The sequence below is a fragment of the Ixodes scapularis genome, unplaced genomic scaffold (assembly GCF_016920785.2).
Source record: "Ixodes scapularis isolate PalLabHiFi unplaced genomic scaffold, ASM1692078v2 PGA_scaffold2__306_contigs__length_199485367, whole genome shotgun sequence".
In the NCBI taxonomy this organism is placed as follows: Eukaryota; Metazoa; Arthropoda; class Arachnida; order Ixodida; family Ixodidae; genus Ixodes; species Ixodes scapularis.
In genome coordinates, this window is record NW_024609857.1 from 127,745,010 (window position 1) to 127,888,422 (window position 143,413).

At 47.0% G+C, this 143,413-nt stretch overlaps 5 protein-coding genes across 8 annotated transcripts in view; 2 read left to right on the top strand and 3 right to left on the bottom strand.

Annotated features, from left to right (window-relative positions):
- LOC115308540 (alpha-amylase-like) overlaps positions 1-1,288 on the top strand; it is a 2,731-nt gene extending 1,443 nt beyond the window's left edge. The window contains exon 2 of the mRNA XM_029966485.3: positions 1,072-1,288. Coding sequence (XP_029822345.2) covers positions 1,072-1,288 — 217 coding nt within the window. The remainder of the gene's footprint in view (positions 1-1,071) is intronic.
- A 14,101-nt stretch (positions 1,289-15,389) lies between these two features.
- On the bottom strand, positions 15,390-17,769 carry LOC120837605. Its single transcript, XM_040207095.1, has 2 exons — positions 15,713-17,769; positions 15,390-15,522 (listed from the first exon to the last, which is right to left on the bottom strand). Exons 1-2 carry the CDS (start codon positions 17,767-17,769, stop codon positions 15,390-15,392), a joined length of 2,190 nt encoding a protein of 729 aa, XP_040063029.1.
- A 6,063-nt stretch (positions 17,770-23,832) lies between these two features.
- Positions 23,833-30,980, bottom strand: LOC115308538. 3 transcript variants are annotated; one of them, XM_042292018.1, is made up of 5 exons: positions 30,689-30,968; positions 30,378-30,574; positions 29,103-29,217; positions 27,665-27,865; positions 23,833-26,883 (listed from the first exon to the last, which is right to left on the bottom strand). In XM_042292018.1, the coding sequence occupies exons 1-5, from the start codon at positions 30,870-30,872 to the stop codon at positions 26,846-26,848; spliced, it is 735 nt and encodes a 244-aa protein (XP_042147952.1). In that variant the 5' UTR covers positions 30,873-30,968; the 3' UTR covers positions 23,833-26,845. The 3 variants fall into 3 exon arrangements, 2 of the variants coding, with proteins under 2 accessions (XP_042147952.1, XP_042147951.1); XM_042292017.1 differs by having other exon boundaries at positions 23,833-27,865; positions 30,689-30,980; XR_005714942.1 differs by lacking the exons at positions 23,833-26,883; positions 30,378-30,574 and having other exon boundaries at positions 27,664-27,865; positions 30,689-30,960.
- A 1,487-nt stretch (positions 30,981-32,467) lies between these two features.
- On the top strand, positions 32,468-69,992 carry LOC8032597 (probable enoyl-CoA hydratase echA8). Of its 2 annotated transcripts, none has more exons than XM_029966495.3 (7): positions 32,468-32,697; positions 41,844-42,008; positions 46,046-46,131; positions 47,400-47,544; positions 55,076-55,225; positions 61,456-61,626; positions 68,367-69,992. In XM_029966495.3, the coding sequence occupies exons 1-7, from the start codon at positions 32,619-32,621 to the stop codon at positions 68,444-68,446; spliced, it is 876 nt and encodes a 291-aa protein (XP_029822355.2). In that variant the 5' UTR covers positions 32,468-32,618; the 3' UTR covers positions 68,447-69,992. The 2 variants fall into 2 exon arrangements, with proteins under 2 accessions (XP_029822355.2, XP_040355650.2); XM_040499716.2 differs by lacking the exon at positions 32,468-32,697 and adding an exon at positions 38,918-39,129.
- On the bottom strand, positions 69,627-116,171 carry LOC8029042 (protein 5NUC-like). Its single transcript, XM_029966494.3, has 9 exons — positions 115,956-116,171; positions 114,739-114,876; positions 103,744-103,969; positions 102,137-102,322; positions 98,388-98,588; positions 81,931-82,188; positions 79,612-79,770; positions 75,532-75,729; positions 69,627-69,778 (listed from the first exon to the last, which is right to left on the bottom strand). The coding sequence occupies exons 1-9, from the start codon at positions 116,157-116,159 to the stop codon at positions 69,627-69,629; spliced, it is 1,722 nt and encodes a 573-aa protein (XP_029822354.2). The 5' UTR covers positions 116,160-116,171.
- Between the last annotated feature and the right edge of the window lie 27,242 nt (positions 116,172-143,413).

Sequence of the window (143,413 nt, forward strand, 5' to 3'; positions counted from 1 at the left end):
TATCGCCCCCTGGCGCGCTAGAAAGGCAACGGGCGACGAAGAACTCTTTCGCATCAGAAAATGAGTTGAAAAGAACCCCTTATGCGGAGCGCAAGTTGCTTCTTGCCCGGGAGTTGTGGCGACGTCAGAACACCGAGCTGTGATTGGCTCTCATTGAAGGATAGTGGGTAGACCTCAAGGGCAGCTTGCTGGGTCTACCCACTACTTCAATCAAAGGCGTCGTTCTGACGTCCCAGCGACTCCCGCTCAAGAAGCAGATGACTTGCTCTCGGCATAGGTTTTTCACCAAGAAGCTGTAGGGGATTTCCACCCTAAAGATAACTTTTGAGAGTGCAAAATACGGACAAGCCAAAGAGCCCCTAAGAGATATTTTACGACGAAAAGTTTTTTTAGAGTGTGTAGCCACCCAAAACCGCCTATAGAAAACAAATCCTGCACCTTTGCACCCCCGGAATTAAACGTCATAACGAGGGAATCCACGCGCATGCGGCGCCCTGCTCGCGTCAGCGTCTCTCGCAGCGTCTCACAACACGAGCAGAAATCGACGACAAGGCGCATGAGTCTGCCGCTTTGCGGCGTTCTTTGTTCAAGCTTCAGCGTGGTTGCCGCTTGGGGCGGGTGGTGAATCCACCAACGATGTCGTTAGCATAGCCTTTTTATCTGAGTTCCTAGAAGAAAAACGCATAGTACTTCTCTCATGTTTTCTTAAAGAAGAAATGCAATAAGTATTCACGAGTGTCTCACGCTTTGCGTTCGCGCCTGTCTTTACTGGGAAAAACGTGTCAGCTCACAGTATACATATTTACTGCGCATAATATTTACTATATGCGAAGAATACGGGTCACTGGTCTGGGACGCTCTCGAGGCGTCTAATATTCAACGGGGGACAATTATGCGCATGCTTACGGCGCGTTCCAAAGCCTAGAAGAGAAAAAAAAATGCAGACAAAAGAAAGCGATTATTTGGATAATCTATACCGAGTTGAGGCCATACCCTGCCATAAACTCGAGAGCTTATGGTAGACACACTCGGTCGGGTTTAGTTACCCGCAAAACACGACCACTCTCCCAGATGGCCCGAGATCTCCAACCTCGTGGAACTGCGCAAGGTGGCCGGCGACGCCTCTGTGACTCGCTGGTGGGACAACGGCGGGCACGCGATTGCATTCGGCCGCAGAGGCCGCGCCTTCGTCGTCATCAACAACGAAGACCACCCAGCGGTGAATTCGTCCGAGACGGACTTACCACCGGGACTGCGACGACCTGACTGGAGGCAAGGGTGCCCATAGGAACCGTGCGGATCTAATTCGGATGGATGGATGGATGGATGAATACGGCTGAGCCCTTTGGATCGGGCGGTAGCTTACGCCACCTAGCCATTTTGTTTTACCATTTAAGCTTAGAATATTTAAATGTGAAATCTATATTCACTCCGCAGTGCAAAGAAAGTGAGGCTATGAAACCCCCTTGCCATCAGTGATTAAGAAAATACCTAGTTTTCTCTCGATTTCTGCCACCATTCACTTAATCTTTGCTTGGTAATCTCTACAGTCTTGAAATCCACTCTCCCTTCGCTGTCTCTAAAACCCAATGACTTTATTAAACCTATGTTGTCTTCGGTAGGCGTAGGGTGAAGCCCTTTACAGTAGAGTATCAAGTGCTCAGCCGTCTCGTCCTCCTCTCCACAAGCAGTGCACACTGTATCAATTTCCTGGTACTTCACTCTGTATGTTCTGGTTCGCAGAACACCCGTTCTTGCCTCAAACAGCAATGAGCTTCCCCTAGAATTGTCATAAATGCTTTCTTTGGCAATAACTCTTTTGTTTAATCTATAGCTTTCCAGAGCAGTCTTTGTCTGCATTCCCTCTAGCCACCGATCTCTTTCTGTGGCCTTAACTTTCTTCTTAACTGAGACTTGCTCTTCCGTATCTTCGCTATAGCCCAAAAACCTTCCTCTTAATTTCCTAGTGCGCTGTCTCCACTTTGTGTCTACACTCCTCATGTATAAATAGCTGAAAACCTTTCGTGCCCATTGCTCCCCATCCATTAGCCTCAACCTATCCTCAAATTCTACCTTGCTCACCGCTTCCCTGCTCTCAAATGATGCCCATCCCATGTCTCCTTGTACTCCCTGGTTTGGCGTTTTGCAATGCGCCCCCAAAGCCAGTCTACCTACTCCGCGCTGTTTTATTTCTAGTTTCGCATGCACTCGCATGCGAAACTAGTTTCGCATACATTCAAGCCCCGACCAGGGCGCCCCTAGCGGCAAACGGGTCCGTTGCATCGGGCATCTTCTGCCAGTCGCTGCGTTGGTTGTGCGTTGTAGTGGGTTAGCGCTGTAATTTCTGAGATGGCTATTCCGCACCAAGAAAGCCGCAACAATTGCTGCGTGGTCGGCAAGATCGCGCACGGCACGAAGTACTACATCGTCTCTTCAAAGCCGTACGAGGCGGAGTACTGCGCGACCTGGGTACGGCTTGTGCGTCCATACAGGTTAGTGGTGTTTCTTACCTTCCAGTTCGCGCTTTGTTTAAGCTGCTGCCGAATAATACAATTAACTTTTTTTCTCTTCTAGTGACGATGGAACAGCATCGACACCGACGGCAAACACTAAAGAATGCAGCAAATACTTCACCGGAATCGAGAAGCGGAATGCGGTCGCCCTCCTAAGCCTACCGTTGGATGTTTCCATCAGCCTACAGGAAGATAGTAAAGAGAATCGCGGAACGGCGCGAAAAAAAATCGCCCAGTTAATGTCAAGCTGATTCAGAAATAAACGTACATAATTACCGCAGTCCACTCAGCGCCAACAAAACTGTTTTGCGGGCGCGCTTAATTTTGTTTGCAGAGTACGGCGCTCCGTGACATCCACTTGTCCGTCGAAACCGACCTCCTTCACGTCGCACACGCGGCCAGATTCATGAAAAAGTTTTCTCTTCGTCATATTGGCACCACGAAAGAAGCTTTCTGGATTCGTAACCGCCTCAAACCCCGTCGTAGTCACCCCGGGAACACTGTCCGCTGTGCTGCTAATCGCCACTGCTTCCCCCCCGATGATTCTGCACCGGCTACCGAAGAAGCTTTCCGGATTCTTAGTCGCCCACTGTCCTCTGTGCTGTTCGTTGCTATCACTTCGCGATGATTCTGAGCCGGCGGCACCGGCTTCCGAAGAATCTTTCCGAACTCGTAACTGCCTTAAATTCCGTCGTAATCACGACGGGGACACTGTCCGCCGTGCTGTTCGTCGCCATTGCTGCCCGATGCTCCTGCGGCGGCTACCGCCAGGTCGCGGCGAACAATAGGCGACCGCCGCGACACGGCCGGCTTGCTCGCTTGAAGGGAAGAATGTAAATTGAATGTTTCGAGTCTCGGCCAAAAAAACAAGCACGATTGTCGTCGACAACATTAGTGTCATAGCAGAGAGGGTAATAGAGAGAAAAAAATGCCCTCCTCCTCTCACCCGTATCTCGTCTGCTCCGCCGAGTGGGCAGTACCTAGCATCCGGCTGGCGTATAAACTCTGTTTAAAATCGCGTCATTTTGGAAATTTCAAACGCAGATGCGCAGATTTTGGTATGCCAGTTATCGTGTATTACTATGCTAGATAAAAAGACTAACACAGTCCAATTGCGCTGTTATCTGCGTGCAAAAAAAAAAAAAAGCAGGGAAAACTGTGTTAGACTGGCCTGTCTTTCCGGCGAAAAGTGAGTCCGGTGGTTGTACCTTTTTTACTATACAGAGTTCGTAGTGGTGTAGGCCTTTAGCAACCATGAGTGGATGTCTGAAATAATAAATAAAAACGTACTCTTCTGCCGCAATACACGCAGTAGTTGAGGGTAGTACTGCCGGCTGACTCAACTGCTATTTAAAGAAAGATATGTCAGTTGATCATTTACCGAAGTAGAACAACAGAGAGCTCTAGGCTGATTTTGGAGTAGCCATAACTACTCTAAGAACGCGAACCACTTCACAACGGCAGCCACGAGCGAGAGTTCGATGTTCCGTACAGCCCGCCGATACAGCCCAAAGATGGAGAATGGCAACCTCTCGTTTTGTCGTCTGCTAGCGGAGTCGGGCGCGTGCCCTCTCTCTCGTTTTACCCCGCCGAACCAACACCACCTAGAGCTCCGAACCCGCTGAATTACCCGGATGTATGGAGAGGGCGCTGCTGTCGAACAAAATGGTGCCGCCCAGAGAGCGCTAAATGGAATGGTCTACAGATAGACCTTTTGCGAAAATCGCCATCTGCGCGCTGCCATCTTTGTCTGCTCGGCTGTGGAACGCTTTCTGAGCATGCACTGTTGACCTGCTGTGCGGCATATCGGACGCTGTGCCTGAGTCCACAGCTTAGTGACTTAGCATTTTTTCGCCCAGGTGATAAGCGATGCGAAGGTCTATAGGAATCCCGTAAATTCGATAAGCTGCGGTGCCAATAAACAATTTCTAGAAACCGTTTTGTGGACCAAGCCCAATCCTACGTCTCCCAAAAACTCATTACATAGTTTGTTTGTTGTTTTTTTTTCAGAAAAAGCATACGAAATAAATTTAGCTACGCTGCGAGACTCCAACTCAATCAAAATGCAAGAATCCATTATTTTTTATCCATCTTGAAAGACACGTTCTAGAAATTGATTCGCCTCATGGTTTTTCGGCGTAACGATTAAATGACCGAAGAGTGTTTAAGGATGATATGAATAGTGGGAAGAACACAAAACACAAGGACAGACAAGACGGTTTTTATTGTTGTCCGTCCCTGCGTTTTGTGTTCTTCCCATTATTTATATTATCCTTACCAGCACGCTCTTCATTCCAAGTACTATTGTTTAAGGACTACCATTTTTCTTTCCTTCCATATACAGTCTAAAATCAGAAAGTCTGAACGATTGTGCGGCCTTCTCCTTGCTCTCAGCAAACCTTGTACTTACGTGCGTGGTGCGAGTGTTTCTTCGTAACTTCTGCATGAGCGCAATTAATAGTGCAGCTCCCCAAGGCAACATATCCATTACAACGTCTTGGGGTCATGCGAGGAAACGGGAAAAATGTTTCCAAAGCTCTGAAAACAACCGAAGGACAGTGGCAGTCCAAACCCTTACGTCTAGGGAGAGGTGGTCTTTCATACAAATAATGCTACCGATGTTTATTGTTTTTTGTGAATAATATTGCTGGCACTTGAACCAAGACATGCCGTAGATAGCAGAGATCCAAAATATATATATATTGGGTCCAACGTCGCGTTTAGTTGAAACGCTTCTCCACCGCCGAAGAATCATATTAATTTTTCACTCATAGTAATTAGGTCAAACAATGTTGAATGAAGCCAACCTCCTTTTTTGTTCGATTCAAAGCGCACCCTCGGACGTTCCGCGTTCCTAGGTCAGCTGCGTTCAAAGGTAACAGAAGCAAAAGACCAACCTGTCTTCCTAATTTTTCTATGAAATAAGGTAACTCTTTCATTCTTCAATAACCGAGGAAGTTGAGTCAAAAGGCAACATCCAATGTCACCGACCCACCAACCTTGACCAGCTGATACAATCATTTGCGGTCTTAAATTATTTGACGGTAAGTGATTTTGCTGTGTTGATTTAGAAGGACATTTTGGGCATTTAGCTGTAGTTACCGAAATGACTAGCGAACTGAAGCCTCATTAATCTCTGTGTTCGTTTGTTTGTTTACTTGTTTGTTTGTAAAACTTTCATATCGTGTCCTGTGTGGCGGGCTGGGAGGCGCACTTGCGTATGGGTTCGAACCTTTCTGATCACCCTCGGACGTAACAGGGCAACACTTTCGTGCAAATCAATATTATCGTTATCATTACCTGATAGGCATCCAAACAACAGAGACATACTACGCTTCCGTCAACAGCTTTGTATATGGCAAAAGAAGTCTAGTAAAATTGTATTAGTTTGATTACAACATTGTGCTTCAGGGGCGTCAAGTGCAGATGGCATAAAAAAGTACTTCTTGATTCCATCTGCACATTTATTTATTTATTTATTGATACTGTCAGGTCCTAGACAGGGCTTTTACAGGAGTGGGTAATACAATGCAGTAATTCACGTACATGCACATAACAATACACAAAGAAATAAAAAGAAGAACGGCGGCAGAGAATACTAATACGTGCTGCGACAAAAAGCACGAGAAAAAAAAAAAAGACGCTGCTATTATATGACTCGCTGGCAAGACGCAGCATTCGCCCCTGAAGCGCAAGAAGCCCCTGAAGCATAATGTTGTAATTAAACGAATACCATTTTACTAGACGTCCTACTAGACGGACAGCAGAAGGAAACTTCGTCCAAATTCGAATATTTTTATTAGAATTCCCGTTGGAAATGTGAGGGGGAAAACCAACCGCGACAATTTTCGTCTTCAAGATGTTGCGTTGCCTTAGCGACGACATTTACAGGCTTCTGCATACCAAGGCCATCGAAATCATGACGATACGGGTCTTTGTGATGTCGACTGCACTATCGTTGGGGGGATTGTCTTAGTAACAAAACCCGAGACTCATGAACACAGAAGGGGACGAACACAACACAACTTCTCAACACAACGTCTCACTTGAGACGTTGTGTTGTGTTCGTCTCCTTCTGTGTTCATGAGTCTCGGGTTTTGTTACCATGAATCATCACCAGCTCGCTTGTTTTTTAAGTATTATTGTGCTTAAGGTTGTAAGGGTGAGGACTCCGACGACTAAGGAACAATTAACAAAATGTAAGCGCGCAAACGAGCTGGTGTACATTGCACATGGTTGAAAAAACCTCGAGACTGCGGGTAGACGACACAACAAAAGGTCTCTAGTAGAGACTTTTTAGTGTTGTGTCGTTTACCCGCAGTCTCGGGGTTTTTTCAACCATAAGGAAGAATTAAGCCTTTAATAACAACAGGCGTCGGCTGAAGATGCGCCAAGCGTGTTTAAAGGGGCAGTGCAGCGGTTTTAATGTTGAAAGAATTGCCAGTTTGCATTTTTTATATTGTTCATACAACCCCAAGTGACCAAAAACGCGTCACCTTTCCCCAAAATACGGCTATTCTGCTGCGTAATCGCTAGGCCAAAAACGAATTATTTGCCGGGAAGTAAAATGACGGCGTCTCTGGGGAATAAACGGAAGTCAACAAACCCTGTCCCCCTCCGCTGCTACACTCGCCGTCAGCCCCGTGGCGAACCGTCCTTTGTGTCCATCACTCGCCCTGACCTTCGACGAGGCCAATCCTTTGAAAGTCAACAATCCCGGAGGAAGCGGCTGGGGTCTCTGAAGAGAGGGCCCAAGGGGAAACCACGTGAACCCCCAGAGACGTCACTCGAAAGTCGGCGTGGAGAGTTGAGAGGCACTTCGACCTTCGATTTGTTTCATTTTTTTCAAATGAGAACTAGCGCTCGCAAGAAAATGCGGCTTTCGGTTTTTCGTTCTATAGGTGACGCAGATTAATTTCTGCAGTTAATTGGCCAAAGTCTGAAAATCGTTGCACTGCCCCTTTAAAGGGACAATGAAGGCAATTTCGGAGATCTTTTTGGCGATTGAACTGGGTTCCAGGCACGTCTCAGGCTACGTTGCCCAAATTTCAGCCGAGACCGGCGCTTGTGTGCCGCGCAAATCAATTAAACAGTCGCGGTAATAATCGTACCGGGATCGACTGGGGCGACGCCCCAAGAGTTGCGGGAGAAGCCAGGAGAAGCGGAGCTCACGTGACCGATGCGGGGCCAAGGAACGCGACGTCACAAGAGACGCGTCAGCGATTGGTCGAAACGAGAAACGTGCCCTCGGTCACGTTTTAGTTCGCGATTTTTAGAAATACTGTTCTAATTTCCGCTTGAATAACCATCAAAAGTATAAACCGGATCGGAAATGATTACTAAACCGTAAATAAAGCAGCATCATTGTTTTTTTCTTTGCTACGCTGGACGCTAAACCGGCAACGAGCAACTATGGGCCAACAAAATAAAATTAAAAAAGAACACGGTACTCGAAAGATTTTGCAAAATGGTAGCTGTAGATGGCTGTTCTAACGGTCGACTGAAGACCAGTATTCGTTCGGGCGACGCTAGTTTTCACGTGTGGGTAGCTGTTCGTGTTCTTTGACGACAAAAAGAGATCGTCCGCGGAGGAACCGGATCCCGGAACGGCGGAATCGCTGCTGCTTTCCCTTTGGCATCTCCCCCGCGTCCGTCCTTCGGCATGCAGGCCGCTCGTCGCCGGCTGGGCGGTCTCCGTCGGGTGATGGCAGTGGCCGCCACACACGTACTCCCGTTCCGTTGGAGTTCGGTCACTGAACGGAAGCTCGAACTCGCTCGCGAGAGCGGCATTCGTCCATGTTGACAGAGTCGGCGCAACGACCGCGCCACCGCGCTGCTATAACCCACCGCGGTAACCAGAGTCTCGATCTCCTAAATACTGCCGATACCGACTATTCACACTTGACGTCCCTCCCTACGTCACCTCCGTTTTCGGAGGCCCAGAAACGAGACTGGAGATGGTTCAGTTTCGGTTTCTTTACTTCTTTCGTCGGCACATAAATACGCGTCATAAATGTCTACAAAAAATTGGGCGGCATGCTATGTTCCCAAGAAGCATTAAAACACCATTTAAAAAAATTAAATAAAATCGTCTTCATTGTCTCTTTAAAAAGGGGCCCTGCAATCATATTTAAGCGTTTACCTTTTTTGCGGTTTCCACGTCTCTTGGGGTTCGGGAAAGCCAACGGGCACGGTGAGAGTAACTAAATATCAGTGCGTCATATTTTAACCGGACGACGCGGAAACCTCCTCCACCGACGAGGGCGACCCGCGGTACCGAAAGCGCGCAAAATGTGACGTCTTTGGTCCTGGGCTTGCCACTGGTCAACGTTACTAAAACACTCAGTTGGGAAACTCGCCGTCGAAACCTGGGCCGCTGTCGTCCACCGAGACCGAGCTAAATGCAACAACAGCGCCACTCTTTATCATTTGCCTGTACTGTGGTCACCTTGAGCTTTTTGAAAGCCTGTTTTTGCGTAAAAACAAACGGAAAAGACTCTTTTTGTGTGAAATTTATTGGAGTTTTGTACCAAATGAAGGGAGCGTGATGTTTTTATACACCAACTCAACTCTCCTACGTCACGCTGCGGTGGTGGCGCGCCGGTGCACTTCCGGTCTGCGGCGGTGGGCAGAAGTCGCCGTGCCAGACATGCGTTCTTGTGTTCCCTTGGAAGAAACGAGACAAAAAACCTGCTTTCTCGTCAAAATGCTGCGACGGGGGTTGTACCAAGAGAGTCTGGAAAGGTTTGAAGATCAGTTTTCATGTGTTTTTGCCCCCTCCGTTCGTCCGGAAACGTGGATAGTAGCCGTGAAAAGGGCAAACCAGACGCTGTCGAACTACAATTGCGTGCGCGGGCAACACTTTGTGGTCGCCAGATGCATTTGCTTTGTTCCAACATAAACGAGAAAAAACCGCCAAGTTGTCCGAACCACCCACGGGTTCAGTGCGTCTTCAAATTCACACGGCCGCCTGATCGTTCAAACTTTCGTCTGCTCTTTCAAACGTCTGCTTTTTGTCGTCTGCTCGTTCAAACAAAAGCGGCCCGTAGACCAAACTTTGACCCGGTGATTGCAATAAGAAGTAATTGCAGACCTCAAAAGACTTAAGTAGGCTCGGTGTAAAAAGTAGATACAAGATGTTGGTCATTGGTACCGGTGGTCATCACCGACTTCTTACGCTTGGTCTGTTCCCGCTTCCGATTTTCAGTATCGACGTCGATCATCGCCGCTACCTTCTACACTTTTGCAACACGAGCGACGTCGCTACCGAAAATAGCTGGAAGAATCTCATCATGATTTTGGCGTCCATTCTGCGGCGTTCATGCGAATGAATCGCCGCACTTCAAATTATTTACGGAAAGCTTAGCGGCGTAACGAGCATTGATAATTTCGCTTAAGCGATTAAGGTGGTAAAACATTGCGATGAGGACGTAGAATCGACAATTCCAACGCGAAAAAGAGTAGGCAGACTCACACAGACGCCGACAACGTGACATTCGAGTGGTTTGTTGACGCGGGAAGCGGTGCTTCTTGCCCGTACCCCATTACGCATGCGTTCGAACTGTCGTCTGCTCTTTCAAACTTGGCTGCTTTCTGTCGTCAGCTCGTCCAAACGACAGCGGCCTGGAAACCAAACGTTGACCCGGTAATTGCGATAAGAACTAAGTGCAGGCCTCAAAACACTTTTGAAGGTTGGTTGGAATAAGTAGGCTAAGTGTAAACAGATAAAAGAAGATGTTTATCATTATTGTTACCAGTGGCCATCACCGACTTGTAATGCCCGATTCTACTTGCGGTTTTCAGCGTCGACGTCCACCATCTCAGCTACGGTCCGCGCTTTTGCAGTCCGAGCAACGTCGCGTCTGAAAACAGCGAGCAGAATCTCATCGTGGGAGTCGGGCTTTAGCGCCCATTCTGCGGCGTCCACGTGAAATGAATCGGCGCACGTCACATTATTCACGCAAAGTTTTGCCTCGTTAGTTTTGCTGAAGCCGCTCAAATAGTCAGACATTGTTAGGAGGACGTAGCATCAACAGTTCCAACGCGAAAAAGAGCACGGGGACTCCCACCGACGCCGACAACAACGGGCGACGACGGGCTTCTTGCCCACCATCCACCGCGCATGCGTGGCGCCGGTGGCGTCCGCTAGGGGCGCTCCGGTTTGTTTGTAAACATGAGTTGGTGTATAATCTTTAGTGTGCAAGGCTTTGCGGAACAATTAATATTGTTTTTTATACAACCATGCCTCAGCGGTCCTTTCAGGTAGCACGTCCTGACCTAGGTGCATTTTAACTTCGGTAGTTGGTCGCGGCGTGTCCGCCGGGGAGACGGGGGTGGCACCCCTGTCACCTCTTCCGCTGTATCTGTTCTTAAAGCCAAAATAAAAGTCACGTGCAGTTCCTCGAGTGGCCGCTGCGGGAGAGATGGTGGCGTTGTGTTCGTCATTAGCTCGCTGCTCGGAGACAGATTGGGGCCACTTTTTCAAAGCTGTCTCTATGGGAGTTTCCAAACTGAGTGTTTTAGTAACGTTGCCACTGGTCAAAGCCGCTAAGAGCTTTTTTCTAGTCGCGATACAAAATATAAGTGTCGCGAACCGTTTCAATTATATATGAAAGTAGCTTTTGTTCACTATTTTAGATCAGAAAAGAAACAAATTCAGTTTAGAAAGTACGGAAACGAGAAATGACCCGTCGACATACCCGCCACCAAGCGGCGGAAAAAAACGGCGCATACTAGAAAAGGCCAGTGGGATGAGGCTACGACGAACGAGGAGCGTAGAAAGGTCCCGGATGTACGCGGTGGCGCTGTGGTCGTATACCGGCTCAAGAATCCGACCGGTTCCGAGCGTTCCGAAGGCCTTCGGCGCGGGCCCTGCTGGCGATTTGGCCATTTGGCGGTGCGTCAGCGCGAAGTGGTTCCCGTTCTGAACTGATCTTTACCCCGTGTTTGCTGTCGTTTGTTGCCAATGAAGTGTTATGCCGAATTAGTGTTTAGTCGCGCAGCAAATGCAATACGAGCTGCCCTGGCCGCCCGCTTCATACAGCCTATCCAACACGTGCTTTAGTGGCGCCCTCTCGAGCCGTCGACACGGAGTGCGGTAGCCGTGAGCGCTCGATGAGCTCACGACTCCTCCTCTAGTTCAAGGCCACTCAAGCCAGGACCTACGACGTCATGAAGGAGGTTATTTTTTGCTTGTTTTTGTAATTCTAATTTGCCTATAACTTTTAAAATAAAGCGAAATTTGAGAAAAGAAAAGTTTGATTAAGTTACTACGTTCAGTACGCTCAGGCTCAGTGCAAATTAAAAACCAGTCAAAAAGTCATTGCAGGGCCCCTTTAAGGTTGTAAACCTCGGGGGAAGGGTCACGTGACCCGCCAGAAAGCTTTTTCCGCTAGATTTAGCGGGGAAAATTTTCGGCCAAATCTAGCGGGGAAATTTTTCCGCTAGATTTAGCAGGGAAACTTTTCCGCTAGATTTAGCGGGGAAATTTTTCCGCTAGATTTAGCGGGGAAATTTTTCCGCTAGATCTAGCAGGGAATTTTCCGCGCTAGATTTAGCGGGGAAACTTTTCCGCTAGATTTAGCGGGAAATTTACCCATAATGCACCGCGCGGCTACGCTGACGGCGACGTCGACGCCGACGCTGACGCCGACGGCGACGTCGACGGCGACGGCGACGCCGCTCGAGCTGGAAACTGGCGCCTAAAGGGGTGTCCAAATAGGACACTACGAAACGCACGACTCCGACAAATCGTGAAAATTGAAGCGGACGCGCCCGCTTCAATTTTCACGATTTGTCGAAGTCGTGCATTCTTTTTAAATTGTGTTTTTAGGCTTCTTGGGAACCTGGCATACTGCCCAATTGTTTTATAGACACTTGTGACGCGTATTTCTGTACCTACGAAAGAACTGAAGAAACCGAAACTGAACTATCTGCGTTTCTCGTTTTTGGGCCTCCGAAAACGGAGGTGACGTAGGGAGTGACGTCACATGTGAATTGTCGGTACCGGCAGCATTTAGGGCGTCGAGACTCTGGTTACCGCGGTGGGTTATAGCAGCGCGGTAGCGCGGTCGTTTCATCGGACCCACAGTGGTCGGACCAACATGGACGGCAATGCCGCTCTCGCGAGCTAATTCGGGCTCCCGTTCAGTGACCTGACACCAACAGAACGGGAGATGCTCCTAAGGACACGGAACTCTGGAATGCCTCTTTATGAGGACGCCGCAGAATTGCCGCCGACCCAGAGTGATTCGCCTCACACCTACGCCGAGACTCCGGCTAACCTGAAGGTTCTGTTCAAAATCTCCTGACCGAAAACGTAGCAAACAAATTCTGACGCCATCGCCAAGACCTCTGCGCAAGACAACTCTGTTCAACCAGAGACTTCATCGCTTGGGAGTAGGTGAAAACTAGCGTCGCCCGAACGATCACGGGTCTTCAGTCGACCGTTCGAACATCCTTCAACTGCGCACAATTTTGGCACGACTACCGCTTTGCAGAATCCCTCGAGTGCCGTGTTCCTAAAGTAAACACGGCACAGACATCTGAAACCAGAACCAAAAAACTCCCGCGTGCTCCGCGCGGTGTTCTTTATTTTATATATTTTGTTTGCCCATAGTTGCTCGTTGCCCGTTTCGCGTGCAGTGTAGCAAAGAGAAAAATAATTAGGGAGTTTTGTTTACGGTTTAGTTATCATTTTTGGTTCGATTTATAGTTTTCATGGTTGTTCAAGTGGAATCAGAACAGTATTCATAAAAACCACGAACCAAAGCGTGACCGAGGGCGTTTCTCGTTTCGACCAATCGCTGACACGTCTCTTGTGACGTCACGCTTCCAGGCCCCGCAGGGTCACGTGACCTCCGCTTCTGCTGGTTTCTCCCGCAACGCTCGGGGCGTCGCCTCGATCGATCCCCGGTACGATTATTAGAGTTTTTTAGGGAACCGTTTTTGCACATCCGATACGGTACGATGGGCCCTCCGGTACGAACTGCGCATGCGCCTGTCTTCTGCGATCTTACCGTAATGCGCTGGTGGAACCGTAAGGCACGACCGGCACGACCGGCACGACCAATGGCCGACATGGACAGTCTCGCTTGGTTAGCAAAACGGCGATTTCGCTGGCGGAGAGAGCGTGCCGGGGCTACAAACATGAACATGAATAAAATAAATCGTGTCAGTGCCTGGCAGGAGCGCCATGTGTGACAGCAAGTCCATAAAGTTGGAGTCAGCAAAAAAGAAAAAGAATAAAAAACAAAACGTAATAGGACTTTTTAAATAGAAATAAATCGGTGTTTAGCGGTGCTAGAAATCGTCTGCTCGGTAGCTCAGTGGGTTGGAGCGCCGATTTCTTGAGCTCGTAGAGGACCGGTTGTGTCGAGTTCGAATCCCGCTGGCCCAGTCACCTTTTTTTTTTTACATATTATAAGCTTTTTTTTTTTCTTCTTTTTATACAAACATTGGATGTGCATTTTTGAGCACTTATCACCCGTTTTTTACAGCTGCTGTTATGACTGAGGATTATCTGTAATGGCAACAGAGTGAGCAACAGCCTTCTGCATCAAGGCTCTGGATACTTTTTAGTTTAAAAATGTTAGATAGATAGATAGATAGATATTTATTTGTACATTTAAGTACAGGTCGCATAGAAGGCGTTTCCGCCCGTACACATATGTGCCTATGTGGCCAGCTAGACGATGATGGCGATGCGAGGCTTCTTGGCTTGAGAAGTGTGGGACGATGATGATGGGATGGTGAAGAGGGTGAAAAGTGAGGTGGGTGACGTATGATGAGGTATGCAAGACATCGTGGGTGTTTAGAGGTGTTTGGCTGCTGCCTTGCAGAACTGTGTCACCTCGTCTCTGTCTGTGATGGGCAAGCTGGTGATGGCATCAGGCAGGGACCTCCAAAGTCTCACAGCCCGGAGGAGACATGAGTTGTCGTGCCGTTGGGTCCGAGCGAAGAGAGGGTCTATGCGCCCGGTTCGTTCGTTGCGACGGGGCACAGAGCGAAGGTAGTCATCCTGCGAAATCCCAGGACCAATCACCTGAGCCAGCAACCGTAGGGTGGCTACATCTCGCCGGCGGGACAGAGTACTCCACTTGGCTGCTCTCAAGAGCTGGGTTGTCGAGATGTCCCGTGGCAAAAAGCGAGGACTTGGAGAGGTTCGGCAGTAGACGCCGTAAGCTGCTCGCCGCTGGATGGTCTCTAGTGTCGCCTGAGCTGAGGCTCCCTGTGGCGACCAGATAGGCGAGCAATACTCTAATAGGGGCAGGACCAGTGCAGTGTACAGCTGCGCCAGCACAGCAGGCCCCAGACCCTTACTGATAGTTTGCACGAATCCCAGCATCCGCCGTGCACGTGAGGCGACGGAGTGGACGTGTGCAGTAAAGCTCAATTTGCTGTCAAGGGTGACACCCAGCAGGGTTATGTTCTCCTTTTGTTCCAATGGAGTTCCATTAACAGTTAAAATTACTGGTGGATTCTGTGCTTTCCTTTTTGTGGTGAAGTGAATTGTAGCAGATTTTGATGCACTCAGGGGTAATTTGTTTCTGATCGTCCAGGCTTGGATGTGATCAAGATCTTGTTGCAGTTGTTTATAGTCTTCCTGGGATTGAATCGGTTGAAGGAGGGTGAGATCATCAGCGTACATGATGGTGGCGGAGTCTATAACCTGGACGATATCGTTGATAAAGATTGAAAAGAGGGTTGGACCAAGTACTGTGCCTTGGGGGATTCCAGATTGAACGGTTCGGGATTGGGACCTTGACCCGTGGAATGTCACACTTTGTTGTCTCTGCAGGATGAAGTTAGATAGCCAGCGAAGGAGGGGACCCTCGATACCGGTGCTTTCCAGTTTGGTTATCAGGAGCTGGTGGTCTACTTTATCAAACGCTTTGGTAAAATCGAGCTGTACCAGTTCGCATGGCGTGGAGTTGTCCAGGCTGTCACTGATCTGGTGAACAGCAGTGAGCAGGGCAGTTTCACAGCTTCGACCAGGGCGAAAGCCATGCTGCGCTGGAGACAGAAGAGTGTGGGCGTTCAAGTATCTGTGTAGGGCAGAGTTTAACACTCGCTCCATGGTACGGCAGACGACTGATGTTGTTGAGATTGGTCTGTAGGATTCTGGCTTGTCTGCTGGGGATCCATTCCCTTTGTAGATGGGAGTGACATAAGCCTGCTTCCATGGGGCGGGGACGCACCCAGTGTCCAAGAGCTGCTGGAACAGTCGGGCCAGTAATGGGGCTAGTTGTTGACCAGATGCTTTAAGGAGCGCAGGGTGGATGCCGTCAGGACCGGGCGACTGTGAAGGACTCAGTCGGGTGAGAGCCTCCTTGACATCATCCTCGTTGATAAGGATACTGGCTAAGCGGGGCGAGGAGGCCGACTGCGATGATGATGGGCAAGTTTCTGGTTGTGATGAGAGGCTGCAGGGTGGTGTCCATGCTGCGGCGAAGTGCTTGCTAAAAAGTTCCGCAGTCTCCAAGTCGCTCAGAGCCTTGCCGTCCTGGCATATGTTTAGAGCAGACGTGTTCTGTTTGTTACGCCTTACATAGGCCCAAAATATCTTTGGATCCCTTACAGCCCGTTGTGCCATGTCCAAAGCATAATCTTGGTGAGACTTTCTTATCTGTTTTTTCAGGTTTCTCTGGAGGGTGCGGGCTGCCTCAAGTGTAAAGGGACAGCTGTTTCGCTTTGCTTGTGCGAACAGCTGACGCTTCCGTCGGGCTTGGAGCAGTATCTCCTTTGTTATCCAGGGCGCTCGGGGTTTGTTTCGGCTTTTTCTGGAGGGGACGCATTCAGCTTCGATGGCGTGCATAAAGTCGAGCCATATGTCATATGGGTCTTCATGGTTGTCTTGGAACACCATGCCCCAAGGGGCGAGGTGTATAAGCGAATTCAGGTGGTTGGTGTCCAATCTTGCAAAGTTATGGAGGCGTCTGGCATGAGGACCAGATTTAGGCAAATGATGGTATGTGGTCGCAGTCAATGCTTTGTGGTCAGAGCCCGTGAGGCTGGGTTCTGTGAAACAATTTGAGACGAGTGTGGGGTTAGAGACGAACATGAGGTCGAGGAAAGAAACTTGGTTATTGGTGGTGACGTAAGTTGGCTCGCTGCATACTTGGGTAAGTCCGAGTGTTTCTATGTGGTCGAGGAGGACAGTGTCAGATGGTCCTGTGGGCTTGGGAGAGCTTAAGTCTGACCAATTAATGTGCGCATTGAAGTCTCCGACAACTAGCACGTTGGAGTACTTCTTCTTTGAGAGGGTAACGGAGGACAGAGCTGACTGTAACAAATCGTAGCTTTCTGTTTTCTTGCTGGGGGGACAGTACGCAACACAGAGATGTAGAAGGCCCTGTTTTGAATGAAGGTCCACAAAAATGGCCTCGAGGTCGTTCCGGTCTAGGTCGTGTCTTCTAGTGCATGTGATTGACGACGGTATGGCGACGAGAACTCCACCACCAGACCTGTTACGATCTTTCCTGTAGACTTTAAACCGTGTCAGGTCGACGAGCTGGCTGTCGTAAATGGAGTTGTCCAGCCAAGTCTCACACAAGGCGAATATGGTGTTGGGGCGGGACTCAGTGAGCACCCGGAACTCCAGCATTTTGTTCTTCACGGACCTGAGGTTGGAGAACCAGAAGGAGGTTGTTTTCCTTGTTTCCGTGGTACCGGGAGCCGTTGGTCTGTCCCCGGCTGTGGTAGGTGATGCGATCGTCGTTAGTGCAGGCTGCTTCGGCGCTTCGAAAAGGCTGTCGTCGAACGATGGCAGCTGGCACACGCCGCAGTACCATGGTTCTGTGCAGTTCGACAGACGCCGATAGGTAGGCAGTGAGAGCTGCTCACATTTCCTGTGGACCCAGATGTTGCACCCGTCGCATTGTAACGCCGCCACGCTGTCGTAGAGCGGCTTGCAGCAGCGAGGACAAGTAGGACACGGTCCCGGGTTGAGCGGTACATCGCCAGCACAGAGCAGAATCAAGCACACATGAGGTTGAAGGACGGAGGTCGGGCGGCAGTACGTCCGGTTTTTCGCCGGTGACGGGTTCGGGCCGAAGCGGGTAGGCTTAGCAAATCCGCGAGTGAGTGCCGCCGCTGTGCTCCACTCCAGACGATCGAAGTATGCTTGACGATGGTCATGTTGCGTCGCGAGGTGTTTGCGTGGAAAGAGCGCCGCAGGCGAAGAGTACCTAAGCGTTGAGAGCGCAAACCAAAGCATAAACAAGCGCACGCACTTCAAAACGTGACCGTTCGTCATGGCGCCCAGTCCCGTGATTGCATGAATTAAAAATTTCTGTACAAATGCTAATCCCATATATCCTATAAAACGAGCGCTTTGAATATTGGGGATAGTTTTAATAAGTGCTCAGCAGTAAAGTTACAGGTTTTCCTTTATATTTTTTTCGTGGTCGTACCGTACACGGCGCAACGATCGGTACGCGGGCGTACGACCGTGATCGTCTGCTATCTGTACCGTAAGAGAGCAACATGAGCGCCGCATCTACCTCCGTCTCTCCGCCTCCTCCTCGCAAGCGGTTTGCAGCAGAAGGCAACATCTTTCTACTTCGGGAGGTGCTAGGCGCTACTCTTTTTTCACTCCAGCACTTTGAAATGACGCAGCGTTGAAAAAGAACTTCTCGTTGCGAGGAGCGAAGGAGCGGATTGACCTCCTCGATAATAAACATAGAGATTTGAGACGTACTGAAAGATACGTCATTCCAAAAATATACACACTGTATGGTAAGAAAAACAGAAATCATTACATTCCTTCCTTATTTAACGAACTCCCAGAGTCCCTTATGAATATAGAATCCACTAGGGTACTAAAAAGAAAACTAAGGAATTGGTGTCAAGCATCTGAGCTGTAGATATCGTAGCCTAACCGTTGGAGATATTTCGTACTTTTATTTCGTGGTTGCGTGAGTAGACTTGGCTATAAACACCTATATTTCATGCTCTAAAGTGTTCCTTTTTGTATTTATTTGTGCTGCTAATTTTGTGTTCCTTTCATTTTTTTTTGTGCTGCGGAGTGTTTTATTTTTTTTTTTATTTTTTTTGTTTTGTTTTTTGTAACAACATGTATTTTAGTTGGTCGCCTGGCCCCACATATAAGCAGAATGCTGCTTTTGTGGGCCAGCTCTTTATTTTGTATGACTTGATCTTAAAATGAAAATTGAATTAAATTGAAAATTGAATTGAAAATTGAATTGAATTAGCTTTTTACAAGAAAAATGACCGCATCAACTTGAGAAAGTGAGTATATTTTGGTTATTTTTGTATTTTCTTCGAGATTTAATATTTCTAGTTTTATTTGTGCATAGCTTTCTTAATACTCGATCCTGCATTGGGCCTCGAGGGAAAGAGACAGGATCGCTAGCAGACGACTTCGAATGTTGATGATAAGCGCGCGCGAGCGTGTTCTTGTGCCAAATCGAGTTTGCTTTCGGCAACGTTTCAGCATATCAGGACGTGGTTGGTGTAAACATCATATTTGGTTGATGTAAAACACCGAAGCTTGGCCGCTGAGAACGCATGATTTATTAGAAAACAAGTTACTATGTACGGTCAAGGCATTATTTTATTCCACAAGTATATAAATCTGACAAACTGAAAGAAAAAAATAATACGCTGGAACATTATTCGTGGTATCCGCACATCATTCCTGGTGTCACAACTTTTTTGTTTACTCAAAAGCTACGCCAAGTTGAACGTCCTATGCCTTGCCGCCAACAAGCGCCTTCTCTTAAGGCCGGTTCAGGCACTTGCGTTTGAGTACGTTTGACTGCGTTGCGTCGAGAACCGAGAGCGAGTCACCGGCACAACTGTGCTTCGTATGAAGCATGGAATCCAATTCAAGGAATCCTCTTGGCACATGACATATGCAGCAGGGATGTCCTGGTTTCTCGTTGCCGCAACGCAGTCAAACGCAGCCAAACGCAACTGTCTGAACCAGGCTTTAGTGTATCGGTGCTCGGTGGCACCCAAAAGAAATGCGACTGACTCCGTGTCACGGCAAACCAAAAGGAATGTTTATTCCCTCGTGCCCCTGCACAAGTCACGGGCCCCACGGCACGCGCGTGCGTGCCTCGCTTATAGAAAGCGGGAAGTTCAAAAGAGACTCACGCTACACTTAGTGCGCAGACAGTCGTACAAAATCACTTTTTCTAAATTTCTTTCGCTGAATAGAGCCAACTCCAAGTCATGGTAAAAAGAATAGAGCGCCATTGTTGCCGGAAAGCTCGTCTGCTTCTTTAGCAGACGAACATTTTAGAACTTCGCTGTGCTAGGGGCGACACGCCGTGGTGCGCCAGGTTTTGTGTTACGGAAGCGCATTCATTCCAGTAAAAAAAAAAACGAGACGAACTATAAGTAGGTATACTATATTTTTGGTTCTATATGTATTTAGGGTGCGATCTTTATTTACTTGAGTTTCTGCGATTTATACAAACACACGCAAATTTGTCTTTTCTCGATGAGGCGGATGCAGGTTTCCGTTGCCAGGGGGCGCGACCTGTACCGATCGTCTGCTATCGCCTGCAAATACGGTTCCCCCAAAGCCGTTTTAGGGCACACGATCGGTCCACACGCCCGATCCAAGGTATCGATCGTTTTTGTTTATCGATCGTATTTTGTTCCGGTTCCCTAAAACTCTCTATTACCGCGACTGTTTAATTGATTTGCGCGGCACACAAGCGCCGGTTTTGGCTGAAATTTGGGCATCGTAGCCTGAGGCGTGCCGGGAACCTAGTTCAATCGCCAAAAAAATATCCGAAATTGCCTTCAGTGTCCCTTTAAGGGCTGCGCTCTAAAAAAGGTGAAGCAATAGAAAAAGTTTTAGAATAACGTACGCAATTTTAGCGCACGCTCGCGCTAAATTTAGCGCTTGCGTTAGCGCTCGCTAGGCAAGAGAGTTTTAGAATAGCGTTTCCCTGGTTTCCCCGCGGCGACGCAAAACGCAACGTCGCGCGCTTGCAGCGCCGCCAAGATGTAGTTGCAGCTAGTAATGCAATTCTCGCATTTCAAAAGGCACGCGAAATGCTGTAAATTAAAAAAAAAAAACAAAAAAAAAACATTTTTTTGTCACAACAAACATCTTTTAAACGTGTTTTAACGTATACACTCCGTGCGGGAACTATAGGGGGCGCTTTCAAAAACGCGCGCAGCGCCGCTAGCGGAGGGGCTGGCGTTCGACTGTGAGGCGCGTTCAGCAGCCTGCGGCGCCTTTTCGCATGAAAAGCTGTGGCGGCGGAAGCGCGCACGGACGAAACTTTTGCTTTTTGAGCCGATAAGTTGAGGGTGACGTTGCATGAGTTCTGGGGCAGAAGGGCATTTGGCTGTTCTCCACTTCTTATATATTGAGTTTGAGTCGTTATTAGGGATAATTTCTCTAGTCGCGGCCGAAAAAGGAGTTGGAGCAATTTTCCGAAAAACAAGACGGCCACCACCATAATTACTCTGAATGGGAAATTTATTTCGCTCGTCGCTGTAAACCTAGGACTGCTGGAACCATGATATTTGGAGGCGAGTGAGGTGTTCACTAAGTTTTTGCACGAAGAGTGCCAAGTGTCTTTAAGACAGCAGGCGTGAAAGTTATGTTTTTAACGAATAAAGAAATAAAGCTGTACGGGATATCCAATATTGGACCCAAAATGTTGTGTTATAGCGGGCTGTGCAAAGTGCAGATTTGGGCACACAGGTGCTTGGACTTGACAGTAACATGACACAGCACTTATTATACAAAAAAAAAAAAGGTGGCATAGGGAAACCAGGTGAAAATTTGGTTTGGGCGGCGTAACTCAATGGGAACCGGTTTTGACCATGAAAAGGCTGCCAAGAGAATAACACTGGTCGGGGGAGGTGGAGACTTTAGAAGTAGGAAGGGACTAGTGGACTGTACTTCCAATTGAAACAACTTTACGAAAGGTGGTTTCAAAGCCGCGAAAACAAAGTTGTCGGCCAACACACGGTTTGGCCGCCAAGGGCTTTTGCGGTCAGCTGTTGCGTAACAACCTGTTGTGCGAGGTGCTGATTTTCGGCGCACAGGTAATTTGACATGACCGTCACTTGGCCCAACACTTATTATAACAAAAAGAGTTGGCATAACGAAACCAGGTGGAAATTTAGTTTGGGCGGCGTAACTAAATGGGAACTGCTTTGAGCGTCAAAGGCTGTCAGGTAATAGCACTCATTGCGGGAGGTGCGCACTTTACAGGTAGGAAGGGACCAGTGGACGGTACTTCCAGTTCGAACCACTTTGCTATAGGTGGCTCTAAAGCCGAGAAAAAAAAATATTGTCTACAGACCTCGGGGCGTCAGCGTTTCCACCTCCAAAAGGAGGCTGATCAAGAAAGAAAGCACACCACATAAACTTCCATACTCAAACGTCGATTCTCCAATGATTCCGAGTTTCATTGTTGTTATCTTTAGATTTATATTGACACTTTTTTAACGTACAAATCTTTTTTCATGACATACAGATTGCGTGCCATACTAGTTCGGCGTACGATGGGGACGAAACTTCTTTGGAGGGCAGTCCTCCAACGAAATTCACACTGCATACCCGCGAGTGTGGGATGGCATTTCAGTTCGAGCTGAGATATGTAGGCGTTACTGGTACGAAAACAAACGCAGTGCGCAAAGCGGCAGTGCAGAATATGTCAGCCGCGCCGACACAGTGGCAGACATGATCGGGAGACTAAATTTCTCGCGTCGTACGGCCCGGGTCCACCGTTGTCGCTGTCCCACAAAACATCGGCGAGGTGAAAAACTGTGAAACTTTGTCTCCGCGAGATACGACGCATAACTATTGAAGCACTTAATGACGCAGCACAGGCAGCACTTCATGCTGTGAACCCAGCGCAACCGCACAACTCCGACTTCAATGCGTACCAACGTACGCGGCGTGGTTTCGGTTTCGTTATCGCGATCCAGTGTGCTGGTTGACCATCTTCTGCATATGAACATGTCGTGGAGCGATTTGGAGGGCATGTTCCTCCAATACCGGGAGCCAGAACCGCATAGATACAAGTCAAGTGGGGGGCTCCTGGATGTCGCCAAACTCGACGACCTGATCTTTCGGCGTATGTTTCGCTTTGAGAAGGACGATTTTGGACTCTTAAATGACGTCCTGCTGACGCCAAAGGTGGTGTACAGCAGCCAGGGGGTTGTTGTTAGCGGGGAGGAGGCCCTCCTTATGTGCCTGCGCCGACTTGCCTACTCAAACCGCTGGTGGGATTTGGAGCCGATCTTCGGCCGTCATTCGTCGGCAATGTCGAGCATCGTCGGTTAGGTGCTCAAGCACATCGACGGCACCTTTGGTCACTTGCTGGACGACCTGACCACCCACAGCTGGCTGAGCTTGGGCGACTTGGAACGCTTCGCAAGAGTAAGTCTGCTCGTTAACAGAGTGGCGTTTTTAAACCATTAATTTTAAGAAAAACGTGCGCAGCATTTTACGACATTCTGAAAAAAATTAACTATTGGATGTGTTTTTAAGTTTCGGTGTCCTATCAAAACGCATCTCCGCACCAGCAGTCCTCTTCCCCGAGGTCAAAGCGTGTGACTATCTCCTCACCTCCCTCGTAGAAGTAAGCGTAGCGCACGTGGTCAAATTACGCACGGTAGTTGCTTAATTTGCCCACGAGGAACAGGACCGCCGACGCAAAGATGCGTTCCCATAGAAAACCAGAACCTATATATTCAACCCAATTCCGTTTTTTTTTGGAAGGGGGGGGGGGGGGATGTCGCACGCGCCTAATATTTCTGTAAGGTGCACTGACTTAATGCTATTTTTTTTTCATATCTAACGGTTTTAATGTTTCCTAATTAAAAAGAATACAAAAGTAATTAAGAACCTAATTGCAACAAAGTTTATTCATCTTCTTAAAGAGACTCTTTGGCAGAGACCAATATGACAAGTTTTTCTCTGTGCGATACACACTTTTTGCTGGAGTGATTTGGCCGGCATTTCATAAAACGCTTTGCAATATTCAATGCTTGGAGTGTCACATAATAATACTTGCCATTATTGGTGTTCAGTAGCCTAGTCAGAAGCTTTAAGCCCCCCTCCCCAATATCTAGTCAACCATATAATATACACATGCATTTTGACTCCCCTCCCCTCTTTACACAAGTCATGAACATCCTACCCCCCCCCCCCCCCCCCTCCCTCCCAGCCTCAGACCTCTTCTCCCTCCCCCTCCCCCCAAAGAAATTCGTGCCTACTGTTTTCATTTCCGATTAAGGAGGTCGAATATGTTACCCAGAACTGCTGAACGGAACTAATTTAGAAAAAACATACAGCTTAAAGAAGGATGTTTGTTTAGTAATAGATTTTATTTCATGACACATTTGTATACTACAAAAAACACTTCCTGTGCATGGGAGAAAGTACACTGATAAGGTCTTGCTATATGGTCGTTATTCAATTGATATTAATAAATATGCTACATATGCAAACTTCGGTAACACAACTAGAACAAAACATAACACATTTAATGAGCCTTATCGCTTCAATATGGACTCTTTTAAAATCCTTTCTGTTAAATGTATTGAAGAATAGAACTGCCTATCCACACAAGCTCTAAATAGTGAAAATGTGCATGGTTTTCTTGATAACATTTTTAATACTTAAGTGTGCCTACCAACCTGCTTTGGCCTCAAAGCTGGCAAGATGTTAAAATAAAGAAAATAAAAAGCTGCATTTAAACTCATCAATACTACAAATAAGGAATACTGACACCAAGCAGTTGGAGAATAAAATTAAATATAAAAACAAGACATTTGATCAAAGCAAATCATGTTTTAGATACCATGAAGGTCTCGCTAAGAATGTACCATTATTGCAGGCCGTTCATGCCCGAGGTGCACCCCTCCCAAACTGCTGGGGCTTCGTGGATGGGACGGCGAGGCCCATCTGCCGCCCTTCCACCAACCAGCGTATCTACTTTTCCGGACACAAGAGGCTGCACGCATTGAAGTACCAGTCAATAATGTGTGCAAACGGCATCATCTGCCAACTTGATGGTCCCTACCCGGGACACAGACATGACGCTGGTGGGTGCAGCTGTTCTGGACCTGCATGCTTCCACGTTTGATATTAACACTTCCCATTAATCAGCATTTCAACTCTGTAGCAACACTGAATAAGCAGTCTTGCTATAGAGGTAGCAGCGAACCAAATAGAAATCACGAAGGAAATCATGTGTTCAATACAATTATTAATGCAATTCTTTCAAATGAGCTAGTCCAGTCGCCGAGCTTAAATAATAAGCCTTGAAATGCTGTTTTGTGCTTCATTTTTGGTTAAGATGCAGTGGCATGTTCCGACTTAACTATATCTCTTCCGATTTATGCAGCCCTTGCTTTCTTCGAGGTTCGCTGCGAAAATATTTACTTAGCTCTGAAAGAGTGTGCTGTTTTACAGAGGACAAAGTATTGTAATGCAGCATTCACACTGCATTGCAAAACGGAGCACGTCAAATGAGCAGACTGGCGAATCAATACCATGCAACTTCTGTTTTTAAAAGTGGTAAAAAGTACAGTGCCTTCTTGTTTCTGTTTTATGAAGGCATTTTGTGCAAAAGTGGCCTCCACGGAAAGCTGGAAAGCTTGTGCAGGGCCGCTCTTACACCATCTACGGCGACCCAGCGTACCCATTACGGCGGCTTCTGATGAGGCCGTACGGAGGTGCCACCCTCACTCAACAGCAAGTGCTCTTCAACAGTGGCATGAGTACTGTGCGACAAGCTGTTGAGAGGGGGTTCGGCAAAATAGTATCCGAGTTCGCATTCCTGGACTTCAAAAAAAATCAGAAGCTGTACTTGCAGGATGTGGGGAGAATGTATCGGGTGGGCGCAATTTTTACAAACTGTCATACATGCCTGTACGGTAGCCAGACTGGTATGTTCTTTGGGCTCCGTGCACCCAACTTGGGGCAATACTTGAAACCCTCTGTACGGGACAGACACAACCTTTAAGATACTCTTGGTACAGTGCTCAGCAAACTTATATGGAACACTTAAACTGTGTCTTATCTCGTAAGATCAGTGCTCCCTTACATAGCGCTCAATAGAACAGCTTGAGCAGGAAAGGTCGCTTGCTCAAGGCCGAAATTGTAGCTAGGCCAAGGAAAACAACAGTTTTGCTGGCAATCTACACTTATCACCACCCTTTCGTATTAAGGTGCTTAGGTGACTTCCTAAACCGTCAGTGATTAGATGACTCAATCAGTGGGCGTTCCATGTTTTTACTGAATGAGCCCTTCAATAACTGACGATTTCAGCAGTCACCTTTGGCCGCCACCTGCATCAAGCAGAATTGCCGTGTTGTCCCCGGCCCAGCCACCATTTCGACTTTGAGCGAGCTACCTCCCCTGGTTGGGCCATTCCACTGAGCACTACTTTTGGGGATTCTAAGTGCCAAACCGACAAAGTGTATCTGGCGTGGCCCAGTGCAGGACTGAGGATTAATTTCATCCATCTGGAGATGTTCCGACGTACAAGAGAAAGTTCAATATCATGGCACCTTCTTTGCAATAAGCCTCCGTCAGACTGCGGGCAGCTCTACAAACATTCAAACCAACTGGGTATCCGTAGGCTGGTGCTTTACCTCCATGAAACCGTGGCAGCTAGCATTCTTATAAGATAAGACACAGTTTGCATGTCACGTATAGGCTTGGTGGGCCCTGTAAATTTTCCTAAACGTGGTCTTTCTAATCTTTTTAAGTGTTGCACATTAAGCGCTATTTCATGCAGCACTTCTTTAGCTGCTGTCAAGATATTGTACCCATGAGATTATACAGTTCGCATGTTCTACATAATTTTGGTGACACTGTTTATTTACCATAAAGTGGCCTTTCTAGTCATTTTCTGATTGCCGAGTTAAAAGACGCTGCTGTTATTTTCTTTTGAACAAGTTTTCTTTGGCTATAGTAATCTTTATTGGAGCTTCCATTTCTACATTTGTACTTGCAGGATGTGTGGAGGAATATAAAAATATTTATGTTATGGTAATTAAACAAATAAAAGTGAAAATTCAAAGCCTGCTGTCTATTTGAACTTATTAGCAATCATTGATTGCACGAGCTCCAGCATGGCTTGCTGTTGTGCGAGAAAAAAGTGTCTTTCCTGTGCACGATCCCTTTCTCTTTCTGCCCTTTCTTGAGCTCTTTCCTCTCTCTCTTCCTCCCACCCACGAACTTGTTGCTCGAGCTTGTCTCTGTCGAGGGCCAGGCACTTCTCCTCGAGGATGAGGCGCTTCTCTTCAAATGAAATGCGCCGCTCCTCCAGCTTGTTCTCCCTCTCTCGGGTGCCCTGTTCAAACTGTAATCTTTTCTAAAAAAATATTAGATTCTCATTTTCTCTTTTTTTTCCTGTAAGAAAAACATATGAAATGCATGTTAGACAAATGTTTCTCCAGAAATGTGCACAAACCTTTCCTGGAGGTCTACACTGTGGTCACTTTGCCCAGCTGCATATCTGATCCGACAGAATAACGTTGGGCAAGGATATCATGGAGTTGCAAATTGACATGAATATATTCAGCAACTTCATTTACTCTGCTGCAGCCTCCTTAGCTTCCTATAAGAAAAGAAGCCCCACAACAAGATATGCAGGCACAGGAAACATGATAGAGTCATGATATAGTCTGGAACACACCAATACAAAGCACATGAACGAGCACAGAGTGATCGTAGGAAGCACAAAGGCAACAGGAATGTCAGGCAACCTAGGTCTTGAAGAACAGAGGTGAGATCAAGGTGCCCAGATTGTGAAATGAATTACCGTAGTAGATTTTCTTTTACTGCACGTGAATTACATTAAGTGTTCACAACTAATATTCAACTTTTCTTCTTAGATACAGATATTAAGATAGACTTGTCTTCTGTGTAACAGGATACCCCTGAGGTACTTTGGTAAAAACTGTAAAAAAGGTATTTCAAAATACAAACATACAGAGCAAGAATTTTTTTTCCGAACAATGTCAGGCACTGTGGGTTTCAGTTCGTGGCGACTGCAAATGGTAGTGCTTATGTTTCTCTCTTTGTGTTGGTTCATGCACCTCCCCTTACCTCAAACCCTTCACCTAATCACAAGAGATGTTCTGAGGAGGTTTATAGAACATTTGAGCTGCTTGGGAAGCCTGGAGCTTACCCCTCTGCACCTGACGGCTAGCTTCAGGTTCCATGGTCTGCTCGGGTGAAGCTGCAGATGCATGGCCTCCAACATCGATCGAAGGGGTGCCCGTGGCAGCTGCAGGTAACTCTCTGCTCACGTCAAGACCAACAATTTCATATGTTTCGCCTGCATCTGCTGCCGAGAGGAGCTCTGCCGTATCCACAACACAAGTGGTCCCTGAAAAAAATATGAAAAGCAGCACCTCTGAAGAAATTAACTCTTAAATATTATGTTTCCCATTGGTGCTTCCATTGGTGGTTCAAGTATGCAGGACTGGCCACAGCATCTATGATAATGAAAAGCGTAGGCATATGTCTTGTCTCGGCCTATGATAAACTAAAGCCGAAAACCTATGGGCCTTCAATCGGAAAAATACCAACAAAAAAAAAAGATGGATAGCATAAAATGCAACCGTACCATGCATTAAAGCTAACAGCTCGAGCTTAAAAGCTCTTCCACATTAGCGGTGCTGTGACCGCTAGCGGCAGTGATTTTGGCCGCAGAATTGGTGACTCCAGCGAAATCAACGCTGCATAGTGGCCACGCTGAGAAGCGCAAGAGAGGAGGTCACTTCGACTCTGCCGTTTGCTATCGCTGCTTGGTTCTCACAGGCAGCATAGAAACATTCATTGTTTCCAGTAGTTATTTTTATGCTTCCACCGTGTCATTTTTATGCACTGACCAGACGAAAGTTTCTACTGTCGATAATCGCTTTGCTTTCATATGTAACACCGATTTTATGCTGCAGTGCAAGAAATTTATGGTGGTCCGCGTGCTGAACAACGAAAACTACCTCCTTTCGCCCGCCATTTTGCCTGACCACCGCGCCCCCATAGTTCGCTGGAGCCGCTAATTGCACCATGTGAAACATGCTTAAAGGGAAACTTCAATCAATATTTTTTTTTATTTGGAATTACAACTGTTTTTACCTTAAGCAATGTCTCTGAATTACAAGGTATAATTTTTTTTCTTCTCGATATTGTGTGTAGTTTTATAAACATCACGGCTCAAAGTTTGATTTCGGGCGTCTACGGAAAAACCAAAACTATCCGCCAGAGGGATGGAACGCTGATCATCAGCCTACGGTCGCGACGTGACGTCAACTGCGCCGCGGCGCTGCGGTGAGAGGTACAACCAATCAACCGCAGCTCCACCGCGATCCAATGTCACAAGGGTGCTGTGCCAGTGTTCCTTGGCTAAAAGCTAACCCGCTTGCCCCCTGCTAAAGAGCAACTGGTCACATCACTAAAATTAGTCCTAGTGGAATATGCATTTTCACTTTGACGTAAAATTTCGGCTGTGATATATTTGAAGTTACTAAAGCGATACCTGTCATTTATTTTGGTTTGGTTTTCGATCGGAGTTGCCCTTTAAGACAAACACATATGCATTAAGACGCCCTGATCCCACTTACATATGTTGCCAGCACTTTCCGGTACTTCGACAACCGAAGAGGTTGCCACGTACGCTGCAGCAGCAGCATCAGTGGAAGTGGAGGCACGGCATGTGTCCGCAGTTGCGCTGCCATTCTGCGAAAGTCCACCAGATGTTGTAAATGATGCTAAATTCTTTTTTCTTTTAAACCTTTTGTTTAAGTTTTTGCAGCAAGTGCAACATGTGTGATACTTGGTTTACATTCTTCTTCTGTAACCATCTTGAAAGAAATTAACAGTCGGCTTGTTCGATTCACCTACCTCTCCTGCACCAGCTTCACTCGGTGAACACATAGATGCTAGTTAACCCTTTACCTACCATGGACGACCTGGGTCCATTTACACTGTTTGCACCGCTCCTCACGAAGACGAGCTGGGCTCGTCCACGTTGATTCGGGCTCCAATACGCTACCATGGACGAACTGGGCTAGTCCACGTGTTTCTAGTGACCTTTGCTGTGGACAGATAACGCTTCACGGAAAACAAAAACCTGGTAAATTTCTGAATTTGGCACAAAATTGTTCCAACGCAGACAACAGGGGATTTAAAAATGGAGGCGTCAACTTCTGGTCGCATCGTTCATAGGGACGATCTTGCCTCAAAATTGGGGCGAAAACGAAGATATTGTGATGTCTCTTCAAATTCAGAAGACGAGGAAATGAATCTTTCATTGAACAGCGAGAGTGATGCAGCTGAGTTATTGGATTTTAGCTCAGACGACTCCGATTTCAATGAGGACACCATGTCGGCGTATCGGCATTGGACTAGAATCAATGTAGAAAATCCTCCTCCAGTTCCTCCACGTTTTGCATTCACTTTGCGTGCAAGGTGATGTGAATTGTCTGCAGTACTGCTACGCCCGGCCTGAACGTCCATGTGCAAGGTGACGTGAACTGTCTGCGGTAATGCAGTGAAGCCGAACTTTAATCCCTTTTTCTTTTGCAGTCTGTTCAAAGTTTTCTCATTGAATAAATATTTTGGCATTTGTTTTTGGCCTTTGTATTGCATACTAAATTTATAAGGCACATAAAGAAATTCGGTATTTTCAAATCGTTTCTTTTTCAAAAATTTTGCGGTAGGCAAAGGGTTAAGAGTGCAGCCTGTCTTAAAATACAAGCTGGGAACACTGCCTTGCACTTTTCTGCATCGAACCTTTTCTGCACCGGTGTAGGCTGGTGCAGGTAAATCGAACGAGCCCAGCATTAATGAATAAAAAGAAAAAAAAAAAGAAAAAAAAAGAAAAAAAGCTGACGTGCCGTGGAATATGCCAAGTTGGTTGCGGCGGCGGTGTCCCGTAACGCAGACGCGTCGCTTGGTTCGGCGGCTGTGAGCTTCTGGCGTGACGGGGCCGCTCTCCGGACGGCCGCCGCCTTGTACTTGTAGTGAAATTCTCTTGTCTGATCGGCGATCTCCTGGAGGAGGCGTTCCTTTTCGCTATATTGCTCCTCGGTGCCTGAACTGCGACAGAGTAGCTACTGAGCTCGACCTGCTGCTCAGATCAAAGCACACACTTTAACGCCGCATTGCTTTAAATAATCTTTAGCAGTAAATGGAGCAGCACACTCACCTTCTTGAGTTGGCACGATCCTCTGCAGCAAACTGCGCGAGCAGCAGGTCGAGGCGGTCGCGTACCACTCGCGCGCTAAAACTTTTGCCGGTGGCTGGAAGAAGGTTGTTTGCGATTTGGGCCCATCGCGATGGGTCCTCAAACGGGTTGAGGGCGTGAACTTCTTGTAACAGCGAAATGTCATCTTGCGCAGAAAAGCGGAATCGCGAGGAGGCTCTCGCCTGCCGCGGCTGCTGCCTTCCTATGCTGCCTTCTGAGCCGCCATTTGCCTATTCCCGCCGGATTAGAACACGGATCGTCTTGGCTTGTGGTCTTGGCTTTAGCCCTCTCGCAACTTATCGCACAGCACGAGAACGACGCAAAGACCCTTTGCGTCGTCGGAAATAGCGCGCGCTAAAATTGCGCACGCAAAGCGCAAAACCTGGTTTGCGTTCGGAGCATGCGCAGTGGCGACGACGCTATTCTTTGCGCACGCAAAGCTTTAGCGTGCGCTATTCTAACACTCCCTAATATATTTCAAATTTACCCTTTTTTACGAGACCATTTTCTTCAACCTTGAACTTCGAACCATTTTCTCCGGGGAAATTTTTTCCAAGACCACTTCTTCCGAGACCATTTCTTTTTTCTGCGCTCCTCCCAGATATATACGGTATTTAAAGAGAAAGCTGACAAGTTAAATGTCACTATTACACAGATCTCTGGTGTGTACGCGCACCTCTGGCTTATGTTGGATCCCCCTCTGACTCTCCCGCACTCGCATGCATACGATTGTTATGAACAAACAGAGTATTTGGATATGTGATGCCTTCGGAGCAAAGTTGGCCAGCTTTGCTGAGCAGCTAGCCTCCTCACCGCTCACACCCATTGCGGCCGACGTTCCTGCACCCCCCGCAAAGCCAAATACAATCTGTCCTATGTACTAAGAAAACAGAGAAACAAAAAGCCATGCGCATGCAATCTCTGGGCGCCGTTAAATCGCAAAATTTTTGCTGTGGGTGTATGAGGCTACGTGCGGTTTTCCAACGTAATTGCGGTTAAAAACAGCTCTGGAGATGCTTGGTTTTACGCAAAGAATAAAATAACACTTTTCTTCGACGCAATTTTTGTTAATCTGTCATCTATGACGCCACCATTAAATTGCAAACGCTCTTTATGGTTTGAGTTGAACACATTCTTTTACTTGAGGCTCTCTAAAAGGTCCATTGTTGAATTGGCGCCATTCAACTGTGATGACATTACGTGGTGGTAGAGGTGGTGTTCACTGGGCTTCGCATTGAACCCTGTTCAGTGTCGGCACTACAGATACTACTGAGCAAACCTGTATGCGTAAACAAAGAGGACGAACATGAAAGAGTGGACTAGACTCTAGAGTGGACAAGGACACGCCGCTTGTCCTAAATCACTCTTTCGAAAAGGAAGGAGTGGACAGGGACGAGCGCATGTCCTTATCCTCTATTTCGCGTTCGTAAAGCGAGAAATAGAAAATAAAACTTTGTAGATTACTACACCGCTGATCTGCTGACAGTTATCCGTCTTCAGTTCCTCTGACACACACTGCCAGACTTTCAAACGCGTCCGCCAATTAGTTTCAGTTTCGGTATTGCTCCTTTCGGCAGAAATAGAAATTCAGTTTTACATTACAAATAAAACATTTAAATCTAGCAAAAAAAAAGTAAATAATTAGCTTCTAAATAACTTACAGTTATTTCACAGTTTCTGGTAAGGACCTTTAGTTGGTTTAATTAATTCATTTACATTTCTGTTTCTGGATGCCACGGCGTGACGGCGTTTCTGAAATGGCAACGTTGCCATTGTTAAACCCAACGTTCCCGTTCAAGCGTGTTCTGATTTCGGGGAACAGAGCGGCTGAGTTTCTTTGAGTTTTTTTGATGCCGTGTGGTGGTGGACTCAGTTCCTAGTCCTGTGCACAATGCAGTTTCTTCGCACGTGTTTGCAGTCCAGCACACCAGTGCGGAGGTTCATCACGCACCAAACCACGCGTGCCAACGGTAATCACTTCTCCAGACTTCGAGCCTCGAGTGTAGCCGGCTTATCGGAACTATCGAGATAAATTTCACAGAATTAGAAATCGCAATGTTTTCATCGATGCCACATCTCGTGTTTTCTAGTATGATGGAGGTTCTGCTTTATTTGAATATCGTGTGAGGCTGAACACTGCCTAACAAAAAATGGGACGGTGCGTGCGTACGTGTGTGTCCACTCTGCTTCTTTGGTCTCGGGTTTGCCAGAGTGGTTTGGAAAAGTGTTTAGGCATTCAAAGCTGGGGAATTGTGCAGTGCCCCTTTTGCCACAATTTAGGGGCTAATATAATATAGACAATCCGCTGCTTGTCAAACCAAGCAGTGTAACGGCCAGCATCTCGCACCTTTGGGGATATTGTGTGAAGAGCAATGCTCTACGCACGACGTCGTTCATGCGGCCCTGAAATGGCTATGCGGAGCGCAAGTTCTGCTTCTTGCACAGGGGTTGTGATGATGTCAGAATGCTGAGCTCTTATTTGCTGATAGAAATATATAGTGGATGTCAAGGCATCTAGCATTGAGGTTTACCTACTATCCGTCAGTCAAAGCCAATCAGCTCGGCGTTGTTCACTGCAACTCCTGCGCAAGAAGCAGGCGACTTGCTCTCCCGATAGGCCTCCTGCGTTGCCCAGGGGGTGCTAAAAAAGGGACTTGTTAAAACTTGTTTTTGGTAGTACAAACTGAGCGTCCCGAAATGTCACACATGTAGGAGTATGCCTGCTCTGGTGCGGAACTTGATCACGAAGAAAATACAAAGAAACAGCAAAAATTTGAACGCTGTCCAAGCTCCGGTCAAGCTAAGACGGTAAGAGCGTGAACCAAGTGATACTGCTTGACATGTTCTAAAGCAAAAAGGAAAAAAAGCGTCGGACACCAGATGTGTCTTCGGCCACTTTAGATTGTCTTGTGGCATTGAATCTAGCCGATTTCAGACGTCTAAAGCTCTTTTTCTATTCTTCAACAATACAGAGAAAGAAAAAAGCTCAGCAAAGGTGCCATAAGTAGTGTGAGGCGCAGTCATGTGAGCTTGTACTACCCAAAATGAGGGCATCACAGTCTTTTCAAAGCTTCAGTGCCGGAGGCCTCTGTACGAAGCAAAACTTTTTGCTTGTCTGATTTATGGGGGGTGGGGGAGACTAGACTTGGGTAAAAACACGTCAGTGAACCATGCACTAGCTTTTAGCGTCTTCCAAATATAAATACACATTCAGTTAAATAGATACCCTATATGAAATTGATTGTCAAAAGGGCCTGCCAAAGCTTTGGCGCAGCTCTGTAGTAATGCAGCTACTTCACACGCAGCGGACCCAGAATCAAATCTGGCGGTCAGGCTATTTTTTCTTGTCAAGCTTTTGGCGATATTGATAACACATGTTTCTTACAGCTATTAGAGTAAAAACAAATCTGTTGTCGACAAAACGTCGCTGGACGATAGGGAGCCAAAATCCATTCCTAAATTTGTTAAATGGTGTGAGCTCTCCGCATCATGCATATAGCTATATCTGGTTCAGGTGCACAACATCATGCACATTGCATCACGCTTGTAAGCACCACGGATGCGCTATAGGCCATTGCAGTGTTTACGAATCCAGAGCCCAGCACTCGCTCACTGCCATATGCTTGAGCGCTACTCGACTCCAACGCCACTCAGTGGAGTGAAGTAAAAACTACCCCTCCACTCGAAGAGTCACTCGGCTTTGCAGACACTTCTTGGTGATTCCTTTACAAAGGAATTCCTTGAGATTTCATACTCCACTTTACCGTTCCTAGTGTCGTATGGAGACAAAATTATACCAACATGTTTCGTTTATAACATAATTTTGGTGCAAAATATGAATACATGTGTTTGTCATCTTTAAAATAATCAGCTTTACAAGCACCAAATTGATGGATTTCAAGCTTTTCTGTAGCCAGCGTGAAAGTTTTACTTGTTTTATCATTAAAACAAGCACGAGCACCTTTCAGTCTGTCAACAGTGGGCAAAAGGACAGTGGCCAGTTTCTTTTTGCTCGAATTTGACTACCCATGAAGCCATTTTGCATAGTCGCAAAGTCCAGCCGTGCTCCTCAGGAAATTGGCAAGACAGTGACTCAACGTGCTGGCCAGTGCTGGCGTTGAAGCGCCACACTTGCCCAATGTCCCAGCACACTCTGGGTTGTAATATACACTAAACTACTTAATTTTCGCAAGAACCTAAATTTCGCGAATCACCTATAATTTACGAAAAATATATCCCACAAAACAATTCCGGTAAAATGTAAACACATTGGAATCTATATTGAGATCCCACCAAGTCGCGAAAATTGGAACCTGTGAATTATTCTAAAACTTTAGCTATGACCTAAAGGCGTAATATTGAACCCGCGAAAAATAAGTTGTTTACGGTATTTACCAAGTCGCCGGTTACCATGCACCTATGTGTCCCAGTGCCACAGAATCGCAGCACGATCAACAGCTGCAGCATTGGAGGGACCGGCAGACCACAGCTGTTCTCGCACTCCTCCACCAACAGGGACTTGAGCAGCCTGGGCACCGTCGCTTTCGTAAAGCAGTGGCGTGCAAGAAATACGCAGTCGTTGAACACCTCCATCACATTCAGTTTGTTTCTAAAACGATGCCGCGACACTGAAGGCGCTCCTCTTCACTATGGTGCAGGATTTTGTCGGTTTAGAGGACAAAATCCATAAACTCTGTGAGCGATGTGTTGGGCGCCATGACACCCGTTAACCAACTCGAGCCGCCTCGAGAAAAATTTTCAGGTAGCTCAGAAGCTACCTTGAGATTTTGGAGGAAATCGTTGAGCACTTCCTCAGTCAAGTGAAGTTTTGAATTTGAACTATGAAGCGCAAGACCGTCCTGAAGTAGAGTTGGAGTGGAGCTTCAATTCGAATAGCGTCTATAAGTTCGGCCAAAATGTCTTCATAGCCCATCACGCGCATGTTTGTGACTTCGAAAAGTGAGCGAACCATGCTCCGTACTCGCAAACACTAAAAATGACACTATCCGGAAGCTCTTTATCAGAGCGGTTTATAGGGCGATTCCTCTGTTTACAAACGTTGCAGCCCACACATACTAGACCATAGTTCAGCCGGCGCGTGTTTGCAACTGTGGCCAGCCGCCCGGTGCTTGTGCTAAGTGCACCGACGCAGCTGTGAACACACCCCGAGACGATTTTATGGGAAGGGGTACAGACACTGGCAGGATAACAAAGGCCGAAGGGTCTTTTAGTCGTCCCTCCTCCAACATGAGCTTCTTACCTTTGATGGCACCTTCGTGTTTCGTGAGCTCCAAGTAAGCGTGCGCTCAAAGTGCAGCCTCCAACACGGAACAAGCGGGTGCTGGAGGCTGCAGATCCCAAAAAGACACTCTGCACGTCTCCTGTCACTGACCATAGCAGACAAACGGTGCCAACGTACAGCATATTGTATCGGCAATTAGCTAGCAACATCATCGTCTGCAGGTGCGCAGGCACCAGGCAGCACACGCCAATAAATGGAACGTCGGCCTAGGGCTCTGACGTCGAGACGTGTCAGCAATCATGCCTGTCTCCTCTTTGTGCTAATCTCCCACCGTTACATGGTGTCAGAAGTGGCTCGACAATCTTCCACTTTGAGGTGAGCGAAACGCGAGATTTGGCATGGCTGAGCTGAGCCACCAGAAGGACTCTGGCTATCGGAAGATACGGCCGAGAACTGGAAACGCTTCAAGCAATGAATGGAACTGTACTTCATAGCCACAGCGATTAAGGAACTGAGAACGAAGCAGCAGAAGGCTGCGATTTTCCTCCATGTAGCCGGGCAGGAAGCGATTGACGTGTTCAATACGTTCCAGTTGACAGCCGACGAAAAAGAAGACTACGATGTGCTAGTGCAGCAGTTCGAGGATTACTGTCTCCCGAGGGTCAACGAGACCTACGAGCGATATGTTTTCAGGACCAGAGTGCAGGAGCCCGGGGAAGGCTTCGAGCTCTTCTTCCGTGACCTGCAGCTCAAGGCAAGGACTTGCAACTTCGGGGACTTGTCGGAATCGATGCTGTGCGACCAGATCGTTTACGGCACCGCCAGCAGGAAACTGCGGGAAAGACTCCTGCGTGAAAAAGACCTCACCCTGAGTAAGGCTGTAGATTTCAGCAAATCCGCAGAAATCTCGGAGCGCCAAAACAAGACATTCGAGCACGTGGAAGAAACCGTTGACCCCGTAGCTAGCAGAAAGAAATGCAAATATTGCAGCTATGTTCATGAGCCCCGCTTGTGCCCAGCATTTGGTAAGGCATGCAAGAAATGCGGCAAAAAGAACCACTTCGCTAAAGTCTGCAATAGCGCAAAAAAGTCCGTGGACAACGTGATCAACCAAACAACGGGTTCTCCCACGGACACCGACGATTTTGACATTCTGTCAGTCAACGGAGAAAGAGGAAAAGCGCGACTGGATGGTCACCGCGAAGACAGGCGGTCACGAAGCCCGTCTGAAGGTCGACACTGGAGCACAAGCAAATTTGCTGCCCCTGTCTATGTCCAAAAGACTTCGTCTGTCAACGCCGCTCGAGCCGAGTTCCACAACCCTGCGGTCCTACGGCGGAGCGACGCTTGAACACATGGGAAAAGTGTGTCTCGACGTTCAGATACACGGACAAAGGGGTCGGTTGAACTTCTTTATTATGAAGAAAGGAAGGCAAGCCCTTCTTGGCCTTGATTCCTGCGAGAAATTTGGCTTGGTCAACAGAGTTGATTCCATAGAAGACAAGAATGACCTGGTGCAGCAATTGACATCCGAATTCCCGGGTTTGTTCAAAGGGCTGGGAAAAACCAAGACTGAATACAGGATGGTGCTCTAAGACAATGCACAACCGGTAGTAATACCGGCCCGACGTGTCCCTCATGCTCTCCGGGGCCCCTTGAAAGCAGAGCTCGACAGGATGGTTGCAGGCGGCATCAACGCGAAAGTTCAGGAGCCGACCGATTGGGTGAGCCCTTTGGTTGTGGTTAGAAAGAAAACGGGGAAGATTCGTGTTTGTATGGATCCTAAGCACGTAAATGCCGCCTTGAAAAGGGAACATTTTCACTTGCCGCAAAGGGAGGACATTGAAGCAGAGCTAGCTGACGCAAAATATTTCAGCAAGCTATACTCGGCGACAACTTTTCTTGGCAATGCAGAGGAAGTTGGCGATAGCCCACGAACAGCGCTCAAAATTGGATAGAAAACACGTGCCTGTACCCTCCACTGCGTTGCCAAGAAAAGTTGTCGCTGAGTCTACATGCCAACAACGGGTTTCATCAAATTCCGCTTGACAATTACACATCCCAGATATGCACGTTCGCAACCCCCTTTGGCCGCTATCGTTATTTAAGGCTCCCTTTCGGCATCGCTTCAGCGCCTGAAGTTTTTCAGAAAACCATGAGCCAAATATTTGATGATCTTCCAGGTGTCAGAGTTTACATTGACGACGTTCTGGTTTGGGGAACTTCACGCGAAGAACATGATTTGTGGCTAAGAGCAGCATTGAGGGCAGCCCAGTTAAGTGGCATCACTCTAAACGCTGAGAAATGCACGTTTGGAGTAGACGAGATACGGTACTTAGGGGACAAGATCAGCCGAAGCGGAATCAAGCCGGACCCCGAGCTAGTACAATGTCTTCGCGAGATGCCACTGCCGACGTCCAAAAAGGAGGTCCAACGCCTGTTAGGAGCCGTAAACTACTTCGCCAAGTTCCTTCCTAATTTGTCATCAAAGACAGCCTTGCTTAGAGACTTGATTAAGGAAGACTCACTATTCGAATGGAGCGATGTCCACGCGCGTGAGTGGTGTTCACTTCAGCAAATGTTAACAGAAGGTCCAGTTTAGCCATTTTTGACCCCTCAAAGCTAATTAAACTGTCAACGGATGCATCAAAAGGTGCTCTAGGAGCTGCTCTCTTTCAACAGCACGGAAAAGAATGGCGTCCAGTAGGCTACGTGTCACGGGTGCTGACAGACAGTGAGGTCAGGTATTCACAGATTGAAAAGGAAAATCTAGGCATAGTATTCGGATGCGAAAAATTTCACGACTTCGTGTATGGCCAATCCATCACGATCGAAACAGACCACCGCCCGTTACTAGCTATTGCACAAAAAGCTATTGGTGATATGCCACCACGGCTCCAGAGACTATTTTTGCGTCTAATGCGGTACGAATTTGTGTTACAGTTCGTCCCAGGCAAGCAACTGATATTGGCAGATGCACTGTCTCGCATAAGGACCGGGAGCAGCGCTTCAACTACTGACGATGTCGACGTCCACGCAACAGGTGTTCTGTCCACCCTACTGAGTGACAAGACCAAAGCACGTCTTGTCAAAGAAACAGCACAAGACAGTGAACTCCAAGACGTCATCTATGGCCTGATGAGAAAGGCGCCACTGCAAGGCAAGTTTAAGACGTTCTGGTCGGAGCTCTCCGTCATTGATGGTGTACTACTCAAGGGCTCCAAAGTAGTCATACCATGAAGCTTAAGACTAGAGATGTTACAGCGTGTGCATTGCGGGCACCTAGGACTGGGAAAATGTCAATCTCGCGCAAGACAATTAATGTTCTGGCCAGGAATGACCGCAGACATAACTGCGCGGATCAGCAGGTGTTCCACCTGCAAACACTTTACATATCGTCATCCCGATGAACTGCTGTTGCTCCGAGAGACGCCCAGGCAGCCCTGGGCAAGAGTTGGAGCAGACCTTTGTCATTTTGCGGGAAAGAACTATCTGGTCATCTATGACTCTTATTCAAATTTTCCGGAAGTTGCGGAACTGCAGGACACGACGTCAAGAATGGTCATCAGCACCATGGAAAGCATTTTCTCGAGACATGGAATACCCATCGAAGTATGCACGGATGGTGGACCACAGTTCGCGGCGCGGGACTTTTCAGATTTCGCTGCACGATTCGATTTCGTTCATGTGACCTCCAGTCCATACTTCCCCAGATCCAATGGCCTCGCCGAGGAAGGCGTTCAGGTGGTCAAGAGGCTCCTTAAAAAATGCGAACACTCCGGCGATGACTTTTGGCTGGGTCTCTTGAACTACCGTGCGACGCCGCTCGAGTGTGGAACAGCTCCAGCAGAGCTACTGATGGGCCGCAGGCCCCATACTCTTCTACCAGACTTTGCGACTCCCCCAGCACGTTCCATACGCAAGCACACCCAAAACCTAAATCGCGGACACCAACTCGCCCCGTTAAAAGAAGGCGACAGTGTTAGAGTCAGAGGGGACAAAGCCTGGGACAGAAAAGCGCAAGTTGTGGGAGGCGAAGGCCCGTGGTCATATCGAATTCTCACTGATCAGGGACGAGAAATGCGCAGGAACCGCCAACACCTTTTGAAGACAGAAGAGGCGCCAAGCTTTCTCGATGAGTTCGACTCCGATGGGTATGACACGGCTGACGAAGGTGTGCCACCTTCCATGCCCTCACTGCCGGGACAAAGGGGCACTGATAGTTTATCCACACCAGCAGAGCAGGCGGCTCAATGAAACAGTACGAGTAGCACCACCAGTCAGAATTCAACATCGCCACCATCGTCACCTTCGCTCAGGCGGTCGTCCCGACAAGTCTGCCCACCACAGCGCTTGACATATGACGGGAACTTTCAGCAAGTAGTGTGACTGACTTGCAGCAGACAAAGGACTGCGCAAATCTATGATATATTGAGCGTGTGTGTTGTTTTTGTATTGTGTGTGCTTTGTTCTTTTTTTTTTTTTTCTCTTAAGACAAAGAAAGGGGGATGTATCGGCAATTGGCTAGCAACATCGTCTGCAGGTGCGCAGGCACCAGGCAGCACGCGCCAATAAATGGAACGTCGGCCTAGGGCCCTGACGTCGAGACGTGTCAGCAATCATGCCTGTCTCCTCTTTGTGCTAATCTCCCACCGTTACACATATGGCTTTTGGCCTATTGTCGTCTCAGTTGCGTGCAAATAATATTCTAACACTGTGTAAAGCATATTTCTCCCGAGACGCCTTTTACCTCCGTAATACCCAACCCATGGCAACCGGACAACCTCGGGCACGTCTACCCCCGTCGGTGTGTCTGCGAGCAAGATTTTTGAGTTTCATCATCAAGCTCTTTGGGTGCTTCTTTATGACTTGACATTCCCCTCCATACTCTATCTCAATAGTTGTGTGCAGCGTTGCCAAAGCTACAGGGGCGAGGACATGGCTCGAGCAGTTGGAGAGGAGGGGAGGGAGAAAATTACCTCTTATTTGGATCCTTTTTTGTGAATCCCACATCGCTGTGCTCTCCCTCCGAGATTAGCTTGTCACTGCAAATTCCTACAAAAGAGGCTTTCCCCTCTTTCCCACCTGTAGCTTCCGCAATACTGCACCCAACTAGCAAGGGGTATTAGTTTATTTTGGTTCCATGCATTATACTTGATACATGTGCACTGCTGTCGTTGATGAAGACACAAGCATGGTTCTGGTAAATTCACTCAGTTTGAATGCCAGCATACTGTCTGTTGGTGAATGCACCTTGAGGACTTGACTTTGACAATGTGTGCAGGAAGACGGATCTCGTGTGACAGAGATGTGGATGTTTACCCTAAGCACACTGTCTCTCTCAAACTCCTAGTTTGGTGAACACAACTTTACTGTGGATTGCAAGCGCAGCTAAAAGAATAAGTGTTTTAATCCTACGGATGGAGCCTGGAGACAGTGTGCAGCAGGACACCTATATCTCTCTTCTTATAATGGATTATTTATCATAATTAATTGATATGTGATTAGTGGCTCTATGACGGCTTTTGGTGATTCTCTTTCAAAACATTGTGCTCATCTCATGGAAACTGGCATTATAATGCACCTTGTTGAAATAAAACCCAACATTAGGAAAGGAGAAAAAGGTCCACAGACACATGGGGCATTTGGCATTTGTGTGTCTCTTTTATGGGTCTTCCTCCTCCTTTTGTAGCCTAGGATTTAGGTCAAGCTTGCAATTCACCAGCTCGCCTACGCACTCACTTTTATTCTAGTTTTTGCGAATGTCTATCGTTTTATCACGCGACAAGGGTCCGGATGCTCAGAATGTTGGGCCTTGGCGTCCTGCACTTTTCCATTCCGACGACATATTTTTCGCTTCCTCGACCCTTGCAGGCAACCTCGTGGTGACGGAGAAGCAGGGCCGAGTGCTGCTCGTGGGCATCAACCGACCTGAGAAGCGAAACTGCGTCGACTCTGAGACTGCGTGTCAGCTGGTCCAGGCCTTTCGAGACTTTGACGCAGACGACAGCGTCAACGTGGCTGTCTTGCACGGCAAGGGTACGTCCCCTCGGTCCACCCTGAGCTTCTCGAGTGTTGTAAGCTAGACTCAAGGCAGATTTCTTTTTGAAACATGCTTTGCTGATTTGGTTCGAATGGAGTAATCTTGCCGTAATGCTAGGGGAATCGACTTTCTTCTCTCCGCTGTGTCAGTGGTTTATCGTGTGCAGGAATTCGCATACCGCCGCCGATTCGCCATTTCCCACGTGGTCCGTCAACAACCCGAGTCCAGCCTGGTTCTTTCACGGGAGCGGGATTCCGCTCCCCGTTTATTGGTACATAAAACACAACGCTAAAAAATCAATCTTAACTACAAATAGTAGACTCAATCTTAACTACACTTAACTTAACTTACTTACACTTAACTTAACTTACACTTAACTTAACTACACTCAATCTTAACTACAAATACAAGCGACATTATTCAAATATTTACAAACGCACGCTAAGCCCCAAGCTAAACACAAAGAGTGCCCCCAGGCCTCATGTCCCGCGATTACCCTAGATCCGGTCGCCACACACTTGCCTGGGCTCGGTAGCCTAAGAGGCTCTTCATCCCCTGGTACATCGAGTACATATCTCGATCGATGGGCGAGGAGGTTTCTCCGCGCCCGCCATGGGGCGCCTGCAGCACCATCCAATGGCTAAGAAAGAAAGCGGCACGTCGGGAGCCGAATTTGAGATCCCGATCGACCCCGCGGCGGACCGACCATGTGATCGTGTCTGAGGCGAGGCAACTACATAGCTGCTTTGCGGCAACTATGCCAGAGTGGTTTTATGGGTGCCCTCGTGAATGCACGGTGCACCATACGTGCCAGCTTACACATCTGCTTTATTTGTATGCAATTCCTCTGAAAGGGAGGCAAGCACCCACTTCAGAGGCATTGCAACAGGGATTGGACTGTTGCCTCACCCCGTCAGACGTTACATTTAAAAAATATCTAGTAAACGATTCAGGGAGGGTGAGCCCTCCCCACTTGCCACCTTTTCACTTACATATCTCAAACATTTTTGACAGAATAGTATGTATAGTTGTTATTGAGACGAACAGAATAAAACTGTGGAACTCTCAGAAAGGAAAGTCTATTTTCTTTTCATGACCCTTTAAAGGGACACTGACAGGGTATTTATGCTCGCCGAGGTTTTAGTTGTACGTGACATATGAGAGCCCAACTACCCAGAACAGAATTTGCTGCTTGAAATTCGGTTTCTTTCGGCCCGAAAACCGCCGATCAAGAACTGGCCGGTTTGAGTCTCGCTCACTCTCTTTTTTGTGGTCACAAGCCGTTTTCTGAGGTTTAGACACAACCACTAAATTGAATCAAAGTTGTGGGTCATTCAAGGCACAGACTCAATATTAAAGATAGAAAAAACTATGAAACCCATTTTTTGTGGCTTCTAAAAAGCTGCAAATAGGTTGATTGAAAAAAAAAAAAGTTGCACAGAGAATTGGAAGCTGTGTGTGTTCACTGCGTAATTCTCAACATGGCGTCGTTTCGCGTATCGTGGGACTCGTGGCGACGGCGATGGCTGCGGACAACGGGTGTGGGACCTCTACTTCAGAACTGTCGTTCGTGGTATCGGCGAATTCTGTCTACCTTTGAAAGAGAAATTTAGGACAGATCAATAGAGTTGGTATTCATCCCATACGGCACGCCCGACTACCAAGCCGATTTGCACGAAGTTGTCGCCGAGCCGTCGCCCCCTTCTCGTGGCTGAAGACATCGCTCGTGCAAACATCAAGCACGAAGTGCGTACTTCGAGTTGAATATGCACGCGTACAATTTTTTTTACTAGGTGCGAATGTGGCCAATGCGTGGTGCTGCCCGACTTCGACCCGGGAGTCTTTTTTCTGAAGGAAAATCGGCAGCAAACTTTCTAACCTACAGTTGACCGGCTACATTATTACTAACAAAAGAGTTCACCCAGTAGCTCAGTGGAAAGATGTCAGCTTCACACGCGGCGGTCCCGGGTTCAATCCGCAGTAAAAGCGTACCGTTTTTTGGGTTTTTTTTTTTCAAACATTTTGCTATATTTTTATTTCGTTTTTTACAAATATCCCTGAAAAAAGAAAAATGTTGTAAACGAAACGTCGCTGAACTAAATGGTATGGGATTTCCTTTTTGGGTACCTGCGAACTCAATGTAATCACTTTCCACAACATGCAAGGAGCATATAAATCGGGTAGCGTCCGCTTTTCGAGGTGCCCGTAAATCTTCTATAGGAATTACAGCCAGCCATTGGTTCCGATCCCGTTGATCTTTCGGAAACTTGTGCAGACTCTGCCGCAGATTGCCACTTTCAGATGCAGGACATGTGAGGCAGCTCTCCACGCAACATATTGGGGGTATTCTTTTCACAGCCAATAACGGAAGTTCACCACAGGCACTCACTACTCATCTCCAACTTCTCAATGTACAAAACAACTCATCTTGAAGTATAGAACAGCGAGCGGAACAAACAACTGCAAACAGTTCCCGCCACGCATGTCGTCTGCTGCGCACAAACAACAAAAAAACAACAAAAAAAATGGAGGGAAAAAAAAGCGCACGATCAGGTGTAGCCACGTGACTTCCGCTACTCGCTCTCTCCTCTGCACTCCTCCGACCTCCGTGCGCAGGTTTCAGTTTCGGTTTCGAGCAGTTGCGTTTTTTGGCTTTAATAAAAATATATGTGACTCTGTTGCAAAATATTAATTGAGTAGTCTTCCAACAACCATAATGAATCGCCTGGCAAAAAATGAAAACTATTTTTTAGAGGGTGTCAGTGTCCCTTTAAGTCATCCATAATGCATGGTGTTCTTGAGAAGCATGAAATACATAACAGTGTTTTCACTCTAACCTTTCAGAAGCTACACTTTTACTGCACTGATATCTGGCCACTACATTCTTCCAGGAGAAAAAAATTACTTGCATGAATGCCTTAAAGGGGCACTGAAGTGCTTTTTTGAGATCCTCGTTTTATGGTCCTAACTCGATCTACAAGCTCTAAAGCATCCTAAAAACCAGAAATTACCTTAAAGGGAAGATGGGGCACTTCTACATTTGAGAAAAAACGCTTGAATTGCGTTCATTTGACCTTCAGAATAACAGATATCACAATTATATTTCAATGCAACGCGCCGGAGAGCCATAAGAGCAATTTGAAAATAGGGCTGAAGCCCCGCCTCCCTAGCCTTGGCAAGCCAAAAGGTCCGTCGATGACGTCACGGACAGCGACTGTCTTTCGCGTTTTTCTCGCGTTTAACAATACTTGCGCGGCAAATGGTTTTGGTATTCGGGTTCACGAGGTAAGAATACACTAGAATTCACTTCTAACTCATTTTTTTCAAGAAGCTCCGTAGCTTCCCTTTAATGCGCAGCCAATTTGCCTAGTAAAAAAGTGATCAAAGATCCCGACACTTACTGTGTTGGCGCAGCATGACGAATGGCACTACTGCACCTTGCTGAATATGGTCGAACGACGGACGGCGCTTGTCAGTCACTCGCAAGTGATGGGTTCCCTTGTGGATGAGCGGCCGACCAGTCTCCTTCGTCCAATGTGGGAACTAGGGGTGTGCGAATAGTGGTTTGAATCGAATAGCGCAGTGTCATCCCTAGCATCAACAGCGCAAAGAGAGCCGGTTGCATCGGCTTTCCTTTGCACCGCAAAGGCCATGAATGACGTTGTGCTATTCGATTCGAATCGCTATTCGCACACCCCTAGTGGGAACCCATCGCTCGTGAGTAATTGACAAGTGCCGTCCGTCGTTCGACCATATTCAGCAAGGGGCGGTAGCGCCATCCGTCATTCTGCGCCAATGGTAAGTGTCGGGATCTTTGATCACCTTTTTCATATGCAAATCGATTTTTTCTTTTTTCTTTTTTTTTTCAGGATGCTTAGAGCTTGTAGGTTGAGTTATGACCATAAAACAAGGATCTTAAAAGGCTTCTTGGTGCCAGTTTAAGTCTGATTGCTATTTGATTAGATAGAAGTTCGGTTCACTGTGGAAGTTCTGTGTCATCTGGTTTACCTCAGAAATTCCCTTTTCTTCCCAGGTGGCACATTTTGCGCTGGCTATGACTTGAGTGAGCTCTCGGAAGCCTCCGACGACTCGCAACTCGATGAGGACAGTTGGCCTATGGTGAGAGGAGAGTTTTTGAGCATTGCGCGTTGCGCTTTAGTCTGAAGAACTGCCTCTGTTCGATTAGTCCGTTCGACACATGAACCGACATGCTAGTGCCATGGCAGCACTTGATATTCGTGTCTTTATGTTCTGCTATAGATCAGATCGGTTGTATGCTAAGCTGACAATCGAGGATTTGATTTCCTGCAAAAGGAGACAATTGTTTCAAACCAGTCTGCCTTTAAATCTAGAGCCTTTATCAGATTGCGACAGCATGCTGTAATATAATCGAAACAATATTTGTGTAATTCGAGGAACGGTGCAACCATTTTCAGACTTTGGTCATTTAATTGCGGGAATTAGTATATATGGTCATCTTAAAATGTCCTTACTAAAAAAAAAAAAAAAAAAAATAATGAAAAGTTGAAGTTTGGTGTATGCCTCAACTCTTGCACAGTGTTTCAAGGGAAGTCATGGGGGGCACCATGCGATTTCCCATTGGATACTGTGTTCAGGGCCCCGAGCACTTGCTCCGGATCATCAACTTTTCGAGATCCGGTTCGGCTATAATGGAGCACCGCACTCGCCTAGCACCGGCGAAAATCGCGCCGAGCAATCGAGACAAAGGGTTGCTTGCCGCGGAAACAACGGAAAGGGTAGCAATGAAGATGGACTCTTTTCGGATGGCGCTACAAGAGCTCTCATACTCCCCTTGACGTGACCGCTTTTCCGCTGCACTTTTTTTCGTCTTTGCACACAATTGTCTCGTGTTAGAGGCTTGCGGCAGAGGGATATGGAATGCAACGCTCTGGCTTTGCCATTTTAGTTGTCCTACATCCAACTGGAAGTGTGCCTATGAACTTTGTGTCCTAGTGCGACCAGATTGGAGACCATTTCCAACCGGTCGGTCAATCTAGGTCACGTGGTTTGTGGGCTGCACTTGCAATACAGGCTGCTAGTAAACAACCAAGGTGCTGATCGTCTGCAAGCGCCTTCATCTCTCCTCCCACTCTCCCCCTTGCCAAGCAACAATGCAACGCGCATGCACTCCAGCTGATTTGCTCGAGCGGACATTAAATTGCGGACGTTCTCCATGGTTTGGGTTGCTGCCTCCCTCTCTGGAATCTAGACCCTCCACTCTTGGGGAACTTGGTTGTCTGCTTCGGAGTTTGCCACGAAGTGCGCGATCAACCGTATGCGCACTTCGTGGCAAGGTGGATGTTTGTAAATAGTTCATAGATTGCTCAAGTAGAGGCTGTGAGACGGGTGCGGGTGCGTCTGCCCAGGGCCCGTCGGGGATGCTGACACGCAAGCCTACGGTGGCAGCCGTGAACGGCTATGCGGTGGCCGGCGGCCTGGAGCTGGCGCTCTGGTGTGACCTGAGGGTGGTGGACGAGACGGCCGTCATGGGCGTCTTCTGCCGACGCTTTGGTGAGGGCTGCGCTCGCTCCTGCATTTGACTGCCCTGGCAGCGAGCCGAGGACGTCTCATTTCAGTCTCGGACAGAACCGTTTTAGTAATTGCCTCCTGCCAGTTCCTCCTAGGTAACAAGGCCGTTGTGCAGTATTTCCGACGTCACCTAAAGAGGCAGATGCAGGGCACAGATTGAAATTCGTGTCTAAAGACGAGTCTCGGCCGAATGTCGACGTTCGGCCGACACTCGTTGACGCTGAAGATTCAGCACTGTGGCGTTATCTTTTAGGCATTGCTTCTGTGCATTACCGTTTTTGCCTAGTGAGAATGAGCCGTAGCTCTCTTCTGCAGAATATTAGATGCGATGCGTGCATCTACAGCCCGGTGACTGCGGTGATAAGCTCTGGAAAGGTGCATGCTGGGAAGGTTTGGTCCTCGTGGGTTGTTGGAAAGAGCCGACTTTGTGATGACACAATATGGCATGTTGGCTCATTGAGATATGTTTGTGGTAACTTTTGACGTCTCAGGAGCACGAGGTAGCCGAGTGAATATGCCCTCTCCCTGTTGCCAGGCTCCCAGCCGTGGTTGCTAGAGTGTCAGCATGTTCAAAAGGCTGCCAAACTCTCCGAGTGTGAATGACTTTGGTGTAGTGAGATCTGACACATCGGGACCTGCAAGCAGTCTACGAGAGCCGGGGTTGAAGTTTGTGAGTGGCGCAACAATTGATCAATGGCTCACAACGATGAAATCATTTCAAGAATCGTGTCTCTGTAGCCTTCCCAGGTGAAAATTCAAAGTGGGACCACTTACAAGTGGATTATGGAACTGGCCCCACTTGCAAGTGGAACCACTTACAAGTGGTACCACTAGCAAAGTGGGGCCGGTTCCATAACCCACTTGTGAGGGGTACCACTTGCAAGTGGGGCCGGTTCCATAATCCACTTGCAAGTGGTACCACTTGCAAGTGGTACCACTTGTAAGTGGTGCCAGTACCATAAACCATTTGTAAATGCCAGCCAACCACAGATATCCGGTGGGCATTAAGTAAAGATCCGCGAATCTCCAGTGGACAGCCGTCGGACATCCAAGTGGTAATCGGTCGGGCTCCTCAATACTCACTCGTGCTCAGATGTTCTATGTTCTGAACTATGTCAAGGACAACCACGAGCCAATTGATATTGGCCGTATAATTTTATTGCCCGTTCCGTCTTCCTTTACACATCAGTGCTTATGGCGGCACGGAGCATCTTCGAGGCTTGCTGTTAAACCTTCACGCGCTGAGAAACCGTGTTGCCGTGTCATGAAGAAGACGTCTTGCCATTGTCCTAAAAAGAATTAAAAGAAGAAAAATCTGAATGTACAACGCACAAGCTCCACGTCCCCCCTTTTTTTTTTAATATGTCCACAACCGCCAAATTGACTCGCTGAACACAGCTATACTATCAAGAGTGGCACTTACCGCTTGCTTGCATCGAGACGAAAGCAATCCATTCGAACTGGGGCTCGTTTTCAGTCCTTGGAGTGTTTGGAGGTTACCACAAGGACAAAACATACGACGAACGAAGCACGCGAGCCAGCGGACGCCGAAGGAGTCGGCAAAAGCAGCAAAAGGCTCTGCTCGGACAATGGCAATGATTCAGCAGTGAATATGAGTATAAAAACATTTTTCAAAATACTGGCATAATATTTATGCAAGACTCAATTGAAAATAATTATCTCAAATATTTTACAATTTTGTACGTTACCAACCATTTGATTGTCTATGCATTCAATTCCTACTATTCGCCATTTACTCAATGGCTGCTTCCATCGAGATCAGTGGCTGCTTCTATCGAAATGTTTTCTCCTGTTAGTCTCGCTATATTTTTAACATTCGAGCACAGGTAGGTTCGTGAAATTGTATTGTGCGATTTGCATACGCTTCCGATAAACATATCCAACTTTTGGTTTTCCTATATGCGTTGTATATTAGTTATCGGCTTTCCCAACCGTTTAAGTTGGTTGAAATCTCTGAACATTTCTGTACCTCGTCGACGCTGTGAATTCATTTGCGAAGTTTCTCCAGGTAAAATATTTAATTTATGGGAGCTTGTTACGTTTCTTATTACTGGTTTTTCTACAGTTTTGTAGCATACTTCATGTTCTCATGTGCGAACCAAATATATATAAAGGAATATCTTATGAAATTGCCATTTGTAGGAGGCAAGTGGTGCAACTAGATAGAAATAATAGCTCCCTAAACCCAAGTGGAGCCGAATAAGTGTTGACACTGACCTCTTCGAAGCACAAGGTGAAAATGGTAAACTTTATAGCTGTCTGATCACATAGAAGGGCTGGAACAGAAGTATTCTGACTGACCACTTAGGTCCAACTGGCCTTCTAGCTGTAACCACTTGAAAGACAAGTGGAACCCCTTAAGACTAAGTGGTCTTCTGACTGACCACTTTGAAGGGAAATGGAACCAGTTAAGGCCAAGTGGTTTTCTGACTACAACCACTTGGGAGGCAAGTGGCCCCACTTGGCCGTCCAAGTGGAACCACTTTAACCAAAGTGGTCTTCAAGTGGAACCACTTGCTGGCAAGTGGGACCACTTGCAAAACCACTTTGAATTTTCGCCTGGGTTGCCTGGTCAATGACGGGGTAAAATGAGGTCGCACTAGGTTTCAACTTGTACAGTTGTTGGTTGCGCGTCGGTTCGTTTTGCGGCGGGCTTGAGATGTCGACAAATCGTTGGTCCAGATTCCTTTTCTGCTTTGTGACTTCTTTCGATGTAAAAACTGACAAATTTGCTAGAATAGCGTGTGCTCGAGCTCAGTTGCGTGCAAGCAATGGAGCTCGAGCACATGCTATTCTAGCTATTCTTCCAAAGAAGCAGTGCAACGATTTTTGGACCTTGGCCCAATAATTGTGAGAGTCTGTGTCTGCCACTTGTAGAATCAAGAACAGAAAACTATTTTCGCTTGCGTGCACTAACTTTCATATTAAACAATTAAACATATTAAAGGTTGGTGTGCCTCTAAACTCTTACACCGCCTTCCGAGCCACGTGCGCAGTGACGTAAATTTGGGAAATATTGAGTTTCTGGCTGGGTTTTTTTCTCAGTGTCTCCAGTGCTCCCTCTGCAATTGTTAACTTCTCAAGGTTCAGTTTGGGTGTAATAAAACACCACACTGTGATACATCGGTGATACTGACCACACTTGGTCAGTATCACCGATGGTAAGGTCAAACAGTTGAAGTCAACAGAAAAGAGAAAACGCATGTACAAACTCTTCTCCATTCGTCAAACGAACCCGGTTCAGCTCGGGAACAATAGCAGTGAAGAGCGAATGATTTTTGTTGACTTCAAGTAAATGGTGCCACTGAAGGTTATAATCAAATTTTGGTAATAAATACAAGGCTTTGGACACATTTATTCATAATTAAGGCGCAATGCGTCTTTAAATATATTTTTTATTTATCAACACGTTTTTGTGAAAATTAGCATGGAGATATGCTTTTTAATGGTGATTCATATCTGGAATGCACTCTGGTTATTGTTCAACACAAAAATAAAATGGTTTCTAGAAATAATTTTTGCCAACATTTTCAAAACCTTAGTGGAACCATGCCAGTCAAAAAATGAAAGACGTTTACAATCCCTTGTTCCTCAAGAGTGCAGCTCTTGAGGAATAGGAGGGAAGGGTACTGAAGGGAGAAGGTGGAAAGTCCCCCATTACTGACATGGATGTGGGTCGACATGTACTTAACTCAAGTCGCAGAAAATGCACATTTTTGGTGAGAGCATCGTGTGTAAATTTGGCGGGAATTTAGTGGGGCAAGTTTTCCCCCTAACTTTAGCGGGGAATTTTTTTCGCTAGATTTAGCAGGGAAATTTTTTCCGCTAGATTCAACGAAGAAATTTTTTTTGCTAAATTTAGTGGAGACATTTTTTCCCGCTATGTTTAGCGGGGAAATTTTTTCCGCTAAATTTAGCATCATCGTCATCATCCCTGATGATGTCACACATGACGTCACTGATGACATCATCAGTGACGTCGCATGTGACATCATCAGGGATGATGACGATGACGTCATTGTGATGACGTCATCCTCATCGTCATCGTCATCGCGCAATTACGCCGACAGCGATGGCGACGCCACTCAAGCCGGAAACGGGCGCTTAAGGGCTGCACTCTAAAAAAGGTAAAGAAAATTATACGTCACAGTTTTTCGGCTGCTATGTAGGTTCGCGTGAGTCCTGAGCAGTAGTCCTGGGTCTTGTCAGACTTAATTGTGCCTCTTGGCCACCTTCTTCACCTTCTCACTCTCCGTGTGAGCCTTGTCGTCTTTGTGGAGCCTCTGCTTGTCCTTCTTGAAGCTCCTGTGTGCCAGACAGCTCTCAGTGCTGTAGCCGAGCTGCTCTGCTACCGCCTTGCTGGTGTTTGCCTTGCTTTGGTTGAAGCAAGACACTTCTTCAGCGACAGCCCTTTCCACAGCCAGCAGAGAATCATGCACGCTCTTAGAGTTTTGGCCCCCGATCACCGAGTGAAGCTCTCAATGGCATTCTGTGTCATGCTATCACTCAGTGCTCCAGGAGGGCCTGGTCGCCCAGCCTCTGAAAGACTGGCTCCAGTGCTGTGCAAATGAATCCTGGTAGAGGGTTCTTGTCTTTTGGTGGCTCCTCGTGCTTGGCCAGGGCGCGGTTGTAGGAGTACCAGAAATTGTCACCTTCAGGACAGTGGCTGTGGTCCGATGCTTCGTCTGTTGACGTCATGTGCAACAAAGTTGCCTGCACCGCCTTTTTCATCCCTGAGACGTCGTGCCTGTGGGTCCTCAATGCATATCCATAGTAGTTTGTGACGTTTTTAATCTTGTCCTGGGTCAGCTTCGCTTTTCCTCCAAAAGACTCCCCTTGTGCCTTCTCCTCTATCAAAGTGCAAAGAACTGCCCCTATCCGCTTGTGCACATGGTTCAGGCAGTCCTTCTTTCAGATCTCGAGGCAGCCATAAATGCAATCCTGTGTCAAAGCACGGAAGGTGCAGCTGTCTCCGTTGGGAAGAATGGTCGTGCAACGCAGCCCATTCTTCTCCAGACACCTATTCAGCAGGTCCAAAGCTTCCTTGGCTTCCATTCAACCAGCACTGCAGTCAATGTTCTTAAGGTACTTGTGGTTCAAGACAAAGTCACCACAGCCGTCGTTCTCTGGGTCAGGTGCTCCCTGACAGCCACGGCAGTACCTGTAGAGGCCAACATAGTCCAACACCAGGCCAGAGTACAGCTCGAGTAGCACCCCACTGCAAGTTTCAAGTTGTGCCCACAAGTTTTCCACGTCCCATAAAAAATGGTGTCCACGTCTCCAATGGAGTTGAGAAAGTTCTGGTACAGGACCTTCACCACCTGCACATTTGGTGCTACTGTGACTTTTGCTCTTGCCTGGCAAGCTTGCACCATGGTGTCCATATGTCCCCTGAAGGTCTTCTGGTGAAGCCCCCCGTGAGAGAGGTTCAGGATGGCACAGAAGTCCGTGAGGGGAATCGCTCCCTTTCCTATGCTCTGGATCCCCTTCATTGCTCTCAAGGTGACCTCAAAGGGCGTGATCTTGGCCGCTCTGGTGACTCGTGGCGACGAAAAGTGGCACTCGGTTGAATTGCAGCTTGAGCATGTGAGCACTAGCTTCACTGCTGGACGCTACTGCCTCTCGTCACACTTCGAAAGTTCAACAGTCGCCATCCCGCACTTGCCGCATGTTGTGGACGCAAAGAGCTTGTGCAACGCTTTCACGTCCACAATGACATACTCTGTGCCATGATCATCGTCTTCGCTCGCCAAGCTGATGTCAAGGAGCTCGAACTTTAGCAAAATCGCCGACTTCTCCACCAATGAAAATTTTGTGTCCTCCATTGATTCTTTGTATTTATCAATGCGATCGACACTCAAGCTTGGTCTGGCCACGTCCACCAACGGTGAAGTGTCTTGTGGCATTCACAAGTGGTAAAACGACTTGCCGTGCTACCAAAGTTGACACTTCCGTTTTCATCGACGTGGTGCTTTTTTTATCTTGAGCACGTCTACGTTTACTGTGCATTTTCTGCAAGCTCACTTTCAAATGGGCGTCCCTCGCCCATTTGAAAAGCGAGTCAGGGATCAAATTATTTACACTAAAGAAAACCAGGGGCATGGAAAAGACTAGAAAGCACAAAGAAAGCAAGTAATATCAAAAATAGAAACTGGAGAAGAGCAAAGGCAGCGTGCTTTTTGGATGGCGTAGTGAACGAAAGCAGACGACATGGAGCAGGCGAGAGAGGAGGCCGGGGAAACCAGGAGGGGAGGTGCACCCCAATGCCAATTGGAGAGTGGTGCTTGGAGGAGTGCGTGCTTCGAACAATCAGCATCTCTCGAGCTCTGCTCATGTTCTTCCGAAAAGTATCGACAACGTCGCAACTCGATGCCGACACCACTTAGAAGTGCACCGAAACAAAGCGCAGGAATCCAGCTTTCAAACAAGACCACGATGGTGCTGGTCGGGCTCTTCAATGCTTACAAGTTGTCGTTTTTTTTATATTTAGAGACTGAATTGAGCGTTCATATTTTGGGAGAGTATACCGTGGACCATGAAGGCTTCAAAATTGTGATTTCTGAAAAATGAAATTTTTAGCGATTTTTACTATTTTCAGATTCGCCTCGCCCCTTATGCAACAGTCCTCTAGATCACAATGAACCAAATAGCCCTCTAGATCTTAATGAACCAAAGTTTTAATTCAGTACTTTTAAAACTTGGCCTGGAATTGTGCAAAAAGTTGCACAACTTCCTAACTTACAAATGTGCTCCCCTGACGATGTCACACCCTGGTTCCAATGACTGCCATATATGGCTGCAGATTGGAAAATAATAAATTTCTTCTTTTGTGATTATGTGGGCGGAATCGCAACATCTCAGGGGAATGTGACTTTTTTTCTTTTTTCGCTCGCTTATGCCAAGGTGAACAACATAAAAAATACAAGCTGTCAATCATTTTGGTTGCATTGTCCCTTTAATATTTGGCCGCACCTTTTCAAGGCCACAAGCAAATACGTAGAGTTCGCAATTTGCGATGAGGTGAGGACCAGCTGAGCAAGTGGAGGGAAATGCAGATTTCCTCTTCTGCACCACATCATGCAGCGCTTGTCAAAACATCCAACATTGCATTTTGTTTTTGTTGAGATTTTGACGCTCCAAATTACTACCGTTTTCAAGCGTTGACCTTTGCAAAAGCTTTTTTTTATTTATTGTATCCGAGGTATATCTTCAAGTTTTTACATTCGAAGCATGCTTAATCCTGATCGGAAGCATACAACTAAGCACCAAATTGAGGTTTTTTGGTTTTTTAACTATACCTAATGCTTTGCTCTTCCACAGTGTACTCTGTACAGACTCTGATCTAGTTATTTTTCCAGTATGAAGCATCGTGCTTTCAGAGACCGAGTGTCACTGCTTACTTGATGACGGATTTCACAGGGATTGCCTCGTGAGGCAAGTGATTTGTGAAACGAGTAAAATTGTTCAGTTGACGGTCCATGCGTGTTCCCAGGCGTGCCGTTGCTGGACGGGGGTACAGTTCGGCTTCCTGCCCTGATCGGTCTGTCCAGAGCGCTGGACCTGATCCTGACCGGCCGGCCAGTCTCTGCCAAGGAGGCTCTGGACATTGGATTGGCCAATAGGGTGGTCTCGTGCGGCACGGGTAAGCTTGTTCGGGGTGACGTGCCTTCCTTCGGGTTTCCGGGTCGGCAGCGCTCGTCAATAGAAAGAGGCGCAGACCGCCGTAAAATACCATGCAGGCACTCACCCAAAATATGGAAATACCAAATATTCCGGCGTATAAATCAAGTTTTCACATAGCCAACCCTTCCGTCGGTCTCAAGTTGGTCCAAAGCACGGTGGCATAACTCCATGGCTGCAGCGCCGGATCAACCTCACAAACAAGTCCACCTTACGGGTCAATCTTTTTATGAGAGTGGCCATTTATAGTGGGGTGGAACTTATACGACGGTACGATCTATAGACCGGAAAGTATGGTAATCTTTGGAAAGTTAGAAAATGGCTGCTTGTTTTGTCCAAGAGCAAAAAATGCAGAAGGGGCACATGACAGAGTGGTCTTCAACACTTTGCATTGACGTGCCCGAAAGAGCAGCCGTCACGGAGGAACGTCTCTGGCGGCTAGGTGGGCTCAGAAGTCTGAGACGGACATGGAGCTAACTGATTTGTACTTCACAGTGCATAAACTTCTCACAATAGCAGGTAATCACTTCATTACAGACACAAAAATATACACACAGCGCTGACTCACAACTCTTTGTGTTTTGTCTTAGTTTTCTTCTACCTAGTGTTAAAACAAAATCTGGAAATTGTTTTGTCCTCATTTTTTTTCTCTGCGCCTATTAAAACAAATTTTTAAAAAAATAGTCTGTGTATGTGTTTATGTCTGTAATGGAGTGATTGCCTGTTATTGTGAGACGTTTATGCGCTGTGAAGTACAAATTATAGAAAACCAACTAGCCCAAGCTGCAGTCTTAACGAGCCAATTGAATCAAGTGGACGACGAACAAGCGTGGAAGCCTACATTGAATGCGGTTTGTAAACAGACCAGGAGTGCCTTACGATTCGCTATATCCTCCTTTTGTATGCTCCTTCGGTTGCTATCACTTCTTTCGATTTTGCACCCCTCGCATCCATGGTTTTGAATTTGCTTAAAATAGGGGAGTGGACATTCTATATGTCCTTTGATTTAAATTTTTCGAAAGGGCCAAGAGGATAAGACACAATATGTGTCCTATCCTATTGAATGAATTCTGTTTCTGCTCGTCAAGTTCAATTTTCTACTTTGTTTCAGTCGTTTGGTCTCTTTAATGTAATCACTTGTCCTACTCGCTTTACTTCATTCAGTGAAACGTTACTGGACTTGTGTATTACAAACAAAACTTGCACTCGGGTCTCTTCTGGTGTAGTGTGTTCTGATATCAGTGACCATCTTCCAATTTATTTTCTTGCTGATTTAGATAATTTAAGGAAAGCCCCTAGTTATGATACCACATACTGTACTCAAGTTGTTAACGTTCAAACGCTAGAAACGTTCAGGCACTGCGTGGCTGATGAAGCGTACGATTACTTTATAGATCAATTTGATGCTATATATAAAGAATGTTTTAAGCCTAAAAAAGTAACTATATCGAAAAAGTCTAAGAAACCATGGGTCACCAAAGTAATATTAAGAATGATAACTAAAAGAAACAAGCTCTATGCACGTTTTTTGAGCACTAGGGACCTAGATGTGTTTCAAAAGTTTAAGAAGTTTTGAAACGAGATAACCAGCATGCTAAGAAAAGCAAAATGTTCATATTATTATAGAATGTTTCACAGTGAAAATAGAAGTGACGTAATTTGGAAAAAAGTTAATATTTTATTAGACAGGAATGTTCACGATAACGTTACAAGGGAACTTATACAGTGTAGACCGCATATAACGTATATCTCGGGAGTCGCGAAAATCCGCACTATAAGCGGTACCGCACTATAACCAAAACATCAATTTTTCAGGCCAAAATACATGCCATGAGACAACTTACCTTTGTAAAAGAATTTATTTTATGTTAGATGAAAAATAAAGCTTAGTTTGAGGAAAGTCTTTATTTCAATAGACTAGTACAGTTATGTCTCAAGTGTGTCACACATTTTAAAAGAAATTAGCGGCTTTTGCCTGGTGCAGCCTTTTAACGGCGTCGCAGGTTGCGGACGGACGTTGCGAGCGTTCATGATTGCTAACCCTAATCACTTTTCTCCGGAGATGAAAACGCGTGAAAATTCGCACCCTTCATACGGTACACGCCAGTAATACCTTGAACTTCAGCACACGCATGAAATGCGCCAAATAAGAAATCCGGGCGATGTTCGAGGACACAAATGCTTAGAAATCACCACTGTAGTCGAAGTAAACAAACACGACAACACGGGCGTTTCTGCCGTCTTGAGAGCGCCGCCACGACATCGCCGCACGAGTAGGTGGATCTTCCCTTTTAGTACGTGCTGGGTTATCATAGCGACACACAACGAAAATTCACAGTCAAGGATAGTGCTTTTACGCAGGACGATGAGATGCACGCCGTCTACGACGACGATCACAACCGACGCCATGTTTGCGGAATAGAAGCAGCCGGCCTTTGGCCTGCGACCGGCATGCAACGCGCGCGAACACTTCTCATTGACCTGCGATTGGTCTGTCGTTGCGATTGTTTGTTTCTTTGTTTCCAACGCAGCGGAGGGACGCACGCAGGTGAACGACTCGTGCGTGCGTCCCTCCGTCGCTATGGCAACTGAAGCCTCTCTTTTCGCTTCTCCTTGTGTTTTCGGGCAACCTCCTTGCCCCGCGAGTGCAGTTTGCGGCTCGCACCGTCAGCGTCGTTATCTAGTGTCGCACAGAGAAGCGAGCTCGCTGCTCCGGTCGTCGGCGCGGTCGGCGGGCTGTGTCAAAAACCGCACTATAACCGGTATTTCCCTTCGCGCGCCTGCATATTAAGCGGTATGTAATTACATGGAGTTCTATGGGAGGTGAACCGGTGGTTTAAAAAAACCGCGTTATACCCGGTCCTGCACTATAAGCGGTTACGTTGTAAGTGGTCTATACTGTAATAGAAGGTAATAAGTTGAGTTGAGTTGAACTAGCAAATAAATTTAATGATTATTTCACAAATGTGTTCTCCCCTGTGCAAACAAGCAGCTCCCCGTGTTCAACTCAAGGAATTTCACAAAACTGTTTTCTGTTTCCTACCGACGAGAGCGAGGTAAGCTCGGCATTTCTGAACTTCAAAAACAGTAAATGTACCGATTTTAATGGAATGCAGGTGCAGCCAATAAAATATGTGCTTGACATTATCTCGCCTTCCCTTACACATATCTTTAATTTGTTGCTCTCGACTGGTGTTTTTTCTAAAGGTATGCAGATAGCTAAGGTGTCTGTCTTATACAAGTCCGGAGACAAAAATGATATGTCCAACTACAGACTATTGCCTGTTTTTTCCCAAGGGTTTAGAGAAAGTTATTCATGTTAGGCTTAATAATTTTTGTGAAAAAAATATGCTACTTACAGATTCTCAGTATGGTTTTCGGAATGGTTGCTCTACTGAACTGGCTCTTTTACAACAGAAAGAAATTATCTTAAACAATTTTGAAAACAAGTGTCTAAGTTTAGGAATATTTATTGATTTTTCTAAAGCCTTTGACCGGCTGACTCATAAACTTCTGTTAGAAAAACTATTTTCTTATGGAATTCGAGGGCATTCCCTGACTTTAATAGAAAGTTACTTGAGTTTCCGGCATCAAGCTGTTAAAATAAACAGATATTCCTCAATGCCGAAACCAGTTCGGACAGGAGTACCTCAAGGTAGTGTCTTGGGGCCATTGCTGTTTAACTGATTTATAAATGATATAGTTACTATCACAAAAAATGCCTCATTTGTCATTTATGCAGGTGATACCAGTATATTTTTTTCAGGAAAAGACATTGATAGTTTAATTAACGATGCAAATATATGCCTTGAAAAACTTAGTTGCTGGACTGTCTCTAATTCCCTGAGAATTAATGAAAGTAAAACAAATGCAATTATCTTCAAACCGAAAGGCACAGTGTGTAAGGCCACCACAAAATTAATGATGAATTCCTCGGAGGTTAAGTTTGTAACTACTGTTAAAACATTAGGCGTGATTTTTCACGAACACATGTTATGGGACTCGCATGTTCAAAATCTTACTCTCAAACTTTCAAGCATCATAGGTATTCTATATAAGAATCACTATACATTGCCATCTCGTGTAAAGCTTTTAATTTACAATGCATTATTTAATCCTCGTATATTATACTGTCATCTAGTTTGGGGAACTACGACAAGTACTAACGTTAATAAATTGTTTTGGCTGCAGAAAAAAGCAATTTGCATCATAACTAATGAGTCTTATTGTGCACATACTGAACTCTTTTTTCTAAACATAAAGTAATGAAAATCAAAGAATATTTTAACTATAAGCTAGCAACTATGTACATGGCATCACTTAAATTTCCTAATCATCCATTACGGCAAATTTCCAAATTGACTAGCAAAAATATTGTATACGATATGCGCAGCGCCGGAACCTTGAGAGTACCACGTCCAAGAACTAATTACGGTCTTCAGATGATTCAGCACACACTTCCAACTGTATTGAATTTTTTCAAACAAAAAGGTGTCTGCATTGAAAACGTAAACAAGAATAGATTGCATGAAATGTTATCCTCCTAATAACATATTTTTCGGAGTGGTGCATAAATGTTTTTTTTTCTTTTGTTTCAAATGATGTAAGTGTATCCCGCTGACCGATCTGCCTGTAGGGGGCAGGGGCTTCGTCAAGCTGCATTTCTGCAGCTTTTTTCTCCTGCCTCCATCGCCCATTTTGTGTTATGGGAGTAAATAAAATGAATTAAATTGACCTGAATTGAAACTTAAAAAAAAAAAATGTTTTATGGGAGTTCAGTATCCTTTAACCCCCTCACTGCCGCTCCTGAGGTAACCCATATCCCCCCCCCCATGCACACACCCATTGCTACTGCCAAGTAGTATGCTTGTTTTGCATTTTAAGCTCACACCCTGTCGCACCCAAAACATCTCAAGTAAAAACAAAAATGGGCCGAAATTGATGTTGTGACACTGATTCTGGAAGGAATGCGTGATCATTTTGCATATCATTTGCATAACAAAGCATGGTGAATGCAGCCTCTCAGCACTGTTCCACAGGGTGAATATTCCTCAAACCCCTCCTCTCTGGTGCAAGCAGATCAGTTCAGTTAGCGTATGCATGAAGGACGTGCACGTGATGCGCGTACAAGAACAGAGCCATTTTGTTGTGCATACTTATTCACCACGAGCCTGCGTTTAATCCTGCGGCGGAGAGTCGGCGGTTTCACGCGATCGGCGTCATCGGTCCTCTTCGACCCTGCAATGCCGCGCCTGTTGTGCATACGGTGCCGACGACACCGTGCGCTTACGGCCCGGTGACGCGGTAAGAGGACTGCACGTCAAAAACAATGTGGCAGGTTGAAGATTGTAATCGCAGCCCGTGTGCATCCACAGGTCTCCAAAGCCGGCGGCAGGAGCTTCTGAGGACGTCCAAAGCCCACCATCTGTCGGTGCTTGCAGAAAGTGTTTCTTAGCCAGTTTCCACAGCCAGCGAGGCTGTAGCGCCATTTCGTGGCAATGTTGCAAACTTTGGTTAGTCCAAACCAGTCCAAGGTCGGCGCATGTATCAGGGCGCTAATGCTAATGCATTAAAATAATGCGGGCTCGTTGCAACATCTACGCAGAGGTCACCTAAACGCATAGGACTTGTCAATTGTGGGTTAATTTTGAGGGAACGAGTGGAGCGCACGTTTCTTCATCTGCTCCATCGCTTCATCTCGGTGGCGTGTCGACGTGGCATGCACGTTTGCTCTTTGATGGACGAAACAATTTATGAACTTTCAATCAATTCTGACTCTGACGAAAGCGGTAACAATGATGCAGCTTATATAAGTGGCTGTTTACGCGGGATTTTGTGGGTGCAAGTGTTGAGCAGACAAAACATTTCCAGCGCCTAGTACTTCCTGCATTTATTTCGGCGGACCGATTCCGAATGAACTGGTTGAAAGCATGACTGCGCGTGAATTCCACGTATTTCTGGCTCTCTGATGGCACATGTAAGGAAGAGCACAATCGCCGAGTTACTGGGGCAAAATGTCTGCTAAACCAACATGCAAACAAAAAAAAAAAAAAAAAAAAAACAACAAAAAAAAAACAACCTGGCAGGAGGTGAGGTGCAGAAAAAAGACCAGGCAGTGAAATGGCTAAGGTCAGCCTTTTGTCGACTACCAATCAATTGCCCCTCCACTCTCCCCTGTCCTCCCTCACACAGCCCTGGGCCAAGCCATCAGCCTGGCTGGGAGCATAGCCAAGTTTCCCCAGCAGTGCGTCAGGGCAGACCGGGCGTCGGCCTACCACGCCTGCTTCAGCGGCAGCCTGCAGGAGGCCCTGGCCTACGAACGAGACAATGGGAAGAATGTTCTAGCAGCGGAATCCATACAGGGCAAGCACTTTCTTTCCCCCCTTTATGCAACCGTCCCGATATCCCGATCTAATGCCTGCTTCTCGTTGCCTCCTTGACCATCCTCTTAATAGGCAGCATAAAGGTTTCTGGAAAAAAAAACCCAAAAAACTATCAATCATTTTATTTCAAAGTGCAGCACTTGTTTAGTACACACATCTATAGGCTACATTGTTGTCTAATTAATATGGACATGTCCGTTCCCCCTCAAAACCGTCTGTAATGTAGATTGTCTATAGTAATGAGACAAAAATGAATGTATTTACCCAGTTTGTCGCTGAAAATATTGCCTACCCGTATAGCGGATAGCGGGTTTGCCAGATTAATGGAGTCCATATTAACGAGACATAATGAAGTTTGGTGCTTGCCGTTAAATGAGCAGGAAAACTCGACACCTGCGCATAACGAGCTCCAGACTTTCCCTAAAGGCATATTTTAATGGTGATTTTTTTCCTCACGAATTTTCTTGATAAAATTATGTTCCGCTGAAAAATCGGGAGGACACCTTGACACTTTCGACAGCGGACACTGATGCCGACAACCGAGTCCTACGAGAGTCATGCGTGTGGTGCCGTCTCCCGATAGTTAGGGCAAGCACTCAGTAACGGTTGTATGCTTTCATCCACGAGTTTGGTACACATACTGGGAGATGGTGCCACGATCATGATTCTCGGTTGACTCGGTAGTCTGCATTAACACCTGCCGTTTGGAAACGACAAAGGTGCACTTATAATTTTTTGTGGGAATAGAGCTACTCCTTAAATTTTCATGAGGTAGCTTCCACCACTGAAATACACCTTTGGGGAAGGTTTGAGCTTGTTTTACACGCAGGTGCATAGCTTTCAAGGTTCAGGGTTCTGGGGCTGACGAGCCGCTTGATTCGTAACACTCTACACCTTTCTGCAAAGCACATGGATAATCATTCATAGGCATCTGTCCAAGGAGCCTAGGAAATAATGAGGAAGAGATACAATGTCGCGCGAAAACGCTGTCTACGCTGCAGTGCCGGCCACGGCAGTTTGCACGCCCAGAATCCAACAGAGGTTGCAGTTTTGGGAATTTATTTCTTCCAGGTCTCTTTATTCGCTCTTTTCCTTCTGTAGGTTAGAACCATTTCCAGTCTCCTTGCTTCGTGCGAAAATGGGGGCCCGTGCTTTTGCTCAGAATTGGGGCAACCTCTATCTGAGAAATGTCATAAATAATGTGCACAATTCAATAGCTGAAAGCCTTACGAACAACGATAGTTCAGTATTGGAAGGTTTCACACCACGCCATTTTCAGCGCAAAGTGTCGCGACAGCTCCCGCTAGCCAAGTATTGCCCAATATTTTCTTTGTGTGGAAGCTGCATTTGTCAGTTCGATGATGTAATTTGTGCTAGCAGGAGTAGCCAGTGACAGAAAGGAGTGGCAGGCTCTTCCGAATGCATGCAGTTGAATGCACTTAATGACAAACTCTCTAGTTTTATAATTGGCCCGACGGTACCACCATAGGGCCAGAGGTCCCGATATTAATAAAAGAAAACATTTTCACCCCCGCTTCTTGCGCCATGTTCCATCAAACACTTTTACATTTGCTGCTCCTCCCTTGTCAGCATTTTGATCTTCATGAGGTTTTGGCTGGCAATTTTTCCGACAGCGACATAAAGTGTCTTGCTAGTGAAGGTCTTTTGGCGCATTGTTGTTTGCAGGCCGAGAATCGTGCCGAAGCGCGGAAGTTTACAGCTTTTGAGTTGACGGACGGCAAAACTCGCGCAATCTCCCGCCGTCGTAGCTTTGCTTTGCGCTTACGTCTCCATCCGATGTGCACGATTTAATCGACAGTCACCTCCTTTCCTCTTGTTTTCTCTCGGCATTTCGGGCGCGTGGAGGAGAGGTGGATCGGCTTCACCTTCACGTTGAGGTGGTGAGAGCGTATGATCATCTTATTGGGGTGGAAAGAGCGTGAGACCAACCCGTGACGTCATGAACTTTGTGCAAAATTTATAATAAATCTTGTGCCATCAATATTGCTCTAAAAATTGTTTTTTTTTTTCGTGTAGAATTAATTTTTTGACATGCGTGTCCTAATTAGACTGTTTAAATAATTTTCTTTTTCTTCTTAGGGGCCTTTTAAACAGTCAGTTTATTGGGGCTAATGGCACGGAGGGATTTGTTGCTGGGACGACTCTTTGTTTGGGAAGAAGCGGAGTAATCGACGGTTTTCTAACTTAGATACACCTTCAGTTATGTGCCCTTCCGAATCCCATGGATGTTACATCTGAAGCCCCTCGATGTGTTTGCGATTGTCTTACAAGTAGCGTCAAATGCGTCATTGCACGAGGCCTGTGCCGCATGCGGCCCTGCCATTCCTGACACGTGTCTCACTTTTCGTACAGCAATGGTTATTGTCAGTACTTGATGAAATGTGAAGCATAAACATCATCGAGAGGCTTTGGGCGTACCTACCCATCGCGTTTTCTGAGACTACCGACTCCCGAGAGATTACAAATTGGTGGTTGGTTACATGCATGACCAAGGTTTGGTGCGTTTTTTATACCTTCAATTAGGTATTTTAGGGTACTTCCTTACTCAGTTCTCTTCACGAGGCTGTAAGATACTGCAAATGAATAAATGAAGAGAAAATGGCAAAAGATGTTTGCCAGCATGCCCACAGATGGCTGCCAAAACTGGTTCCTCCATTCGCCCTTTTTTTGTTTTGTGACAAAGCTTTGTAGCACCATCTGTTGGCTAGCCCTGGCGCTTATCCGGTCTTCATATATTTCCTAACTTTTTTACACGTCATTCCTTCGGCATAGGCTCGAAATAATCCTAACAATATCATAAGCAGAGATTCATTTTTTCAGCGTTTATTTTTTTCTAAATGGGGGGGGGGGAATTCTGTATTTTTCAGTGTTTCTCTTCAGTGTCGGTAAAAAAATCGGTGTTTAACAGGGCTTACATGGAAGGACACGGGCATGGGACTCCCTAACCTCTAGGAAACATGCGCATGACCCGAATGCTTTGGAAACATTCAGTACCGGTCAGAAAAAGACAAAAGATAAGGGACGTGGTCAGCCGAGAAAGCAGCAGCCTCGTAGAAAGTTTTGTGATGGCTGTAATCCGAAGAAAATAAAGCTGCAGATAAAGATTTCTTTCTATGAAATGTAGGCTTTCTTATTAAAAAACGGTTCCGATTCGGGGTTTGGTTTTTCTTGATTTCAGTAAAAGCAGCTTGGCGGTTACCTATTTTTTTGGTGTTTATCTGTATATACTAAAGAAACGCAGCACCCTAGTCATAAGCAACCATTGACCCCCCTAAGTGGGACGTTGCTGCCCCAAACAAACAGTTGCTAGGGACATTACTATGGACAAATACACGGGTCTAGATTTCGCTAAAAAAAATTGTCGTTCAAGAATCTGGACATGGAACAGGCACGTAGCCAAAGGGGGGACCCATGGGGCCCGGGGCCCCCCCGAAATCTTCCATTTTGCTGGGACCTCCTCTCCCCCCTCCCCCTCATATGGCATTTTGTAATGGGTGGGCCCCCCCCCCCCCCCCCCCCCCCGAAACAAAATCCTGGCTACGTGCCTGACGTGGAATATATATGTTGAAAAAGAATACATATAATAAGCCTAGGTTTCATACTTACCACGACAGAAGTTTGCGAAGAATCAGCTGTTTCTGAATTGGTTGCGATAGCAACCTCTGGTGCTCAAGATGTCTCGAGATGCCTGCTGCAGGCAACGAACGCATATGGAATGACTGAAGCATGCCGTCTGCAACAGCTTGAATCATTTGCATAATGATACAATTGTCATCTTGTATTCATTGGGAACATGACATGTCTAAGAAACTCGTCAGGTTTATAAAAATGATTTGTATTTGTGTGTGATCTGGGATACTATCTGATGAAAATCATCACACGTATGGAGATGTGCTAAAAATGTGGCGAGAGAAGCATCTTTTTAGAACATGATGTCCAAGCAGCGTCAGTCAGTGCATTGTAATGAAGGGAAAACTATTTTGACTTTAACATAGCAATTGTTTTTCAGGCTCGCAATATGGGTGTGTGTTTTGTACCTCCTTGTTACCATCACACTGAAAAGAAATCCAACTGATTCTCCCGTTTTCAGTAAGACTCAAAATAGAAAAAAGCCGAATAAATTCGGACAGTTCGTTTGATCGCAAATATGTGCACTGAACCGTCGGAATTCCCTAAAATGTGCCGTCAGAGCTCCCTAAAACGTGTGCTGGCCTGCACTTCGACGTTGATACACTTTGCATCGTCGTCTTATGTGATTTGGTTTCATAGTGCAGTGATTTGATTGCTGTGCCGATTGCGCCAAACTGTGCCAAGGGGCTAACCCTGCTACATCCTGCTACATTTTGCGAAAATATCGGTAATCTGCGCCAAGCTTGAGCCAGAGGACCAATTTCACTCGCCTTTCAATACCCAAACTAAACTGAGTACCGTAATTGAGCATGTCTGAGTTACGTGGCGCAAGCGGCCGCCCGACACAAAGTACCCTGCATTAATTGTCCATCTGGTCTTGCATGGTTTTCTCGCCGTCTCACGTTTCGCGCTCTCGTCATCTCGTAAATCTCGTCTCGCGTCTTTTTTTTTTTTTTATATACTCTACGATAGATGCGGGTGTGTGTGGACGCTTCGACGCTAGCGTGCCAGGTACCAGCCATGCCGTCATGCTGTTTAACGAAAGCATGTTTTTGCGGGGCGGGAGTTATTTTGTGAGCTGGAGCACTCTCTCCTGAAAGCAACGGCCGTGGGAAGCAATATTTGGTCTCTGCCTTCCAGTCACCGTGGTCGCGCGACATCGGGTGTTGCCGTCCCCACGGCGCTGCAGATATGGCACCTTCTTAAATGAAACTAAGTACCGCCGCATGTTCATGAACATTCCTGTTCTTGTTTAAATCATACGTTACTACAAAAATTCCTCTTTAACTCAAAGACTGCTGTTTCAAAGTATTGATTACCCAGGTTTCTCTCAGTGGGCTTTCTTTCGAGAGGGGCCCCGGTACGTGAAAACTCTGCTGCGAAAGAAAGTTGATGAAGGGAAGTTAGCTAAAGCAAAGAAGGCAATGTCTGCATGCTGAACCCTCACAGCGCACTTGTTTGTCTCAAGTTCAGTCGTTGCACAAAGCGCTGCAAGAACTTTTTGACCCTGGCTCGCGATGTGTTGCATCGATAGCTCAGGTACTTTTTCCCCCCTTTTTTTGTATGTTTAGCTTGTACCGTGTTTGCCGGCCTGGCAAGCACGCACCGCTGGACTGTTTATTGTCGTATGCTCGACATTTACATTTTGCATACAGTTTGATGATCAGTTGGCGACGGAGCGGAGTGACATGGTTTCAGTTTTGATCGAACAGCCGTGTTCTCAGCTTGCGAGATGAAGCACGCGCAACTGCAAGCCTGCCGAAGTTAGCCTCATGTGCATGCGAACATGATTGCACGACAGAAGCACCAGCCGGGACACTTGCAATCCATTGTTTTACGTCTGCTTACTTTTCACGAAAATCTGGCACGTCAGGAACCAGTAAAACGGTGGCAAGCGGTTTTTCGAAATTGCTCGGCAATGCCTACATGACTGTACACTTGTGGGATGTCTCAGCAGTAAAAACACAAGTGGCGAGTTCTGTCACAACACGCCACATCAGAACACAACACAACACAAAGTGCCCTTCATATGTACAGCACTTAAAACAAATATTTTTATTTTTCTAAAAATATCTGCTCCAAAAGCCACTTTTGCTGCTCCGAAACACTGTTTTGGCTGCTCCAAAAGCCACTTTTGCTTCTCTAAAACACTGTTTTGGCTGCTCCGAAAGGTGCTCCAAAATGGCTTCGGCCAATCACATCAATGATAGTGTTTTTACCCTTTTTAAAATATTGCGGAAGCCTCCACAGGCAGGCGCTCGTGCACGTCGAGCATCAATCAAAGCTGTGCCTAGGCACTCTTTGTTTCTAGAATCCTACAGAAAGTTAACCCAAAGAAGAGGATTTTTGTCGCTCATCACCAGCTTAACCACTGAAGTAGCGAAGCCATTGTGTTGTTTGCTAGCAAGGCAAAGCCCGTCGCAAAACTTCATTACTGGCTTTTATCGCAACTTCATGGTTATAGAAAAATTTATAATTAGATATTGAGAAGGCTCAATGTTTACGAAAAGTAATTCACTTTTTTTGTTGGACATATTCTAACCTAACGTCGAGTCCCCATACACTTGTCCATAACAATGGCCCTAGCAACGGTTTGTTTGGAGCTCAGCTCCATGTGTTGTGACGTCATCACTTGTGGGGTCAATTGCTCGAAGAGAAAAGATAGATTCAATCTCGCAGATACCTCAAAACCTGCAACCTATTTTCCACTTCAGCATAACTCGGGTAATGGCCAAAGCCGCGACCAATCAGAGCATCGAAATGAGGCTCACGATGACGTTCTGTCGCAGAGATCTGCCATGTGCTTCACTCTGTTTCTCGGGTTGGCCCGCGGTGTCTGGAACCTCCTCTCTTTACCGAGTCGCACAGAAACGGAGCATAGTTGGGGACATTTTGGCTCGCCCGAGAAAGAGCGAATAAAAACGGTACTGCATCCCCCTTAGCGTCGTAGCGAAGTGAGTTTGACCGCTAGACTTCTAACACCTGTTCATTTCGTCGCCCCGTTTGGGACAGTTAACAACGTTAGGGGGGACGCATGACTTCATCGATCACTCCCTTTTTTTCTTGCAGGAGCGAAGAAGTTTGTGTCCGGCATCGGACGCCACGGGAGCTTCAACCTACTTCATGCCCCTCGGAAGGACGCGTCGTAGCCCTCTTCCACGCCGGACTCATATTAGCATTGCACGGTTTGGAGAGAAAGGGGATCAAGAAACGAGAGGCCCGTCCAGAACCTTCTAGATGACGAGACCACGGTGCTAGTCTTTTTACGACACCCATAGCTGCCGACTGGACGAGAACAGTAAGGCGTCTCTTTCGAATTCCTAGCCTCTCGAGGATCTCGAGAGGCCGGAGCGTTACCGACTGTAGGATGCTCACTCTGGAGGCGCAACGACGGAGGGATCATTGCCGGTCTGGTTCTGTGAGACGCTACTGTACAGGAAACCAGCGTGGGTCACATACTGGACACGACTGCCGAGTCAGCATTCAGCCGGGACTCGTGTCCTCGCCGATTGAACGCAAGTTCAGGCTGAACGCTAATGCGGCACTCTTGTACAACCCCCACCCTCGTGCTGGCCTCCGGTGGGTGATGCAAAAGATCCGGCACTGGAAGTGTAGATGTGCCTATCAACACGGGGGCGTTCCTTGTCCTTGCGCAACGACCATGGTGGACCCCGGATTCACTGCGGCGGAAGAATATGGTGAAATTTGTACTCTCGGTAAGATTGTGTATTGTTGAAGTTGACATCGTCCTCGGACGGCATATTGCTCTTTTTATTTTTTTGCAATTCCGATCTGCAAGTGTGAGATCTGGGAAAAAAAATTAAATAAATAAAGCTCATATCCATCAAAAGTTGCGCACCGCTCGGATCTGGTCGATACAGATAATGCTATGCGTTGCACCTGACTGCAAGCGCCGTGCGGCGCCCGTTTTCGCCGCTTGTGTGTTGTCTGCTTTGTTAAAGATATCCAGGTATTGATTGTGGCTGCAACATGTTCAAAACTTCCAAGTGAAAGTTGGGGTCTACAAGAAACTGGCTAAAGGTGAAAAGCAAATCCTGGGAGCTTTAGAAAAACAAAAAATCTGTCACCGGCGGCACTGGTGTAGGGCTTGCTGGGCGACTGTTAAATCTCTATGCCCCAACATGTCGGAAACACGCTGCAAGCCAAGTGGCATCAGCATCGTCCAAAATGGAATATTCTGGAGCCTTTTTTACAAAGGTCTGTAGTGAGGTAGAGTTTAATCACGTGTGTCCCTCCGACGCGCCGACTGGTTCACTGGGACCGTAGCCTTCACCGCTGCCAAGTTACGATGAGTCGGCTATAGGAAAGCTAGCCTTGACTTTGGTAAGCTTGGTAAAGTCCACCGGATGTCGCTCCTGCCGGTCTTTCGTTGTTGTACATGACCACTCTCCCCTCCTCGGCCTGCTTGATAGGGGACATCTTGCGGACGTACTGGGTGACCACCTCGTTGTCAATGGCCCCTGAAACGGGGGAAACTGTATTCAAACCTGGTTCCCAGAGAAATATACCGTGTAAATATGAAGTATTTTTTAATTTTCAAACTTTATTAGAAGACATCTGTGTGCCAATGCCGCCTATTATGTTTGTTTGTTTTATTTTTTATGGAGATATTTTTTTATTGTATTTGCAAGCTCCAAGAATTCTTCTAATAAAAGATTATCATTTTCCACTTAATGTCCGGCACACGGAAATATCTTCCGCCACGCAGAAGATTCTCTCTTTTCATTCTTTTCCTCCTCCCATTTCCCTCGCTATTTTACATCCTCCTCGCATGCTAAGTGTTTAAGTGGCTCATAACCCTTCCGAGTTCCAGAATGGTCTACTTCAAACTTGAAAGGAAATGATTTCGTCGCAAGGGCAGGTAATGGGCATCGAAGGGGCTGTTGCCTTTACAGCACTCGGACTTTTTTTTTTTTTTCTGACTGGATTGTTTTTTGGGTTATTCTGCGATGGGCTTGCAAGTATTTTTGATCGAAGAACTCTGTTCACCCATGAGCAGACAGTGTGGTGAGAGCTGCGTGGTCGTTAGACCAGTTATACATCTATCTGGGTGGCATTCAAAATGCCAAAGATTAAAATGCTGGATTATCAAAAAAAAAAAATTAAAATGCAGAGAAAACCAAATGCCGGAAAATCAAAATGCTGCAAGATAAAATAGAAAACGAAAATCCAAGTGGCCGATCCTGCAGCACCAAAGATAGAAAAGCACAGCTAGAGTATGACGTCCACTAGAAACTCGCCGGGTTCACTTGAGAAACTAAAAGACATTTCCTTGTTCTGTCATATAGGATAGGAATTTCTTGTTTATTTATGTTCCAACTGAGATTCTGTGCAGTTCCTTGCGGTAAGCCCAGGACGTCAACCTTGTCCCAGTTGCCCAAAGCGGCTGCCGGACAGTCTTTGAGTATCCTTTGCTGCTTGCTTTGAGGACGGCGAGGTTGTTACCCAATTGCTGCCTGGATATCAACTTTGACGACCGCTTGCTCTTTTTTTCTGTTCGTAATCAGCCAGAAGGCACCTACGTGGTGCCGCATACCAGCATCTCCCATCGGCGGTGCCATGCCTCGACAGAGTTATTCATACAGATTACACGAAACACAACAATAACATGCAGACTAAGCTAATACATGTCGGATCGCCTACAAATGGGCGATCAGACATGTAAGCATTCACACCTTTCGGTGTTTTGCTTTTCAGCATTTCGAGCTTTCTGCATTTTGATTTTTCAGCGTTATAATGTTTGGCTTTTTCACAATTCGGTGTTTCGATTTGTGTTCGTTGTGCCCGTATTTTTTCCTTTGAAGGGGGTGGCTTCAAAGAGGGGGAGGGACATTAGGGAACAGAGGAGGCACGATTTTTGCATTTCTGGGAGGGACTACTGATTGGCCACTGTACTAATCTTTTCTAATCCTCAACAAAATGTGAGAAGGGGGATATTTCCTCTTTTCCCGCTACGGGAGAAACGAGGAGGAGAAAAACAAGGATAGGCAGGGGTGGGGTTCCTCCTTTCTGCCTGCTCATCGGGCTTTAAGCAATGCGGATGCTGGAGAGGAGGCAAGTGGAAAGAAGGAAACCACCAATCGTAACGAGCAGAGATCTTTGGAGAGGGGCTTCTTTCCTTAACCTGCATTGGAGTACAATAATGTAATATACTCAAAAGGACCCGTACAAAGTGGCGATGCAGGCGAGTTGGTTCATTCACACGTAAAAGAGCCTGCTGTAGAAGAAGTGTAATTAGGGTTGGCCAGACGTGGCTATGAATAGCCCAATTAGGCTGCTTATTTCTGTAGTTGGCGGGAAATAGTGGTTGTCTATTTGGCTATTTCACACCCGAGGAAACGATGAATACAAGAGAGTAGAAAACGAATCTATCCAAATCACAAGCGTGAACATGCAATAAGTGGTTCCTCAGTGGTGTTGGTCACTGTCGTTTTTACCTGTAATACCACCGTCTAAAGAATTTTTTTTTTGTGAATTTCAATATTGCAGTGATGCACCTGTGCTTGCCATTGCCAGATACCTTGCATGAAATTTTGTTTCGGGCTATTTTTTAGGGATGTGCGAATATTCGAATAAACGAATTCGAATCAAATAGCAAGTTTCCGAATAATTTGATTCGCGAATGGAATCCCTAGTATTCGATCGCTCGAATATTCAATATATTTGGCCACAGACGCACAGTCGGACTCGGCACAGAGCTGAATAAATTGCAGTTTTTTTTCTCCTGTTGTTAGCGTCGTGATGTTGGACAGAACATGCGTGAAACAGCTCTTGGTTATACCATTCCACAAAAATCTAACGGACAGGTTACAACAAAGAAAAGTAACGAACGCCACAAACTTTATAGCACGCAGATTTACTCATGATCGTGACACAATCGAACCTTGAATCACAACCGAAACATCCCGTCCTGTTTGCGCCGCTTCCAGAGGAATTATTGGGAGGCCGGAATTTAAGCGCCGATGTGGAACAGACTTGCCACACTCACAGCAATTGGTGACTGCAAGACCACAAAAAGAAAACTACGCTAACCACGCCGATGACACCAGCCGAGTTGTCGTCGTCGTTCCAGGTCGTTCTTTTGGAACCGCAAGCCGCAAATTCTGATTCGGAACGAAACGGAATGGAAAAATAGTGTGCCTAGATTTGAGAGGGTTTCTGACCGTTTGATAGCTGCACGACAAAAAGGCGAAAGCGTCGATCGGGCAGGATCGGGTGCGTAGGCGTCGTCGCTCTTCTATTTGCTCGCCCTTCTTTCCACGCGTTGACACAACACATGCTCACTTACGACCAATCTGCGCAGGAGCGGTCTCCGTGGTTTCAATGGTTTCAGTTTCGCTTGCTCCCTCTTTTAAATCTAGGCTCTCTAAAACAGGATAAATGGACAGAGGAATGGATGCATAGCGGCTGTTGGACGGTCACTTTCGCCACCTAACCACATTTTTTTTCTTACTTCAGATTTAACAGCTATCTGTTTATTTATATAAAATAAAATCCCGGGTGCCCTTTTTCTTCACTAAAATTAAGACCAAATATTGCAAAGTGCCCCTTTCCTCAGATATACAAATAAAAAAAGAAAACATGTCGTGGTGTTAGGGCACGCGTGGCTGTAACTTTGGGTCTTTTGTGAGGCTTAGGGTAGATAGCTTATGTTTGCGCCATAAAAGTGGATCTTTAATGCCCAACGTTCATCAGCACCTGCTTTTTTTTACGAGAATTCTTAGACATTTGATATTTTGTTTCGTACAAGATGCATATTCTGCACCTGGCACATACTCTGCACATATAATAATCTCATTCACAGCAGACTTTCAAAATTTCCTACAAATAAAATCACTATTCAATATTCGATTTGATATTCGGCTTTTTTTTTTTCTTAATTCGATTTGGTATTCGATTTGATATCTACTATTCGGTATTCGCACACCCCTACTATCTTTATAGGCCCCCGTTCGACGATTTTTGGGCTATACCTCTCAAAAAATTTGCGGGTTAATCTTCGTGTTCCTGGCAACTCAGAATGTAATGAATCAAAGTTTGGCGCTTGTCCTCTCCAGTAACTTCCCTGTCCTTGTTTATTTCCCGCCTTTTTACCAGTTGTAGAAGCTGTAGAAGAACCTGCTGTAGAAGAAGTGTAATTAGGGTTGGCCAGACGTGGCTATGAATAGCCCAATTAGGCTGCTTATTTCTGTAGTTGGCGGGAAATAGTGGTTGTCTATTTGGCTATTTCACACCCGAGGAAACGATGAATACAAGAGAGTAGAAAACGAATCTATCCAAATCACAAGCGTGAACATGCAATAAGTGGTTCCTCAGTGGTGTTGGTCACTGTCGTTTTTACCTGTAATACCACCGTCTAAAGAATTTTTTTTTTGTGAATTTCAATATTGCAGTGATGCACCTGTGCTTGCCATTGCCAGATACCTTGCATGAAATTTTGTTTCGGGCTATTTTTTAGGGATGTGCGAATATTCGAATAAACGAATTCGAATCAAATAGCAAGTTTCCGAATAATTTGATTCGCGAATGGAATCCCTAGTATTCGATCGCTCGAATATTCAATATATTTGGCCACAGACGCACAGTCGGACTCGGCACAGAGCTGAATAAATTGCAGTTTTTTTTCTCCTGTTGTTAGCGTCGTGATGTTGGACAGAACATGCGTGAAACAGCTCTTGGTTATACCATTCCACAAAAATCTAACGGACAGGTTACAACAAAGAAAAGTAACGAACGCCACAAACTTTATAGCACGCAGATTTACTCATGATCGTGACACAATCGAACCTTGAATCACAACCGAAACATCCCGTCCTGTTTGCGCCGCTTCCAGAGGAATTATTGGGAGGCCGGAATTTAAGCGCCGATGTGGAACAGACTTGCCACACTCACAGCAATTGGTGACTGCAAGACCACAAAAAGAAAACTACGCTAACCACGCCGATGACACCAGCCGAGTTGTCGTCGTCGTTCCAGGTCGTTCTTTTGGAACCGCAAGCCGCAAATTCTGATTCGGAACGAAACGGAATGGAAAAATAGTGTGCCTAGATTTGAGAGGGTTTCTGACCGTTTGATAGCTGCACGACAAAAAGGCGAAAGCGTCGATCGGGCAGGATCGGGTGCGTAGGCGTCGTCGCTCTTCTATTTGCTCGCCCTTCTTTCCACGCGTTGACACAACACATGCTCACTTACGACCAATCTGCGCAGGAGCGGTCTCCGTGGTTTCAATGGTTTCAGTTTCGCTTGCTCCCTCTTTTAAATCTAGGCTCTCTAAAACAGGATAAATGGACAGAGGAATGGATGCATAGCGGCTGTTGGACGGTCACTTTCGCCACCTAACCACATTTTTTTTCTTACTTCAGATTTAACAGCTATCTGTTTATTTATATAAAATAAAATCCCGGGTGCCCTTTTTCTTCACTAAAATTAAGACCAAATATTGCAAAGTGCCCCTTTCCTCAGATATACAAATAAAAAAAGAAAACATGTCGTGGTGTTAGGGCACGCGTGGCTGTAACTTTGGGTCTTTTGTGAGGCTTAGGGTAGATAGCTTATGTTTGCGCCATAAAAGTGGATCTTTAATGCCCAACGTTCATCAGCACCTGCTTTTTTTTACGAGAATTCTTAGACATTTGATATTTTGTTTCGTACAAGATGCATATTCTGCACCTGGCACATACTCTGCACATATAATAATCTCATTCACAGCAGACTTTCAAAATTTCCTACAAATAAAATCACTATTCAATATTCGATTTGATATTCGGCTTTTTTTTTTTCTTAATTCGATTTGGTATTCGATTTGATATCTACTATTCGGTATTCGCACACCCCTACTATCTTTATAGGCCCCCGTTCGACGATTTTTGGGCTATACCTCTCAAAAAATTTGCGGGTTAATCTTCGTGTTCCTGGCAACTCAGAATGTAATGAATCAAAGTTTGGCGCTTGTCCTCTCCAGTAACTTCCCTGTCCTTGTTTATTTCCCGCCTTTTTACCAGTTTGTAAGGTAAACACAAACACGTTACAAGAATGGCTCCAGCTTGCCTACGTTGAACCATTTGACCAATAGGCTATATCCATTGAGCGTGACGTCTCATTCTTACCATTGTGAGGAGTTCGTTGTCAGTAGGGCAATGGTTCCAAAGTCCAAGGTTAAATTTCGTAATGCATAAGGATCTGCTGAGGGAGAAAGGAGAAAATAGTTGCGTACCTTCAGTCTCTTTCTTCAGGTCCGTGTCAAAATTGAATCCGTCTCCGCCATTTGCAATGTAGCTGGTAGTGACAATTTTGTACGTGTTTTTCCATTGGACAGGCTCGTACTTGGGTATCGAGCAGTTGGCGCACAAAATTTCGAGTCGAATGACTCGCTGGAATGCACAGCGCGCAAAGTTGTACGCCACCTTGATCCCTGCGAAAACAAAGCGCACAGGTAGAATAAATTTTGAACTTCTTGCTTTTTGATTCGTTCCTCTCTGATCTAATCGGCCAATGCCGGAATCTCATCAGCTGCGGAGCGATAACAAGATATGCTCGAGGCACGCTGCGTCCTACTTCTCTTACGTCGGCAAGTTCGTCTGCTTCTTGCACATGGGTTGCTATGATGTCAGAATGCCAAGCTCTTATTGTTTGTCTGAAAAAAAAAAAAATTAAAGCCGTTTACAACTCCCTGTAACGCCGAATTAGAGTGCAGCTCTTGAGGAGGAGGAAAGAAGGGTACTGAGGGAAAGGTATACCCCTCGTCCCTCCTCCTCACCTCCTCATCCTGTCTGCTACTCCTCCCTCCAAGCGGCGTCGTCGTCGCCTCACGAGGGTCACGTGACTTCACGGGGGTCACGTGACCTCACCGGGGTCACGTGAGGACGTCATCGTCATCGTAACTGATGACGTCATCATCACTAGTGACGTCATCAGTGACAATGCGGATGCCGATGACGTCATCAGTGACGATGAAGTCACTGATGACGTCATCAGTGACATCACGCATGCCATAATGCAGCGCATGGTTACGCCGACGGCGACGCCGCTCAAGCCGCACACGGGCGCCTAAGAGCTGTGCTCTACAAAAAATAGTGGGTACACTGCAAGGCATCTTGCATTGAAGTCGACCTCAATGCTAGATGCCTTGAATGGCAATCAAATCAATTCAGAGCTCGGCGTCACTCTGACTTCACCGCAACTCCTGCGCAAGAAGCATGATGACTTTCTCTCCGCATAGTACAAGACGATTTTGGGTGGTAGAAATGCTGCCATTTGCTGGCGTTTCATTCGAGGGTTCTGCAATCCCGAATAGCCTACGCTCATTTCTGCATAAATGAACATACAGTTTTAAAAGGGGTCGTGCAACAATACTGGTTAGTATGTTTGTCACTTTACACAACCTCACAGCACTAGTTGACCCAGTTATCCTCGTACGCAACGCCACTGACCAAGAAGCTTCTTTGTCACGGTGTAATAGACCCTTTTCAGAAGTACACGCCATTTGGGAGATGCTGCCTGAAAACAATAAACACTCGCAGATTATTACTTCAGCAAAGAGGTTTGTCGATAATCTCGGGCAAGAACGACCTCCTTTGTTTGTTCACAATAGTCTGCTGCTCTAAACGGACACCCAAACGGCGTTGAAGTGGTCGGCGCACGTCTAACCTTCTGCACTTGTGTAAGGTTAGTTACAAACCTCGCCTGTACAGTTTACTTTATTGTAAAGTTTGACCTAAAGTTTGCCCTTCATGCTGGTGTACTCGTTCGCGTCTGTGTAATGAAAGCGTTTAATTTGTACTTTTTTTTTTTTTTTTGGTTTGTCAAACTTTTATTGATTAGCAGGTAAAAACATTTAATCGTGATTAAAGCATTAATTGATTGAACGGTAGGTTAATTGATTAATTGGCCAGCCCTAATGATAACTCATTGGGGCATATAATCGGCACTAGATCATGTCGCCGCTTGTCCTGGAGGCGAATGTAGGAAGTGAATGTTGCCTGTATTTCTTTAATTTATTTTTTCTGTGACTGCCATTGCGCAGGGAGAAGCACTAACGCATGTTTCATATGTTATGAGCGTCGAAGATTAACCCTAAACAGACATTCAGCATGTATCGGGAATTTCAAAGCATCGGCCCATCTTTTACGTTTTCAGCTCAGAATTCGTCGGTTCATATAAAATGATTTTTATTGGCGAGCACCTACAAACAAATTTGGTTCTTGTTTCTTCATTTTGGGTGCAGTATTTCTTAATTTAGAGTAATTTATCTAAGTGGATTAAAAATAATGTGCTCCATTAAATTATGTGTCTAAAGCTAAAAGTACTGAAAAAATGATAACCCAATTAAACTTCATACTTTGCAATATTCTACTGGTACTGCGCGCCTGTATAATTTATATAGCGTACTTGGCCGAGGTTATGCATAATAAAATACACGCTGTCAATGAACCAGGAGGGTTTTTATCAAATAAACAAATAAAAATTCGTAAGTAAACTCCCTCATATTTTCATACTGCAAAAATATGAAAGGCAGATGACTGGAAGGGTTTGTGTGAATGATGCTATTAGACATTGTTCATGTTACAAATTTTTCTTGTATTGCTATCTTGAATTTTTTTTTTTTTTTTTCTAGAGATTTTCGTCGTTGGCTGCAGAGCAATATGTAAGGGTGACAAGGACTCGCCAGGCAGAGCAGATCAGCCTCGAATGTTGCGGGACTGACTTTTGAAGAGGGTATATTCTGGCCTTGCGACACGGCGCATTGTCCTGTTGGAAGATTCCAGTTCCGGTGGGGAAGACAGAAGTCATGAAGGGGTGCAACTGGTTAGAAGTGACATTAACAGAGTCCACAGCTTTCATAGTGTGCTTTACAACAACCACCGCGGTCACAGGGATGCCCATGAGAACGCCCCCCAAAACTTGATAAATACCACCAGAACCGGCCACCATCAGCAGATGGTAGATGACGTGTCTCGCTCATTCCCATAGTGTGGGGATGGTCATAATGGTTTGGCTGATCAGAGAATTTGGCCTTTATTTTACAGGGAATGCAAACGCTTTTTGGGTAAATACGATGGTGATGCATACACTATTTTCTTTTATATGTGCGCTGGAGGTAAAGTGCGTGCGAACTCGCCTGTATCGCGTGGTGAAAAATCCACTTTTATTTTACTGACCTAGCAACACAAGAGCTGCCTAACATGAAGCGACTGCACTACAGTGAACAAGGATTGGTATTCTGGAAGAAATCTATCCGCCGCTCCCCTAGACCTAATTAAGAGCTCCATCAAGTCAACAACAACATACATAATGTTCATGTTTGTGACGCAACGCTCGGCTGACGTAGCCGAACGCCACGCGAGCCGAACGCCGCGTCAGCGTTCTGCTGGGGCTCCGACAATTCGCGTTAGGCGCTGTCTCTTTCGCTCACAGTGACCGTGGCGTCGGCAGTTGTGTCGGTGAAAGCGAATTATTGAACGAGCACGGCCTCCGACGATCCGCTTTCGGCGCTGTCTCTTTCGCTCACGGTGACCCATTTAACACTAGTCCCAGCCAAGCGGTGACGCAGCACTCCTCTTCAATTTATGCCACGCACTCAATGGAAACAGGTGACGCAAAGAATCTTGTCCACAAACTTTCTGTTGGGTAAACACTTAAAGGAACGCTAACACCCCCTCCCTCCCCCCCCCCCTCCCCCCCAAAAAAAAATATATATATATATATATTTTTAGGCGACTTATTCTGGTGTCGGAAGACTACCCAATCAATATTTTGCTACAGTGTCACGTATATTTTAATTAAGTCAAAATACGCAACTGCTCGAAACCGAAATCGAAACTGGACTGAGGCGGAAGAAGAAATATAGAGGAGGAATAAGATACCGAAAATCACTTTATTGTCTAACTTTTTTTTTTTTTTCAATCAACATATTTGCGGTTTTTTAGAAGTCACAAAAAATCTGTGCCATATTTTTTGTCCATTTCTAGTATTGAGTGTGTGCCTTCGATGACCCAAGACTTTGATTCTCTTTGGTGGTTGTGTCTAAACCATAGAAAATGGCACGGGACCATGGAGAAGAGAGTGAGCGCGACTCAAACCGGCCAGTTCTCGATCGGCGGTTTTGGGGTGGAAAGAAAACGAATTTCGAGCCGCAAATTGTGTTCTGGGTAGTTGGACTCTCATATGTCATCTACAAATAAAAACCTTGGCAAGCATAAATACCCTCTCAGTGTCCCTTCAATGGAAAACAAGCTGGACAAAGTGCCCCCGATACTCTGCTCTCCTTGACATCAGAGATCCCATAAAGTCATACCTGAGACCTGGAGAAAGGCTCCCACCGGGTCGTCGTACCAGGTGAACTGCGAGACACTGAAATCGAACATCTTCCACAACTGAGCTCCGCTCATCGTGAGCACGACGAGCGTGCTTTCGAAGGGCATTGCGGACATCATGTTTTCCCTGCGGATGGCACCTGTACAGGTAAAATGCAGTGTCGGGCTCACCGGCATACTGTCTGTGCCTAAGAATGGCGAAAGCGTAGCTCAAATCGTGTCTGCGACATAGCGGGATCCGCTGTGCAATTTATTTCATTTTATTTATTTTTTCTTGTCTATTTTTTTAATGCGGGTATTTACACGTTACACGAATTGCTTTTGCCAAACCTTGGCCGGAGCATGTTACACCTATGCCAAATATTTGTAGAGCATTTACACGTCATTTGGTCAGAAAGCCGGGATCTACTTTTATATGGAAAGAACGAATAATTAGCTTTCTCGGACCTCTCTTTGTTAAAAAATCCTATAGAGCTCGAAGCCTTGAGTCCAGATGGGCATCCTCATACCCAAAGATTGAGACAGGTATGACTCTACTTGTACTTGCATACAAAAACGGTTGCTTCGGTTTTCCTGAAGCTATGCAATCTGCAGTTTCGCCATTTTAATGTTGACAAAGGACTATTTTATTGATGTGTTCATATGGACGCTCCTAAAATACGCTTGGTAACAAGGCAAGTTTTACAGGCTTTTTGTGATTATACTTCCATTCAATCATATTTGTTTACTTTGAGCAATTCGTCGGTATCACGTGTTCCCCTCATCCCTATCCATGCCTAGCTCAGGCAGGCCGTGGGCGCCACCATGACGGGGCGCGGCACGCGGATGCGAGAGGAGGCCGCGTGCCCATGAGGGCGGTGCTCGCTCGTCCTCGGGTGACTTCTACGGGACACCCTTCGAGACCATTCATACTTGGACGCCTGCGCCCCTCGAGGGAGCAAACCTACAACCGTTAAACTAGTCAACCTCGGGTGTGTTCATTTCCCATAGGCTACAAAGCGGGCCCAAACAACGGCCGGGGTCTGTCGTCGAAGGAGGGCATTGCTTACACGGCGCTCTGTTCCTTTTGGCCTTTCTCCTTTCCGAGAGTGTCACCGGTGACCCTGTCAATTAAGGCAACGCTGATACTGTGGACTCTATCGAGAGTAAAGCGTGGTAGTGTAACAGTAAATAAACACGTTTTTCACGGGCACACTGGCAGACTGCCTGGTATACCCCACGGAGAAACCCACAATATTTACTGTATTTTGTAGCAGCTAGGTTAAGAAAAGCAGGACAAGCCACTCCCGCGAAGCCGTCCACTCTACAATTAGGCAGTGCCCACGCTGGAGAGGAGGCGAGGATAGACCAGCACCTCCTAGAAACTAAGGCCGTGGCGCTCTTCTGAACCTTAGTAACGCGTTGTATATTACGTTTATATTATATACAGGGTGTCACAAAAGAAAATTTACACGGTCTTTTTTACCGCAAAAATAAACTAGGCATCGCCGAACGCTCATTCTCCGCCCAAAGGTAGAGCTAGAGGTCACAACCAGATGCCAAAATTTCAGCCCGATCCGATATCTGAATCAAAAGTTATAAGGGATTTTCTGAAAATTTCAATGGGAAAATGGAGCCCATTTTTGCCCGTTTTCGGTTTCTGGTGCCATAGAGCCCCATGTGTTCTCCGTCCGCCGCCATTTTCCCATTGAAATTTTCAGAAAATCACTTATAACTTTTGATTAAGTTATCGGATCGGGCTGAAACTTTGGCATCTGGTTGTGACCTCTAGCGCTACCTTTGGGCGGAGAATGAGCGTTCGGCGATGCCTAGTTTATTTTTGCGGTAAAAAAGACCGTGTAAATTTTCTTTTGTGACACCCTGTATATAATAAATTGTACAAGACTGCGCTTTTGAAAGGTATATTAATGTCGGATACACGCGCATGAACAGTATCGCGCCGCTGGACAGGAAAAATATTTTTTTCACGTCGATACCAGATATTTTCTCACGTAGTTGCGCCATGGTCTTCCTTCTCCGACATTGTGACGTAACCACTCGGAGCGCTACGTCCTTCTTTCTAAAAGGTGTCGGATATAGGCTCGCCTCCTCTCCCAGCGTTCGCTCTGCTAAGTGGAAATGGCCGAGGGCTTCGCAGTAGGAGATTCCTGAACTACATTTCCTTCGGATGAATAATCGAGACATGGAGTAGCATCGTGACTCCTCAGGATTTGGGTATTTTCTAACTCGAGCTGTAAGGTTATTTTGAGACGCTAAGGATTAGACTATTACACGCTAAGAAGACACATTGCATAAATCACCCTGTGGAATGGACCACTTGGTAATGCCGGCGTTTACGACAGCAGCATTCACGTCGGACCAGGCGTGCGGAATGGCGCTTTTCCGGTTGGCGTAGTGGGCGAGGAAGGCATCTGCGATGAGGTTGGCCATGTTGCACTCTTTGAGGCGGCACACTTTGTGAGATGCTTCGAGCAGAACTTTAGTGAATCCGATGCACTCCTTGCTCGCTTTCTCCACTTGTTTCTTGTACACCGTCAACATCTTGATCATTAGTCTATCTAAAGTGAAAAACAGGGGCACATGAATCAAGTCGGAGGGACATTTTTGTTTCCCCGCAGTGAGAACCGATTATATCTGAATGTTAAATCGACCATGTCTTTCCGTGTTTTTAGATACTAGTTTCGGAATAATAATTTAAATATAGAAATAAACTCGAAGTTAATTTCACGTTAGAGGACACTTCGCGGAAGTGAGACCGTATCAAAAGGGATGAATCGAAAAACACCCGCCGATGGCCTGCTCTTCCGGCGTCCGAAAACGGTCGGAAGCACAGGTCCGCGACTGCCCATATATACTAAAAGGTAGCGCAAACCATTGTCTGAAATGGGGAAGAGAAATTTCCTCACGCCCATGCCCTTTCCTTCTCAAAAGTTCTCTTTCCCCTCGCTTCAATTGGATCAGGCGCGACACGTGACCGTTGTCTTCCCATGATCCCGCGCGATTCGGTGGTCCGCTAGAAACCAACGCCATCACTGGGCGAGGTGTAGCGGTGGCTCCGTTGCTTACAGCACGACCGTTTTTTTCTTAGAGCGCAGCTCTCAGGCGCCCGTTTCCGGCTTGAATGGCGTCGCCGTCGCCGTCGGCGTAACCGCGCGGTGCATTATGGGTAAATTTCCCCGCTAAATTTAGCGGAAAAATTTCTCCGCGAAATATGGCGGAAAAATTCCCCGCTAAATCTAGCGAAAACATTTCCCCGCTAAATCTAGCGGAAAAATTTCTCCGCGAGATATAGCGGAAAAATTTCCCCACTAAATCTAGCGGAAAAATTTTCCCGCTAAATCTAGCGGAAAGATTTCAACGCTAAATCTAGCGAAAAAATTTCCCCGCTATTTCTAGCGGGAATATTTCCCGCTAAATCTGGCGGAAAATTTTGTTCACTAAATCTAGCCGAAAAAAAAATTTCTCTGGGGGTCACGTGACCCCCCCCCCCCGCGAGGTTACGTGATACCCCCAGGTCACGTGACCTCGAGGAGCCACGTGACTCCCAAAGGTCACGTGACCCTTCCTCCAGGTCACGTGACCCCACCCCCCGACGTCACGTGACCCCCCCCCCCCTCGAGAACACGTGACCCTCAGTACCCTTCCCTCCTCCTCCTCAAGAGCTGCGCTCTAATTCGGCGTTACAGGGAGTTGTAAACGGCTTTCACTTTTTTTTTTTTTTTACTACGACCTTGGAGACAACACGATGCCATCATGCTGCGCTGTGGATTCCACAAACAGCGCGTTTTTCTAAAAATGAGTCCAGTGCCCCTTTAAGCAATTTAGCTAGTGCAGTAGAACCGCTAGCCTGGGGTCTTTAACGTGCACCACGCAGTAGTGATACACGACCGCACGCCGGTACGATGCTCATCCAGATCGAAACGGGCAGGGTTGGGGATTGAACCCAGAATCCCTGGGTTCTGCAGCGCGAGCTTTCGCTCCACGTGCTCCGAGCTGGTGTGCGCTAGCCCACACGGCCACCGATCTCCAATTCTCTATAATCCGTCGTATGCAATAGAAAACAAGTACGGCCCGGCCCGGCACGCCGACGCGCGCCTACGCCCGCCTGGTGGGCATCGCTCAGACATGGTGGCAGGGGGGCGTGACGCAGAAGGAGGGCAAGGAGGATTGCCCTCGATGGAAGGGAGGAAAATGCGGCTGCAGTAGGGTAACGGTATTCTCATAGGCTGCAGTAGAGTTCCTGTGTAGGCTTTCTACGGGAGCCAGAGTTAAGCGCGATCCAAACCAACGCTTCTTTTTGCGCCTGTAGGTCGTGCGGCTGCGGATGTGACGCATTTTCGTGACGTCGTGCCGCTTCTTCGCTCCTTCCGGGCGCGCACAAGAAAGTTGGTTGATTTCAACTTCTTCTCAACGCGCACAAAAACGCGCGGTGACGTAGTAGGGCGCTCCTGTGTCCCGGCCAATCGGTGGAAGGCAAGCTAGTTCCGGCTCCGCGTTTCTCACCGTCTGGCTGCCCTCTCCTCCCTCCCTTTTATTCTCTTCCAACATGACAACGCGATCTCTCTCTCTCTCGCCGTCTGGCCGGCCAGTCTGTCGCAGTTGCACCTTGCTTGTGCGCTCGTGCCTGCGTGCGCGCGTGCGCGCTCGCCCGAAGTTTTGCCCGTCCAAACCAAAGCGCACGGTTCTGACTCAGGAAGCGCGCCCGGAAACAGCAAAAACGCCACGAAATGCGTCACATCCGCAGCCGCACGACCTACAGGCGCAAAAAGAAGCGTTGGTTTGGATCACGCTTTACGCATCTGTGCACTTGCCGCCCGCCGCTATTCGCCGAGATTCGATCACGTGGGGAGCAGACTCAAATGCCGTGCAGGAAAGTAAACGTTGCACGGCGTACGTTCCCTTGCTTTTGAGCGCGCCGCGCGCCCCGAACCCGTGGCGCCGCTATTCGCAGAATTGAGTCACGTTAGGAGCAGAGTTCCCATGCTGTGCAGGAAAGACGGCGCTACGGGGATGAACGCGCATCTCTGGCTCCCTAGGGAGCCTATACAGGAACTCTAGGCTCCAGTGACTCCGCGCGATATCTTTCACAGCACTGCATATTTATGCGCGACTTTTATACAGAGGTTCGACTCATACCAGAATATAGACGCTTTACACACGCGCCAAATTACAGCCGCCATAACTGACCTTCTCTTGTCTTACCGAGATGCCGAGAAACTGAAACGGTAGTTGACGATCCTCTACAAAGGCCGATGCTTTAGAAAAGGACACAGTTGAATCTAATATGGCAATAACCTGGCCTGCTATGGTAATGATGAAGTGAAATAAACGGAATAAGAGGAAACAAAAACTGAAGGTCAGTTATGGCGGCGTCCATGCACAGCTGCTGCAAAGCGTCTATATGGTGGTAAACCATATCTTTGGCACTCAGAGATCGAAGACGACGAAGTGAAAAAGAGAAGATTAAGAGCTTGTGCGTCGAATCAACATGGGAACAATATGCCAGATCGCATCGGTTGCAGCTTGTATTTAGTGTAAATAGAAGTTTGCTTGAACGTAACCACTGACGACTACCAGAGGTCCCTACATTGGTGCCGAAACCCGGGAGGAACGACTGAACGAAGGGAACCTGGTTTTTACAGCAACTTTCCATCAAGCCAAGACAGAGCGCTCGACGATCATGGACGTCCTCAAGAAGAAACGGAAGTCGCATCGGATGCAAGTGACACGACTTGTTGGTGAGGCTGACATGTTGCTACTCTCAGCTACGCCGAGCGTCAACGACCTCAAGGTTCTAATCGAGCGTATTCATCTGGCCCGCGACCAACTGAACGACGTGGACGCGGCGATCGAACCTCTGATCACAGGGCAAGATGCAAAAGCAGAGTTAACTCATGGGATAGAATATTCAGACAAGATCGTCACATACCTCACCAAACTCAAAGCAAAGATGAAGAGCGCGGAGGGCAGCCACCCAGCAAGGGGACCATCGAACGAAGATTGGAACGGAAGATCTTCGGGTGACAGCAAAGATCAAACTTCCAAAATTGAAACTGATCCGATTCAACGGGCACCTAAAGTACTGGCAACCCTTCTGGCATCAATTCGATACCGCCATTCATCAAAATCCGGAACTCACGCCATCAGAAAAGTTTAACTATCTGAGATCAGCGCTGACCAGCGATGGAGCAGCCGCCATCGGTGGATTACAGCCGACCGCTGAGTGTTACGCGGACGCCATGGACCTGCTGCAGCAGCGGTTCGGGAAGCAAGAGACGCTTATCCAGCACCACACGGAAGGTCTCATGGACATACAGCCAGTGCCACTGCAACGGAACACCCGAACCCTACGGCGTTTATACGACACTCTACTGGCGCACATCAGAGGCCTTAGAGCGTTGGGGATGGGCGAAGAGGCATATGGGGCTATGCTCTACAAAGTTCCTTTGCGAGTGCTACCGAGAGATATCACTCTCGATTTCAACGGGAAGATGTCGGCGGAGGAGACCGGAAATGCCAACGCCGCAAGGGCATCAATGACAGACGCCAGTTTGGAATCCGCCCCACAGCAAGTCCACCTGAGGGCTCTGCGGTCTCTCCTCGACTTCCTACGCATCGAGGTGGAGAGCCGCGAAAGGACATCAAAACACCAGCTGGAAGACGTCGTCGGTAAGCCCAGAACTCCTTCTCTGACGCATGATTCTAAAAAGAGGCCAACGATCAACGCCAGGACTCGCAGCTCTACCGCGGCGGCATTGCACGGTAGCGTGGACGGCTTAGAGTGCTTCCTTTGCAAATCAAAAGCGCAGGGAACACCGGAATGTAACGCGAGAATCGGGCTAACGGAGAGGAAGCGTACGTTGCAAGCAGACCGGAGGTGCTTCAGCTGCACAAATGCCAATCACATGAGAAGAATATCTCGAGGAGCGCCCAGCTGCGGCAAATGTCGAGGCAGGCACGCGTCCACCATGGTGCGACCCGAATTACGCGCCGGGACGAACGTCCACCAGATCGAATGAGACGGAACCGAAGGGCCCGGCACCGGTCGCTCTGCATGTACTTGCTAGGAACAGCAAGCCGACAGTGCTCCTACAAACGGTTACCGTGTGGGCAGAAGGTACAAACAGAAGGAAACTTGGCCGTATTATTTTCGGCAGCGGCTGTCAGTGCTCCTTCATAACTGAAGAACTGTCTAAGCGACTGGACTGCAAATTGCTCGGGACAGAGATCCTCATAATCGGCGTGTTCGGGGACGAAAGCACTGAACGTACGTTTCGCAGGGTTCAGGTGACTTTGCGAGATTAACCTACACCAAAAGATATGATATCGGCGCTCTCGAGACACCTACCATATGTGAGCAGGACCTTCCGAGCCCAGATGAAGCCATCGTGGCAACATTAGAGGAACTCTGCTGTCCCTTGGGAGACAACATGAGCGGACTGGAACAACGCGGCGTCGACATTCTGCTGGGATCATACCACTACTGGGGGTGTATCACAGGATGAATTCACCGACTAAGCGGATGCCTGACTGCAGTAAAAACTGCATTCGGTTGGGCGATCCAGGGACGGACAGGCTCGGAATCGACCATCGTGAGTTGCTCCCAGGCGATCGTGCTAATAGCAACGCTGCAGGATATAGAAACCACATCAGTTTGCCGTCATTTCTGGGAGCTCGAAAGCGTGTGAGTTACCGACCTGCCAGTAGAATATCCCTCGGACAGCGCCGTCCTCGGACAGCGCCACTTCGTATCTACCAAGACCACTGGTAGATACGAAGTGGGCCGTCCTTGGAAATCGGACGTAAGGCTGGAAGACAACGTGAAGGTGGCAAGAAGGAGGATGGAGAATCTGCGTAAGAAGTTGACCAAAAATCAAAATCGCCTACAGAAATATGACGAGGCCATTCGGCAATACCAAGACAGCGACATGGCGGAGAGGGTCGATGAAAAAACAGAGAACGAAGGTGCAGCCCCACCAGGCTGCTCTCCGCGAGAACAGCAGCACAACAAAACTTAGGATTGTGTTTGACGACTCCTCTCACGGCGCAAACTGTAAATCCCTGAACGAAAACTTGGAGAGTGAACCGAACATCAATTCAGATCTCGTCGCCCTACTTCTGAGGTTTAGGACGCACCCAGTAGCGTTAGTGGCGGATGTGGAGAAGGCTTTCCTGCAGATCGGAATCAGGCGGAGGATCGTGACGCCACTGCGGTTCCTCTGGTACAAAAAACCGCCGATCCCAAATCAACCGGTACTAGAGATAGAGACCTGGCGAATGACGAGGGTGACTTTCGGCGCAACGTCAAGCCCGTTCCTTTTGGCGGCTACCTTGCGGCACCATTTCGCGGCGAAAATTAAGCAAGTCCGTGTATGTTGATGACCTGTTGACCGGAGTGAGGAACGAAGACGAGGCTAAGAAGTCGTACGCCGAGGCGAACGAGGTGTTTAGGCAGGCCGGTATGAGACTTCACAAGTGAGGTTAAAATAGCGCATCACTAGCGGAGGTGTTCGAGGAGGACGGCGCAGACCAAAAACCACTCGTACAAGTCGCGGGCGTGCTCGAGGTGCTCAAAGTGACTTCGGAACCCAAACAGGACTGTCTCATGTTTTCGCCGGAGCACGTGATGCAGACTGCTCGCCACTAAGAAAATACGAAGCGCTTCGTACTGCAAATGACAGCTTGCCCTTACGACCCTCTGGAATTCTTGTCACCCTTCGTCGTGAGAGCCAAGATCCTGTTCCAGGAAATCTAGAAACTAAACCTCGACTGGGACGATGTGCTAATAGATCACCTGCAAGACGAGTGGACCGGGTGGTGCAGCGAACTTGTCGAGGTAAAAAGGGTCAAGATCCCAAGGTTTTGCGACGACAGATTGCTCGGCAAGGTGACCCACCGAGCATTGCATATCTTCGCCGACGCCAGCACCGCTGCCTATGGAGCCATGGTGTACCATCGCACTACCGACGAAACAGGAGCGACGGCGACGACGTTATTGCTCGCAAAAGGCGGAGTTGCACCCCACGCTGGCGAGATTAGAACTGATGGCCAGCTTGATCGCGTCAAGGTTGTCCAAATACGTTCAAACCTGCCTTGAGATTGAGATGAAGGACATTCACTTCTGGACGGATTCAATGATCACGCTTTACTGGATCAGGGAAGAGGCCTCCCGATGGAAGCTGTTCGTCAAGAAACGAGTGCAAGAGATCCAGAGCAATTGCGAAGGCGCGACGTGGCACCACTGCCCGGGAAAAGAAAATCCCGCTGACCTCATGACACGAGGTCTGACCGCATTCCAGTTGGTCTCCAGTTCACTGCGGTGGTCGGGGCCGAGTTGGTTTCCACTGCCAGCGACAGAATGGCCCTAGGAAATGTGCCGAGAACTCCCTCGAGACGCCCTAGAGAGTTGATCGATACCTTGCGATTCAGCTCTGCTTCAAGGATCAACAGAACAACGGCTTTAATTTTTCGATTCCTCCACAACGCCAGGTCAACTGAAAGACGAACGGGGCCACTGACAGCCGAGGAGATCGAGGCAGCGCGAACTCACTGGATAAAAGAGGCGCAGCGTTCGGCGTTCGCTACCGAGCTTCGCTGCGCGACCAACGCTACGAAGACCCCGCCTAGTTCTCATCTCCCAGAATTCGTCACTTCCATCGATCAGCTGGGACAACTTCGCATTCGAAGTCGCATCCAGTCTGTCAACATGACGTATGACGAACGAAACCCTATCGTCCTGCCCAAGCAGCATCGATATTCTACTTTGCTGGCAAACGACGCGCACCGACACCTGCTGCACGCGGGAATCAGGGATACTCTCGTGCAGCTCTGTAACCATGCATCCTGCGGGGCCGAGAGCTGGTGAAGAAAGTGGTGCGTGCGTGCGTAACCTGTCAGCAATTTAGCGCGACCCCCACGAGTTTCTCCACCAGACCCTTGCCGGATACTCGGACAACACGAGCGGACCCTTTCGAGGTATAGTCGGCACGGACATTGCGGGCCCCCTCTATGTCAAGGGCAAGGACCTCACATGCAAGCCCTACGTGGTGCGGTCCACATGTGCGGTCACGCGGGCTGTGCACGTGGAGTTGGTTCCAAACCTGTCGACCCTGAGCTTTCTCTTCGCCTTCCGTCGATTCGTATCGCGCCGAGGGCTGTGCTGTGTAATTTATTCCGACAATGCCTTGACCTTTAAACGAGGATCTAAGGAACTCACGGAACTGTGCAAGACGTTGCGCCACCCAGACGTGGTCAACCACTTTGTGAACGCGGGTATCCAGTGGAAGTTTATTGTCGAGAGAGCCCCATGGGGTAGGGGGGGGGGGGGGGGAGGTTTTTGCGAGAAGCTTGTGCGCTCGGTAAAGGTGTCTAAGAAAAGTTATCGGAAGGGACTGTCTGGACACAGAGGAATTGACCACCGTTCTGGTTGAGGTGGAGACCGTGTTGAATTCGCGGCCATTAACGTTTGGGCACGACGGGATCGGAGAGGGCGACCCGCTCACGCCGGCCAGTTTCCTAATTGGGAGGCGGCTGACGGCACTTCCGTTGGGGGGTGGGGACACGGTCGCTTCCACACCGGAAGAGCTTCGCGTGCTCTGGCGGCAGCGAAAACAACTGCTTAACCGATTTGGGGGGGCAAGGAGGGAAGAGTACCTTCGAGAACTGAGATCAGCGTACGTGACTCAGAACAGGCAGTCTGCGCCGCTGAGAGAGGGTCAAATTGTTCTGTTGAAAGAGCCGCTTCCACGCCTGCTGTGGAAGCTCGGCCGAGTGCAAAGAGTGTTCCTCGGCCGAGATTCTCGGATCCGGTAGTGTGAGATCCGAGTGCATCGCGGCACCATTTTGCGAAGGCCAGTGCAGCTTGTATATCCGTTGGAGTTAACGAAAGTTTAGAATGGACTCCCATCCATTCGGTGGGGAGTGTGGTGGAACGTTTAAGTGGTTCGGGGTAAACCATATCCCTGGCACTCAGAGATCGAAGACGACGAAGTGAGAAAGAGAAGATTAAAAGCTCGTGCGTCGAATCAACATGGGAACGACACGCCAGATCGCATCGCTTGCAGCTTGTATATAGTGTAAATAGAAGTTTGCTTGAACGTAACCACCGACGACTACCAGAGGTCCCTACAGTAATAATGCCGAATACCAAACGCCCGAGATTTATCTCTCAATAAAAAAGAATAATCTCATAACGTTAGTCGACTTTGTGTTGTATCTTCTAGCTAATTACTTTCCGGTCACTTCGCCTTCTTCTGTCCTTTGCCCTTTCTACTTCCTCTTCTTTACCAAAAAGATTAAACAGAGTCTCGTGGCAGCTGCGCTCAAGTGTGGTCGTTCCATTCCGGGTCTCCAGACACCACATCCTTTCTGGCGACGAAGATGGAGGGATTCGGACTCAAGCCGCCTCCAGACTTCTTGAAGAAACCAGGGACTCCGGATATTCCCTGGGAGCGATGGCTTTCGCTGTTTGAATGTATATGGGTGCATCTGGTGCCCATGCACTGCCCGTGAAACGCCGCCGATACATGCTCCGCCACTGTCTGGGAATAGAGGGTCAGCGGGTCTTTGACAACCTGCCTTCTTCCCGCGCTGTCGCTTTGCCGTCGCCAGCAACGACGTCAGCGGCAGCCACTTCTGCAACGACGTCAGCGGCAGCCACTTTTGGACCGCTGACAACGAATGTCTACCAAGACGCTGTCGACGCCCTCAGCGCGCACTTCAAGAGGTCGTGCGACGTCAGCCTGGAGCGTCACCGCTTCCGTCGGCGCCATCAACAGCCTGGAGAGTCCTTGTCTGATTACCTGACCGCGCTTCGAGACATGGCAGTTCCGGCCAACTTCGGTTCTCAACAGGACGAAAACATTCGGGAACAGTTCACGGCTGGAGTGCTTTCTACTACAATTCGGGAACGGCTGTTCCTTCCTGGATAGCACCCTTCCCTTCGAGCAAGTGGTGAAAATCGTCCTGAACATCGAAAGAGTCAAGGCCGAAGCCAAAGAGATAACCGTGACTACAGAAAAGCAACTCGCATGGAACGCACGCCGCCGAGACCGTCGACTACTGACATTCACGTGGAGCTTCGTCCTCCCGTCAATTAGCGGGGCAGACCTTTCCACCGCGTCACGGTAAAAAGGTCTGCCTTTCCACCGTGACGCTCGCAATTTCAGCAACAGTCACGTGAGTGCGTCCCTTTTGCCAAAAGTAGACCTGGCTATCGCGCTCCAAGGTACAACGACCAGCAATCGACTCCATCCACTGCGTTTGGACAGCCGCGCCGAGCATTTCAAGCACAAACACGTAAGCGGCGTGAAACCTATCGCGACGGTCGATCATGTGCGAATTGTGGATTCGGGGTGGACCGCTGTCAGAGCTGCGACACGTGTCCAGCACGAGGAAAGACTTGCAACGGTTGCAGTCGTATCGGACACTTCCAGCGCGTGTGCCGCAGCAGGCACCGACCTGTCCACCGTCAAAGTCACGTGCGAATCCACAAAATCTTTTCCGACGAAGAGGATGACGAGACACAGGTTTGCTATGTAGCTACGACTTCCCGGATGGGAATTTACATCAACGTAAGTGTCTACGGTAGACCACTTACGTTTCTCTTGGATACCGGCTCGTCAGTGTCCATCGTCGAAAAGGAAGTCTTTCAAAAGTATTTCAGAAATGACGCAAAGATTATTCCACCGCCGGTAACTCTCCTCATCTACTCCCGGCAACGTATTGAAGTCCTGGGAGCGTTCAACACACAGTCACGTTCAAGGAGCGTTCAGCCAGGATTATGTTTTATATAGCGAATACCGGCACATCGTTGTTGGGAATGGATGCCGTAAAAGCTCTGAATCTTCAGATTCAAGGATCAACAATGAGCTGCCTCTATACGGAAACTGAGGACTCTACAGAAGCCTCCGAACAGCGCCCTGAGAGTGTCGTGCCTTTTGACCCATTATCTTCGGGTCACAGCTCGACAGGAGCTTCTGAACATCAAAATGAACGGACGACACTACCTACAACCGTACCTTCACGGGCCTCAGAGCGAGACGTGTCGTCGGACTCCAACAAAGCTGCGTGGATGTCCTGTCTTCAACCCCAGGAATCTGCAGCTACATCCGATGGACTTCTGACGCAAGTTGCTCCTCCAGGTCGTGAGAACATGGCGAGACTCCCACCAGCATTACCGGGCCTTCCAACGTCCTTGAAGGAATACAGTCACCTCTTCTCTCCCGAGCTGGGTCACGTGAAGGACTACACTCACAAGGTGAAGATCCGAAAATCAGTGCAGCCCGTGCAGCATAAAATGCGTTGCATTCCATTGATGGCGCGGAAGCCTGTGACTGAAGAAATCAAACGCCTTGAGGCAGCGGGAGTTATTGAGCGCATAAGTGCCTCAGAATGGGTGTCACCCACTGTTGTGGTCCAGAAGAAAGATGGATCAATTCGGAAGTGTGTGGACCTTCGTGAAGCTAATAAGGCTGTCGTTATTGACAGTTACCCTCTTCCTCATGTTGAGGAGCTTCTTAATGCGCTGCACGGCGCGAGACGTTTCTCTAAATTGGACTTGGCGTCAGCTTACCATCAGGTCACACTACACCCTGACAGCCGAGACTTAACCGCGTTTATAACGCACGAAGCTTATTCCGTTTCAAGAAAGTTTGTTTTGGTCTCGCTTCTGCTCCAGCTACCTTCCAGCAGATGATGGCAACGATTCTAGGAGGATGCGAAGGGGTCTTGTGTTACCTGGACGACGTCCTAGTCTTTGGTAGGACTAGAGAAGAACACCTGGAGCGATTGCGCCGTGTCCTCCAGCGAATCGCTGATGGTGGACTCAAACTTAACAACAAGTGCGTTTTTGACGTTGCCGAACTTTCATTTTTAGGCCATCATGTCAGCGGCGAAGGAATCGCCCCACTTAAACAAAACGTAGACGTCATCAACGCAGCTCCCATCCCAACAGATATTTCGCAACTTCGATCATTCCTTGGGATGGTAGAATACTACAGCCGTTTTGTTCCTCGTCTAGCCGCAGAAGTAGAGCCCCTGCGCAAGTTCTTGAGAAAAGACATTCCATTCATTTGGGATACCGAAGCTGACACCAGCTTCAAGAAAATCAAAACAATGCTATCTTCAGCAAGGGTTCTCAAGATGTTTGACCCCAGTCTTCCCATTATCGTATCCACCGATCCGTCTGGATACGGGCTTGGTGCCGTGCTCCAGCAGCGCAATGGGAATGAAGTTCAGACCATCGCTTTCGCCTCTCGCACACTAACAGCAGCAGAGAGAAAGTATTCGGTGGGTGAAAGAGAAGCACTGGCATGCCTGTGGGCATGTGAGCGGTGGCACAACTACCTGTGGGGCCGCCGTTTCACCCTTCGGACGGACCATCAAGCCTTAATGACGCTGCTAGCAACACGGAGTACAGGCCATCGAACCCTCCGAATTACGAGATGGTCGACCCGTCTCCTCTGCTACAACTTTCAAGTCGAGTTTCAACGCGGAGCGGAAAATCAGGTCACCGACGCACTTTCTCGCCTCCCTCAGCCTGAGGATGAAGGCGGTACCGAATTTGACAAAGAAATAATTTCCTTCATTGCATTGCAGAACGAATGCATCACCAAGCTGCAGCTTCAAGAAGCTACAGCCAATGACTCGGTTTTGTCTGCTGCCATGACATACATCTGCGTGGCCTTCAAGACGGAACTTGTCTTCCGAGCTCATCCCTTTCTATGAGCTTAAAGATGACCTTGCCGTGGATGATGGCATTCTTTTGAGGGATGAGCGGTTCGTGATCCCTCAAGAGCTGCAAGGCATTCTCATCGCCAAGGTGCACGAGGGGCACACCGGGATCGTCAAAACCCGTACGAGGCTCCGAGAGCTCTACTGGTGGCCGAAAATGAACGCTCAAGTGGAGAACGTCATTCATGCTTGTGACATCTGCCAAGCGGCCGACAAAAGCGCGAAGACCTTTTCCACTCCGCTTCAACCAGTGCCTTTCCCTGAGCGACCGTGGTCGAAGGTAGGAATCGACATCGTGGGCCCTTTTGAGCGTGCAGAACCACCATGCCGCTACGCCATAACCCTGGTTGATTATTTTTCGAAGTGGCCAGAAGTGCAGTTTTGTGCAGATGTCACCACCTCAAGGGTAACAAAATTTTTGCATCTGGTATTCTCCAGAGAAGGTTTACCAGAGAGCCTAGTGTCCGACAACGGTCCCCAATTCATTTCTCAACAATTCAAAGACTTCTTAAGTTCTCGTGGAGTCAAACATCATCTGATTTCGGTCTGCTACCCGCAAGCCAACGGGCAAGTTGAGCGTTTTAATAGAACACTCAAGGGTTTCATCCAGTGTGCATCGAGGGAGAAACGGCAGATAAAATCTGCTGTAGTTGATTACCTGGGCATATACAGATGCACACCTCATACGACAACAGGGCTATCTCCTGCTCTGCTACTTCATGGTCGCAAACCCCGAACGCGATTGAACATTCTAGGACTCTCATCGTCAGAGTTTCTTCGTAACCCCTTCGAGGAAGTGCAGCGACTTCGTCGACGTGTTCGACAACAACAAGACAAGACCAAAGCCTACACCGACAGAAGGCGAGGAGCTAGAACACCGAAGTTCAAGGTCGGACAGCTGGTCCGAGTGAAGAAGCCCGAATCTGTTCCGAAAGGATCCTCTGCCTTCAGCAGTCCCTTCCGGATTGTCGAGCGTGTGGGCCGCTGGACATTTCGGCTGGAAGATGGCAGAATATGGAATGCCTCTAAGCTAACGGCAGTTCCAGGACCGGCTTCCTCTGGTTTGGACCCAAGAAACCCGGTACCAACAGGCAAGTTTAGTCAAAGGTCAGCCGACCATCACTAATGGCAACCACCGTCTGCACCATTGGGCTGGCGGAGCCAGCATGACCAGCAGACGCCACGGACATCAGCTGGTTCTCCAACGCCATACGGACAACTGACGAGGTCAGCTTCTCAGCCGCCATCGCCAACTGGGAACCGACCTCTATCGGTACCTCCGCCGGGTCCAGCGGGAGATGTGCCATGGCCAGATCGACCACGGCGGGAACGACGACCGCCCGTGAGGTTTGGGGACTATGTCTCAAGATGAATAACTTTTGGACTTTGTATATGAGCATTTCTATTTCTCTTCGATTTATTTTCGATTTTCTATGTGAATCTTTCTCTTACACTTCCTCTTTATTTTTACCCCTTCAATTACTTTCTTTAGGCTTTGTCTTTTAGTTACTTTCTTAAAATGGGAGGGGGGAAAATGTTGTATCTTCTAGCTAATTACTTTCCAGTCACTTCGTCTTCTTATGTCCTTTGCCCTTTCTACTTCCTCTTCTTTACCAAAAAGATTAAACAGAGTCTCGTGGCAGCTGCGCTCAAGTGTGGTCGTTCCATTCCGGGTCTCCAGACACCACACTTTGCTATAGCGTGTCAATGACCTGTCGTCGCATTCGGTCAATAATTTTCGTTATACGTAAAACCAGAAATCAGTGCCCTAACCGCAAGTGCGTTCTTCTCCTATGGCTGTACCTTGTCTGTGGGCGCTGAAAACATCGTATCCGCTCCGATAATTGCACTGTTTATGGGCAAAGCTCACACGCTCAATTTCTCACAGAGCGTGGTCCCAGCCAATCACCATTATCTGCAGAATGAACCTAACGAATTACCAGGTCCAGATAGTGACTATATTCTCAAAGTATATATGTGCTAAATTCTGCGCATGTTTTAACGCGTTAAGTCGGCGACTGCTTCGTGATCGGAATGGCACAAGTAGAGCAGATCGATGCGATTCGTTGTACCCGTGTGTTTTGTGGACAAACTAGAATCTCAGATCTCGGCGCTTGTTCGTAAACAGTGCGAATTATTGGAATATAGACGCTTTGCAGCAGCTGTGCATGGACGCCGCCATAACTGACCTTCAGTTTTTGTTTCCTCTTATTCCGTTTATTTCACTTCATCATTACCATAGCAGGCCAGGTTATTGCCCTATATTAGATTCAACTGTGTCCTTTTCTAAAGCATCGGCCTTCGTAAAAGATCGTCAACTACCGTACGTTTTAGTTGCTCGACATCTCGGTAAGACAAGAGAAGGTCAGCAAAGGCGGCTGTAATTTGGCGCGTGTGTAAAGCGTCTATATGTTATAGATGAATGTGAAACAATCCGCGCGAGCCAAAGGGATCGAAAGCCCTTTGGAAAAAGCGCATAAACTGGTTTGCAACATATTGAGCTGAGATTTTCCGCAGAGATGGCCAAAAATGATAAACTTAGTGTGCCCAAATAAAAAAAATAAAAGAAGAGCTTATTTAAGTAAAAAAAAAAAAAGAATAAAAAAGGTAAGAGCGTGGATTTGCTGCTTGTGGCAGCCGTCTACGAACAAAAGGCGTCTGATTGGCCCAACGGCCGAAAGATGGAGGCAGGTAAGAGTGAGAGCGAAGACAGTTACAATAGAAAAGGACTCTTTTGAGTGAAATGTGGGGCAGCGTTTTAGGTATAGCGAATTATTTTATTATTTTTACTAATAAAACATCCCGATTGGACACAAAACAAACAAGCGAGGTTTTTTTTGGGGGGGTTATTTTGGTCATGTAAACAGCTGCCGCTATCATCTTAGACGCCAATCAGACGCCTTTTGTTAGCAGATGGGCGCTACAATTCTAAACTAGCTCGTTGGCGTTTCGACTACAATGCATAGGATGTTCAAACTTGTACATAACCATTTCTTCTTCCTCTTTCCTTTATTTATCCATCTCCCAAAAAGCCGGGTAGCGACTTGCCTCTGACTGGAGGCCCACAAATCCTCCTGGCTCCCTCCTTTCTCTTCACCTCGAAATAAACAAACAACAGCTGTAGGTAGCGAATTCAAGCTCTTTATTTTTATCATTTACTCAGGTAAGGTCTTTCTTAATTTTTATAAAAAAAAGTACAATCTTCTGCCACCCCTCTAAAGGATCGTAGCTCGATACGTTAAAAAATAAATTCATTTATGTGGTCCCTTCAAAGGGCATATCGATCCCTTCGGCTCGCGGCGTATTGCATGCTTCGTTTTAGGATGATCTGATGAGCGGAAAGTGTGTGCCGGTACGCCGCCGAGAAAGTGGAATGGCGACAAGTCGGAGTGACGACTGAGGGTGCATCGTGCAACGGCTAAAGTCCTCCAGATTGTACTGGGACACTTTTTCAGTCTGCAGTAACATTCGGGAAGAGTACACAGCGCTGAAAAGTAGCCCGCTTTTTAATGTAAAGTTTGTTTTGTTCTTGAAACAAGAAACATGCGCACACCGAAAGGTAGCTTACTCTTTGAAATCGATATTGCTAAGTTCAGGTAATTTGTGGGAATTAGAGAAATAAAAAAAATTCACGAATCTCGTTTTAAATCTTGGTTTGACAAACAATAGCAACCGGTGCTTTGGAAAAAAAAATGAGAATGCAATGGATGAAGTAAAGGAACAAGTCCTTCCTTCGCTTTTTATACAATAGGACACACGTGGTCTTGACTTGGCATATCAGCTGTTGAAGGAATGACTATGTTGAAAACAGGGCATGCATTTAATTTGAAATTTATTCGGTCGCGCACCGGAAGTTTGCACCCCACCCCCTTTTTTTCGCCGTCTTACCCAAATTTAAGTTATGTCGATCATTAAATAATGGTTGCCTTACCACGCTTCCTGCTATTACTTAACAGTCTTTTTATACAAAAAAAAAATTCCCTATTAAAAAAAAAAAACAATTTGGATCGACAGAAGTTCTTACCTTCTTGAATGCTTGGATCCAAAAGTATAGGGTTCCCATCCCATCCAGTCAGCCGTCCATCATTGCTGAACCGGAGCTTTAGGTGGCCCAGGTATTTGCCAAACCAAAAACCCTGAACAACCAGAGCGAAGCTTCCATCGCCTCTCTTCACGACTGTAGGGTAGGGTCCTTCTATTACGTCCTCCTTCCTGGGGCTCCGACCTGTAAGCGCAGGAAGAAGCATATTCGAAAACACGCCTCCTCCGGATGCGTAGTGCTTTCGTATCGTGCGGGCAAACGCTGCTGCGTGTAGATCACCGGTGAGCGTTCATACAGCCATCTGGGAAAGCGTACGATGTTTAAAAATGGTAAGAAATAAACGGCATTTTGTACTGGCGTTGTACGGTCGTGCCTTCGAGTAATCGGTAGATAAAAGTACTGCCTGATATAAAAATCGCGGCGCTATAATACAGTCGGGAACGTGCTTGGAACTGGAGACCTGCTGCCCTGTTTGACAGTGACAGGTTGAGCCAAGGCGCAGCGCGCATTTGAACTGTCAATGAGCAACCTTAGTGCAAATCTGCCAAAGCTGGAAACGACCGAGCTTTCGACCGGTTTGTTGTAAAGCGCCGCAGACTCCCGTCTTCAGGATCTCGCTGTCGTTTTATCATATTCTAGTCGACTGAATAAAGACACATTACGTCGATTCCGACAAATAAATTCTCTTTCTATTAATGGAATCAAAGTATCTACCATGGTTCTGTTCGAAGCTTCATTACTCTTTAGCTCCTCGTGGTTTCGCTGACTGTCCGGGCTACCTAAATCAACCAAAATCAATACATCCTTCGCTTTGAGGAGCTACACTCTCGAGGCCGGGCAGAAATGCGTGAAGTTATAGAGTAAGCGGCCCTTTACTATTGAGTTTGCGTCAAAGCGGTGCGGGGCAGTAAAACCAACAAAATTTTAGGATTATTTATTTGCACGTTGCATTATTTTCGAGAACCAGTACGAACGCATTAGTTAAACATCATGAACTACAAAGAATTGGGCCTCCCCGTTAGAGGAGTCTAGGATCACAAACGCAAAAATACACAACAGGCCGAGTTTGAGCCCCATACAGAACGCCATAGGCTACGATGGGGTTAGAGACACAACTGACGCTGTCTTTGTCCCCGCTCTGGCTGCAACGGGCGTCTGGTGTCAGTTTTTGACCTTCGACAAAATTTGTTTGAATGTACCACTCAAAAGTAATGTATAAAACGACCCGGTCACTGGCGGCCGTCGGCTCTGTTAACAACCTTGAGAGGGACGCGGACGATGGAAAGTCTGCGTCAACCCGGGCGAGATTTTTCTTTTCTTTTGATGCCAGATAATTTTCGTATTTCAAGAGAGCAATTTTTGAGTCACCAATAATCAGTTCTTTCTCACGTCTCCCACCAAAATCTGCAACACAAAACGTTTTCGCCTCATCTCTTTAAACGGCGTTTTCGATCGATCATTTAAGACATTGCTCAGGAATGATGCTCAAATCAAAAAGTCACGCGTCCTCTGCACGCAGGGAAATGACGCATGTCAGTGAGGTGCGAGAAAAGTGAGAAAATCGAACGACGCTTCTAGTTTGATGTTATTAAAAAAAAAAAAAAAAAGGCGAGGAGAGCACGATTTTGCCAACTGGGTTTTTAATTCAGGCGGGAGTTTCATATGTAGCTTTCTTTAGTCATTATATATGATATTTTTGCGCAAATACAGCATTTCCACGCTTAAAACTTCTGGGGTGATCATGTTTCGGTCGTTTGGAGCGGGAGAACGCCTTTAGAAAGCGTGTCACTAGAGCGTCGACGTTAGAGCGCGCGACACTAGGGCGCTGCGACAGTAGAGCGCTTGACATTAGAGCGCATGTCACGAGAGCGCACGACACGAGAGCGCATCTCTAGTTGAGCGAACACACCAAAATGTGTAATGTACCTGCGGCTCCACAGACAGAACAAAATTGTGCGACTCATCGAACCGGAATATCGGTTTCTAAGCAATCGAGCTTCTGGGGTTCAACGAGAACATACACGATCGAAAACGTAGCATCAACGAAAAGCTAAGTGCGGACAAGGGCGTTCTAAATAGGAACCTAAACAAAACTTCTACCCGCGTTCCAAATGTTAAAGTTATATTGATTCCCAGATTTCGAAGGTGAGCTTTTTTTTTTGTACCGGTCGGTTTTCCGGTGAACTTCTTTCCGCTGCCCATTTTAAATAAGATGGCAGACGCAAAAGGTGATTTAAACACCGTACCGTGTCCCTTACCCCATACATGTTTCAAAAGGAGAAGCTTTGCTTGCAGAATCCAGACTGATAGCAATGCAAGAGTTTTCTGGAGCGCAATGGGGTTAATGGAAGCTTTGAGACCACTGTGCCTGCCGCACCGGATGCTGTCGGTCTCAGCCCAGCGCTCTATCCCTCTGCTACGCTGACATCAACGCATATTTCATTTTCATTGTCGGCACATATCATCCCACATTAAGCGTTTAGTACAATGTCATTTGTGACAAAATGAATGGTTGGCGCATGACACTTGGCACGAGAGCTCCTTTCGCGAAATTGAACTTGAAAACCCCAGAATACGGGGAAGCATGTTATATCATATGTCGCTTCTTTCCTTTTCAACGTTTTAAGATAATTAAAAAAAAAATAGTGAGGTTGGTGGTGAACTTTATCAAATAAAATCAAATAACCGATGAAGCTAGGTCAGCTGTAATGTTTTTGTTTTTTTTCTGCGGAAATTGGTGCTACAGATATTCATTTTTTTGCTGCTGTCTGCTTTTTGTAACACGTCTTGGTTTGTCACACACGAAAACGTCGTCGACTCATTGGCAATGACCTTGCTAAATGCCGCGCCTTAAATCTCCGCCAATTTCACATAAAACACGCGATATCTGAACAAGTGGTCGGTCGGGTCGGGCCACTTGTGCGCTCTCGTTACGGGAGCTCTGATGACACGCGCGCTAATAGAGAGTTTTCGTAGACCGCATTTCCCCCTCCGCTAAGCCCTCCGCTACGAAGAGGCCGCTACTGCGCCTGCGCGCCGATGGCCTTGGCTGTAGAGTTCCGGGGATAGTAGTGGGTTGCGGAGGGTGTTGCGGTACGGCGAAAACCATCTACTAAAACTCTCTATTGTAGCGGGTTGCGGAGAGCGTTGCCGGGACGGCCAAAACGATCTACGAAAACTCCCTAATGCAGAGTTGTAGTAGACCGCGTCCACCGTCGCGCTAAGCTTACCGAAGCTTACCGCGACCGGAAACGACCTCGTGCCGTTAGCCTTGGCTGCAGAATTTCGGGTCTCGTTTTCGGTCGCGTTGAGCATAGCGGAATAGCGGACGCGGTCTACTACAACTTCCCATTGTCGCTGTGCTCTCGTGTCGCGCGCGCTAACGTCGTGGTGCTCTACTGTCGGCGCTCGAAAGCGCGGAACACATGTACGACGAAACCGTCCGATCCGACGTGCGGACTGCCGGAATGACCTTGGGGGGCGAGGGTTTTCTTAGCATCGGAGAGCGTTGAAAACCCTCGCCTCCGACCGTCGCATTGCGCGGTCGGAAGTCGGATCGGACGGTTTCGTCGTACATGTGTTTCGCGCTTAATGTCGGCGTTCTAATGTCGTACGCTCTAGCGTTGTACAGCCGTTTGGAGCAACGCAAATATCGATGTTGGGGTTGTCAGAGGCCCTTTAATTTCTAAAGCTGCGCACAGACACCACACTCAAGCATAGATCATACATACCACTATAGAGGAACGTGTTGGAGTGTCCCCCGACGATGAGCTGAAGCTCCGGAATCGCTATGGCAATTTCTTTGTCTTTGGCGTAGCCAACGTGACTTATAAGGATAAATATTCGTACACCTTTCTGTCTTAGCCTTTTTACTTCCGCTCTGATGCTTATAATCTCGTCGAATATTTTCACTCTACCTGAAATGTGCAGACGTTATTGTTAGGTATTATATTAGAAAGTGTTTATTGCATTTTCGGGACGTTCATCTTTGCTCGTGACGTTGTATCGCATAACTCAAAGGGGTCGCTGGCTTTTTGAAAGGACCGCATAGATATGTTTCTTTTGTATCGCACAATGATTTATCACGTAAGAGCCTGGAAGTGCTGGATCTCCTGTATCAAAATTTCGCTGAACAAACTTACAAAAATAAAAAGTAAAAAACAACAACAACAACAAGAACTTGAAATACCCACCTACGGCGTCCGTCTGCAAACAAAATGCCTGTGATTGGTGCAACAGTCAACAAACAGATGGCGGCAACACATCAATAGCAATGCATCTATTTTTTTGTTTAGCTTTTATTGTCGTTCTATTTTTATGTATTTATTGACAAGACCAAAAAAAACATCGCGCGTTCCGGATCTCGGATTTATGCTTTCCTTAGCAGATGAAAGTGATGGGTAGGAATTTTAATTTATTGATTTCTAACTGAATGCTCAGGTAAGTTTTTGACGTATAACTTTGAAACACAGGGTCAACCACCTTCAGGTCCCTCTGTGGTAAATCCTAGCGTGATAAGTTAAGAAACCTATTTAGGCGCTCCCTTCAAACAGCTAGTGATCCCATTCACTCGCATGGTGTAGGTAATAAACACTACCATAGAACGACGACAACTTATTACTGTGAAAAATCTCTTAGGTAGGAATCCTCATCCCAATAATCAAATTAACTGAATAAAAATAAGCTAACTTTTATTTGGTTGGCTTGAAATTAATGCTTACTTTTATAAAGGTTTCGAGGTTCGTTTGAACACCTGGTGCTATGCTGGGACTTGCTTCGACGCAAATTCCGGTTGTCTAGGTAATTACTTGCCAACAATCGCGCTTATGCCATCGACCGGCAATCCAGGATTACTTCTGGACTGGGTACATATTCGAATTATTTTGGCAGTTTTGGTTTCAGTCTCTACTTTAAGTCACGTATGGATGAAAAAGAACAAAACAGTTTAGTAAGTGAAACATAACTGTTTGGTTTTGTTTTGTTTTTCGGCCCCTAACTTAGATAACGCTGGGAAAGGATGTTTCATAAGCAACAGAAGTTGCAGTTATACGGCGCTTACTTCACCATAAGCCACTGTCAAATTGTGCGCACATTGGCCGGTACTTTTTGTTTATGTTTTCGCAGAATGTAGGGCATACAAACAAAACCAAACACCAAATCTTAGTTCAATGTAAATATTTTTCACGTTATAGATATTTGACTTGTTTCAGCAAAGTTTTTGAAATGTTAACAGACACGAATATTTTTATCATGAAACCAAATTCTTGACATTGTTGAGGCAAGTGAACACCTTAAAGTGTTACGTGCTATACCAATGGTGTGAAAGAAACAAACAGACCAGGCCTCGCGATCGTCCTTGTCTCGGTTGTTACTACACCCATGACTCCGATCTTCTGCCCTTGGACACTGTATACTATGGACCTTCTCAACCGAATCTCTTTCATCCTCGGTTCTTCTGAGGTCTCCAGGTTGGTGCCCAAAACCGCCACGTTTGCCGCTTCCATTTTTTTCAGGAAGGGAACAAGACCCTCGGGCCCGTCGTCGAACTCGTGGTTGCCCAAGCACTGGGAAGGTTATGAAAATTTTAAATAATAAAATGACATGGTCCATGTTTACCTCTCAGCAGCGTTACTAGAACAACTCTGGTGGGGAACTGCCATAGCAGCCTGTCCTTCGAGAAGGGGCGGATTAATGGGAAAGGCTTGTGTGTTTGTGTGTGTGTGTGTGAAGGGGGGGCGCATTTCCAGAGGAAGCTACACTAAAGCCCCTTTATAAAATTATGTTCACCGAACTCCCAAGGTAAGTGCCACGAGCGGGTGATCCGCCACCATTAGCTTCCGTCTCCTAGGGTAGTTCATTTCAGTGCATTGCCGCCATTTCCTTCCAACTGCCCCACTTTCGCGCATTGTTGCATCTGACGCACTTGTAAGACAAACACATACAGATCTAGTGGCTTCAAAGGGATACTGAATCGAAACTTAAAATATGCAGAAAACATCAATAAATAAGTCGAATAGGATTAGCTGAACCTGTAAATGATAATCGCCTTCTTGTATTTTGAACAAAGGGCTATATTTTTCGTTCTAAATCCCGGGAGTTTGGCGAGCGCTTCAATATCAGTCGTTGAGTGCGCGATGCGTCTCGAGAGATCCGGTGCGTCCTTGGCGCCGTCGTGTCATGCAGAGTCAAGCGTACCGTATAGTTACGAGCTTTTCCACTTGGAGGCTTCAGCGCGTTGCAATCTTGCGTCATCGAAGTACCCGAGGGCTTTTGCATATCACAGGCGTAGCGTGGAGCCGGTGGAGCTGCCTCGTGTGTGTGATGACCGACCAACGCGACGAAAACGGTGAGCATGATGACATTAATTGGGACGGAGACGCCGCCCCATCACTACATAAAACCCGTTTGCTCTACCGACGTCTAACCCCTGGCTAGCTCAGTTGGCACAGCGCTCCACCTGTAATGGAGAGGTACCGGGTTCGATACCCGGACCAGGCGGATTTTTTCGGTTGCGCACCGGCAGTCTTGTACACGTTACTAAAAAAAAGTAATCGATTACAATTACTATTACTCTTGGCTAAAAAGTATTCGATTAGATTACTTGATTACTCGACGGAAAAAGTAATTGGACATTACTTAAAGAAGTAATCGTTACTTTTCCGATTACTTTATTATGTGAAGACGCATCTTTAGCGCTCATAACAATGAACTACTTCCAACCTATATTTCACATTTGCACAAGCATTGAAGAAGAAAAACTGGCTCCCTCTTCGTGGTCGTTGCACCTTCACAATGCGGACACAAGCATAGAATTCGTTTGAAGACGCTTGATGATTTGGGCGTTAACCAGTATGGGTGTGTGTGTGTGTGGGGGGGGGGGGGGGGGGAGCGGAGGGGGTTCTAGATCTTGTTAAGCTTGAGCAAGTGTTGTCGCTCAAAGTTTGCGCCGCTCATTTTATTATTCACATGTGGATGAGCTCGCATGTTATACAAAGAGCAGCAGCTCCAGGATTTGAAGCGGATCATGTGTACTATCCTTAGCGGAAGAGATCGCCCCGACCACTTCTCAACTCGAAACATTGCTTGTCACAAAGACCACGTAGGAGAAATGGGGAAATATTTCAACTGCCTTTGTTATATTTTGCATCCGCTTTAGGCATTCTTCGGTTCTGGTTTTCCTACTGGCCGCGAGTAGGTACCCTAAGCAGGATTTTTTGTTTATTTTTTTTTATTTCTGTGTGTCTGTGCGTGAGGGGGCTAGTTTGAACGAAGGACTCACAAAGCTACATTCTGCTTCCTCAAACTTTGCCCTGAATGGCCTTTGTCACTCACTGGTGCTTCCCCCTCCCAGTCCCAGCTAAACAAAAAAAAAAAACCCGGATATTTCACAGAAACTGTACATAGAAAGAAATTGACCTCGTTTCCTACAGCTCAGCAAAAATCATTCGTCTTTCCGTTCGAAAAAAAAGAAAAGCAAAATTTTATTTTTGTTGTTTTATAAAAAAAAAGTGTGTGCCCGGGGGGGGGGGGGGGGGGGGGGGCGTGGACAAATTGTAACGGTTACAAGTAATTTTATTACTTCAAAAAGTAATCAGATTACTGTTGTGATTACTGTCTAGTAAAAGTAATCAACTGATTACAAAATTACTCCAAAAAGTAATCGATTACAAGTAATTAGATTACTTGTAATGCGTACGGTACAAGTCTGCGCACCGGTCACCTAGCTGTGTTTGGAGATTTGTGTTTGTCCCCCTTGTTCCCCTTCTCCAGGAATTAATTTTCATCATTCTTGTCCAGCTCGCTTGCACCTTTGCATATAATTGCATTATAATCAAAGGTAGATCGACTTGGCTGTCGCGTTGAGGGGGAGAGAGTGTATGACCATCTCGTTGAGGTGGAAAGAGTGTATGACCATTCCGTGACGTCATGGACTTTGCTCGCAGAATTTGAAATAAATCTCCCGCCTATAAATATTGCTGTAATTCTTTTTCGCATAAATTTAATTTTTTTGACACGCGTGTCCCAATTTGACTTAAAAAAAAAACACGTTTTCTTTTCTTTTCAATGGGCCTTTAAGTCCAAACGCAGTAAACGTTGTAGGATTCGATGGCGCCATTCAAGCGGCACCAAAAGTGCACTGTCATGGCGGTCGTCATCTTTGCGCGTTCAGTATCACCGTCTAAACCAATCAGGCACACCAAATGCGGCGTGATCCTGCGCTTTTAAAACATGACAGGCTTTCCTTTAATGATTCTTGTACTACGGATGCCATTTTTGTTGATGTTTCTTATCATGATGCTGTCCCTTATCAACGTTTACTCCCGAAATTTCCTCAGCTAAACAGTGATAGTCATGCTATCAGTTGGATGTCATCATTTCTTACTGATCGGAAGCAGTCTGTTTTTTTTTAGATGGCAGCTCATCATCTCCCATGTCGGTGAAGTACCGGACTTCCCCGGGGCAGTGTCCTTGGAGCACTTTAGTTTTTCATTTGCATAGATGAGCTACCTTCACTAATCTCGTCATCCGTAAGGATTTTCGCCGACGACTGCACTCTGTACCGCCGAATCTCCCATCCTAACGACTCGGAGATTCTTCAACGTGACATCGACATCTTGGGTGAATGGTGCTTATCGTGGCCAATGAATATCATCGTTGCTAAGACCTAGCAATTTTTTTTAAAATTGTTTCAATCACCGCGTTTCTTCCTTTTGTATTCTCTCCGCTAAAATGTATGTTTTGGCTGGTTGTTTGAAGAGCATCTTGATATAAAACAGCGCGACAAGACAAGGGCTAAGTAAAGGCGAGACAGGCGACGCGCTGACTATCAACTGAAGGTTTATTACCACCAGCCAAATAACCCATAGTTCTGACTTCGAATGCTCAGATTGATAACAGAGTTAACACAGCACCAATGAAACTTGGATTTCTTAGAAGGCATTTGAATTTAGCGCAAGAGGACGTTAAACTTACTGCATATAAAGCCCTCGTTCGGTAAAAATTAGAATATGCCAGCTCAATATGGTACCCTCATCAGCAATACATCATGTACAGATTAGAGTCCATACAAAACAAAGCTCTCGCTTCATTCATCGTAATTATTCCATAAAAAAACTGTATATCGGTACTCAAGGCTATTTCTAACCTAACTCCCCCTGATTCACGCCGCAAACTACCTCATCTCACTTTTTTTTTTTTTTTTTTAAAGTTTTATTACAACATGTTATCGTTCATGCTCACTTACTGCAAGCTTGCCGCATGCATTTCTTTGCATCACGATCACTCCTTAAAAATTGCACCTATCATTGGACGCACCAACAGATTCAAACAGTCCCCTCTTCCGTTATCTATTGCAAACTGGAACTGTCTCTTTAACGGAATAGCCATTGAAACTAACGAAATCATATTTCGAGAAAAGTGGCATCGATGTTGTCATGCATATTGTTTTAAACACCATATGTTCACGTTTTCTAGGAATTGCGGTTATTACCACAGTTTTTTCTTCAAATAATGGATGTTATAATCCCGTATATTTGGTTTCAGGTTTGTTGTTTAAACTTGTTTTTGTTGCCAGTGTATTCAGTTCTTTTGATTTTGAATCCCCCCCCCCCCCCTCCCCTTCTCATATAATACGCTTGATCGAAAGTGTTTGAGGATAATAAACTTGAACACTCAATCCCAAAACTTTGTCCGTCCCTCTTTCCGTCCGTGAATTTTCCGCTAAATTCGGTGGGTAAAATTACGTCACGGGACCTAACGTCACATGACCTCACACCAAGTGGAAGACTTAAAGTCACGTGGCCTCCAAGTCAATTCAGTTTCTCCGCTAAATGTAGTAGGAAATTCGCGTCTTGTGACCTAAACACCAATGCAGTTTCCCCGCTAAATTTAGCAGAAAAGATGACGTCACGTGACCTATAACTTAGGGTCCGTTGTAACAAAACAAAAATGAAAGACGTTTACAAATCTCTGTAACGCGAAATTAGAGTGCAGCTCTTGAGGAGAAGGGCAGGGTATGCCTTTCTTCTTCTCTCCACTCCTCCCTCCATCCTCTTCATCCGTACTTTCCCCTCTTTCTCCTTCCTACTCCTCCTCCTCCATCCGCGTACCCTCCCATCCTCTTCATCCGTACCCTCCCCTCCTCCTCCTCCATACCTTCTCCTCCTGGCACAGTTTCCTCGGTAAATTTAGCTAAAAAAATTGACCTCAAGAGTAATTCTATTCCCCGCTGTTGAGGTCACTGCTGTTCAATTAGTGTTGAGGTCACGGGACGTAAATTTTCCCGGAAAATCGAGCGGAGAAACTGAATTTGTTCATAGGTGACGTGACACCAAGTCATGTGACGTCATTTTTCTCGCTAAATTTAGCGGGGAAACTGAATTGGTGTTGAGGTCACGTGACATCAATTTTCCCGCTAAATTTAGCGCGGTTACGCCGACGCCGCGATACGCGGAAACGGGCGCCTGAGGCCTGCGCTCTAAAATGCGGGACTGGTGTTCTCCATGTAGCTCCCGGAGGGAACTAATTTTTTTTTTCACGACTACGTTATTACAACCAGTGCCCCGCAACACTGTAACATTTCGTCACTTTATGCAACTTTCGACCACAGGCATGTTCTTGACCATAAACTTCGTTCGTCTTCCTATTACCGAGCTCACCACCAGTATTCGATCTGTATCGAATCCTTAACGTGATGTAGGTTTCGTTTGGTTTACCTTGCCTCTCAGTTTGAGCTGTCCACATGCAAGATACTTGCGGCTTGTCGCTAGACTTTATGTCACATTGGTGGTACGTGTGCCCGTGCCTTCCGCTACGCCAGCGTGACGGCTGTCTAGGGTATTAACTGCGACTCTGGCAGTTCTTGGCCTGATGTCCATCTTGTTGCATAAAAAAGCATCGAGGAGCCTTCTCGTTTCTTTCATATTGAAAACGTTGCGAATTGTCTCTAGATTATTTTTGTCCCAGGTTGTTCTTTTTCTCTCATGGATCTTGACTCGATCTGGGCCTCAAGAAAAAAGGTCAGCTTTTGCATCCAGATCATTTAACGTCGAGCATTCACTTTCAAGAATGCCTGAGTTTGCTCGAACAGGTTGCCACAAAGACACCCATTAGCATCCTGTGTCGAAGTGCCTCGTAGGTCTTTTCTATTTTCTCTACTTTTAGACACCCGTCAAAGTATCTAACCAGCCTTGCTGCACACGGTCTTCTCGTGTCTCGATTTCGCTTTTCTAAATCTCTCTCGATACCCTTCTTTTGTATATCGAGACCTGGTGAAGGAGAGCCAGTTTCATTCTACAGCGATAGCTGCGATGGGCTCTTCCCACAATCGAAAATGACGCCCGTTGTTGATGTTGTAGTTGGCGTTGTAGGGCGTCCATCGTTGATATTGCCAAATCCTTGAAAAAAAATCGCCCGCCGCTTGCGGGAATCGAACAGGGGTCCGCTGCGTGCGAATCTGGTGCGTTTCTATTGAGCTACGCCACAACGTTAACAACTCGCTCTATACTTAGGGTTGTAGTACCCACAATATCTGCGGCCATCCAAAACCTGTCGCCGTGGGTTCATATCTTTGCTGGTACGCTTAACGATCGTCGTATACCTCGTTATACGGCGGGGTTAAGGCCCGTTGACACACTTGCTACAGAGTAGGACCGGCTGAGACGAGACCGGTTTTTAAGCGTTTTGCGATGGCTTAGGATCTGCTCCGCAGCAGCGCATCTGGACCTACGCCGCCACAAGAGGCTTAAAAACTGGTCTTGTCTCACTCGGTCGTACTCGGTTGCAAGTGTGTGAACGGGCCTTTAGCCTACGCGAACTGAACCCACGACTTGGTCCCGCTGTATCACTGCCGTCTTCGCCTCAGCCGGACGAATTCCGCCTGACACTGGCATTCTCGCGCCGCGTGTTCTCCATCTTCACGCGCCTGCACAATTTTCTTCCTTTGAATATTTTTCTATTTCTCAATCCATCTCTGCAGAATAGATCTTCAGATATGCCAAGTTTCTTCCAGTCGGCGTCAACTTATTAAAGGGACCGTGAAACTATTTTTCAACTTCTTTCTTCTTAGCTTTCCTCCTCAGCTCAAAAGTGAAATGAGAAATCTAGTGGTCGCAATGTGCGATGACTCAAAGCTTGTACCAAATATTCGCTTGTAGCGTGCTTTTTAAGCATGCCATGGAACTTGTCATTTTCAAGTGATAAGTTCCGTCACGGCACTCATTGGCTCCAAACGGCAATCCAAATATTCGTCGAGGGCTTGATTGTTGACAAGCGCATACGTCCGAGTGACACAGTGCTCGTGTCCAATTCGTGAGCTGAGCTCGGCTGACGTAATTGGGACCCGCTGATGCATCGCAGTGAAGAGGCGAGAAGCTTTCGAATGAAAAGAGGTAAGAAATGGTGCTCTATATTTCAAAATTTTTGTACCGAAAAGCAGGATTTTGGTTTTCTACCCTCGTGCGCTAGTTTTCTTTGAGCCCACTAAACGATATGCGATTAGTAAAATTCCAATATAAAATCATTTATCCCAGCGCATAATTCATTTCATGGTTCCTTTAATTTTTACATTTCCCGAACCAGTCATGGTCCCGCACTTTCGCTTTTCTGTACCAACGAGATCAGACCAGTAAATTAGAGGGGAAAGGGGTATGTGGCAAGTTTGCCAAATTGTCACTTTCGTCAGGGTGAGAGAGAGAGGCGACGACCATGGCAAGATAAATAAAAAAAAAGAATAAGTCTACAAAGAAAAGGAAGATAAAATGATATTAGAAGCGATTGAAGAAACGAAAAGTTAAGAGTAGTAAAGCAAAGTGCAGAAGAAAATTAATACAAAAGGGCACGCCAAGGCGAGGAATGTCAAGGTGACCAGATATCATCGAGGACACAGGGTTAGCGTGTTATCTTATACCCGTGCCACACGGAGAACTCGAATGCCATTTACAACGAATGACATTTGTGTGATCGGCGAATCAGCTCGCAACCTGTCGCGCGTGGAATGCGCCACGCCCGGAGTGTCGCGCGCTGATTGGCCGTCCGCAACAATGGCATTCGTTGTAAACGGGCCGTTTGATCCTCATAACGCTTGCCGCATGACGAAGGGAGTGAATAAACAACCCTTTCAGCACAAGTGACGAAATGATTACGATCATCTCTAAAAGAAGGATTAACGGCTCTACACAACCTTGACAGTTTGTCAGCTGAGAACAACACGTCCACGTCACATGTGCCTGCTATTCTTTTGAGGCTACGTGGGTTTGACCCACGTAGCTCCCTGCAGGAACTATTCTTTTCACACAACTACCATGTTACAATAAGGCGGTTAGAAGCGTCAAATTTTCGCGCTCGTTAGAGAGAAAGAAAGAGACGATGAGCATGCTAGAATCAAAATGAAAGGATGGTTTTAGAACAACAAAAAAAGAGTACACACAAAATGCTAGAAGTGAAGCAAAAAATGAGCAGTATAAAAGCAGAGTACCAATAAATGTTAATTCGAAAGAATCACGGTTAAAGACAATCACTTCGCACCCCTTGCCTTAAAGGGATATCACAACGAAATTTCGGCGCTCATTTTTTGGTCTATATGTGTTCAAAAGAGCAGTATCACATGGAACATACCAATATCTTGTTAAGAAAAGCCTCGAAAAGGAATTTTAAAACGAATTAAACGATTAGCAAAGAGCACCTGGTGGATGTCGCTAACGCCTCGTTTGTAATGCTCGTCTAGGAACCTTGACAGCTAGTGACGGAGGTTGTCTCGTCTCCGGCCACGACGAGAGAAGGGGGGAAGGAGGGACTCCCCTCTTCCCGAGAATCCCTTTTGTGTGTCGCAGAAGTAGCTATTGTCCCCCTAGAAGATTATAGAAGATTAACCCGTCACTCAAAATTCGTACAAAAGCAGCCGCTTCAGTGGCTGGAACGACTAGGCCATCCTCTCGACGTCAGCCTCGCCGTAGCTTTGCTCGTCTTGAGACGACCTACGTCACGATTGCGTTGGATGTCACGTGCTCTAAGTTGGGCCTTCTCCGAGCGCTTGCCAGAAAGGGCCGTTTATAACGAAAAATACAGCCACCAGGATCAAAATACAAACGTGCGATTGTCATTTACGGATATTGTGGATCATATTCAACCTATTTTTGAACACGACGGGAATATTTCAAATTTTGTTGAAGTATCCCTTTAAGACCAGGTCTCTCTTGACGTAGCGTTTTGCGGACCGTCGCCGCTTGAGGTGAACAAATGGGTGCCAGTGCAGCGCGCCTCTCCTGGGGCTCTCCGTGGCAACACCGCCTCGTTGAGGCACCCCGCTGACAGAGCGCCTCCTGCCGACCGCTGCGGCTGGTTTTCATCGGAGCTCTGGCCGTAGCCATGCGTCGCGGTCCGACTACTGGCTTCGAATGAGGAATGTTCTTCGCTCTCGCCTTCCACGCGAAACTTTCCCCTCCTCCTCCTTTCTTCTTATTTTTGTTCAGAAACATCATCACGGAAACGTGACAGGCACCAATCTAGGGGAACTATCTGTGTTTTGACAAAACAATTTATAAAGAAAATACAAAAAGCGTTAGTAGCGAGTTTGCGCGGTGTTGCTCTTTGTACGAAAGTCTTGGGTTACTCAAAATCAAACAATGTTGCTGGTATAAAATTTTTATTTTTCATAAAGCTTCGCTTTCTTTTTTTTTTTTTTTTACCAAACTGCTTAGGCCGTGGTTCTTTTTTTCTTTTTCAAATTTATTGACTAGCTCCAGTCATGTGAATATGAACGCTGTTATGGTCTCGGTGCTCTACTCGAGTGACTTTTTGCCCTCAGGAATGCGCTTTAAAAGCGAAAAAAGAAACGACAAAACTAGTTAGGACAGAATATAGAAACTGTGCTGCACTTCGGCCCATAACATATTTAAAATATCGCGCCGATTCCCCCCGCTCCCCCCTTCAGGCTCTTTTGCGACGCCATGTTTTCACTTCATGTTTATGAATTACATACGGAATTTACGCTAAAATTTATTTCACAGATGATAGCCAGAATGGATCAAATGGGCTGGCAATTATTGAAAAAAACGCATGTCAGCAGAAGTGACTGTTTTTAGTGGCGAATGTGAGTTTATATGTTAGAGATCTGTTTCTTAAAACAAGAGTGTAATTTGGACACCGCAACTCTCAGTTCTTGCGCGATTTTGGCTGAGCTGCGACCTGTATTTTCTTTTGCTCGACGCCACCAGAGAAGCCAAGTTTACATTTTTCAAGCTCCCATACCGGTCGCGACCCACAGTTTTTGAGACGCTATATTATGGCATACAATTATTAATGCTATTGGTTATATCTCGAACCAAAAGAAAAAGAAAACTGAACGCACATATTCACGGGAATGTTTGGTACCGGTCGTATTTCGGTGTTCTCCAGGGTTAGGTCGAGTTCGACCTCTGGTTTGTGAGTGATTGGGTCAATCTAGCGTGTTCGTTTTCTATTATCTGCAAAGTAGCCTGGTTGCATAATTGTAGAGTTTTGTCGCCAGTTGTTCCCGCTTAGCAACTATCAAAGAGTTAATTCGAAAACGTTATCTCTTAATTCATAAAGAGAAACAATTTTAATGCGAAAGCATTAACTGTCCCATGGAGAGAGCCGACGTCATCAGCTTCGAAGCCGCGCCAAACGGCACATTAAATCCTTTCTCCAAGTGAAGCCAGCTCCCAGCCATGAAACCACGCGGAAAGCCTAACAAAACGGCACCTAGTTTCCCCGACCCCAAGGAGTGGATTAAAGCTGATGTTTGCGTTGACATATTCTTAAAAAACAAGTTTAGACTGATTTATCCTAGAATTTATGAGGATTTGACTGGACGAGGAAACTTATTACACTCAAGCTTAATGAGTTTAGGAACTGTAAAGAAACAGAAATATCTCAAATGTATTAGACTTGTCGTGACGGTCACGACTTCTTTAATTCAAATGTTAATATGACTTCCGTAATATGACACTTTATGCAATATTTATGGGATTGTAGGCTGGAACAGACAGTCCTTCACTTCGTTTGAACAAGAAAGTTATAATTAATTCAGCAAATTATAAAAGTGCGACCACTTATTTGTTTTCGAAGCATCTCGTAAAAAAAGTTAAAACTTAAATGATTTTTTCACCTCGTGGCCATAACAAATTATCTTGTTTCACTGTGCAGCGTTACCTACTTCCGAAAGGAGTGCAAATGCCCAAAAAATTCGGTATTCTAATGGTGTGCACGTTTTCGCATGATAGAGGAGTCGCACGACTATTTTTGTTGAAATTACGAAATAATTAGGTTCTTGAACGTCGGTGAGATAACAGCTCTTAAGCTTGCGATGACTCACCACTGCGTCGTACATCATTCTTGACATTGCCTCAGAAACAATTTTATGCCTGTGGACTGTGTACCACACGGTGCCTTGGTAGAAGTCGCCAGCATTGAAGAAAAGAGGATTTTCTGATCTTGCTTTTAGCTCTTTTACCTGAAAAGATTAAGTCGGAGCTCCGGATACACCATGTATTATTATTAAAAAAAAAACCAAAAGAAAAAAACCTTGAAAAACAAAAGCCTATTATAAAAGCGAATTGTAGCAAGCAAATAATAAGGCTAAACAAAATACTATTTCGAAACTGACCTCTAAAATTGTAGACAGGTAACTTCTTGATAAAAACGGACGGAATAGCAAAATATGCACTTTTTGGGTTGGGCAACCATTAAACAAAACGAGTTCTGCTAGTGGACGTTCCTGTAGTATGACATCGACCGAGATGCCACCCGAAGTATCAAAGAGAAGTAAACCGCGATTTCTAACTATCTCTTTTTTTTTGTACCTCTGAATTTTACTTGTCCCTTTTCATTTATTTTTCTCATTTTATCTTAGTTTATTCCTTTCTTGTTTTGGTTACCGGTAATTCTGTATTTCAAAACCTGCTGCACCGGTGCTGCATTTAAGGGGGGTTGGGGGGGGGGGGGACCATGCAGTCAAGCTTTTCTAAACAACTTTATTATTTTGTCCTCCCGAACATTATGTTTGTTGAAAAATAAAGCAAATTAATATTATTATTATCTATCTCTTTGTCATCTTGCCTCCAGGTGGAAAGAAGGAACTGTACATATTACCTTTTTGTCACACTGCTTTCTCAAGGTCTACGCAAAGTTCGGATTCGAAAATGTTTTTTTCTCAGTAACCCTCCCCATATATTTTAGATTCTAGGATGAAGATCATTTCTAGTCTATGTTTGTACAAATACTGTTTCTTTCCCCTTCCTTTGGACCAGCACGAGGAAAGGAACTGAAGACGTTATCCGCTCAAGTACCGTACAATGCCCTTTTTGTCTAACCCCATTTGAGGCTAAAACTACCGCGTTGTCCTCGAGATGTGTGAGGGAGCGTCTGAAGTGTGTGTGGAGAGGGGAGGGTCGTTGTTCCTTAGGTTCTTCTTGGTGCCGTCCCGGTGGCCGCATGATACTGCCCCGCGAACCGCATGCGGTCCGCTGGCCGCGGGTCACCGACCACTGATGTTGAGAAACGAATTTATGACCTTACCACGACCTCGCTCACCTTAGTCAGAATCCTTGCAACCCCTCCGAAGCACTCTTTGGCCCTTTTGTTCTTCTCGCTGCATGAACCGCCTCCTTTGTTGCTTTCCTCGAAGTGAGAGTGGATATCGTTGGTGTGAATCACGGTCAGGATGAAGCCGTTCTCATTGCTCGCCCCGCCGATGAATAATAAGGTTTCGAAGATAACGAAGCGAAATATACTCATGGTACTTTGAAAGTACGCTGCTTCAAACGTATCTATGCCGGAGCACACAATTGTTGTATACATATACGCTAATACGGAACCGCACGACGAGAGAGACTAGCCTCCGCAAGGAACACCAGCTGTACTGATATGGAAGAAAAAGTTTTTCGAGTTATTTGTTTCGGTTGGAACAAGAAAATGCTTCAACTGTACAATAGAACGATTATTCATAGCCTTTACCTGTCGCTATTTACAATCATAGCGGTTTCATAGTGTTTTTGTGTGCGTTTCGCATATAAACTGGAGCTCTTTTTTGACGTGAAACCCGTTAAAAATGGCAGTGTGTTCGCTAAATTTAGATCTCAAGGCTCTGGTTCGATTCGCTCTGTCGTAGTCTCTACTTACCAAGTTTTTAGAACACATCTGGATGTAGGTAGCGACCGTGATGTGAATAGCCGTTTTTGTTTTGAGGACGAATATTGCATCATGGTCAACAAGCACCGTCGAAGCCGCCCACGTGTAAGCTTGTCATGTCGCTTGCTCATGTGATATCGTGACCGAAGCGAATACACATTTCCTTGAAAGCACGCTAGAATAGACCCTTTGCGGAATTTAGTTTGACCATTGTGAAAACTATATCATCTGTTGATGCTAATGGCAGTCTTGTGGGGACCGATGAAAGAAGTTGACTCTCACGTAAGTGATGACGTCACACTATGGCGCTGTGTTCCAAACAAAACTTTGCTAGGGTCATTGTTATGGGCAAATGCATGGGGTCTCGACGCGAGGTTACAATTTGTTTGATTAAAAATTAATGTTTGCGTAGGCATTGTGTCGTCTCAACATCTAATCATTAAGGCTTTTTCAATCGTCGCAATGCCTTATACCAATTATAAATGCCCCCAAAAAAGTTTTACGACCGGTTTCGCCTTTCTAGAAGAAGACACAGTGGCTTCGCGGGTCCAGTGGCCCTTTCTAATGGAGCACGTAGCTGCGTTGAATTAAGTTGGTGACGAGTGACGAAACCTTTATTCTTGGGGTCAACTTTCTGTGGGATTTCGGAAGCGAAGAGAGCATGAGCACAGCTTTGAGAGACGCTCGAGGTGCATGAGAGCGCGAACGCCTGCCCGGCTTCCGAAAAATTTGAGGCGGCTGAAAGCGCTGGGAAGCCGAATCACGTTATCAATATAAGATACTACTACAATGTGAAATGAATCAACGCTGATGTGCAGGTGAGCATGGGATTCAACAATTTATGACGTCACGATAGTTGCTTTAATGCACATTTGTGTGATGAAACAAACTGTCCGAGGTAAGCGATGTCAAGTTAGCTAATGTTTTACCGAGTTCGTTCGCTATTTAAGGTCTTGCTGAAAACAAAGTAATCAACATGAATTTTCCTCATTTTGGTGATTAGAAGCAGGTATGAAACATACTTCGACATTGCGAGCCTGCAAACGAAATTTGGGGTCTCGAATCGATGATACTAGATTCAAAATAGTTGCTCCTTGATTACAATGCACGCCAACTGAAAAATAAAATAAAAATACTGCCGCTGCTTTGACACCATGTACTAAACATATGGTTACCTCGTCGTATTTCTAGCAGCTTTCCTATATATGATGATTTTCGTCAGGCAGTATCTCGTATCACACGTAAATATGATTCGTTTTTACAAACTTTTTGAGTTTTGAAAGGCTCGTATTGTTCCCAATAAAAACAGGATCAAAATCGTAACACTATGTAAAAGATGCAAGCTGTTGCAGACGAGGTACTTCAGTCATTCCGTATGCCTTCGTCGCCCGCTGCAGGCATCTCGAGACGCCTCGAGAAAAGGATGTTTACGTCGCAAATATTTCAGAAACAGCCGATTCTCTGCAAACCTCTGTTGTGGTAAGACGCGAAATCGGGGCCTCCTATATCTATTTTTCTTAGACGTTTAAATCCCACGTCTAATGTTTGAACGAGCGCTCTTTCGGAGCGAGATCCGGTCTCACGTATTCTTCCATAGTAACGCGCCCCTTGCAACAGTTTGTGGGGAGCAGAAAACGTCTCACTTACAGAGTCGATTCTGTATTTGCTGTCACGTCAAGAAAAATAAAAAAGAGTTTTCTGCATTATTCATGCGTTGCGAGAAGTAGTTCTTACAATGTTTGGTTGTCGAAGGAAGAAACAATGCATTTGGAGCTTGAAACGTGTACGTCTTGACAAAATTAAACAAAACTCATGTAAGCTATGTACACCTACACTCCATCGTACGCAAGAAAGGGGAAATTAGCAACGTTCGACGGGGAGTCAGACTTTTTCACTTCGGTTCTTGAAGTGAATGCGGGTATAGATGTTAGTCCACTAGTTTGTTGTTAGATATCAGCGTGATCAGGCTTATAAGCTTCTATTCGCTACGCATTTCGGGGTTTTGTTTGGATCCTTATAAGTCTCGCCCTTGACATGCCCTAGACAGCTCATAACAACAAAATGGCGGACAGTACAGCGGGAAGCAACGCGACTGATGACTGTTCCAACGGACCGGATAAATCGGTTATGGGAAAGTAATGGGCTAAGATTTTGTACAAAGGTAGTCGAGGTACGTGTATTGAGGATGCAAAAATTTCACCGACCAACTTACCTGAGTGAAAACTTATAAATGAAAAATTATAATCCCTACACAACGGCGGCCGTCTGCTAACGAAAGGCGTCTGTTTGGTGGCACATAAAATCGCTGGCGGCCACGACGGGAGCTTCCCTCGCCCTCCGCAATACACCATTTGCCAAATTAAGAAAATACAGGGAACGTGGGTACACGCGCTGCGCGCGCTGGCGTCTTCAGCTCTAACTGTTCGAATGCAAAATTCTAAAACACATTTCACTTCGAACGGACGTTTCATGGACTCTTTATTCGGGTTATTTACTTCGAATTTTTTCTATTGGGATGCCGGGCACGTACAGCGCGTGTACCCAACCTCCCAACATTTTTTGATGCTTGGGTAATTCAAAAACAAATGTTATACTGCAGACGACGTTTCTGAGCCCGAAGCGATGAGCTCTCTTTCTTCATAAATTGTCACTGTATGATTACTAAAAAGCCTTACCTTACCAAAAAGATGATAAAACAAGAAAATCGAAACAGATTTGTTGTCTCGGATTTTTCGAAACTATTTTCGGCTACATGTTGCAGCCTGCTTTGCACCCTCTGGAAGTTACGGCGTCTTTTTTTTTTGGCTGCAACATTAATCCATGCTGTTTTTGGGTGTAAGTTCCTTTCACCGTGCGCTTAGGTTCCAACGAGCGAGTAAAGGTTTTTCGGCACATTGACACTTTAAATCCACGTTGTTGTAAAAAAAAAAAGATTTTTAAGTTTAAGTAAAAAAAAAAGTGAAAGCCGTTTACAACTCCCTGTAACGCCAAATTGGAGCGCAGCTCTTGAGGAGGAGGAGTGAAGGGTACTGAGGGGAGGGTAGACCCCTCCTCCTTCTCCTCCTCCTCCCCTCATTCTTTAATATGCTCGGGGGGGGGGTCACGTGACCTCGGGGGGGGGGGGGTGTCACGTGACTTCGGGGAGGGGGTCACGTGACCTCGGGGAGGCGTGACCTGGGGGTGACGTGAACTCGGGTGTCACATGGGGGGTCACCTCAAGGTCACGTGACCCCCAAGGTGACCCCCACGTGACCTCAGGGGGTCACGTGACCTTGGGGGTCACGTGACCTCAGAGGGGTCACGTGGGGTCACCTTGGGGTCACGTGACCTTGAGATGACCTTGGGAGGGGTCACGTGACCTCGGGGGTCATGTGACCTTGGGGAGGAGACCACGTGACCTCGGGGGTCACGTGATCTCAAAGGGGTCACGTGACTTGGGGGTCACGTGACCTCAGAGGGGTCACGTGACTTGGGGGTCACGTGACCTTCAAAGGGTCACGTGACCTTGAGATGACCTTGGGAGGGGTCACGTGATCCCAAGATGCCCCACGTGACCTTGGGGGTCACGTGACCCTCACGGGGTCACGTGGGGTCACGTGACCTTGAGATGACCTTGGGAGGGGTCACGTGACCTGGAGGGGTCACGTGACCTTGGGGGTCACGTGACCTTGGGATGACCTTGGTTACGCCGACGGCGACGGCGACGGCGACGGCGACGGCGACGCCGCTCAAGCCGGGAACGGGCCCCTAAGAGCTGCGCTCTAAAAAAAGCCGTTTACAAATCCCTGTAACGCCGAATTGGAGCGCAGCTCTTGAGGAGGAGGAGTGAAGGGTACTGAGGGGAGGGTAGACCCCTCCTCCTCCCCTCATTCTTTAATATGCTCCGGGGGGGCGGTCACGTGACCTCGGGGGGGGGGGGGGTGTCACGTGACTTCGGGGAGGGGGTCACGTGACCTCGGGGGGTCACGTGACCTCAGAGGGGTCACGTGACCTCAGAGGGGTCACGTGACCTGGGGGTCACGTGGGGGTCACCTTGGGGTCACGTGACCTTGAGATGACCTTGGGAGGGGTCACGTGACCTTGGGGGTCACGTGACCTTGGGGAGGGGACCACGTGACCTCGGGGGTCACGTGACCTTCAAAGGGTCACGTGGGGTCTTGGGGTCACGTGACCTTGAGATGACCTTGGGAGGGGTCACGTGACCTCGAGGGGTCACGTGACCTTGAGATGACCTTGGGAGGGGTCACGTGACCTTGGGATGACCTTGGTTACGCCGACGGCGACGGCGACGCCGCTCAAGCCGAGAACGGGCCCCTAAGAGCTGCGCTCTAAAATGAAAGCCGTTTACAACTCCCTGTAACGCCGAATTAGAGCGCAGCTCTTGAGGAGGAGGAGGGAAGGGTACTGGGGGGGTGGGTCAAGTGACCTCGGGAAGGCGGGGGGTCACACGACCTTGGGGGTCACGTGACGTCGGGGTGGTCACGTGGCCTGGGGCCACGTGACGATGCCGATGACGTCATCAGTGACGTCACTGATGACGCCATCAGTGATGATGATGATGACGATGCGGATGCCGGTAACGTCATCAGTGACGTCACTGATGACGTCATCAGTGGCTATGGCGTCAACGGGGGTCACGTGACCTCGGGGGGTATCCCCAGGTCACGTGACCCGGGGGCGGTCACGTGACCTGGGTAACCATCGTGACCCTCGTGAGAGTAACCCTAGTAACCCTTTTGAGGGCAACTCTCGTGACCCTCGTGGGGGTAACTCTCGTGACCCTCGTGAGGGTAACTCTCGTGACCCTCGTGAGGGTAACTCTCATAACCCTCGTGACCCTCGTGAGGTAACCCTCGTGAAGGTAACCCCTTTGAGGGTAACTAACCCTCGTGAGGGTTACGAGGGTAAGTAACCCTCGTGAGGGTAACCCTCGTGAGGTAACCCTTTTGAGGGTAATTAACCCTCGTAACCCTCGTGGGGGTTACGAGGGTAAGTAACCCTCGTGGCCCTCGTGATCCTCGTGAGGGTAACCCTCATTAGATTAACCCTCGTAACCCTCACGAGGGTTACGAGGGTTGCGGTTACGCCGACGGCGACGCCGACGCCGCTCAAGCCGGGAACGGGCCCCTAAGAGCTGCGCTCTAAAAAAAGTGAAAGCCAACCCCTGTAGCACCGATTTGGAGTGCAGCTCTTGAGGAGGAGGAGGGAAGGGTACTGAGGGGAGGGTAGACCCCTCCTCCTCCTTCTCCTCCTGCTCCCCTCATTCCTTAATATGCTCCGGGGGGTCACCTGACGTCGGGAAAAGGGGTCACGTGACCTCGGGGGGTCACGTGGGGGTCACCTTGGGGGTAGCGTGACCTTGAGGGGACCTAGGAAGGGGTCACGTGACCTTGGGGGGTCACGTGACCTTGAGGTGCCCTAGGGAGGGGTCGCGTGACCTCGGGGGGTCACGTGTCCTTGGGGTGACATTGGTTACGCCGACGGTGACGCCGACGCCGCTCAAGCCGGAAACGGGCGCCTAAGAGCTGCGCTCTAAAATTGAAAGCCGTTTACAACTCCCTGCAACGCCGGATTAGAGCGCAGCTCTTGAGGAGGAGGATGGAAGGGTACTAGGGATAGAATGGAAGGGTACTGAGGGATAGGTGACTCCCTGAGGTCACGTGACCTCAGGGGGTCACGTGATATCAGGGAGCTTGGCCTCGGGGCCACGTGACCTCAGGGGGTCACGTGACCTCAGGGGGTCACGTGACATCAGTGGGGTCACGTGACCTCAGGGGGTAACCTTCATGACCCTCGTGAGGGTAACCCTCGTGAGGGTAACCCTCGTGAGGGTAACCCTCGTGACCCTCGTGAGGGTAACCCTCGGGACCCTCGTGAGGGTAACCATCCGAACCCTCGTGAGGGTAACCCTCGTGACCCTCGTGAGGGCGAGCCTAGTAACCCTTGTGAGGGCAACTCTCGTGACCCTCGCGAGGGTAACTCTCGTGACCCTCGTGAGGGTAGCTCCCATAACCCTCGTAAGGTTAACTCTCATAACCCTCGTGACCCTCATGAGGGTAACCCTTTTGAGGATAACTAACCCTCGTAACCCTCGTGAGGGTTACGAGGTAACCCTCGTGAGGGTTACTCACTTTGGTAACTTTGGTAACCCTCGTAACCCTCGTGAGGGTTACGAGGGTTACCAAAGTTACTCTCGCGAGGGTTACGAGGGTAACCCTCGTGATTCTCCAGAGGGTAACCCTGGTGAGAGTAACCCTCGTAACTCTCACGAGGGTTACGAGGGTTACGCGCGGTTACGCCGACGGCGACGCCGCTCAAGCCGGAAACGGGAGCCTAAGAGCTGCGCTCTAAACACGCTTTTCGAGCGAGGCTCGTCAAATTATGAGGCGCTGGAGAAAAGCGCGTTCCGCCTATTGAAAAGCATGCGGGATGGCCCTCAGCACGCACCTGGTATCGCTGCGCCGCAGCGTTCTTCCGCAACATAAAGTCCACCTGCTTTCATCGCCGTCACCATGGCAACGAACGGCGAATGAATGGAAGCACACTCTAAGAAAAAATGGAGGAAAAAAGTAGCAACGGCGCGTCTTCCTCCCTTCTACTGACGCGCCCCCAAGCGGACACGAGAAGAAGGGAGGAACGAGACGTTTTCCTCCTTCTCCAAACAGACGGGAGAAAACTTTCGCCCTCCCGACTCCTCTTCTTTCGGTTTCGTTTTTCGAGCACGTCGCGCACGTTGTTTAATAAATTAATGTTGAGTTTATTAAAACTCAGTGGCAGCGAAGGCCGCCTGTAATTTCGTCTTCTAGTCCAAACGTGCAGAACATTTCGGTTGCATTGACGTTTTTACCACTAATTTTATCAAACGAGCAAACGAAGCCGCTAGAAACAGCGAAGTTTTGGAGCAGTGCCAGCAGCGCCACATACACTGGGGGATGGCCGTCTCCAGATTGCGGGACTCGCGCGGCGCGGAACTGCAGTAACGAAACCACGCGGAACTGTGTCGACGTTTTTGACGTTATGGAAACTGCAGGAACCGCGTCCAAGACAGGCAGGTTTTGACGCCGGCTGCCTGGGTGCTTTCTGTCCTGATTTCGGTTCTGTTTTCCGATGCCGAGTGCAACCGGCGTTCAACGTGGTTCTGTATTTCTGCGTGTCAGCAACATAGCTGCAACATCGTGATGGCAGTGTTGTGGGTTGTGAACAGAAGACTGGAATTATCGCCGATGTGACCGTGTGTTCGCGTATCAGTGGTGTAACAAGATGAGATCGTAGACTGTCGGGCATTGCATGATGCCGGGGTGTCGCAGGTTGACATTCCGCTTTACATTAAAAAGTTTATTACCACTTGAGGGATTACATGCAATCGATCAACGTGCGGATGGTCATGTTGGAACGCTGCTCTGAACTGTAGAAGCTCCTATCGCTATCGTACACTGGCCAATGTGACTGTGGGAATTGTCTCGACCCCGAGAGCGATTGCGCTCTGGGGCAAGGACTGAACAGTACTAAATCGTGACGGTAAGTACGTATATTTACAGTATGGAATTTCGGCATTAAAAAACAATAGTAGGTAAAATCGAAAAAAAAAAGCTACCCTTTATTTTGCTGTTTAAATATACTACGGTTCCTGGAGAAGCAGCCCTCCAAGGGGCGCGCTGCGATGAGCGCTTGAAGTTTTCGGGCTCGCCACGGCGTAGCTCCGTACACTTAACACCTGCCGCAAGTCGCGGCTTTGACTGCATTCAAGTTGATCGAAAAGCGATTTCTTAGCCCGGGAAGCACCACTTCCAGCTGAGTGAATATCCGCTCTACAGAGATTAATTGAAGACGGCAATTGCAGCTTTGCGCGAACATCACAAATAGAAAAACCAATAGAAATACAGGCTACGGCGTGCCGTGTGGGGAAACAAACTCATGGCTTCGAACCGCATTGGAGCGGCTTGATTTATTGGCTTTCAAATAATTACGGCATGATCGAGCGTTTACTTTTTAATAAGAGATTAATCCCCTGAGCCATTCAAAATACTTTTAGAGGTAGGAGATTGCTGGGAAAAAATCAACATGCTGGGAATATTTGTTATTGCTTAAGGAGTCACCGAAAAGTTCCGTACGTTCAAAACGACCAATATAAAAAACGGAAACGCAGACGACGGGTGTGGTGTATGGGTTAATGTGGTGTTCCGTTGTGCTGACATTTGTGTGTGCCGTGTATGTGCTCCATGTATGTTCACCTGATGTTTGTAATAAGCCTAATAAGCGTAATGTGTGTATACTGTGTATAGTAGAGGATCCCCAAGCGCAGTGGTGGCCTAAGAAGAGAAAATTATTTTTTGTAGAACATGAATTGGGTGGTACCTAGCGCCACCTAGCCTAGCTACTTGCAAATACTCTGCTTGACCCCGCCATCTGGTGGCTAGCGATTTAACTTTTCACGCCACGCGATAAACAGCGGCTTCGGGTTTGTTCTTTCGAGAGCGGCTTTTGGTTTCGCGGATTGAGTTTGCCCTTCTCTGTGATATGCGATTGACGAAGGAATTGTGACTCGAGGAACACCAAAGGTAAGACGCAAAGTGCGCGAAGTAACTGGGTATCGGCTGTCTCCGTTTAACATCGCAGTGCTGTCGACGAGAAGACTGAGTAACTGCTTTCGAAACGCAAGTTTCTGTACCTGGGGGGGGGGGGGGGGGAATCTGGCTTCGGAAATAAACACAGTTTGCGGAAAGCTCGTGTTACGCTTTTATTTGCTGCTGCTCTCGTCCCGTACAAGAGACGTAGCGTCCTCGTCAAGCCTTATTGGGCTTGATTTGCTCGATTCGGGGCCGCCATATTGAGATGCAAGCGACGGAGGAACTTTGCTCCCTTGCTTCAGGGACGAACGTTTCTCCCTTTCTAAAGGAACATAGGTTACAAGACCGTTCCTCCCCTAAGGGAGGACTATCCATACCCTTTTTTCTAAGAGTGCACGCACGGTACCGCCGCGTAAAGCTAGAAACAGCTGACGCCATTTTACGAGCACCGTCTGCTAGCCAAAGCCGAAAGCGGTGTGTCAGATCGGCCGCGTTCGCCGGTGCGCCGCTGGCAGAGACGACGAAGCTAAGACACACCGACGGCGATTAATCGCCGTCGGTGTGTCTCAGCTTCGTCGTCTCTGCTGTGATCTCGCTTGCTCAATTGAGCAAGCGAGAGCACAGCAGGATGACTTCAACGGGGGCATTTAGCGCGATGAAAGGCGCGAAATAAGCAAGATAAATTTTCATTTGAATCATAACGTGCGAAATCTATAGTTGGGGACCGCATACATTTGGTGGGTCTTTCCTGTTAACTTTTTATAGAGACACCGCGTGCCGCATTCAGAAAGCAGCTCCGTTTGCAAGATACGGGGGCCCTAAAAAGGGCCGTTTAGACCGCTACCAGCACCTAACTGACGTAACGAGAGCTTGACAAGCGGTTGGCGCGTAAGTCGGATCACTCGGGGTCCCCCGGACCGTCAGAATCCTCGTCCTCCGCACTATAGGTATGGTCCCTGTCCGCATCAGGGCTGTCGATTTTGGCGGCCATGGCGACGAACGACTAGAATCTATGTGTTTCCGCGTGCCTTCTTTCTCCTCCAAAGCATGAACTTTGCAAGGTGACCAGAGATGGAAGAGAGTTTTTGGCGTGGGTTCAGGTGCCCTCCACCATACTGGTGTGCGCACCTGTGCCCACCAGTGTTCGGGTCGACAAAGTGCAGCTTGTGGTTGACGCTGAGGTGCGTGAAGCGAGCGTCATCTGCTAGCTTGTGATAGCCAGCCCGACAGTCAGTGATTTTTCTTGTTCCAGGGCGGACCCTCTCGGCTATTAGTCCTTGCAATGTTTTTGCGTCACGGGTTTCCACGGGTACAAGAAAGCAGCATGGGGTGCCACGCTCCAAACCGCCGCAAACACTCTGGTCAGGCCTTAAATACCCGCGATGGTACTTTCGCCGCCCGAACATACTCTCCTCTGGTTCTGCAGTCACGCCTTCGCCGCCAATCACATCTGAGTGCGTAAAGACGGCATTTACCACAACCTCCCGACAAAGGCTCGCCCAATCTGTTATTGTCTTACTTGCGACATTAGTCTCCCGCTGAATGACAGCGCACAGTAGGTTCTGGCACCAGAGGTAAATGATTTTTATGAGTTAGGGAAGCACAAGGTGGCGATCACTCGAAAAAGGAGCCGCTGCGCACCGAGACCTAGACCCGGCACTGAACCTTGAACGGCTTCCTCTTGGGCACCTCACGAGTCATCCACACACCGCATCTCCACGAATAGGCATCCGCAGATCTAGCGCGGACTTGCAGCGTCATCGGAGCTTCGCACCCTGGACAGGCACGAGAATCCAGGAGGAGCCACATGCTCCGAAGCAAATTAATTTCTTCAAGAGGGTTTTTCATGGCGTCATAAAGACGGCACAGGGTAAACGCCATGACACTGGATGCTTGCCCCTGGAAGAATAAAGCGCCGAGGGGCCTGAACCAGCAGAGCTGCGCGCTCCTTTCCATTTATTATTTTCATTAAAGCGCAGCTCTTAGGCACCTGTTTTCGGCTTGAGCGGCGTCGCCGTCGCCGTCACCGTCGCCGTCACCGTCGGCGTAACTGCGCGGTGCATTATGGGTAAATTTTCCCGAAGAAACCCGAGGTCCACCCGAAGGACCTCGGGTTCCTTCGGGAAGACCTCGGGAGAGCCTCGGGTTCCTTCGAGAAACCTCGGGAGGACTTCGGGTTCCTTCGGGAGGACCTATGGAGGACCTCGGGAGGGCCTCGGGTTCCTTCGGGAGGACCTCGGGAGGACCTCGGGTGCCTTCGGGAGGACCTCGGGTTCCTTCTGGAGGACCTCGGGAGGACCTCGGGTTTCTTCGGGAGGACCTCGGGAGGATCTTGGGTTCCTTCAGGAGGACCTCGGGTACCTTCGGTGACCTTGGGGAGAGGGGGTCACGTGACCCCCCCCCCCCCCGCGGTCAGGTGACTCCCCCGGAGGAGATTGAAGAGTGAGGGGAGGAGGAGGATGTGTATAGCCTCCCCTCAGTACCCTTCCCTCCTCCTCCTCAAGAGCTGCGCTTTAATTTGGCGTTACAGGGAGTTGTAAACGGCTTTCACTTTTTTGATTCACCATTTTATACATTGTGACACCATTTTAACAAACTCATTGGTTGATCGGTTGGACCACACCATCGCGTGACAAAACAAACGCCAAACGTATGGCCACAGACGGCATCGTCACAGAGAAGGGAGCAGTGGAACCCAACAACAAAATCAAGTAACAAAGAGAATCAAAATAAACACGAAGAAGGGAGCCGTTGCATGTTCCGACGACGTGTTCGTTGCTGAGAGGAGGAGCGGCCGAGCTGCTCGGAATGTTCCTTGTTTGTTTTCTTTTTCTGTTTTTTTACCCTAGAGGATGCCACGACGTCTTCAACCCTTATTTGAAGCTGATTTGTTAACTTATTAACAAACAACGCGATGTAACGGAGGAGGGAGAGAGTCTTGGCGTCAGAATTTGGCGTGGCTGCAAAAAAGAAAAGAGCGAATGCGCAATATATTATATATGCAATTGCCCAAGACCGTTATACTCTGCACTCGGCGAGGCCTCATGACGCCGCCCACGTCCATTAGGCTATAGTTATCTTGTGTCTTTAGATTTTTCATTGTGACGACTACTCCACCGTGCCTCGGTGTCACCAGCGAGATCCAGCAGTTTTAATAATTATTATAATTGGCGTTTGAAGGGCGCTCTTCCTATGCTCCTTCGTTCCTGACGGCAACAAAATATGGGGCGTTAATAGATAGCGCCACTTATAATGCCTCCCGAACCACCTTCCTCTGTTTCACAACTAATTTGGATTTGCGAATAGTGGTGAAGGGACTTTTTATCTCATTGATGTAACGTACACAAGGCAACAATGTCGGCGCGAACTGGAGATGGCGATGTAGGGGGAATTCCCCAGAAACGAGAACCGTGTGTTTCAGTTCGGGTGAATGAATTGAACATCATAGAGAGCTCAAACTTCGTAAGAATGTGACGCTAGCCGTTGGAATAGAGCTCGAAGGTTTGAAACCATGGCGTCACCTGGCCCATATTTTTCTTTATATACGTGGCGTTAGCGCCACGTATAAAAAATAAAAGAGTTTAGTTCATGGTCGGATTTGGTTGTGGATACAATTAGTCCAATAATTAATTAGTCCAATTATTTAGCTTTGTCATTAGCATCTTTTGTGTGCATGCGTGACATACAGCACCCAACGAGAAGACATGAGAGGAACGCTGGAACTGCTGGACCATAGTCCACTTAATGTCACCAAAATCCTGGGCCGGAGAACACTTGGCGGTAACAGTATCGTTTTGAAAGCGCTACGATAACACGGAGGGGACACTGGATTTCTGGACCAACTTCGAGTACGTGCGTGTGTGAGTATGTCATTCTTTCCTCTAAACTTCTGTACGCTAGCTTACCCTTTCCTAAAAAATACCCCCCCCCCCCCGCAAAAAAAAAAAAAAGAAAAAGGGAAATAAAACTTGGGCTGACGGTTTTAGATTTTTAATAAATGTTTCTATGTATCTCAGTTGGCTATATAGTCATGGAATGGAGGGCCCGAGTATTTGCGTGTCATAGCTAATTTTCGCGGGTCCATATCACATGAGCGAATGACGTTTTAGCAAATAATAAAGACGCGTGCTCCCCCTCCCCGCGCCGCGCTTACGCCGCCTCGCGGCGGCAGTTTGCGGCGGCTCATTACAAATATGTTAACCCACTTCACGCCCCGGCACTTCGATCGACGCTTAGAATATACGTGAACGTTTTTGAAAAGTTACCTATGAAAAAGTTTTGTATTAGTAATGTGTCCTGTTCTTTGATTATCCTTCGTCTCATCCTACGATGGACTAAAGGCAAAAGCTACGGAGCGTCAAATCGAATCACGAGCCATTTAGAAATGACATGGTATTTCGCTTCGACGCAGGTATCGGTGCCCGCGTCTCGGATCACTGATGGAGATGGGCTGACAGTGGTTCAAAAAGAATAGCACTGAGTGACTCAAAAATTTGACATCGCAAAGAAAGCCGTGACATACTGCTCTTTGCAGTGTCGAAGCAATTGAAATGATGCAGCGCTTTTTGGTTCGGAGGGTTATTCGTTTATCACTAATCAATGTTAAGCATATCAGAGTTTAGCGTGGAACGTGATTGGCCCTGGCGGGCCGTGGCTTTGCCCTTTAGTCCATCGTAGGATGAGACGAAGTATAACGAGAAGTCCGTAATTAGAGTGCACATTGATAGCTCGAAACTTCTTACTTAAAATAGGTGTCTGGAAATAAGATCGGGTGCATCAGGGTATCTTTTCTAGATTTTGGGGCGTTGCTGTACTCCAGTCTAAATTACAACTTATTTAGGAATAAAATAACGAGTTTTATAATAATAATGACGTTACATTTCTTGATCACATGTATACCGGTGGCGGCGTACCATGCCTACTATACTTATGATAACTTAGAAACAAATAAGATAACAACCTGACTATTGCATAACATATTCTTGGTAAAATTAACACCGATTAACCTTGAAACCGTTCACAATCTCGATTTTTGGTGAGCTGATGATGTATTTTTGCCCGCGAAAAATGGGGAAAGAAATTATAGGCGCAAAAAATCCACACGAACTAGGGCATGAGTAACAGCACCCAGATGTTAGCCTAGCCTCTGCATTTATTTCGCGCCAAATATAACTTGACGTGAAATCAACAGGGATCCAATAAACAGCCGGGCTGCGCTGCTCGGTCAAGCTGCGTCACGTCCTGAAGGAGACTTGGCAGGTCATGGAACTATTAGGGGGTGTTGCCCAAGCCCGTGCGAATAACTCGCTCCAATAACCTCCCTACCTGTACTTAATACCGAAATGCATTATAAATGGTAGCTGAAATTTTGTACACATGTTCGCATGTCGGTGGCATTGGGGCAGACTGCTGTGTGTGTGTGCGTGTGTGTGTGTGTGTTTGTGTGCGTGTGTGTGTGTGTTTGGGGGGGGGGTGAAGGAGGAAGCTAAGAATCAATCCCGAAACCTCTCGGTCTTAAACCATAGTACAGGGTGTAGATTATGCAATTAAATGCGAAGGTGCAAGCGAGCTGGACAGGAATGACGAAATTAATCTGTTTGTCTTTTCCCCTCATTCCCCTTCTCCAGGGATTGTGTTCGTCGTTCGTCGTACAGGGTGAGGTTTTCTTTCAAACAAAGCACAAGCTAACCTCGCCCCCTCCGCTTCCCTCCCCCCCCCCCCCAAAAAAAAAAAAAATCTGTTTAAACTTTAGAACAGCCCGCCACAAACAGATACTTGACGGACAACGCTGTAACTGCTCTGTTGTGTTTGCGCCGACAGTGCCTTGTGTACGTGTTATCAATGAGGTAAAAGTCCCTTCTCCACTATTGGCAATTACAAATTATACTCCATCTCACAAATATCTCCAATGAAGACAAATGCATGGGCACGAGCGCGTGGCCTTGGAAGCTGCCTTCTATTGGCGACGTGCGCGATCGAAAGCGTGTCTGTGCTCGACCTTCCACAATTGACCGAGTGCTGACTATGACGTCAGCAAAGGATTTCTCATCGACTGAAATAAGAGTAATGTTACAATTTCAATTTTGACGGTGTTGGTTTCAGAGCGCAATGATTTCAAGCTTCCACGCTGCTCATTACAAACACCATCGAACTTGTTGTTCACAAGGTGATAACGTCACGAGAGGTAACCATAGTAGGGCGCCACCAAAACATCTCGCCGCGAATACGCGAGTTCTCGTGCAAACAAAAGCCATTCGCTGAGCTAGGCTCACGCGCCTGTGCCTTTGACTTTGCGGCAGATATTTGTGAGATGGAGAATTGTCCTGAAACAGAGCAACGTGGTTCGGGATCTATTATACGTGGTGCTAACTATTCTCGCCCTATACTTTTATGGCTTTAGGAACGAAGCAGCATAGTAAAACATATAAAATAGCGCAAAAAAGTCAAGGGCAAGAAGTATAGAAGACAGGCGTTAACTTTCAACTAGTTTTATTCAGGAAAAGTAAACATATATACACACGACAGGCAAAGCCGCACCAAGTAAAAGTTGATTAATTTTTTGCCCGATCATTCAAAAACTGAAATTCACTACAATGACGTACAATAGAAGTGTCGCTGACACATGCCGTCCCACTTTTTTTTTTATAAAGAAAACTTCCAATAGCTCTCGAGTGACCGTCTCTCGGCTTCTTCCTCGTATCCTTATCTGCTGAAGTCGCGGAACACAGCCACGCGTGTTGCAATATATTGGCAAATGCGAGGCATATTCATTTTTTACTGCTATTGCGTGCTCCCGGGCTCGGTCAGTGATGCACCGCCCCGTCTGGCCTATGTATACCTTTCGACAACTCAGTGGGATTACATAGACCACACCCACTGTGCAGTCCACGTAAGGGGTTACGTGTTTCTTATCATATGGTCCTTTTGCCTTCTCACCAGAAATGCGGGAGCACAACCCAGCCAACTTCTTTGGGGCAGAGAACACAACAGGAACATCGTACTTGCTTGCAACTTTCTTAAGATTGTGGGCAACCTTGTAGATGTACGGAATAACCTTTAGTCTTTTTGTTCTCTGCCTCGTTGGGACCTTTCTTTTCAACCCCTTCATTTTTTGTAGGGCGGTCTCCCGTCACAGAAACCAAGACCCAACACTGGAAGCCAGCCAATTCCAGTCATTTGATATTTAAAACTAGCATCCACCTGATGGTCACAAGACTTCAGCAGTGCAGACTCGAGACACGAAGTTGCAATAGCTCTTCGAGCCTTCGGGAGGTTGTGGCAAATGCCGTCTTCATACGCATTCAGATATGATTGGCGGCGAAGGCGTGACTGTAAACTAGACGAGAGTATGTTCGGGGGACGAAAGTACCACGGTGTTTAAATCTGGCCATTTCGGCAGTGTGGATCGTGGCAGCAGATGCTGCTTTCTTGTACCCGTGGAAACTCGTGACGCTAAAACGTTGCAAGGGCTAATAGCTGATTGGACAGGCCCTGGAAAAAGAATAATCACTGACTGCTGGTCTGGCTATCGCAAGCTTGCAGATGACACTTGCTTTACGCACCTCACCATCAACCACAAGGTGCACTTTGTCGACTCAAACACTAGTGCGCACACCAATAGGCTTGAGGGCACCTGGACCCACGTCAAAAGCTCTTCCATCTGGACGGCACGAGAGCCATCATTTCACTGGTCACCTTACAAAGTTCATGTTTTGGAGGAGAGAGATGACGCGCGGAAACACTGATAGACTCCAGTCGTTCGTCGCTGCGGCAGCCAAAATCTACAGCCCCGACGCCGACACGGATCTTTTCTATAGTGCGGAGGACGAGGATTCTGACGGCCCGGGTGACTTCGAGTGATCCGCTGCGCTGAGCCCGCCGCCCGCCTGCGTGCTTAAAGGAGACTTCTGCGCCAACCGCTTGTCAAGTGCTCGTTACGCCAGTTAGGTTTTGGTAGCGGTCTAAACGGCCCTTTTTAGGGCCCCCATATTTTACGAACGGAGTTGCGTTCGCTAAACGGCACCCCGAGCCTCCGTAAAAAAATTCACAGGAAAGACCCAGCAAAGGTATGTTTTCCCCGACTAAGATTTCGCGCTATATGATTCGAATAAAAATTTATCTTGCTTATTTCAAGCCTTGATCCCAATAAATGCCCCCGTTACAGTCGTCCCGCTGTGCTCTCGGTTGCACAATCGCCGTAGGCGTGAAGCGTGTTTCACAAGCAGCGATTTTGGCCCTAGAGCGGCGCGATTTCTGCCGTCGCGGCGCTCGTGCCGCCCAACCGCTGCGGCTGGCCAGAGCGCCGCGACGGCAGAAATCACGCGGCCAAAATCGCTGCATGTGAAACACGCAAGCGTGTTTCACATGCAGAGGTTTTGGCCCTAGAGCGGCGCGATTTCTGCCGTCGCGGCGCTCTGGCCAGCACCAGCGGTTGAGCGGCACGAGCGCCGCGACGGCAGAAATCGCGCCGCTCTAGGGCCAAAATCGCTGCATGTGAAACTCGCTTTAGGCTTTGCTTAGCAGGCGGCGTTCGTAAAATGGCCTCAGCTATTGCTGGCTTCATGCGGCGGTACCGTACGTGCGTGCTTCCATTCATTCGGCGTTCGTTGTCATGGTAACGGCGATGAAAGCAGACGGCTTTTATCTTGCGGAAGAACACTGCGGCGCTACGATACGAGGTGCGTGCTGACACTGCTGAGGCCCTTCCCGAATGATTTTCAATGGGCAGAACGCGAACAAAAAGAGTTCGAAATAAGGACTTAACGGAGAAGGCTGTTTTTCTTCAGCGCCTCATAATTTGACGAGCCTTACACGAAAAACGTGTTTTTTTAGCAATCCCGCACCGTTTTTTGTTTTTTTTTTTTTAAATCCGGAACATGTGTCTAAAGTATCAAACTGCCCACTTCTTGACAAACACGACTATTCGTATATATGTTTAATTTGTTTTTTCCTTTTCTTTCAACTAAACTGTTTTCTGCCGAGGGGGAATATCTTTGGCGGCTGAAGAAGTGAAGCGACAGCTCCGCCATGGATACACTGTAACCAGGAGAAAGGAACGACGCGCGTTCGCTGATCTGAACAGCAGTGCAGTTGGTGCAGCCACCAGAATAATAAAGATGTGCTTATAGATATCCATACTAACCATGAGACGTTTTTATTGTTCCAACGTCTCAGAGTTACTATGGATGTCACACACCAGCTCGCCTGCGTTTTATTTTTATCTCACGCGCTTATTCAGTTTGTCACACTTCAACGGCATCGTCAGCGCCGCAGATCTCAAGATGGAGGCGTTTTTAAAAAGAAAGGTCTATAAACTGAAGTGAATGCAGTCGAGCTAGAAACAGCATGACTTTCTACAACCTACAAGAGAGCAGGACCGCTGTACAGCCTTCGTCGGTTCAAGAAAATGTTTCTTAGGGGCCGACGTCGGGCGCCGAAACCCTTATAACGAAGACAAGTTAGCTCAATTTGAGTGAAAGTTTGGTGTCGTCTTCTCTTAAAAAAACCCTAAAGAAAGGAGTTTTCTTTTAACAGTTTGGTTGAAACACGCATCTCAAAAAAATTAATTTTACGTGAAAAAAAAAAAAGAAAAATTATTTTAGAGCAAAATTGACGGCGCGAGACGCGATTTAGTCGGTAGTCACCTCTTTTCCACTTGTTTTCTCTCTCCGCATATCGGGCGCGTGGGGGAGAGGTGGTTCGGCTTCGCCTACACGTTGAGGTAGAAAGAGCGAGATGACCATTGCTTGACGTCATGGACTTTAGCGCAGAGTTTCGAATAAATCTCTCGTCGTCAAAATTGAATTAAAAATTCATTTTTCGCGTACAGTTTATTTCTTGATACGCGTGTCCCAACCAAACAGTTAAAAAAAATATGTATCTTTTTTTTTTTTCTTTTTAGGAGCCCTTTAAGGTGATTATATATTGTTTTTCAATTATTGGTATCACAAGTTAGATTAAGTCAGTAGAAACAGTTAAGGAGAGTTTAAAAGAGATAAAATATGGTGTTTGTTTAATATTGACAGGCAATGTTGCTATATTTAAAGGAATCAGCAGAGTGCAATAATGTTTGCCCCTCCCCCATTATTACGATAAAGGGGGCGGTGCGAAAACCGAACGCGTGTTTCACGCGTTCGTTTTTTTTCCCTACATAATAAATGTTACAGAAAAAAATAAAGAAAAACTTTTAGCCTTTCACTCTGATGAAGAAGGAAGAGCAGCGGAGCTGTACTATGTGCCGTCGTCGCCATCTATGACGAACTACCGTCATCTATGAGCGACGGCGTCAACCAGACAACAGGCAGGCCGGTTGTCTGGTGGCCGCCATCACTCATAGATGGCGGTAGTTCTCTAGAGGGTTGTGTCGAGATTTATTTGTCCATGGACACGAAACTGGGGAAACTGGTGAGCAGCGTTCACCCCTTTAATAATTGGGGTTGTATGGATATTCATGCAGCGTGTAGTTGGTCAGCCATTTCAGTTGCGACGAGTCACTCACTGTAGATGAGCAATTTAGCCAGTGCAGTACAACCGCTAGCCTGGGGTCTTTAACGTGCATCACGCAGTAGTGATACACGACCATACACCAGTACAATACTCATCCAGATCGAAACGGGCAGGGGTGGATTGAGCCCAGGACCCTTGGGTTCTGCAGCGGGAGCATTCGCTCCACGTGCTCCGAGCTGGTGTGGTCCAGTGTTGCGGAATGGGCACCCCCATTTCATTCCAATTCCATTCCGGGGAATTAGAGCTTGCGATAATTCAATTCCTCTCAACTCCTAGGAATGGGGACACTGGGCCCGTTCCCGCTCCTGGAATGGCTGAATCGTTCCATTCCATTCCTCTTATTCCTAAACGTAAAAATTGGCATTTTACAGCTACATTGGGTTGCCGGCATAAGCACCATAACGCTGACATTATCAAACGCATAGACAATTGCAACGAAATGCAAAATGCCTAAAAAAAGCACTGATTTTACTAAGTGGATCACTGGTGGAACAAAGTGTTTACATTGTACTGCAAACATCGAGAAAGCCCCTTGATATGTCAATGCTTGTTGAAAACATCGGTCTTTCGACCACGTGGCTCGCGACAAAACAGCAAAACGTAAATCCACAATTTTTTTTTGTCAAACTTTGTTTTGCATTTGTCCTCTAGGACATACGCGGCCAGCGTGTTTGTTTGATAAGACCATAAAAATATCCAGTTCGTGCGTGGCGCAGAAATAAGCTATATTAAGTACTGTATTCTTCAAATACCTGCACAGCAATACGGCTAGCACTATGCTGGAAGCGACTCCATGCACGGTGGCAGGAACACATCCTCTGACAAAGTACAACCTCTACGGCGCAGCACGGGAGACCATGTCACGAAACAGTCTTTCTGCAGGTCCAGTCAGTTCGGTTACGCGACAAGAGCGGTGACGACAATCTACTTAACCTTACGATGGACCGCAACAGTAAAGCCCGTCGCCTGCGCGAAAGGCTCCATCACCACCCCCCCCCCCCTCCCCCCTCTGCTCTTTGCTTTGACGCTTCTTTTTTGTATTGCATTTTTTGCGTAAAAGTCTGTTAGAGCTCCACGCGGGTTAGCTGTTTCCCGCCCGATCATTTTATTTCTGAGCAACTGGCTCAATGACTGGCTCAAATTCACTGACCGTAAACACACACAAAAAAAAAAAAAAATAGAAGAACCGGGCTTCCCATTCCATTCCCATTCCATTCCGGAAAAAAGCCATCTAATTCCATTCCCATTCCATTCCCTTCAACGCTGCCGCCATTCCATTCCCATTCCATTCCGGAAAAAAGCCACCTAATTCCATTCCCATTCCATTCCCTTCAACGCTCCCGCCATTCCATTCCCATTCCATTCCGGGGTCGCGAAAATTCGGAATGATTCCGGAATCATTCTAACTCCGGAGTGGTAACTCCGCAACACTGGTGTGGTCTAGCCCACTCGGCCACCGATCCCCCTCACCCCCTCCACCTCGGAGCGAGAAAAAGCGGCCGCGTGATCTGGAGCCGATGATTCCCGGTGAGAAGCTCGCTAGGGGCTCTTCTAATTTCCCCACTATGCACGTGCTTCCCACGCTGTTATGTTATAATTTCCATAGTGCATAAAAGCATGGAATTGCACGTGCTTGTACCAGCAGAGGAAGTTGAAGTGTCCTCACTCTGGGTTGTGAAAAAATTCCACGAGGCGATGACGCCCAAACTTCTTGCCGCTCATATGCCGCCAATGTTGATGATAGCCACGCGCTGAGGTTGGCAAAGCACAGGACATGCGCTGAGTTCCAAAGATTGTTAGGGTTCGGCTATTGTCGTTATTGCCGCGATTGGACACGAGCAACAACCCGAATGATTATCGAGCTATTGATTATTACTAGCTAAAATCGAGTGTTCATGCAATGCTCGGGTTCAACCTATGAGCCGCATTCAAATATCATCGCTGGGGACCATGCCGACCCCGCGACCCCCACGCTACCTGCTCAAGTTTTGCGAAGGCGAGACTGAAATAAAACGCGCGTCTTTGTTTTTGAAATTACACCGCGGTGTAATTTCAAAAACAAAGACGCGCGGAGTCTCGGACGGAACTCCATCGAAGAAGAGACCTCTTTGTCGCGCGCGGCAAAGAGGTCTCTTCTTTTATGGAGTTCCGTGCGAGTATACTTGGCTGATTGGGTCCCACTGATGCTTGTAAACTCGTGTAAAAGGAAAACCATTCCAATTGAATATCGTTGAAGCGCCCTTTTATAAGCAAACCACAATGTTGGCTAAGCATATTTTTTTTTTATACATGCTGTTTGATTCTACAGAATTAGAAAAAAGGCGGCGAGGGTTAGACAAGTACCTCGTTCACCGTGTATTTATCAAGCTCGTCGAACATTAGCTGTGAAAATTATTTTCATGGGAAGTTATTCAATTCTTTAAAATTTCTTCATTACTTCCAATAATTTTGAACAATTACAAGAATAACGGCTCTAGATTTTCGTTGCAGTCGTCGATTTGCGAGGCATGCCATTTAGGGGAAGCGAAATTTGAATGGGAATTTTGCAGGTACCTTTTCGGTTGCTGCATAACTCAATTCATGTGTGATTAGTGATGCCACTCGACATGTTAGCAAGAGGGTCACCTGTGCTACAAGTCGACATCGTGACCAATTTGTATAAACTGGCCCGGGCATGTACTCTATGAATCTAGCGGCAATTCTAGTCAAACAAATTCATGAACGGAGTCAACATTTTAAACGGAAGCAATTTAGTGTTGTTGTTGTTTTTTTTGTTGTGGTTAAGTTGCTGGATGTGAACGACAAATCCTAATATTTTCCGCAATGTTTCTTTTACTTAATTTTTGTTCCTCAAAATTACAATATTGTAAACTGCTAGAGCGGTTGATTATTTGCGAAGTAGCTTCTAAACAATCGCATCCGCCTCAATGCCAGCAAAGAAAACTTGAATTCCATTAAATCTACAGATCTAAACAAGGATCGACAATAATCATACGATGAAACATATCTAGATTTAGCAAGTTCAAAAATATACATATTTCCGTCGTCATCGTTGCCTCCACCACCACCATCATCACCATCACCATTATCATAGGTAGAGGCCTCATAACAGCCTCAGCCCAGGGCCCCCAAATGCCTTAATCCGACACTGGGCGCCCCCATAAAGGATACTCTGCCGACATAGTGACAACATAATTAAAACAACGTCAATTTTTCAAGCGTCATTGTGAAGAGGGCATAATGCGCTCTTTTCGCGCGCAATTCTTATATCAAGCGATAGAACGCAAAAGTTGATGAATTAATATGTCAAAAGCCATTGCTTTTTCGCAAATTCTTTTAGTTCGCCTGGCCTGTGATAGTAATTGCCGTCGATACTTCAGTTATAACATGCCCTATAGAACCAGTTACCCAATCAATCAATCAACCAATCTTCTATTTCACATGAATAGTTGATGTAGGCTGCAGGGGAAAAATGTAAAAAAAATATTTGACTTGACAAGTCTCCTGCAGCCTTACAATTTGGCACACGGCGACAGCCTTTAACTTAATTAAGAATTTTTAGTTAATTATTCAATTAACCGTGACGAATATTCTCTCATCCAATGTCCGCCGAGCCTGATAAATTCAGGGCGAAAACAGAACTCGCCTAACCCTTACTTCCTTTAAAAAAATAAAAAAAAATATTAGAAATAAAATGAACTTTCTGCATATTCGTAAAACGGAATTAAAGATGATCATTTTGATATATCTTCACTTTTTTATATTAAATATATCGTTGTAGAATATTTATGTGAATCTGGCCCTAAGATGTTTTTACTTGACGTGATTCGCAGCTTTTTGTGCATAGAAATATTTAATTTTAATTTTCAATATATTCCTTGAGGAATGAAAAAGAAAAAATTTATCGCGTGGAAGTTTCGTTACGAAATCGACGGTTGTGCAAATTACCACAGTGAGACAATAGCAATTTTATATCTCCGGAACGAAATTGTCAAGGGTCTTCACATATAGATGAATGATCATCCTAAGCACATGTCTTTCACATGTAGATATATTTTACATAAATATAAAATACTGTAAACGACAGAATTTTCACGTGGACCTAATTTTCGCGAATTTCGTGAACCGCCGCCGATCCGCGAACAATAGGTTCCGCGAACAATTCGGGAAAATTTTCATCACCTTGAAAGCGGCATTGAGACACCGGGGAAACACGCGTCCAAAAAGCATAACGATATCATTATACGCGATATGTGAATATGATATGCAAAGTATCCTAAATTAAATAACGCCATAAGTCGGAAGTCAGCTCACCTCAAGAAGTTTATTTGGTACCTTCAGACAATTCCTGCCAGAGTATAGCCGAATCGGATCGTGTTTCTGCGGTTCTCGAGATCCGCATACTCTTCAATCAGCCATGCTGCGTGAACGGGCTTCATAACACTTGCACTCAAGTCGATCTTAACGTCAGCTGCACTTTGTCCTTTCTCTACCACCTCTTGTACACATCCGGCATACCACTGGGTAAAGCGGTTCATCATGGCAGTCTTGAACACATAGTTAATGTTTAGATCGTTCGGTTGCAGGAGTCGCGTGCAGCTTGCCGGGACGAAGACGTACTCAATGTTGTTTGCAGCTAGTTTCTGCAGAAGACTCTTCGTACGATGTGCAGCGAAGATGTCAAAAATGCGAGGTGCATGTTGACTGGCACCACCCACACGACTCCTGCATATCTCCACGTACGGAAGGGGAACAGTGTCGACAAATCGCAGCATTGTGGTTTCGTTGCTTCAGTGGTTGTCACTGTGCCACACGTCCCAGTCATTTGGAAACATGACCTTGGCATGGCCCCTGTCTGTTTTGCCTGCATATAACACTTGAGGCGGCAAGAGTTTGCAAGAAAGCGTCGTGGTCATCAAAACGGTGACTTCCCTTTTGTCGTCCAAGCCAACCACCCCAACTTGCTTGGAACCTCAGGCCTCCATCGTCCACTTCCTGGCCGGAACCAGCTTGACACCTGTTTGGTCCCAGTTGAGCACCAAGTCGTCGGGAATACTGAAATGGTTTCTCTTCTCGTCGATAGTCTGCAGGAACTTCTTCTTGGCATCCTCGAAATCGTTTGGAAAATTTTGCGCAGTCTTCGTGGCCTTACGCTTGACGAATCCAATCCTGTTCAGGAAAGATCTTGCCCAGGGTCTGTCGAGAACGAGAGTCCCGCCAAACTCTGGCAAGAGTGTGGGCTTGGTCGCCCGCACAATGCCCAGTGCAGCAGCGATGCAAATCCTGGAGTTTACAACCCCGCCCACTTCACTGAGCTCCACAATGTACGCCCGTACGTCAACATCCAAGTTTCCAAGCAGAGGCTTGACACCTCGAAGTTTACCAGGCAAGGTAGCCAGCTCTTTTGAATGACAGAACTTGCAGGCTTGGATATAGGATGTCTTCATCCCCCTGACGGTGCTCTCGTTGAGAAGCTTTTCCCTTCCACCGGAAAACTTCCTCACTGCAGCAATTGTCCCATTTTCCGCAGCATATTTTCCAATCTTACATCTAAGTTCGTCATTGTAAGCAGAGTAGGGCCCTCGTTTCCGCTTTCGGGAGTCCACGGCGGTAGAAGCGGCAATAACACTTTGATTGGTCGACGTAAAAGAACGCTTATCACGTGTGGTCTTGCATACCTGTGGGTCAGGCAGTCCCGCCATATGATGATCCTCTGCATTCTCGACCGCTGGCTTGAAGTAACGTAGTAAGGACATCGCGGGACAGCAGATTGACGGGCACAAGAAAACGTACCGCACTGACACAGAGTGTGCTGGCGTCGACGACCACGGTACGCAGCCAAGTTTGATTGGCCCCTAAACCTACTTTGACTTTGAGTCGGTTTATGTACAATCGTTGGACCCCATCGCCCTTTGTCGCTGCCTTCCATGCGCCACCCACACGACTCCTGCACCCACACGACTCAGTGTGTGACCTCGAAAAGTGAACCCAAGAAAGGTTAAGGGGTGTGTGACCCAGTTAGTATGGAGTGGACCCTTAACTTATTTACACACACTGGTTTGACCCTATTGCCCTTGGCGGTTGTCCTTTCATGCAGAGTGTGTGACCTCGAAAAGTGAACTCGAGAAAGGTTCACATCCAAGAAAACCGACGTGAACACTAACCCAGCCTTTGTCGGCGTCTCGAAGGTGCGGGTAACGGCAGCGACTTCCGGACCATTAGTCACACAACCTACCGCCGTTTTACCTTTCCTAGATTTTGACTGATTGACTGAAGCCGCATAATCCTAGAAAGATGGAAAGGCAACCGGGCCGGAAAGGGGGGGGGGGGGGGGGGGGGGTCTGGTGTCCGTCTGGATTCGCGAAAATTAGAACCCGCAAATAATTTTAATTTTTCAACTTTGGCCCGATTCGCGAAAATTTGAGCCCGCGGAAATTCCGTCGTTTCCAGTATATGATCTGCTCCATCACTTTATGAACTGATGTGAAAACACCCTACTGGTGGCATGCGCGAATGGGGCGCTTCTCTAGCTATCATCATCACCGTTTGTGACGTTGCTTTTTTCACGCCTGCTCCACGCGTTTTTTAATGCGAAAGCATTAACTGCCCCATGGAGCGAGCCGACGTCATGAGCTTTGAAGCCGCACCAAACGGCACCTTAAATCTTTTCTCCAAGTGAAGCAAGCTTCCAACTATAAAATCACGCGAAAAGCCTAGCTAAACGGCACCTAGATTCCCCGATCCCAAAGAAGCGGAGTAAAGCTGATGGATTTCAGCTTCGGTCCCCTTGGCTGGCGCGCGTCGACGAGGCTCCCATTGGTCGCTGCGCGTCGGTTTCAACGACCACCACCCCATGGCGCTGCGTGTCCGCGAGGCGGCGACTCCACCGCTCCGTGCCCAAGATCAGCAGTCAACATTTTAAACGGAAGCAATTTAGTGTGTGTTTTTTGTGGTTAAGTTGCTGGATGTGAACGACAAACCCTAATATTTTCCGCAATGTTTCTTTTATTTCATTTTCGTACCTCAAAATTACAATATTGTAAACTGCTAGAGCGGTTGATTATATGCGAAATAGCTTCTAAACAATCGCATCCTCGTCAATGCCAGCAAGGAAAACTTGAATTCCATTAAATCTACGGATCTAAACAAGGATCGACAATAATCATACGATGAAACATATATAGATTTAACAAGTTCAGAAATATACATATTCCCGTCATCATCGTTACCTCCACCACCACCATCATCACCACCACCATTATCATAGGTAGAGGCCTCATAACAGCCTCAGCCCAGGGCCCCCAAATGCCTTAATCCGACACTGGGCGCCACGCCGCAGATGAAAGAAGGGAGCGGAAGAGCGGCGTGCATGCTTTCGCATTCACAACTCATAAGAAGTGCCTAGGTGTACCTCGAGCCTTTTTAATGGCATTACATTTTATAATGTCTTTTTAATTGCTTACCACGGCATATGCTTACCACGGCATATCCGTGGTAAGCAATTACATTGGGTGCTGAAATGTCCAAGCTCCGGGATGATGGTATACGGTTCTCTACAGCAGCACTAAAGCGTTCGACGATAAACGTAGGGTATCTAAAGTTTTACCTAAGTACAGAACCTACCAGTGGAAACAGAATGTAATTTCTATGTCATTCGAACCAGCAGATACTGTGGAAGGAATGGCTTACGAAGCCGTAAAAGGGAAGGCGAACTCGAAAACCTACCGCGTATGCGGTGCATACTTCAATTAAAGCGACTTCTCGTATCCCTGTGGTTCCACTTTGTTC

Excerpts from the sequence above, each read along its gene's own strand:
- LOC120837605 (XM_040207095.1), bottom strand. The coding sequence starts at position 17,769 with ATGACGAACGGTCACGTTTTGAAGTGCGTGCGCTTGTTTATGCTTTGG. Across the intron at positions 15,523-15,712 it reads CAGCAGCTCTTGGACACTGG|CATGGCTTTCGCCCTGGTCG; the intron begins GTGCGTCCCCGC and ends TCTCCAGCGCAG.
- LOC115308538 (XM_042292017.1), bottom strand. The coding sequence starts at position 30,872 with ATGACATTTCGCTGTTACAAGAAGTTCACGCCCTCAACCCGTTTGAGG. Across the intron at positions 29,218-30,377 it reads CCAACTTGGCATATTCCACG|AATGGCAGCGCAACTGCGGA; the intron begins GCACGTCAGCTT and ends GGACTTTCGCAG. Across the intron at positions 27,866-29,102 it reads GGAAAGTGCTGGCAACATAT|GGACCACTTGTGTTGTGGAT; the intron begins GTAAGTGGGATC and ends TATTTTTTTCAG.
- LOC8032597 (XM_029966495.3), top strand. The coding sequence starts at position 32,619 with ATGCAGTTTCTTCGCACGTGTTTGCAGTCCAGCACACCAGTGCGGAGG. Across the intron at positions 47,545-55,075 it reads CGTCTTCTGCCGACGCTTTG|GCGTGCCGTTGCTGGACGGG; the intron begins GTGAGGGCTGCG and ends GCGTGTTCCCAG. Across the intron at positions 61,627-68,366 it reads AGCAGCGGAATCCATACAGG|GAGCGAAGAAGTTTGTGTCC; the intron begins GCAAGCACTTTC and ends TTTTTCTTGCAG.
- LOC8029042 (XM_029966494.3), bottom strand. The coding sequence starts at position 116,159 with ATGAGTATATTTCGCTTCGTTATCTTCGAAACCTTATTATTCATCGGC. Across the intron at positions 114,877-115,955 it reads TTGCAAGGATTCTGACTAAG|GTAAAAGAGCTAAAAGCAAG; the intron begins GTGAGCGAGGTC and ends TAATCTTTTCAG. Across the intron at positions 82,189-98,387 it reads GGATCCAAGCATTCAAGAAG|ATAGACTAATGATCAAGATG; the intron begins GTAAGAACTTCT and ends TTTTCACTTTAG.